Source organism: Ranitomeya variabilis, chromosome 5 (assembly GCF_051348905.1).
Source record: "Ranitomeya variabilis isolate aRanVar5 chromosome 5, aRanVar5.hap1, whole genome shotgun sequence".
Classification (NCBI taxonomy): Eukaryota; Metazoa; Chordata; class Amphibia; order Anura; family Dendrobatidae; genus Ranitomeya; species Ranitomeya variabilis.
In genome coordinates, this window is record NC_135236.1 from 503,888,511 (window position 1) to 504,032,689 (window position 144,179).

At 45.1% G+C, this 144,179-nt stretch overlaps 1 protein-coding gene across 1 annotated transcript; it reads left to right on the plus strand.

Annotated features, from left to right (window-relative positions):
* The first annotated feature begins 13,370 nt into the window (after positions 1 to 13,370).
* LOC143776379 (uncharacterized) lies at positions 13,371 to 121,543 on the plus strand. The gene is made up of 5 exons (XM_077265709.1): positions 13,371 to 13,879; positions 82,130 to 82,218; positions 114,524 to 114,798; positions 115,785 to 116,089; positions 120,479 to 121,543. The coding sequence occupies exons 4-5, from the start codon at positions 115,818 to 115,820 to the stop codon at positions 120,528 to 120,530; spliced, it is 324 nt and encodes a 107-aa protein (XP_077121824.1). The 5' UTR covers positions 13,371 to 13,879; positions 82,130 to 82,218; positions 114,524 to 114,798; positions 115,785 to 115,817; the 3' UTR covers positions 120,531 to 121,543.
* The last annotated feature ends 22,636 nt before the right edge of the window (positions 121,544 to 144,179 follow it).

Below are 144,179 nucleotides of genomic sequence, written 5' to 3' on the forward strand. Positions count from 1 at the left end.
CGCTATTCGGTGCTCACCTGAGTATTAAAGGGGTTGCTTAACTGGAGCTCGGGTCCCCGCCCTGCATGTTTGATGATCTTTAGAGAGCCAAAGAACATGCAGGGATTGTCTGCCACACACTGTAATGCCACAGCCATGTTGGTTGTAGTATTACAGTGATTTGCTGGCTGCACAGCATCATCAGGTCTATTTCAGACATGTCGCCGCCATGCTCATCACACGCTGGGTCTGTGTGTGTGACTGTGTGCAGGTGTCTGTGTGTGTGTGGGTGTCTGTGTGTGTGAGTGTGTCTGCGGGTATGTGTGGGTCTCTGGGTGCGGTAACACTACCACCGGTACTGTTGGTAACAGCACTGCGGGATCATGCTGGCAGATGTCAGCGTGATTAAGCAGCTGACTGTGACCCGCAGCGGTGAAGCAGGCTTGGCCCGATCAGACGACTGCTCCCATCCGGCTATGTCTGGTGTTACTGATAACAGTGAAAGCAGGTGCCGCTGCTGGGAGAGTAGCATCATCTGCCAGTGCCTGGGCAAATGAGACTACTGCTCCCATCAGGCTATCTCTGGTGTCACTGATAATAGTGACAACAGGTGCCGCTGATGGGAGAGTAGTATCATCTGTCTTCATCTGTGCTCACTGTTAAAAAAGTAAAATTACATACATATTCATTATTCACATAATACATACATATTCACATAGAAATAAAAGCACGTTATACTCACCGCACACAAAATTCCCGATGCCCTCATCTCCTAGAAATAACGTAAAATAATAAACCAACATATAATCCCTGCCTGCCGTAGTCCAAGATAATCGAGATTGTCCCACAATTATCTCACGTGTAGTGTATCAGTGTACCAGCTGATCGGCTCCGGTGCTGTCACTTATGGCACCACTGCGTGGGAAAGTTCTCACACAGCGGTACTTCCATAAAGTGAGAGCATCGGAGTGAAGAACTCCAGTGAACTCGTACTGCAGCTCCATGATACACTGTGGGAGATATTAGCTCATGTCAGTGTATCACCGGGATTCGGGTAGAGCAGTCACATCTCACGATGTGACTGTTCTACAAGTGAGATCATCGTGGGGCTGTTGGCAAATGGACTACAGCAGACAGTGAATATTATATGTTGGTTTATTATATTATTTTTGCTGCAGGAGATCGAGGGAGCCGGGGAATAGGTGATGCAGTATTTATGGTAAATTAAGATTAATAAAGGACTTTATTCTGGCTGTGTCTTTATTGACCACATAACTATAGGATTAGTAATGAATAGGTGTCTTATAGACACTTCTCCATTATTAAGCAGTGGGCTTAATGTAATCGGACAATACAAAGGTGATATCAAGCCCATGGCTTGAAAGGTTGTGGACAGCTCTCCATGCTGAGTTTAATTAATGGCTATGTCCGCTGAACCTGCATCCAGGGAAGGCCGTGTTCAATAATGGTGTGATCCTTTTGGTGGTCCTACGGCAAGGGAAGCTCACACATGTGCCTTGCATGGCTCACATCCTTAACTTGGTGGTATAGCATTTTCTCCACCACTATCCTGGCTAGGTGAGCTGCTCCAGAAAGCATGGAAGCTGTGTTCTCATTTCCACCATTCGCACCCCTCAGGTCATCGACTTGCATGAATACAGAGATCTTTGTCCATGCCAGTTAACAGGTTGATCTGCGATGTGCCAACACTGTGACATTCCACTCTGTACATGTTGCAGCGACTGTGGCAGCAGCAATGAGCCTTGACACAGTATGTCAAGTCGTGTCGCCTGGGCCAAAAATGTATGGATGTGGCACATATCAAGTTTATGGAGTGGGCACAGATTAAGGACCTCTGCACCTTTCTGCACAGTTTCAAATTGGCTACTAAGATGATCAGCACTGACGACGCCATCATCAGCATCACTATTCCGGTCATCTATGTGCTGAAGCAGAGTTTGAATAGGCTGCAGGAGGAGATGATGTTCCCAGAGGAAAAGGAAGAAGCTGAGAAGGATGCAGAAGGGATAACATTGTCTCTAAGTTCCAGACTGTAGTCACACAAGCAGCTGCCAACAGAAGTTATAGATTACTGAGATCAAGGGGGGCTGATGATAACAGACAAACTGTTATCGAAGGTGCAAGATTCAAGGAAAAAATGGAGGAGGAAGTGGTGATGGGCGAGCAACTGTCAGTTGAAGAGGATAATCATTCCCTCTCTTTTGTTCATGCTTGGCGGGAGGGGAGGAGGAAACAATCATCATTGTTACCTAGCCACCAACACAGAATGGGCTTGGGCCTCATGGTAGAGCCCGACATATGAGTGCCTTCTTGCTGCACTATCTGCAACATGATCCCCGTAGAGTTATGATTAGGAATACTACTGACAACTGGGTTGCCCCTCTGTTGGATCCATGTTATAAAACCAAATATTGCCAGATGCTTCCCAACCTGGAAAAGCACCCACGAGTGCTGGAACATCAAAACATGCTTTTACACAATCTTAAGAGAGCTTTTCCCCAAGACGGTAGAGAAGCACACAGTTCGCATCTCAGCTCTAGACTTCCAACCTCCGGCACGTCAATTCGTCATTGCCAAACTATTAGCAGCAGAAGCAGTGGAAGAAGCAATTTCTGTGAGTTCATTGACACTTTTTTTTAGACCAGCTTGTGCACCCTAACAACAGAGTCCAAGTCTTACACATTGTGACTGAATGGAGAGGATGGTGCAGGAGTATCTAGAACTGAATATCAATACCCTCCTAGAGGGTTTAGACCCATTCACATTTTGGTCTTCCAAATTGGATGAGTGGCCTGAGCTCGCCTCACACACCTTGGAGGTTTTATCATGCCCGGCAGCCAGCGCTCTCTCAGAACATTTCTCCAGCGCTGCTGGTGGTGTCCTGACAGAAAAGTGCAGTAGACTGTCCCATGAAAGTGTAGACTGCCTAACTTTCATCAAGATGAACAAGTTATGGATCTCAAATGACTTTTGCACGCCAATCACAGACTGTACAGACCAAATGATATTGCATTTTTTTAGTGTGATGCATTAATGTCACGTAACTGCACTCTGTGATATTTTTAGTGTGGCTTCTTTGCCTTCTGTGGCTGCTGCCGCTAATGTTAACACAAATTTGTGGAAATGTAAACAGTCTTGGTTGGTCTGCATAGGTTAGCTGTAGTGAAGACATGTCAGTCCCAATGATACTATTTCTATTCTCGCAACATTTATTCCACTTCAGTGGTGTCAGGCCCTCAATTTTTAAAATGTGAAAACTCTAGATTGGGTGTCCATCTGCTTGACTGGGTGTAGTGGAAGACATGTTAGTCCCTATTATACTATTTCTACTGTCTTGAAATTGATGCCACTTTGGTATTGTCTGCCAATAGTTTTTGGAAATGTGAACCCTCCTGGTTGGGTATCCATCTTCTGGTTTCTGTGTAGTGGAAGACATGTCAGTCCTAATGATACTATTTCTACTGTGTTAAAATTGAGGCACCTTTGGCATTGTCTGCTAATAATTTTTGAAAATGTGAACACTCCTGGTTGGGTGTCCATCTGCTTGATTGGGAGTAGTAGAAGAACTGTCATTCCCTATTATACTATTTCTACTGTGGTGAAATTGATGCCACTTTGGTATTGTCTGCTAATAATTTTTGGAAATGTGAACACTCCTGGTTGGGTGTCCATCTACTTGATTGGGTGTAATGGAAGACCTGGCGGTTCATATTATATTAATTCTAATGTGGCGAAATTGATGCCACTTTGTTATCATCTGCCAATAATTTTTGGAAATGTGAACACTCCTGTTTAGGTGTCCATCTGCTGAATTGGGCATAGTGGAAGACTAAAAGGAGAAATTTTATTGATGATTATAACAGGACAATTTTTATCATCATAAAAATAAATAAATAAATAAATAAATAGGAAAAAAAGGGGGGAAAAGAAAAAGGGTATGGTGACTCCTTGGCCAAGGTGTCACTATACCCTTTTTCTTTTCCCCTTTTTTTCCTATTTATTTATTTTTATGATGATAAAAATTGTCCTGTTATAATCATCAATAAAATTTCTACTTTTAATATTGCTCCGAGATCCATTCTTTACTTTTTTGGTTTAATGTTGATGTTTTTATGGATGAGCTGATAATGTATGGCCCTCTTTTCTGGAAATAGTGGAAGGTTAGTTGAAGACCTGTCGGTCCCTATTATACTATTTCTACTGTGGTGAAATTCATGCCACTTTTAACCCCTTCGCGACATGCGCCGTACTAGTACTGCGCTGCCGGCACTGCATTTGTGCCAGCCGCAGTACTAGTACGGCGCATCGATCATCGCGGTCTCGCGCTGAGCGCCGCGGTGATCGGGTGCGGGTGTCAGCTGTATATGACAGCTGACACCCCGCAGCAATGCCCACGATCGGCGCTGTCGCCGATCGCGGGCATTTAACCCCTCTGATGCCGCTGTCAATAGTGACAGCGGCATAAAGGGGGATCACGCAGGGACGGGGGCTCCCTGCGCTCTCCCACCGGAGCAGCGCTATGAGATCGCGCTGCTCCGGTGACCTGGAAGGAGTCCCCGGATCCAAGATGGCCGCGGGACTCCTTCCGGGTCATGAGATGACCCTGCTTGCCGGCGTCTGCTGAGAATTCCTCATAGCAGGCGCCGGCAAGCCTCTGCAATGTGCCTGTCAGATCGATGATCTGACAGAGTGCTGTGCACACTGTCAGATCACCGATCTGTGATATCCCCTCCTGGGACAAAGTAAAAAAGTAAAAAAAACAATTTTCCACATGTGTAAAAAAAAAAAAAAAAAATTCCTAAATAGAGAAAAAAAAAAAATATTCCCATAAATACATTTCTTTATCTAAATTTAAAAAAAATCACACAATAAAAGTACACATATTTGGTATCGCCGCGTCCGTAACGACCCCACCTATAAATCTATATCACTAGTTAACCCCTTCAGTGAACACCGTAAAAAAAAAAAAAAAAAAAAAAACGAGGCAAAAAACAACGCTTTATTCTCATACCGCCAAACAAAAAGTGGAATAACACGCGATCAAAAGACGGATATAAATAAGCATGGTACCGCTGAAAACGTCATCTTGTCCCGCAAAAAAAAGCCGCCATACAGCATCATCAGCAGAAAAATAAAAAAGTTATAGCTCTCAGAATAAAGCGATGCAAAAACAATTATTTTTTTTATATAAAATAGTTTTTATTGTGTAAAAGCGCCAAAACATAAAAAAATTACATAATTGAGTTATCGCTGTAATCGTACTGACCCGAAGAATAAAACTGCTTTATCCTTTTTACCAAACGCGGAACGGTATAAACGCCCCCCCTAAAAGAATTTCAGGAATTGCTGGTTTTTGTTCATTCCGCCTCCCAAAAATCGGAATAAAAAGCGATCAAAAAATGTCATGTACCCGAAAATGGTACCAATAAAAACGTCAACTCGTCCTGCAAAAAACAAGATTTCACATGACTCTGTGGACCAAAATATGGAAAAATTATAGCTCTCAAAATGTGGTGATGCAAAAACTATTTTTTGCAATAAAAAGCGTCTTTTAGTGTGTGATGGCTGCCAACCATAAAAATCCGCCCAAAAAACGCTATATAAGTAAATCAAATCCCCCTTCATCACCCCCTTAGTTAGGGAAAAATAATAAAATTTTAAAAAATATATTTATTTCCATTTTCCCGTTAGGCTACTTTCACACTAGTGTCGGTACGGGGCCGTCGCGCTGCGTCGGCCCGACATACCGACGCATACTGTGCAAGCGCTGCACAACGGGGGCAGCGGATGCTGTTTTTCCACGCATCCGCTGCCCCATTGTGAGGTGCGGGGAGGTGGGGGTGGAGTTCCAGCCGCGCATGCGCGGTCGGAAATGGTGGACCGTCGGCACAAAAAAAGTTACATGTAACGTTTTTTGCTGCCGGCGGTCCGCCACAACACGACGCAACCGTCGCACGACGCTTGCGACGTGTGTCAATACGTCGCTAATGTTAGTCTATGGGGAAAAAACGCATCCTGCAGATTACTTTGCAGGATGCGTTTTTTCGCCAAAACGACGCATTGCGACGTATGCAAAGAAACGCTAGTGTAAAAGTAGCGCTAGGGTTAGGACTAGGGTTAGGGCTAGGGTTAGGGTTGGGGTTAGGGTTTCAGTTAGAATTGGGGAGTTTTCACTGTTTAGGCACATCAGGGGCTCTCCAAACGCGACATGGCATTCGATCTCAACGCGTTTGTTTGCGTAAAAACGCATGCGTTTTTATAGAAAAAAACCAGAACACACACTGAAAAGTCACCCACCACCATCAAGGTGATAAAGGGATCCAAACCCTAACCCTAACCCTACCCCTAAACTCACCCCTAACCGTTTAATAAACATTTTCTGACAGTCATAGTGCCACGTATTTCAGTGCCACGTATTTCAGTGCCACAATATTTCAGTGCCACGTCTTTCAGTGCCACGTCTTTCAGTGCCACGTCTTTCAGTGCCACGATATGTCAGTGCCACGATATGACAGTGCCACGTCTTTCAGTGCCACAATATTTCAGTGCCACGTATTTCAGTGCCACGTATTTCAGTGCCACGTCTTTCAGTGCCACGTCTTTGAAATATCGTGGCACTTAAATACGTGGCACTGAAATACGTGGCACTGAAATATCGTGGCATTTACGTGAAATATGTGGCACTTAAATACGTGGCACTTAAATACGTGGCACTTAAATACGTGGCCACTGAAATATCGTGGCATTTACGTGAAATACGTGGCACTTATATACATGGCACTTATATACGTGGCACTTATATACGTGGCACTTATATACGTGGCACTTATATACGTGCCACTTATATACGTGGCCACTGAAATATCGTGGCACTTACATACGTATATACATATATAAACGTATTTCAGTGCCACGTATTTCAGTGCCACGTATTTCAGGTTAGGGTTATGGGTAGGGTTAGGGGTAGGATTAGGGTTAGATTTTTTTGTTTTTTTCTTGTTTTCTTGTGTTTTTCTATAAAAACACATGCGTCTAAAAAACACATGCGTTTTACCGCGTTTACATACGTTTTTTCACACATGCGTTTTTTTAAAAAACGCATGCAGATAAAAACGCAAGTGTGAAACCAGCCTTACCCTTGGGAAAATAAAAACATTGGGGGCTAAAATATAATTTTCGTGGAAAAAAATATATTTTTTATTTTCGCGGCTCTGCGTGATAAACTGTAGTGAAACACTTGTTGGTTCAAAGTTCTCACAACACATCTAGATAAGTTCCGTGGGGGGTCTAGTTTCCAATATGGGGTCACTTGTGGGGGGTTTCTACTGTTTAGGTACATCAGGGGCTCTGCAAATGCAACATGACACCTGCAGACCAATCCATCTAAGTCTGCATTTCAAACGGCGCTCCTTCCCTTCCGAGCTCTGCCGTGCGCACAAACAGTGGTTCCCCCATATATGGGGTATCAGCGTACTCAGGACAAATTGGACAACAACCTTTGTTGTCCAATTTCTCCTGCTACCCTTGAGAAAATAAAAACGTGGGGGCTAAAATATAATTTTCATGGAAAAAAAAATATTTTTTATTTTCACGGCTCTGCGTGATAAACTGTAGTGAAACACTTGTTGGTTCAAAGTTCTCACAACACATCTAGATAAGTTCCGTGGGGGGTCTAGTTTCCAATATGGGGTCACTTGTGGGGGGTTTCTACTGTTTAGGTGCATCAGGGGCTCTGCAAATGCAACATGACACCTGCAGACCAATCCATCTAAGTCTGCATTTCAAACGGCGCTCCTTCCCTTCCGAGCTCTGCAGTGTGCCCAAACAGTGGTTCCCCTCAATGTATGGGGTATCAGCGTACTCAGGACAAATTGGACAATAACTTTTGTGGTCCAATTTCTCCTGTTACCCTTGGGTAAAAAAAATTGCGGGCTAAAACATCATTTTGTGGAAAGAAAAAATGATTTTTTAATTTTCACAGTGCTACATTCTAAACTTTAGTGAAACAACTGGGGGTTAAAAGTGCTCACCACACATCTAGATAAGTTCCTTAGGGGGTCTTTGTTCCAAAATGGTGTCACTTGTGGGGGTTTCCACTGTTTAGGCACGTCAGGGGCTCTCCAAACACGACATGGGTTCCGATCTCAATTCCAGCCAATTTTGCATTGAAAAGTCAAATGGCGCTCCTTCCCTTCCGAGCTCTGCCATGCGCCCAAACAGTGGTTTATCCCCATATATGAAGTATCAGCGTACTCAGGACAAATTGCACAACAACTTTTGGGGTCCAATTTATCCTGCTACTCTTGGGAAAATAAAAAATTTGGGGCAAAAAGATCATTTTTTGTGAAAATTAATATTATTTTTTTTTTACGGCTCCACATTATAAACTTCTGTGAAACACTTGGAGGTTCAAAGTGCTCACCACACATCTAGATTAGTTCCTTAGAGGGTCTACTTTCCAAAATGGTGTCACTTGTGGGGGTTTCCACTGTTTAGGCACGTTAGGGGCTCTCCAAACACGACATGGGTTCCGATCTCAATTCCAGCCAATTTTGCGTTGAAAAGTCAAATGGCGCTCCTTCCCTTCCGAGCTCTGCCATGCGCCCAAACAGTGGTTTATCCCCATATATGAAGTATCAGCGTACTCAGGACAAATTGCACAACAACTTTTGGGGTCCAATTTATCCTGCTACCCTTGGGAAAATAAAAAATTTGGGGCAAAAAGATCATTTTTTGTGAAAATTAACATTAATTTTTTTTTACGGCTCTACATTATAAACTTCTGTGAAGCACTTGGAGGTTCAAAGTGCTCATCACACATCTAGATAAGTTCCTTAGGTGGTCTTCTTTCCAAAATGGTGTCACTTGTGGGGGTTTCCACTGTTTAGGCACGTCAGGGGCTCTCCAAACACGACATGGGTTCCGATCTCAATTCCAGCCAATTTTGCATTGAAAAGTCAAATGGCGCTCCTTCCCTTCCGAGCTCTGCCATGTGCCCAATCAATGGTTTACCCCAACATGTGGGGTATCGGCGTACTCAGGACAAATTGTACAACAACTTTTTTGGTCCAATTTCTCCTGTTACCCTTGGTAAAGTAAAACAAATTGGATCTGAAGTAAAAATTTTGTGAAAAAAAAGTTGAATGTTCAATTTTTTTTAAACATTCCAAAAATTCCTGTGAAGCACCTGAAGGGTTAATAAACTTTTTGAATGTGGTTTTGAGTACCTTGAGGGGTGCAGTTTTTAGAATGGTGTCACTTTTGGGCATTTTCTGTCATATAGACCCCTCAAAGTCACTTCAAGTGTGAGGTGGTCCATAAAAAAAATGGTTTTGCAAATTTTGTTGCAAAAATGAGAAATCGCTGGTCAACTTTTAACCCTTATAACTCCCTAACAAAAAAAAATTATGTTTCCAAAATTGTGCCGATGTAAAGCAGACATGTGGGAAATGTTGTTTATTAACTATATTATGTGATATACCTCTCTAATTTAAGGGCATAAAAAAGAAAAATTTGAAAATTGCTAAATTTTCATAATTTTCGACAAATTTCTGTTTTTTTCACAAATAAATGCAAGTCATATCGAAGAAGTTTTACCACTATCATAAAGTACAATATGTCACGAGAAAACAATCTCAGAATCACCAGGATCCGTTGAAGCGTTTCAGAGTTATGACCTCATAAAGTGACAGTGGTCAGAATTGTAAAAATTGGCCGTGTCACTTAGGTGAAAACAGGCTTTGGGGTGAAGGGGTTAATATTGTCTGCCAATAAATTTTGGAAATGTGAACACTCCTGGTTGGGTGTCCATCTGCTGGATTAGGCATAGTGGAAGACTAGTTGGAGACCTATCGGTCCCTATTATAATGTGAACACTCCTGGTTGGGTCTCCTTCATGCGTGTTGCCTGTAGCAGTAGGCTTCCGAGGCCATCAGGCCTCCACTTCCTTGGATTCAACTACCCATGTTACTATCCTTAAATTTTTCTGACAATGGTAGTCTACAAAACTAAATTGATATTTGTGCCACCTGTGTGTGGCTCAGCATGAAAGCAGATAGAGGTGTTGCATGTGGTATCCAGGCTCCCAGCAAAGGAGGCCTACACCGATCCCTCACCCACCTCTTCTTACTGTGATGTTCAATTGAAAGATGTAAATGCTGTCCCAGACCCTAATACCTCTTGCCTGGTTGATTGCTGCAGTGGCATGCTACAATTTGTACTATGGGTGAATTGAGGCCACTTTTCTGGTGTCTGTCCCTCATTTGATATGTTTTGACAGCTTTGGCGGCCATTATAAGGTGTTGTGCATGCATTTGTTTTTGCCTCCCAATGACATGAATGGCATTCGGCTATATTCGGCAAATATTCAACAAATTAATGAATATTGCAAATTTCGTGATTGTAATCCGAACAATACATTGAAATATTCACTCATCTCTGTTTGTCACAAGCAGGTTTTTCAAACATTGCTGACCCTTATGGTGGCGTTAGGATCTGTAGAATCTCTAGGTTCTGGTATTCTTCCTTGCAACTTCACTAATGGCTGTGATGACTCAAAGACCTGTGACTCCAAGACAGGTTACGGAGTTAAATCTCTGCTGGGCAAGGTTGTTAATATTCCTTGGTCCCATGCTATGGGAGAACCAGTCATATCTTTTCTTCCCATATATTTGTGTGATGGATCATTCAGGTAGTGCCAGCTGAATAACAACTTATATGACTAAACACCATGGTAACTCATAATTTGACAAAAATCTGTACCATAGGTGAAAAAGGACCAACAAGACCTATCATCACGATAAGCACATAACGCGGAAAGAAAAAAGATGACAAATGGTCACACACAATAAATAGAAATACTATAAACTTTATTAATAGCATACCACAATATTAAAACCAGGTGAAAGGAGGGAAGGTAGTAACAGCACAAAAACTTCTGTTATAGAGTTAACAGGAAGGGTGCCACCAGGAATAACAGTCCTACAGGCTTATACATTATCAGAATAGAAAAAATAAGCAAAAATAGGAAACAAATAGTAAAAAACTAAATAAACAAAAATAATAATTTGATCCTACTGCAGTCAGGAATACCAAGCCAAATAACAACAGTTCACATATAAGATAGGTAAATACAAGAACCGCTATAGTGCTAACCTAATTGAAGTCCCATAGCCTATCAAACAAACATAGTAGATATTATTAAAGCAAGGTACCCACCGCACAGAGGACTGTAGTACTGGAGGCACGCTTCCACCCCAACGCGCGTTTCGGCGATCACACCTTCATCAGGGGGCAAAGACAGTGAGTGCACATGGGTTTAAAAAGCTCCCGGACCGGAAATGAGCGGGTGCAACGACCAAAATAGTCCGTACGGCAACAGGAAAGAAAGAAACAGTGACCGCATATACCGGAAGTATAGGGGCGTGGCTATCAAAGTGATTACGCAGTACCGTGGAAACCATGACGCAGAAACGTCAAAAATAAAACGCTGTAACATGGCAATCAAAACGCAGCAGCGTCAGGAAAAGAACGTAACTCCGTGGAAACCACAACGCTAAATAGTTGCGAAATTTCATGAACACCATAGCGCCGGCGACGTCCAATGGGGGCCAAAGGGAGCCGGAGACCACTGGGGCCCCAAGTGATCCGTAGCATCCAAAGGCCACCACAAGAACGCACCGGCGTATAGGATTCACTAAAGCAGCACCCAAAGATGTAATAATTACTGCTAGATGGAATCACTATGAATGGCCCCATTCAATTGTACATAGACATAAACATAGAATATAAGAACATAAAATAAAAGGACAAATACCAAATAGATACCTATGACACCGACCACGAACTATATATTACTTAATCACCTCTAATCCTACAAAAATACAAGAAGCTCATCCCACAGTTAATGAGAGATTAATACAACGGATTTAACATACAATCTATACATTGCAAATGCAATAAAAGTGATAACAATCACATATATAAATAGCAATAATAGATATAGAGAAAGCATATATATATATATACAAAACTGTGGTTGTAATAACTGTGGCCGTAGTCAATTGCTCATTTCTGCCTTCTAAATCCTTTTCTTTCTTTTTTCTTCTTTTTAAACTCTTTTTTTCTTCTCAATTTTTCTTTTTTTCTTTCTTTTTTTCTTTTTTTCTTTTTTTCTCATAGAACAAAAATCTGGGATATGCCGCAGGGTACTACCAGGTCAACATGTGCTAAAAACAACGAAGTAAAAAACAAGATTAAAAACAAAGAACTAACAGCGTAAACGTGCAGATACTACCAGCAGGACCGATAACAGCATATACACTTGGAAGAGGAGCAGTTGTATTAATGCCAATCTTACAAAAAGGGAGCATAGCTAATATTGTCATTAAGGCCAGTCGGCTGAACCGTGCCCAGAGTCCATATCCATCTTGACTCGACGCGGGCCAGCCTCTGAAAGGTACCACCCCCACGGATCCCTACTTCAAGTAAATCAATCCCTCTAGCCCTGAGAAGATCAGAAACAAATACCAAAACAAAAACAATACCACGCCACTTCAAGACCTTTCATGACTGTAACCCTGATCTTCTCAGGGCTAGAGGGATTGATTTACTTGAAGTAGGGATCCGTGGGGGTGGTACCTTTCAGAGGCTGGCCCGCGTCGAGTCAAGATGGATATGGACTCTGGGCACGGTTCAGCCGACTGGCCTTAATGACAATATTAGCTATGCTCCCTTTTTGTAAGATTGGCATTAATACAACTGCTCCTCTTCCAAGTGTATATGCTGTTATCGGTCCTGCTGGTAGTATCTGCACGTTTACGCTGTTAGTTCTTTGTTTTTAATCTTGTTTTTTACTTCGTTGTTTTTAGCACATGTTGACCTGGTAGTACCCTGCGGCATATCCCAGATTTTTGTTCTATGAGAAAAAAAGAAAAAAAGAAAAAAAGAAAGAAAAAAAGAAAAATTGAGAAGAAAAAAAGAGTTTAAAAAGAAGAAAAAAGAAAGAAAAGGATTTAGAAGGCAGAAATGAGCAATTGACTACGGCCACAGTTATTACAACCACAGTTTTGTATATATATATATATGCTTTCTCTATATCTATTATTGCTATTTATATATGTGATTGTTATCACTTTTATTGCATTTGCAATGTATAGATTGTATGTTAAATCCGTTGTATTAATCTCTCATTAACTGTGGGATGAGCTTCTTGTATTTTTGTAGGATTAGAGGTGATTAAGTAATATATAGTTCGTGGTCGGTGTCATAGGTATCTATTTGGTATTTGTCCTTTTATTTTATGTTCTTATATTCTATGTTTATGTCTATGTACAATTGAATGGGGCCATTCATAGTGATTCCATCTAGCAGTAATTATTACATCTTTGGGTGCTGCTTTAGTGAATCCTATACGCCGGTGCGTTCTTGTGGTGGCCTTTGGATGCTACGGATCACTTGGGGCCCCAGTGGTCTCCGGCTCCCTTTGGCCCCCATTGGACGTCGCCGGCGCTATGGTGTTCATGAAATTTCGCAACTATTTAGCGTTGTGGTTTCCACGGAGTTACGTTCTTTTCCTGACGCTGCTGCGTTTTGATTGCCATGTTACAGCGTTTTATTTTTGACGTTTCTGCGTCATGGTTTCCACGGTACTGCGTAATCACTTTGATAGCCACGCCCCTATACTTCCGGTATATGCGGTCACTGTTTCTTTCTTTCCTGTTGCCGTACGGACTATTTTGGTCGTTGCACCCGCTCATTTCCGGTCCGGGAGCTTTTTAAACCCATGTGCACTCACTGTCTTTGCCCCCTGATGAAGGTGTGATCGCCGAAACGCGCGTTGGGGTGGAAGCGTGCCTCCAGTACTACAGTCCTCTGTGCGGTGGGTACCTTGCTTTAATAATATCTACTATGTTTGTTTGATAGGCTATGGGACTTCAATTAGGTTAGCACTATAGCGGTTCTTGTATTTACCTATCTTATATGTGAACTGTTGTTATTTGGCTTGGTATTCCTGACTGCAGTAGGATCAAATTATTATTTTTGTTTATTTAGTTTTTTACTATTTGTTTCCTATTTTTGCTTATTTTTTCTATTCTGATAATGTATAAGCCTGTAGGACTGTTATTCCTGGTGGCACCCTTCCTGTTAACTCTATAACAGAAGTTTTTGTGCTGTTACTACCTTCCCTCCTTTCACCTGGTTTTAATATTGTGGTATGCTATTAATAAAGTTTATAGTATTTCTATTTATTGTGTGTGACCATTTGTCATCTTTTTTCTTTCCGAGGTAGTGCCAGCTGTAGCTTGTCTAAACCTGGTCTGGAAAGATGGAGTTATCCAGGCATTTCTGATGGTTGCTCTGTGATAGTTGTTTGCAGCTTTTGGTGATGATTTTTTTTCCTTCCCCTTTAGTGTTTAATGCAGTTTCTTTGCCTCATTGGCTTCTTATTCTTGTTCCCTGGTATTTATTCCTGTGTGAGTTCTGTGTTCTTTGTGACCTTCAGAGAGGTATGTAAATTATATCTTCAGTTAAATTTCTAAGTAACTGGATTAGTGATAGAAAGCAGAGGGTGGTTATAAATGGTATATTCTCTAACAGGGTCGCTGTGACCAGTGGGGTACTGCAAGGGTCGGTGTAGGAACCTATTCTCTTCAACATAGTTATTGCACTGGCCTTGCACTGGCGTGTACTCCGGAGGACAGAGAATGAACTTCAATCCAATATTGCGGCCAGCATGCAGCCAGCGGGTAAGGAAAGGGTGAATCAAACACCCGAAAACCCCACCCATATGACCCAAAACTGGTCCCGCCAAATTCAGGTGACAGGTTCCCTTTAACAATCTGGTAGAAGGTTTACACAGTAAAATATTGATATTTGCAAATGACACAAAACTATGTAAAGCAGTCAATACAAGAGAAGATAGTAGTATTCTGCTACAGATGGATCTGAATAATTTGGAAACTTGACCCGAGAGGTGGCATATGCGGTTTAACAAGGATAAATGTACGGTTATGCCAAGGCTGCCAAGGCAAACAATATCATAGAGTGCATTAAAAGTGGTTTGGATACACATGATGAGAGCATTATACTGCCTCTATACAAATCCCTAGTTAGACTGCACATTGAGCACTGTGTACAGTTTTCGGCACCGGTGCCCAGGAAGGATATAATAGAACTAGAGCGAGTACAAAGGAGGTCAACAAGATTAATAAAGGAGATGGGGGAACTACAATACCCAGAGAGATTAGCAAAATTGGGATTATTTAGTCTAGAAAAAAGACGACTGAGGGGCTATCTAAAGGTACCTTCACACGAAACGACGCTGCAGCGATAGCGACAACGATGCCGATCGCTGCAGCGTCGCTGTTTGATCGCTGGAGAGCTGTCACACAGACCGCTCTCCAGCGACCAACGATGCCGAGGTCCCCAGGTAACCAGGGCAAACATCGGGTTGCTAAGCGCAGGGCCGCGCTTAGTAACCCGATGTTTACCCTGGTTACCAGCGTAAAATGTAAAAAAAACAAACAGTACATACTCACCTGCGCGTCCCCCGGCGTCTGCTTCCTGCACTGACTGACTGACTGAGCGCCGGCAGTAGCAGGGCACAGCGGTGACGTCACCGCTATGCTGTGCTTTCACTTTCACTTTGCGGCGCTCAGTCAGTGTGGGAAGCAGACGGCGGGGGATGCGAATGTAAGTATGTACTGTTTGTTTTTTTTACATTTTACACTGGTAACCAGGGTAAACATCGGGTTACTAAGCGTGGCCCTGCGCTTAGTAACCCGATGTTTACCCTGGTTACCAGTGTAAAATATCGCTGGTATCGTTGCTTTTGCTGTCAAACACAACGATACACGGCGATCGGACGACCAAATAAAGTTCTGAACTTTATTCAGCGACCAGCGACATCACAGCAGGATCCTGATCGCTGCTGCGTGTCAAACTAAACGATATCGCTAGCCAGGACGCTGCAACGTCACGGAACGCTAGCGATATCGTTACAAAGTCGTTTCTTGTGAAGGTACCTTTATAACCATGTATAAATGTAAAAGAGGACAATACAAATATCTCTCCGAGGATCTGTTTATACCAAGGAAGGTGACAATCACAAGGGGGTATTCTCTGCATCTGGAGGAGAGAAGGTTTTTCCACCAACATAGAAGAGGATTCTTTACTCTTAGGCCATGTGCACACGTTCAGTATTTTTTGCATTTTTTTGCTATAAAAACGTGATAAAAACGTGAAAAAACGCTTACATATGCCTCCTATTATTTACAGTGTATTCTGCATTTCTTGTGCAAATGTTGCATTTTTTTCCGCGAAAAAATCGCATCGCGGAAAAAAAAGCAACATGTTCATTAAATTTGCGGAATTGCGGGGATTACGCACACCTAGGAATGCATTGATCTGCTTACTTCCCGCACGAGGCTGTGCACACCATGCGGGAAGTAATCAGATTATGTGCGGTTGGTACCCAGGGTGGAGGAGAGGAGACTCTCCTCCACGGACTGGGCACCATATAATTGTTAAAAAAAAAAGAATTAAAATAAAAAATAGTCATATACTCACCTTCGATGGCCCCCGCAGTCTTCCCGCCTCTCAGGTGCATGCTGCCACTTCGGCGCCTATAGCTGGTGTGTGTGAAGGACCTGCGATGACGTCGCGGTCTTGTGATTGGTCACGTGACCGCTCATGTGACCGCTCACGTGACCGCGACGTCATCGAAGCTCCTGCACACACACACCATCTATAGGAACGGACGCCACTGAGGAGATTGGCTGTCTGCAGGTGAGTATAACCATTTTTTTTTTATTATTATTATTTTTAAACATTCTATCTTTTACTATTGATGCTGCATAGGCAGCATCTATAGTAAAAAGTTGGTCACACTTATCAAACAGTATGTTTGACAAGTGTGACCAACCTGTCAGTCAGTTTTCCAAGCGATGCTACAGATCGCTTGGAAAACTTTAGCATTCTGCAAGCTAATTTCGCTTGCAAAATGCTAAAAAAACGCGAAAAAAAACGGGAAAAAAAAACGGAAAAAAAAATGCGGATTTCTTGCAGAAAATTTCCGGTTTTCTTCAAGAAATTTCTGCAAGAAATCCTGACGTGTGCACATACCCTTTGGGCAGTAAGAATCTGGAATTCCTTGCCTGAGAAGGTGGTGATGGCGAACTAACTCGAGGGGTTCAAGAGAGGCCTGGATGTCTTCCTGGAGCATAATAATATTGTATCTTACAGTTATTAGGTTCTTTAGATGGACATACTGTAGATCTGGGGACAAATGTCTTTTTTCTTCCTTGCTAACTATGTTACTATGTCTTAGGGGCCGGGATTCTCCCACTTCACAGGGTAGATCCCAAGCTTTGTCTGCCTCTGCGGTCTTCCATTCTGCTCCGGCCACAGTAGGGGCTGTTCAGCAAATACGGCAGTCTCAGCGTCTTGCTCAGACTTGGGCTGTTTGCTTGGTTACTGCTGGCGTTCCAGCCAAACCTATAGTAATCAGCAATAAACAGCAGCAAACGGACGCTCCATAGGCTAAGTCCAGGAATCACTCTACTGAGCATGCTCTTGACGTGGCGACTTCTCATTGGTGGTCGGTCGTCAGATGCTTAGATTATGTGGCAGTTCCAGATTGGCCCTCGAGCAAAGTCCTGTCTGACTGGACTTAAGGGGATCGTATAAAAGGTTCTCTGGAGTGAATGCCGCCGTGCTAAGATCATTTATGTCATGTATGCTGGTGGATACATTACCACTCTGTGTGTGCACATGTGCCGCTTCTAACACGGTGAATATGTGTCTAGGCAGGCAGTGTAGGGTGGAAACTCCTGCTTGGCTTAGCATCTGAGTCTGGGCGGCTCAAGTCGTGTGTGCGGTTTGCACAGCAGAGTCTCAGAATGAGCACAACCACCAGCCTAGACTTCCCTGGGGGGTAGCTATAGGGACCACAATTAGAGTCATTACTAGGGTTGAGCGACTTTCATTTTTTTAAGATCGAGTAGGGTTTTGGGAAACCCGATTTTGTCCAGAGTCGAGTCGAGTGCAGTCGGCCGATTATCGCTAAAAGTCGGGGATCGACCGAAACACGAAACCCAATGCAAGTCAATGGGGAAGCATAGTCGGCAGTGAGTGGAGGCCAGGAAAACACCTACAGTGCCCATTTTAATGCCAAAAACATCCATTCTTGTTTCTGAAGCTTGCCAATCTTAATTAACTGTATAATAATAGTTGGGCATAGGGAATTGGGTGAAAGTTGTGGGGGGAGTAGGGCTGGCTCAAGTTTTTCGTGGGCCCAGGAAATGCGGACTACGTCACGGCGGTGTTGCAGGGAAAGGTAAGTATTTAAAAGTTGCAAGTGCTGTGATCCTGAGCAAGCAGGGGGGGGGCCCACTCGTTCGCATTGCCACTGGCACAGGGCCCCTCAAAGTACGGCGGTGTGTTTGCATGGCGGGGGCGCCTCCCACCAGCAGCGACACTTTTGCGTACTCTGAGGGGCCCTGTGCCAGTGACGTCGCCAACGAGTATGCCCCCCCACCTGATGAAGGAACCTGCACTTTCATCTGCACCTTCCTCTTTGTCCCTGTGTAAGGTGGTATAACATGCGGGAAGGGGAACCTTACTTTCAGCAGGGACAGATTCTGGCTGTGTAGAGTACAAGGGGAATGTAGTGGTCTAGGTCAATGTACCAGCAGACTCATTTAGCAGTGGCTGGGCAATGGGCAGGATGAGGAGGAAACAGATATAGGGCCAAAGAATAAAGTAGGCTACATGCAGTTCAAAATTGGTAACAGGACTAAACAGGCGGCATTGCTTTGTTCAGTGGAGTAGCAAACCCAAGAGCAGCAGACACTGTTTCAAGGGCCTAACCACACTAGTAGGCCAAATGCAGTTTAATATCTGATAGTATAGGGCGAAAGCCAGAATGTGGAAGCTCAGCTTTGTTCAGTTGAGGACAACACCAGGGAGGGGCAGACACCTTTAGTAGGCCGGAAAAGCCTATTGCATTTTTTAAAATGGTAATTTGGAGCAGAAGGTTGAAGCTCAGCTTTATTTACTTGAGGGCAACACCAGGGAGGGGCAGAAGCCGTTAGTAGGCCCTAACCACCATTTTTTTTTTTTAAACCACATAATGAGAGCCGGAAGGTTGAAGCTCAGCTTTATTTAGTTGAGGACAACACCAGGGAGGGGCACACAGACAGACACCTTTAGTAGGCCTGAAAAGCCTATTGCATTTTTCAAAATGGTAATTTGGAGCAGAAGGTTGAAGCTCAGCTTTATTTAGTTGAGGGCAACACCAGGGAGGGGCAGAAGCCGTTAGTAGGCCCTAACCACCATTTTTTTTTTAAAACCACATAATGAGAGCCGGAAGGTTGAAGCTCAGCTTTATTTAGTTGAGGACAACACCAGGGAGGGGCAGAAGCCGTTAGTAGGCCCTAACCACCATTTTTTTTTTTAAAACCACATAATGAGAGCCGGAAGGTTGAAGCTCAGCTTTATTTAGTTGAGGACAACACCAGGGAGGGGCAGAAGCCGTTAGTAGGCCCTAACCACCATTTTTTTTTTTAAAACCACATAATGAGAGCCGGAAGGTTGAAGCTCAGCTTTATTTAGTTGAGGACAACACCAGGGAGGGGCACACAGACAGACACCTTTTGTAGGCCTGAAAAGCCTATTGCATTTTTCAAAATGGTAATTTGGAGCAGAAGGTTGAAGCTCAGCTTTATTTAGTTGAGGGCAACACCAGGGAGGGGCAGAAGCCGTTAGTAGGCCCTAACCACCATTTTTTTTTTAAAACCACATAATGAGAGCCGGAAGGTTGAAGCTCAGCTTTATTTAGTTGAGGACAACACCAGGGAGGGGCAGAAGCCGTTAGTAGGCCCTAACCACCATTTTTTTTTTTAAAACCACATAATGAGAGCCGGAAGGTTGAAGCTCAGCTTTATTTAGTTGAGGACAACACCAGGGAGGGGCAGAAGCCGTTAGTAGGCCCTAACCACCATTTTTTTTTTTAAAACCACATAATGAGAGCCGGAAGGTTGAAGCTCAGCTTTATTTAGTTGAGGACAACACCAGGGAGGGGCACACAGACAGACACCTTTAGTAGGCCTGAAAAGCCTATTGCATTTTTTAAAATGGTAATTTGGAGCAGAAGGTTGAAGCTCAGCTTTATTTAGTTGAGGGCAACACCAGGGAGGGGCAGAAGCCGTTAGTAGGCCCTAACCACCATTTTTTTTTTTTAAACCACATAATGAGAGCCGGAAGGTTGAAGCTCAGCTTTATTTAGTTGAGGGCAACACCAGGGAGGGGCAGAAGCCGTTAGTAGGCCCTAACCACCATTTTTTTTTTTTAAACCACATAATGAGAGCCGGAAGGTTGAAGCTCAGCTTTATTTAGTTGAGGGCAACACCAGGGAGGGGCAGAAGCCGTTAGTAGGCCCTAACCAAAGTTGAAGGCCAAATGCAGTTTAATTTCTGATACTATAGGCCGAAAGCCAGAAGGTGGAAGTTCCGATTTAGACAGTGGAGGACAATTTGAATTAGGGACTGCAGACAGACTTAGTAGGCTGTCCCCTGTGGACCATGCATCCACCACATTAACCCATTGCGCCGTAATGGACACGTAATCTTCCGTGGCCATGCCTACAGGTCCATGCGTCTGTTGTCAGGTGCACCTTTGTACTCACAGATTGCCAGAGTGCATGGACAATGCGGTCTTCTACATGCTGGTGGAGGGTTGGGATGGCTTTTCTCGCAAAAGAAGTGTCGACTGGTTAGCTTGTAGCGTGGTACAGCGTAGTCCATCATGGCCTTATTAATAGTAAATAAAATATATAACTAGGCTCTATGAACTTTTAAATAGGTTCCAGGGGTACACGGGCAGCATTGGTGTGGTCAGTGGAGGAGTATTGCAAGTAGGGGCTGCAGACAGGCTATCAAAGGCCTAAAATAACAAACAGTAGGCAGTCATGGCAGTTTTACATCGGTTACATGGATACACGGGCAGGCAGCTTGGTGGTCAGTGGAGGAGTATTTAAAGTAGGGACCGCAGACAGGCTTCAAAGGCCTAACATAAGAAAATGGGCTGGCTGTAGGCACTTTATAATTGGTTCCAGGGGTACACGGGCAGCAGTGGTCTGGTCAGTGGAGGAGTATTTAAAGTAGGGACCGCAGACAGGCTATCAAAGGCCTAACATAACAAACAATAGGCTCATGGCAGTTTCACAGCGGTTACATGGATACACGGGCAGGCAGCTTGGTGGTCAGTGGAGGAGTATTGCAAGTAGGGGCTGCAGACAGGCTATCAAAGGCCTAAAATAACAAACAGTAGGCAGTCATGGCAGTTTTACATCGGTTACATGGATACACAGGCAGGCACTCCAGGCAGCATTGTGGTCAGTGGAGGAGTATTGCAAGTAGGGGCCGCAGACAGGCTATCAAAGGCCTAAAATAACAAACAATAGGCTCATGGCAGTTTTACAGCGGTTACATGGATACACGGGCAGGCAGCTTGGTGGTCAGTGGAGGAGTATTTAAAGTAGGGACCGCAGACAGGCTTCAAAGGCCTAACATAAGAAAATGGGCTGGCTGTAGGCACTTTATAATTGGTTCCAGGGGTACACGGGCAGCAGTGGTCTGGTCAGTGGAGGAGTATTTAAAGTAGGGACCGCAGACAGGCTATCAAAGGCCTAACATAACAAACAATAGGCTCATGGCAGTTTCACAGCGGTTACATGGATACACGGGCAGGCAGCTTGGTGGTCAGTGGAGGAGTATTGCAAGTAGGGGCTGCAGACAGGCTATCAAAGGCCTAAAATAACAAACAGTAGGCAGTCATGGCAGTTTTACATCGGTTACATGGATACACAGGCAGGCACTCCAGGCAGCATTGTGGTCAGTGGAGGAGTATTGCAAGTAGGGGCCGCAGACAGGCTATCAAAGGCCTAAAATAACAAACAATAGGCTCATGGCAGTTTTACAGCGGTTACATGGATACACGGGCAGGCAGCTTGGTGGTCAGTGGAGGAGTATTTAAAGTAGGGACCGCAGACAGGCTTCAAAGGCCTAACATAAGAAAATGGGCTGGCTGTAGGCACTTTATAATTGGTTCCAGGGGTACACGGGCAGCAGTGGTCTGGTCAGTGGAGGAGTATTTAAAGTAGGGACCGCAGACAGGCTATCAAAGGCCTAACATAACAAACAATAGGCTCATGGCAGTTTCACAGCGGTTACATGGATACACGGGCAGGCAGCTTGGTGGTCAGTGGAGGAGTATTGCAAGTAGGGGCTGCAGACAGGCTATCAAAGGCCTAAAATAACAAACAGTAGGCAGTCATGGCAGTTTTACATCGGTTACATGGATACACAGGCAGGCACTCCAGGCAGCATTGTGGTCAGTGGAGGAGTATTGCAAGTAGGGACCGCAGACAGGCTTCAAAGGCCTAACATAAAAAAATGGGCTGGCTGTAGGCACTTTATAATTGGTTCCAGGGGTACACGGGCAGCAGTGGTCTGGTCAGTGGAGGAGTATTTAAAGTAGGGACCGCAGACAGGCTATCAAAGGCCTAAAATAACAAACAATAGGCTCATGGCAGTTTCACAGCGGTTACATGGATACACGGGCAGGCAGCTTGGTGGTCAGTGGAGGAGTATTGCAAGTAGGGGCCGCAGACAGGCTATCAAAGGCCTAAAATAACAAACAATAGGCTCATGGCAGTTTTACAGCGGTTACATGGATACACAGGCAGCTTGGTGGTGAGTGGAGGAGTAGTGCAAGGAGTGTCTGTCCCAGTACTCCCAAAATATAAATAGATGTTAATGTCTCGCAAAACAACCAAAACAAAAAAAAAAGGTGGCATACTTAGGTACAGGGGTGGGCTCATCTACTGAGTTTCTGACATAGTAATTTGGCAGTAACTATTTAATGGTGCCAATATAGGACACAGACACAGACTACTTTAAGTTGCATCATAGATGTCTACAAATTTGTATTGTCAGTGCCAGACATTGAATGATGTCAGCGAATAGACTAAAGATTGGTGGAGCTGTGCGACATAATTTTGCACGTGGTAGAGCACATTTTGAGCTGGGGTAGGGGGGAACTCTCTTGAGGCCGGCGGGACCGCCCCAGGGCCCCTCATGTTACAACGGTGTGTCTGACGTTGGGTGCGCACCACCACCGCCAGAGACACTACATTGTACTATGAGGGACCCAGTAGCAATGCCGTCAACCAAAAGCGAGCACACCCACCTCTTCAGACAAACAGCAGTCTCACGGGTGCTTGCGCCAAGTCGCGATACCACGGCCCCGTGTGGGGAGTTTTGCCATTTAGGGAGGTGTAAACATGTCGTATGCTGTACAATCAGCTGCAGCAAATTAGACATTAGAAAAGTAATTCACAGGCAAGAGCTTTTCATAGGAAAGCTAGGTGTCGGCCGGGCAAGGTGGGGCAAAAGATTTCGAAATCCAGTTGTGGTTCATTTTAATGAATGTTAGATCGTCAACATTTTGGGTAGCCAGACGAGTCCTTTTTTCGGTTAATATTGAACCTGCAGCACTGAATACTCTTTCTGATAGGACACTTGCTGCCGGGCAAGCAAGCTCCTGCAATGCATATTCTGCCAATTCTGGCCAGGTGTCTAATTTGGAGGCCCAGTAATCAAATGGGAATGACGGTTGAGGGAGAACATCGATAAGGGATGAAAAATAGTTAGTAACCATACTGGACAAATGTTGTCTCCTGTCACTTTCAATTGATGCAGCAGTACCTGTCCTGTCTGCGGTCATAGCAAAATCACTCCACAACCTGGTCAGAAAACCCCTCTGTCCAATGCCACTTCTGATGTGTGCACCCCTAACACTCCTAGTCTGCTGCCCCCTGGAGCTCGTGTGAGAACGATCACGTGCGCTGTGTGCTGGGAATGCCTGAAGCAAACGGTCAACAAGAGTTGATTGTTTGGTTGCTAATATTAGTTCCAAGTTCTCATGTGGCATAATATTTTGCAATTTGCCTTTATAGCGTGGATCAAGGAGGCAGGCCAACCAGTAATCGTCATCGTTCATCATTTTCGTAATGCGTGTGTCCCTTTTTAGGATACGTAAGGCATAATCCGCCATGTGGGCCAAAGTTCCAGTTGTCAAATCTCCGGTTGTGATTGGTTGAGGGGCAGTTGCAGGCAAATCTACGTCACTTGTGTCCCTCAAAAAACCAGAACCCGGCCGTGACACGCAACCAAATTCCTGTGCCCCCGGGAAAGGTTCGGCATTAAAAATATACTCATCCCCATCATCCTCCTCGTCCTCCACCTCCTCTTCGCCCGCTACCTCGTCCTGTACACTGCCCTGACCAGACAATGGCTGACTGTCATCAAGGCTTTCCTCTTCCTCTGGTGCAGACGCCTGCTCCTTTATGTGCGTCAAACTTTGCATCAGCAGACGCATTAGGGGGATGCTCATGCTTATTACGGCGTTGTCTGCACTAACCAGCCGTGTGCATTCCTCAAAGCACTGAAGGACTTGACACATGTCTTGTATCTTAGACCACTGCACACCTGACAACTCCATGTCTGCCATCCTACTGCCTGCCCGTGTATCCTCCCACAAATAAATAACAGCACGCCTCTGTTCGCACAGTCTCTGAAGCATGTGCAGTGTTGAGTTCCACCTTGTTGCAACGTCTATGATTAGGCGATGCTGGGGAAGGTTCAAAGACCGCTGATAGGTCTGCATACGGCTGGCGTGTACAGGCGAACGTCGGATATGTGAGCAAAGTGCACGCACTTTGAGGAGCAGGTCGGAGAACCCAGGATAAGTTTTCAATAAGCACTGCACCACCAGGTTTAAGGTGTGAGCCAGGCAAGGAATGTGTTTCAGTTGGGAAAGGGAGATGGCAGCCATGAAATTCCTTCCGTTATCACTCACTACCTTGCCTGCCTCAAGATCTACTGTGCCCAGCCACGACTGCGTTTCTTGTTGCAAGAACTCGGACAGAACTTCCGCGGTGTGTCTATTGTCGCCCAAGCACTTCATAGCCAATACAGCCTGCTGACGCTTGGCAGTAGCTGGCCCATAATGGGACAACTGGTGTGCAACAGTGTCATCTGCCGATGGAGTGGTTGGCAGACTGCGTTCTGTGGAAGAGCTGTAGCTTCTGCAGGAGGACGAGGAGGAGGAGGAGGAGGGGGTGCGAACGCCTACAGCCAACTGTTTCCTAGACCGTGGGCTAGGCACAACTGTCCCTAAATTGATGTCGCCTGTGGACCCTGCATCCACCACATTCACCCAGTGTGCCGTGATGGACACATAACGTCCCTGGCCATGCCTACTGGTCCATGCATCTGTAGTCAGGTGCACCTTTGTACTCACAGATTGCCTGAGTGCATGGACGATGCGCTGTTTAACATGCTGGTGCAGGGCTGGGATGGCTTTTCTGGAAAAAAAGTGTCGACTGGGTAGCTCGTATCGTGGTTCAGCGTACTCCATCAGGGCTTTGAAAGCTTCGCTTTCAACTAACCGGTAGGGCATCATCTCTAACGAGATTAGTCTAGCTATGTGGGCGTTAAAACCCTGTGTACGCGGATGCGAGGATAAGTACTTCCTTTTTCTAACCAGAGTCTCATGTAGGGTGAGCTGGACTGGAGAGCTGGAGATCGTGGAACTTTCGGGTGTGCCGGTGTACATGGCAGACTGAGAGACGGTTGGAGACGGTATTGTTTCCGCCGGTGCCCTAGATGCAATATTTCCTCCTACAAAACTGGTGATTCCCTGACCCTGACTGCTTTTGGCTGGCAAAGAAACCTGCACAGATACTGCCTGTGGTGCGGAAAATGGTGGCCTTACAGTGACGGAAGGGATGTTGCGTTGCTGACTAGCTTCATTGGCCGAGGGTGCTACAACCTTGAGGGACGTTTGGTAGTTAGTCCAGGCTTGAAAATGCATGGTGGTTAAGTGTCTATGCATGCAACTAGTATTTAGACTTTTCAGATTCTGACCTCTGCTTAAGCTAGTTGAACATTTTTGACAGATGACTTTGCGCTGATCAGTTGGATGTTGTTTAAAAAAATGCCAGACTGCACTCTTCCTAGACTCGGATCCCTTTTCAGGGATTGCAGACTGAGCTTTAACCGGATGGCAACGCTGTGCTCCAACAGGTTTTGGCTTTGACACGCGTTTTGGGCCAGATACGGGCCCGGCAGATGTAACCTGTTGCGATGTTGATGCCTGCTGCGGCCCCTCCTCCACCTCCGCTTCTGAACTACTGCCGCCTGCACCCTGTTCCCCCAATGGCTGCCAATCGGGGTCAATAACTGGGTCATCTATTACCTCCTCTTCGAGCTCGTGTGCAACTTCGTCTGTGTCACTGTGTCGGTCGGTGGTATAGCGTTCGTGGCGGGGCAACATAGTCTCATCAGGGTCTGATTGTGGATCTGTACCCTGAGAGGGCAATGTGGTGGTCTGAGTCAAAGGAGCAGCATAGTACTCTGGCTGTGGCTGTGCATCAGTGCACTCCATGTCAGAATATACTTGTAATGGGCATGGCCTGTTAAATGTTTCACTTTCTAAGCCAGGGACGGTATGTGTAAAGAGCTCCATGGAGTGACCCGTTGTGTCGCCTGCTGCATCCTTCTCTCTTGTTGTAGTTTTTGCTGAGGAGGACAAGGAAGCGACTTGTCCCTGACCGTGAACATCCACAAGCGACGCGCTGCTTTTACATTTACCAGTTTCGGAAGAGGAGGCAAAAGAGCTAGAGGCTGAGTCTGCAATGTAAGCCAAAACTTGCTGTTGCTGCTCCGCCTTTAAAAGCGGTTTTCCTACTCCCAGAAAAGAGAGCGTTCGAGGCCTTGTGTAGCCTGACGACGAAACTGGCTCCACAGCTCCAGACTTAGGTGGAATATTTTTATCCCCACGACCACCTGATGCTCCTCTACCACTACCATCATTACCAGCTGACAATGAACGCCCACGACGACCTCTTGCACCAGACTTCCTCATTGTTTTAAAATCTTAACCAAAGTAACTTTATTTGTTGCTGTCAAACAACTTACACGGTGAGCTATAACTTCAGTATGATTTCAATATCCCTTAACAGGTTGGTGAGACCACAAGGAAAATCAGGCACAATGTTACACACTCTGTTTTCTGTGGCACAAAATCACAGAGATGACACACACGCAGGACTGTCACTCAAGCACTAATGTCAATATTAATCTCCCACCTAATTTATTTTTTTTTTTTTCTCAGGGAGACTTTAGAAACCAAATAATATTAAAAAAAAAAAAAAAAAAGGCTTTCTATGGCCCACAATTAGAGAGAGAGAGGTGGCACACCCAGGAGTCAAGACTGGCACACAAGCTGAGAGGGCAATATTACTCTCCCACTGTTTTTTTATGTATTTTTTGTTTTTTCAGGGAGACTTTAGAAACCCAATAATATTTTAAAAAAAAAATAAATAGGCTTTCTATGGCCCACTGAATGAGAGGGAGAGAGGTGGCACACCCAGGAGTCAAGACTGGCACACAAGCTGAAAGGGCAATATTACTCTCCCACTGTTTTTTTAGGTTTTTTTTTTTTTTTCAGGGAGACTTTAGAAACCCAATAATATTTTAAAAAAAAAATAAATAGGCTTTCTATGGCCCACTGAATGAGAGGGAGAGAGGTGGCACACCCAGGAGTCAAGACTGGCACACAAGCTGAAAGGGCAATATTACTCTCCCACTGTTTTTTTAGGTTTTTTTTTTTTTTTCAGGGAGACTTTAGAAACCCAATAATATTTTAAAAAAAAAATAAATAGGCTTTCTATGGCCCACTGAATGAAAGGGAGAGAGGTGGCACACCCAGGAGTCAAGACTGGCACACAAGCTGAAAGGGCAATATTACTCTCCCACTGTTTTTTTATGTATTTTTTGTTTTTTCAGGGAGACTTTAGAAACCCAATAATATTTAAAAAAAAAAATAAATAGGCTTTCTATGGCCCACTGAATGAGAGGGAGAGAGGTGGCACACCCAGGAGTCAAGACTGGCACACAAGCTGAAAGGGCAATATTACTCTCCCACTGTTTTTTTAGGTTTTTTTTTTTTTTTCAGGGAGACTTTAGAAACCAAATAATATAAAAAAAAAAAAAAAAAAAAAATAGGCTTGCTATAGCCCACTGAATGAGAGATAGCACACACAGCAGTGGCACACAAGCCCTGACTGAGGCCAATATTTTTCTCCCACTGATTGATGTAGTGTTTTTGTGTTGAGGTAGAATTTAGAACACAAATCACGGAAAAAATAAATAGGCTTTCTATGGCCCACTGAATGAAAGGGAGAGAGGTGGCACACCCAGGAGTCAAGACTGGCACACAAGCTGAAAGGGCAATATTACTCTCCCACTGTTTTTTTATGTATTTTTTGTTTTTTCAGGGAGACTTTAGAAACCCAATAATATTTTTTAAAAAAAATAAATAGGCTTTCTATGGCCCACTGAATGAGAGGGAGAGAGGTGGCACACCCAGGAGTCAAGACTGGCACACAAGCTGAAAGGGCAATATTACTCTCCCACTGTTTTTTTAGGTTTTTTTTTTTTTTCAGGGAGACTTTAGAAACCAAATAATATTAAAAAAAAAAAAAAAAAATAGGCTTGCTATAGCCCACTGAATGAGAGATAGCACACACAGCAGTGGCACACAAGCCCTGACTGAGGCCAATATTTTTCTCCCACTGATTGATGTAGTGTTTTTGTGTTGAGGTAGATTTTAGAACACAAATCACGGAAAAAATAAATAGGCTTTCTATGGCCCACTCAGTGAGAGATGGCACACACAGGGATGGCACTGTAGCAGAAATGCCAATCTTAATCTCCCACAAAAAAAAAAAAAAAAAAAAAAAAAAACTGTCCTACAATTACTATCTCCCTGCAGTAATGTAAGCCAGGTATGGCAGGCAGCAATAGGAGTGGACTGATGCACAAATTAAATAAAAAGTGTGGACAAACAAAAAAGATAGCTGTGCAGAAAGGAAGGAACAAGAGGATATGTGCTTTGAAAAAAGCAGTTGGTTTCCACAGTGGCGTACACACAGCAATACAGCTATCACGGAGCCTTCTAGGGCAGCCCAATGAGCTACAGCGCTGAGGGGAAAAAAAAAAAAAAATAGCTTCCACAGTCCCTGCACACCGAAGGTGGTGTTGGACAGTGGAAATCGCTGCAGCACAAGCGGTTTGGTGGTTAGTGGACCCTGCCTAACGCTCTCCCTGCTTCTGACGAAGCGGCAGCAACCTCTCCCTAAGCTCAGATCAGCAGCAGTAAGATGGCGGTCGGCGGGAACGCCCCTTTATAGCCCCTGTGACGCCGCAGACAGCAAGCCAATCACTGCAATGCCCTTCTCTAAGATGGTGGGGACCAGGATCTATGTCATCACGCTGCCCACACTCTGCGTTCACCTTCATTGGCTGAGAAATGGCGCTTTTCGCGTCATTGAAACGCGACTTTGGCGCGAAAGTCGCGTACCGCATGGCCGACAAGCACAGGGGTCGGATCGGGTTTCATGAGACGCCGACTTAGCCAAAAGTCGGCGACTTTTGAAAATGATCGACCCGTTTCGCTCAACCCTAGTCATTACTGCTTTACTCCTGTGAAATCTAACAGGGTAAAGTTCTGAGTGCTTTCTTGCTTAGTACCGCTCTGTGGCGTAACAGAGCTGGGTACTTAGCGCTCAGTTCACACTGAGTGACCTTTAGCTTGGTATGTTTATAGTGTTAGCTCGCAGCTTTGCTCCTCTATTGTTCTCTAGCTGTGGTTTTCCTTCACTGCACTGTGGACACCTGGTTGCGATTGCACTTTATCATAATTTATATTTAGTACGATCCACGAACCCTAACACTATTTTACTATGTCACCCAAACAAGAGAAATGAATCTCCGAGCAGTAAAGGATGAACATATAGTCACTTTAATAATAAATAATTTAAGAAGCGTAGTCATTAAAATAAATACAAAATAGCAGGGATAGTGACACCTAAGTGCCACGTCCGATAAAGTTGGCATGCAGTGCAAAAACAATAATATCAAAAACTGTCCCAGTGGTATTATAATGAAGATCTTCTGAGTACTGATACAAAGGTGACCAAGCAAGAGATAGTAAATAATAGATAAATGGCAAGATTTAAAGCTGAACACAGGCTCACAGAAATATGCAAGTGCAATAAATGATATTGTAAAAAAATAAGTACAAAACCAATGAGCACAGAAAAGTATAAGGAGCCACTGCCAGATTATCCAATGCCTATAATGAATCCATTGCTCTCAATCGCCACCTTTGACACAGAGGCACATACATGTGGAGTGGGTAGAAAACAAGGGACAACAGTTCAAAAAGTAAGAGAAAAATCCAACCTGGAGACCGGATGTGGGAGAGGGACCCCGACGCGCATTTCGCTATAGTGCTTCTTTGGGGGGGGGGGGTGTCAAAGCAAGCGTTGCAGGTATATATAGGGAATTCATAATGCGATTCCCAGAATTCGGTCTAACGTGGCACCTCTGGCAGCACGGCGGGTACCGGAAGCCATGGCTTTGGCATCCAACGTCATAGGTCTATGCCCACAGCTGACACGTCAGCAAATGGGCGAAGACCCCACAAAGCCATGGGGACGCATATCCATGGCAACAGATAGATGCTGGCCGCAGGGAGTGCACACCACAGCTAATTAAAAGAACATTGGGGTAAAATGTGCAGCGAGCGCAGCTCTCATATACATATACAGGTAGGAGCAGGGTAAAGAAGAAGAAGCCAGTGTACATACCTAAAAGAGGCCAAGAAGTGATGGCCAGAAAAAAATGGTGCAAAGTGAAAAGTGATAAAGCTGCAGAAAAAGCAAAAAGGGGAGAGGTGAGGGTAGAAATAGGCAATTAAATATATATGCTTTTTTGAAATATTAGGTAACCCACATACATAAACTAATTTGGCAAGATGCTTAAATAAAAAATACAATGTCATAGAGGTAATATCCATTTTCCAACAACAATACTTATGTCTCAAAAAAAAATATACATATGTGAACCCTTTTTAAATATGATCTATGTATTTTAATTGTTCACATATGTATATTTTTATTTTCACACATATAAGTATTGCTGTTGAATAATGGGTATTACCTTTATGACATTGTATTTTTTATTTAAACATCTTGTCAAATTAGTTTATGTTTGTGGGTTACCTAATATTTAAGAAAACCATATATACTGTATTTATATGCATATTTCTACCCTCACCTCTCCCTTTATTTATTTTTCTGCAGCTTTATCACTTTTCACTTTGCACCATTTTCTTCTAGCCATCATTTCTTGGCCTCTTTTAGGTATGTACACTGGCTTCTTCTTCCTTACTCAGTTCCTACCTGTATATGTATGTGAGAGCTGCGCTCGCTGCACATTTTACCCCAGTGTTCTTTTAATTAGCTGCGGTGTGCACTCCCTGCGGCCGGAGTCTATCAGTTGCTGTGGATATGCTTCCCCATGGCATTGTGGGGTCTCCACCCATTTGTGGGCGTAAACCTATGACGACGGACGCAGCCGTTCCGGGTCCGTCACCGCTTTTGACAAGTGTGACTAACTTTTTACTATTGATCAATAGTCATCAATAGTAAAAAGATATAATGTTAAAAATAATAATAAAAAATTGTGATATTCTCACCTTTCGGCGTCCCCTGCAGCTTTTCCCTCTCCTTGCGATGCTCTGGTCCCAGTAATGCTTTGCGGTAATGACCCCAGATGACGTAGCGGTCTTGAGAGACCTCTACATCATCACGGGTTATTGCCGCAAAGCATCACTGGGAACGGACCTGGTGGGAGCATCTCTAAAGGCCTGGGCTGGATCCGGGGGCCGCCGGAAGGTGAGTATACGACTATTTTTTATTTGAATTCTTTTTTTAACAGCGATATGGTGCCCACACTGCTATATACTATGTGGCTGTGCTATATACTATGTGGCTGTGCTATATACTACGTGGCTGTGCTATATACTACGTGGGCTGTGTTATATGCTACATGAGCTGTTATATGTTACGTGGGCTGTGTTATATACTATGTGGGCTGTGTTATATACTACGTGGGCTGTGCTATATACTATGTGGTTGTACAATATACTATGTGGCTGTGTAATATACTATGTGGCTGTTATATACTACGTGGCTGTGCTATATACTATGTGGGCCGTGTTATATGCTACGTGGCTGTGTTATATGCTATGTGGGCTGTGTTGTATGCTACGTGGGCTGTGTTATATGCTATGTGGCTGTGCTATACACTACGTGTGCTTTGTTATATACTACGTGGGCTGTGTTATATGCTACGCAGCTGTGCTATATTTCTCTGCTGTATCTGTGAATCATGAATCGTGGTATGTGTTAAAGGGGGGGCCACTGAGACTTTCTCTTGGGACCCTCAAAAACCAGGAGCCGGCCCTGGCTTCACTGAATCAGTGACAGGCGCAGTCCAGCTGCGAATTGGCACAGGATTTGAACCACGCTTCGCTGATTGGTCACACCCGGCCGGCCTGCCGAATCCTGCGTATTCATTGCATTATCTTATTATTATTATCATATATTATCTTCAGAAATAAACTACATACAGATTCTAGAATACCCGATGCATTAGAATCGGGCCACCATCTAGAAACGGTTTAAATTCCTTATCCTGTTCCACTGATCCTTGACATTTTTAATCAGATTGCCTGTGGTAAATGGTTCTCGAAGCTTCACCTTGGGGGTAGGTTGTAATCTGATCCGGGTCAATCATGGGGATGAGTGGAAAATGGCATTTAACTCATCGGAGGGTCACTTCAAAAGCAGTGTGAAGCCTTTTAGTCTTACCAAGGTACCTGCACTATTTCAACACTTTGTTAATTATGTTTTTTCTTATCTTTTAATGAAATTTGTAATCACATACTTAAGCTGGTTTCACACTTGCGTTTGGCTGGTCTGCATATAGCTGCATACATCCTCTGTTATGCTCCGCCTACTCTCCGCCTACTTCCGCATGAATCCTGGGTCATTCTGCATACATCTTTAACATTGGGTACGCAGGGACATGCATTGTATGCAGATGAGTCCGCATGCAGCATTTTGACATGCCCGCCGACCGCATAGGAACACAGGAGATCGCATTAGGTTTGTGACCTTCAGAGAGGCATGTAAACTATATCTTCAGTTATGTCCCTATTCCTCTGGTGGAGGGGAGCATTGGATTGGTATAGTTATCTCTTTCTCAAGGAGCTTTGTTGAATGGGTAGAGGGGCTCGATCTCAGTATAGGGGTACTTAATTCTGAGCATATATTGTGTTTTGTCCTCAAGGGCCTTCCTGCACAAATAGTACTGAGAGTTCCCTGGTTAGCCTTACATAACACCACTGTTGATTGGCAAACTCAGGAGATAATTAAATTGATTGCATATTGAAAGACCACTGTTAAGGAACCTGTATTTCAACAGTTACCACAAGCCTTCCTGGTCCTCTCTCTGATTTTAATGATGTGTTTTCAGAGAAAAGTTATGAGTAGTTGCCAAACCATAGACCTTATGACTGCACAATAAGGTTGATTCTGGGAGCAAAATTGCCCTTATGCAAACTCTATAATTTGTCTGGTCCAGAAAGATAAGCTCTCAAAGAGTATATAACTGAGAGTCTAGCTAACAGCAATGTCCATGCTACCTTACAGTCACGTTGTGACAATATTTTTGCTCAGGGACCTGAGGGGCCTTGAAACGCAATACACTTCAGCTGGATGTGTGTCCAAGGATTCACATCCAGTTGAAGTTTGTGTGGGCATTAGCGGGACCCTCATCCTCACAACCTCGGTCCCGACTTCTGTGACTGCGGTCATGGCGCCTCTGCTTTTATGAATTACCATTTAAAAATGTAAGGGTCTCTTTGCACTGGTTACTCAGGTAGTCAGTGGTACCAAGGCAATTTCAGCATGTCGAGCCCGCTACTGTCCTCCAGTTTGTTTTTACTCTCAGTATCAAAAGTACAATATTATAGTCCTGAATTCAGCTCAAAACTCATTCAAATGCATAGGAATGATTAAATGAATCTGCAGCAAATTAACTTTGAGTCAAACTTGATGAAATTTCCAAGCAAATTCGTACAACTTATGACTCAATTTGCTCAAATCTCCCAAAAATTAGCTAAACTATTTTACCCATTGAAAAAAGATTATATTAGTCACAAAAGAATGACATGACCTCAAACATGAGTGGGCAGGCTTTCCACTATTTCCTTTGCAGCTATCACATACAGTAACATGGTATAGTGCAGCCAGGTACTATCATAACTTGTAAAATAGAATAAGCAGAGATTGCAGCAGCCATTTTCAGGTGACTTATGGCTAGTGAGAGGATGTTAGAGCTCAGCAGAAGGAAACAGAAAAGCAATACCTACAGCATTGAACAAATTATCCAGTCACTAATATGTAGAATAACTGCAAGAGGTGAGAGTGGCAATTTGCAATACAAAGTTGCAATCAATATGGAGAGAGATAGTGCAGGTAGCAGCAGCCGTTCCAGTGTAATTCATTACCGTAATTATATGTTTTTTTCTTTAATCTTTTCTGTTGTATTTGAATTCAAATTACATATATTTTTCATCCTTCTTGAAGGTAAAATGGTTTGGAATGTAGAATAAAAAAATCTCAATCAGACGATGTGCTGTGGGCTCTATTTTTCACTTTCTCTTTCCCCCTCTCCAACTAACTGACACTTTTTGATTGAGGGACTGCACACCTTTACAGAGTAATGGACCACTTGCATTTCACAGCAAAGTTTTGGAAAATTTGCCCAAAGTTGCACAATCACATTTTAAAAGATTTCATCATCTACTAAATACAACTGAAGTGCATAAATAGCATATCATATCATAAATAGATCTCAAAACATTTTTTTAAATTCCGGCATTAACTTTTCAAAGTATTTCCAGAGAAGAAAAATAGTGTGTAAGAAAAAGAAAGGTGTTCTGAGGATCTAAGCAATGACTCTAGGCTATGTTCACACGTTGCGGTTTTTACCGCGGATCCGATGCGTTTTTGACACTGCGGATCTGCGGCAGTTTTCCATGCGGTCTACAGTACCATGTAAACCTCTGAAAAACCAAATCTGCTGTGCACATGCAGCGGAAAAAAACGCGCGGAAACGCAGGGTTGTTTTTTCCACAGCATGTCAATTCTTTGTGCGGATCTGCAGCGTTTCTGCACCCATTGATTTGTCTTGAGTCAGGCACTTCTGCAGCAAAACCGCAGATATAAAAAAGATCTGCGGTTTAGCTGTGGGTGAAGCGCTGCAGATTGGGAGGAGGGAAGAGTGTGGGCGGTATGTGGGGGGAAACTGCGCATGTCTGTGTGTGCGGCATCTGTGTGGGACCGTTGGGGGTCTGTGCGGACCTCTCGGGGGTCTGTGCGGGCCTGCCGGGGGTCTGTGCGGGCCTGCCGGGGGTCTGTGCGGGCTGCTCGGGGGTCTGTGCGGGCCTGCCGGGGGTCTGTGCGGGCCTGCCGGGGGTCTGTACGGGTCTGCCGGGGGTCTGTGCGCAGCTGCCGGGGGTCTGTACGGGTCTGCCGGGGGTCTGTGCGGGCCTGCCGGGTGTCAGTGAGGGGCTGCTGAGGGTCTGTGCGGGCCTGCCGGGGGTCTGTGCGGGCCTGCCAGGGGTCTGTGTGGCCTGCCGGGGGTCTGTGCGGGCCTCTCAGGGGTCTTGTGTGTGTGTGCAGGCATCGTCCGATGGGACTACAAGTCCCATCGGGCTATGCCTGCTACAGTGACAGTGAGTGACTCATTAGCCAATGATGGGACAGTAGTAGTCTCATCATCCGGCTAATGTGTTGAATGTAAAAAAAACCCACAAACATACATACTGCATACAACATGCTACATACATGCATTCTACATACATACTACATACATACTACATACTACACACATACATACTACATACATACAACATACATACTACATACATACAACATACATACATACATACTACATACATACTACATACATACTACATACACACAACATACATACTACATACATACATACAACATACTGCATGCATACAACATACATACTACATACATACATACACCATACTACATACTTACTACATACATACTACATACATACAACATACATACAACATACATACTACATACATACTACATACATACATACAACATACATACTACATACATACTACATACATACAGGCTACACACATACTACATACATACTACATGCATACAACATACAACATACTACATACATACATACAACATACATACAACATGCATACTACATACATACTACATACAATACATTCATACAATACATACATACAGACATACAGTACATATAACATAGAGTACTTACTCACCATCACTTGTCACTTTGATCCCCGAAGCCAGTGTCACCAGTAAAAAATATTAAAATAACAAACAAAATACTCCCTGATCTGCAGAAATCCACGAGTGTCCCACAACGATCTCCCATGGAGAGCATCAACATCAGCTGATGCAACCGCTCTCTAGGGGCTCCAGGAATACAATGACCTGAAGGAGGTATCCTTCCACACTGTATTCCTCCACCAAAATAGTCCCTAGTCTCACTTTTGGCATTGCTGTGTGAGAAAATTCCCACGCAGCAAATGCCATAAAGTGAGACCAGTGAACTAAGGTAACCTTTCAGTGATGCACTGCAGGAGCCATTGTCTCCTGTAAGTGTGTCACTGAAGGTCCTATAGAGCAGTGACATCACCCGATGTCCCTGTTCTATAAGGGAGATCGCCGTGGGACTCTTGTTATTAATTGGACTGCATCGGACAGGGAGTATACGGTTTATTATTTTATGTTTTTTGCAGAAGCTGAAGTATGGTAAGTATGGTTAAATTAAGAATAATAAAATACTTTTTTCTGGATTTGTCTTTATTTTTTTTTTTACTCTTTCTCTACTCTAGGATTAATAATGGATAGGTGTCTTATTGACGCCTCTCCATTATTAACCGGGCTTAATGTCACCTTACAATAGCAAGGTGACATTAACCCCTTATTACCTCATATCCCACCACTACTCGGAAGTGGGAAGAGAGGGACTAAGTGCCAGAATTGGCGCATCTTACAGATGCGCCATTTCTGGGGTGGCTGCGGACTGGTATTTGTAGCCGGGGGGGCCAATTTCCATAGCCCCTCTCTAGGCTATGAATATCAGCCTGCAGCTGTCTGCATAGCCTTTCTGGCTGTAAAATATAGGGGGACCCCACGTAATTTTTTTGGGGGGTCACCCTATTTTAATAGCCATTAAAGGCTACGCAGACAGCTGTGGGCTGATATTCATAGCCTGGGAGGGGCCATGGGTATTACCCCCTTCCCAGGCTACAAATATTGGCAACCGGCTGTCGGCTTTCCCCCTCTGGTGCAGAAAATTGTGCGGGAGCCCACGCCATTTTTTTTTCCATTTTTTTTTAATTAAACGCTCATTAAAAGCTTCTTTCATACTTCCATCGGTGCCGGGCCGTCACAAAGCGTCGGCACAATGTACCGACAGACAGTGGTGATTTTTTGCACAACGTGGGCAGCAGACGCAGTATTTCAACGCGTCCGCTGCCCATTGTAAAGTCCCAGGGAGGAGGGGGTGGAGTTCCGGCTGCACCTGCGCAGTTCAAAATGCAGGACCCGACGTACGAAAAAACATACCCTTGAACGTTTTTTCGCTACGATGGTCCACTAAATACTGACACATCTAGTGCGCGACGTTTGGAACGTGTGTCCATACGTCGCGATGCATCGGTAATACAAGTCTATGGAGAAAAAACGCATCCTGCTGGCAACTTTGCAGGATGCGTTTTTTCTCCAAAACGACGCATTGCGACAGAGGTCAAACAACGCAAGTGTGAAAGTAGCCTTAGAAACATTGGCCTTTCTATTATATATCTATGACTATATCGATCTATACATATATTTATGGATAGATATATCTATAGATACATAGATGTATCTATCCATATATCTGGCTGCTTTCACACATCAGGTTTTTGCCGTCAGGCAGAATCCGGCGAGTTTTGAAAAAAACGGATCCGTTTTTTCCGCTGGATCCGTTTTTTTCTCATAGAGTTGTATTAGCGCCGGATTGCACCTGATGGCCACACATTTCATCCGTTTTTTGCCGGATCCTTCAGTAAAGCTGTTTCTGGCAGACGGAGAAAACGTACAGAAGAATGGTTTTTCTGTCCGACGAAAAAACGAACAGCGATGGATCCGGCGAAAAATGTATGAAATGATGTGAAATGAAGAATCCGGCCTCCGAATCTGGTTTTTCATGCATTTTTTTCATTGAAATCATGCAGATCTTTCATTCTCTCTCTCAGATCAGTTGCATCAGTTTTTCACTATTTGCAATGGATCCGTTTTTTCAAAAATTTGCCGGATCCTGCCTGATGGATAGATGTAGATGGATATATGGATAGTTAGGGTATGTGTCCATGTTCAGGATTGCATCAGGATTTGGTCAGGATTTTTCATCAGTATTTGTAAGCCAAAACCAGGAGTGGAACAATTAGAGGAAAAGTATAATAGAAACATATGCTCCACTTTTGCATTTATCACCCACTCCTGGTTTTGGCTTACAAATACTGATGAAAAATCCTGACCAAATCCTGATGCAATCCTGAACGTGGACACATCCCCTTAGGCTACTTTCACACATCAGTTTGTTTCCGTCAGGCAGGATCCGGTGAATTTGTGGAAAAACTGATGCAACTGATCCGTTTTTTAGAGAGAGAGAACGGAAAATGTGCATGATTTCAATGGAAAAATGCATGAGAAAGCAGATTCGGAGGCCGGATTTATCATTTCAGATCTGTTTCATACATTTATTTGCCAGATCCGTTGTTTTTTCACTGGACAGAAAAACTTTCCTCTGTATGTTTTCTCCGTCCGGCAGAAAGTTTTTTTTACGAATCCGGCAAAAAAACGGATGAAACATGTGGCCATCTCGTGCAATCCGGTCGCTAATACAACTCTGAGAAAAAAACAGATCCGGCAAAAAAAAAAAAAAAGATCATTTTTTTTTAAAACTCGCCGGATTGTGCCTGACGGCAAAAACCTGATGTGCGAAAGTAGCCTAACTATCCATATATCTATCTACATCTATCTATCTCATTCCTTCTGTCTATCTATATATCTATCTATGTATCTATCTATCTGTCTATCTATCTATCTGTCTATCTATGTGTGTAATGGAGTGTGGGTTGGACAAATGTAAAAGAGGAGGTTGCACAAGACATGACATCACAAATCTTTTTTTTTTTGTTCAATAATACATCTTTATTTAGCTTTCAAAAATGCATACAAAACCGCATCAAAAACTGCGCAAAAAACGCGTCAAAACCTCACAAAAAACGCATCAAAAACGCACCTGCATTTTCTGCCATGAAGTGTGGATTTAGTGCAGAAAAATCCGCACGCAAATCTGCAACGTGTGCACATACCCTAAAAGCTCTTAAAACCACTTCATCTCAGAAACTTCTGTGAATCAATTTACAGCCAATGTGAACAGAAAACATAGGGATTTCCCAGAGCGTTCATATATTTTATACACTTCATGAACATAGACATTCTATACATAAATTTAGGCATTTCTTACATGATGGTTCTTTGGTTCTTTGTTTTGCCTTTTTTCACCTTGTTGCACCCCATCATTCTCTTCCGGATTTTTTGTTTTTATCTTGTTTTTAATTTTCTTTTCCTCTTATTATCAGTAAAACTTCCAATCTATGGGTCCTGTCCTGATTCCCTCTGCTCTGTATGGATTTAACTGACCATCATCCCTACCATCTGAAAATATGGACACCAATTATGGATAAGAACAATCTGCTTATTTCCCGCATTGTGTGAATGGATTTCCATGTATTCCATGTATTTATGTGATCTTTTTAGGATTGTAGTATCTCCATATTATTAAGTGCTCTTTCTTAAATTAGAATACTGTGGATTATATATTTAACTGATCATATGGTACTGTTCCCCCACCTTGTTTGCGGTTACTATACTTTCAGCTGCATGCTCCCCCCTGTAGCCGTGCGCATCGCACTGTGTATGGTTTGCTCCAGCTTGTGGGCGGGCGTCTCTGCGCTTGGTGCGTCCGCTCCGGGACATTTTCCCGGCGCGTGCGCACTTGGTCTGATGCCCTGTCTTCATGCAGGGACCCGGCCGTCGCAGTGTGCATGCACCGCTTGCGCCGCTATAATTCGTTAGATCTGCACATGTGGCCGGGGTCGGGGGGTTATTGGAAGTATGACTCCATTCCATATCCCCTTGAGAAAGCGGCGTGGCAGTGCCGCGAAACGTGCGTCGGGGCTTTTTTTTCCGGCTGTGCCTCTCCTCCTCACCCTCCTTTCGGTAAGCCCATTCTTAATTATTGAAGTCATGCCATAGATAACCGACAATTTTCCTCTTATACTAGCATATGTGGCTGGATTGCTTGATGTATTCTTTTTATGGGCTTACCAATTCCACACTATATATTGGGATCTGGTCTCTTTCCCCTGGGTAATTACCTAGTACTATTGGGGTGAATAGGGGTAGCAGTTCTCCTTTTGTGATTGATTGGAACATAAATATAATGATGTATTACTGATAACTATTTTTAATGTTTGTACCAATAAAGATTTTGTTTATATATATTTCTATCATATGCTCCTCGTTCTCCTTCTTCTATATTTCTTACATGATATCTAATAGCAGCTAATACAGCTAATAGAAGAATTCAAACCTATATTACAAGTAAAAGACATTCCCTGAGTACAACAACCTGAGTCGCACCCCTTACTATTTTTTTGTTTCAATGTCTTCTCAGGAGAACTGCTAAACTTTGTGGGATTTGGCAAGCCTAAACACATTAATGCCTGCATGCCTTCATAACACTACCTAGAATTTCTTGTTATGTCCATTTTGGCAAGGGTTAAAGGTTAAATAATTGTCAAACATTATTTACAGTGTTGATTAAAATGTGTGATAAAAGAAAAAGTGCCAATGGCAATGGGCAGGTTACTGCAAGAGAAAAAGCAACAGCATCGCAGATAACAATATGGGAGCTAACTGTTACATTCATGGCAAACACTCACGGGTAGTGTTGAGCGATACTTTCCGATATCGGAAAGTATCGGAATCGGAAAGTATCGGCCGATACCGTCACAGTATCGGAATCCAATCCGATACCGATACCCGATCCCAATGCAAGTCAATGGGACGAAAATATCGGAATTAAAATAAACCCTTTATACACTTGTAGGTTCATTCTACATGAAGGAAAACAACTAAGAATAATGTAGGATGTATTGGGGGACGTGGCGGAGACATTAAAGGCACAGAGGTTTAGCCCAATCTAATAGAATAGCAGGATTTTTTTTTTTTTTTTATGACGTTCGGCGTTAGAAAGAATTTGACTATGTTATTTTTTTTTTTTATGTCAGATATTGATGTTTCACTACTTCCACGCCCTTCACCTTCTTTTTTACTTCTCCCACGCTTTCTTCTTCATTATCCTCATCATCAGCTTCTTTGACATCAACTTCTTCACCTTCTTCATCTTCTTCTTCATCTTCTACCTATTATTTTTTGGGTTACATTGTTCATATTCTTTTTATTTTACTATTATCTTCATCATATTCTACTTCTTCATCATATTCTTATTTGTGACAGGCATTCCCGTAGTTGTTATCTATAAAAGTTTGAAGATTACACCTTCCGTTCTGCCTGTCACAAAACAGTTACATTTGTCCGCGTTCAGTTTGGCCTGCAGCATCAGGCTTTATCCAGGGGCACCACGAGGAGGAACGGACTCACCCCCATACACTGCTTAGTCTTCTTCTGCTTATAATTTACATAATATTTTTTGCTCTGATATTTTGTGTTATGCTTAATGTCCTTCTGCTCTTTGTTCTGCAGCCTCTTGTTCTTCTGCTTCTCGGTCTTCCAGGTCGTCGTCGTCTCCAGGGTCGTCGTCTCCGGGGTCGTCGTCATCGGGGTCGTCTCCGGGGTCGTCGTCATCGGGGTGGTCTTCAGGGTCATCGTCTCCAGGGTCGTCGTCATCACGGTGGTTGTCGTCTCTGGTGTCGTCGTCATCTTAGGGGTGGTCTTCCGGGTCATCGTGTTTAGTCTCTTGAACTTGGAAATGCAGCAGAAGGTACAAGAAGGCTGAGAGAATGCCGAGAACCAGCTGATGGAACTGGAGCTCAGATGGCTACCCGAAGGTCCAAGAGCCAATGGAACGACCGAGGACCAGCTGACGTTACTGGAACCCGGTTACTAAGCAGGAGGTACCCGTGCTGAAAGCACTACCAAGGACCACCTGACGTTGGTGGAACTCAGATACCCAGAGGGAGGCACCTAAGCCAAAGGCTCTGCCCGGAACCAGCTGACGGTACTGGAACCAGGATGGGGAGCAGAAGGTACAAGAGCAAAAGACACTGCCGAGAACCAGCTGACGGTGCTGGAACCCGGATGGGTAGCCGAAGGTCCAAGAGCCAATGGAACTACCGAGGACCAGCTGACGTTACTGGAACCCGGTTACTAAGCAGGAGGTACCCGTGCCTGAAAGCACTACCAAGGACCACCTGACGTTGGTGGAACTCGGATACCAAAGGGAGGCACCTAAGCCAAAGGCTCTGCCCGGAACCAGCTGACGGTACTGGAACCAGGATGGGGAGCAGAAGGTACAAGAGCAAGTGTCTGCGTGGCTTTTGCAGGACACGATGCCGGCTGCACAGCAGGGGAACAGCTGGCGGTGCTGAACCCCACTGACACATTGGCTGGTGTTTTTCTCTGTGCAGCTAGCACATCTGGGCCCCAACTGGCGGTGTGTTAGAGCCCAGGGACAGCAGGAGAAGGAGGAGGAGCAGGAGCAGGGGGAGGGGAGTGTAGGCCGAAGCCTGCACTGGCGGCAGCTTTGGGTGTGTTGTGTCTGCGTGGCGGTCGCAGGACACGTTGCCGGCTACACAGCAGGGGAACAGCTGGCGGTGCTGGACCCCACTGACACATTGGCGAGGTGTTTGGCTCTGTGCAGCCAGCACTTCCGGACAGCAACGAGCGGTGTTGTAGCCCGGGCTCTGCAGGGGGAGCAGAGTGTAGGCCGAAGCCTACTTGAACCAATTTCAAAGGTAACCTTTAACCCCCCCTCAGGGGTTAGAAAGTAGAAGAGCCACAGCTTATGCAGCAGTAGTGCTGCGCAAGTCAAAGGTTGCTCTTGTAATTTTTCTCCTTGCACACGCTGAATGGAACACGTATAACATTTAGCCCTTTATACAGTCAAACTGTGTAATGGAGGCGAGAGTTCCCTTTGTAATGAGACGCAGCACAGATGTCAAGAATCCCACCTTGGTGCTGGGTGCAGCCTCCTGAGCGTTGTTATTTGCTGTACAGGAGTCTGCGCTGTCGTGTTATCCCCTGGCCTAGCGCCGTTAGCGCTGCCCATCTTCTGACATCATTTAATGTCGGCCGTTGCGGTTCGCGATGACCATGAATCCCAGCCCCGCAGTGTCTTAACATTGTTAAAACACTGCGGGGCTGGGATTCAGGGCCTGGCGCAGCACATATGTTCGCCTCTCACACGCGGGTCCTTACACCCGCTTCAGACTGTGCGGCGTCATCTGATCCCTTATCGCATGCCACGGCCATGAAGCCGCACAGTCCGAAGAAGGCGGAAGGAGAGGAGGGACAGGCGAACTGATGCACTGATCCTGCCCATCAATCACACCCTCGCAGTCCCAATAAATAAGACACCGAGGGGCGTTGTGTGGGTCAGGGCGGCCGCAGAGGCGCAGCCAGCCAAACAATGATGCCAGAAGACGGGCAGCGCTACCAAGGGGGTTGCAGCGTGTCATTACAAAGGAAAGTCACACCCCCGGGACGGTTAAATGGTCACACAGAGGACACATTTCAGACGTGTTTTCAGTTCCACATGTGCGAGGAGAATACGTTTATGAGCCACCTTGCACACATGCAGCATTACCGCTGTACAAGGTGGCTGGATAACGTAAAAACGCCTGGGGGAGGGGGGACAGGTTCCCTTCAATTTCAGTTCTTGTGTCTGCGTGGCTTTTGCAGGACACGTTGCCGGCTGCACAGCAGGGGAACAGCTGGCGGTGCTGGACCCCACTGACACATTGGCTGGTGTTTTTCTCTGTGCAGCTAGCACATCTGGGCAAAAACTGGCGGTGTGTTAGAGCCCAGGGACAGCAGGAGGAGGAGCAGGAGGAGGAGGAGCAGGGGGAGGGGAGTGTAGGCCGAAGCCTGCACAGGCGGCAGCTTTGGGTGTGTTGTGTCTGCGTGGCTTTTGCAGGACACGTTGCCGGCTACACAGCAGGGGAACAGCTGGCGGTGCTGGACCCCACTGACACATTGGCGAGGTGTTTGGCTCTGTGCAGCCAGCACTTCCGGACAGCAACTAGCGTTGTTGGAGCCCGGGCTCTGCAGGTGGAGCAGAGTGTAGGCCGAAGCCTAATTGAACCGATTTCAAAAGTCACCTTTAACCCCCCCTCAGGGGTTAGAAAGTAGAAGAGCCACAGCTTATGCAGCAGTAGTGCTGCGCAAGTCAAAGGTTGCTCTTGTAATTTTTCTCCTTGCACACGCTGAATGGAACACGTATAACATTTAGCCCTTTATACAGTCAAACTGTGTAATGGAGGCGAGAGTTCCCTTTGTAATGAGACGCAGCACAGATGTCAAGAATCCCACCTTGGTGCTGGGTGCAGCCTCCTGAGCGTTGTTATTTGCTGTACAGGAGTCTGCGCTGTCGTGTTATCCCCTGGCCTAGCGCCGTTAGCGCTGCCCATCTTCTGACATCATTTAATGTCGGCCGTTGCGGTTCGCGATGACCATGAATCCCAGCCCCGCAGTGTCTTAACATTGTTAAAACACTGCGGGGCTGGGATTCAGGGCCTGGCGCAGCACATATGTTCGCCTCTCACACGCGGGTCCTTACACCCGCTTCAGACTGTGCGGCGTCATCTGATCCCTTATCGCATGCCACGGCCATGAAGCCGCACAGTCCGAAGAAGGCGGAAGGAGAGGAGGGACAGGCGAACTGATGCACTGATCCTGCCCATCAATCACACCCTCGCAGTCCCAATAAATAAGACACCGAGGGGCGTTGTGTGGGTCAGGGCGGCCGCAGAGGCGCAGCCAGCCAAACAATGATGCCAGAAGACGGGCAGCGCTACCAAGGGGGTTGCAGCGTGTCATTACAAAGGAAAGTCACACCCCCGGGACGGTTAAATGGTCACACAGAGGACACATTTCAGACGTGTTTTCAGTTCCACATGTGCGAGGAGAATACGTTTATGAGCCACCTTGCACACATGCAGCATTACCGCTGTACAAGGTGGCTGGATAACGTAAAAACGCCTGGGGGAGGGGGGACAGGTTCCCTTCAATTTCAGTTCTTGTGTCTGCGTGGCTTTTGCAGGACACGTTGCCGGCTGCACAGCAGGGGAACAGCTGGCGGTGCTGGACCCCACTGACACATTGGCTGGTGTTTTTCTCTGTGCAGCTAGCACATCTGGGCAAAAACTGGCGGTGTGTTAGAGCCCAGGGACAGCAGGAGGAGGAGCAGGAGGAGGAGGAGCAGGGGGAGGGGAGTGTAGGCCGAAGCCTGCACAGGCGGCAGCTTTGGGTGTGTTGTGTCTGCGTGGCTTTTGCAGGACACGTTGCCGGCTACACAGCAGGGGAACAGCTGGCGGTGCTGGACCCCACTGACACATTGGCGAGGTGTTTGGCTCTGTGCAGCCAGCACTTCCGGACAGCAACTAGCGTTGTTGGAGCCCGGGCTCTGCAGGTGGAGCAGAGTGTAGGCCGAAGCCTAATTGAACCGATTTCAAAAGTCACCTTTAACCCCCCCTCAGGGGTTAGAAAGTAGAAGAGCCACAGCTTATGCAGCAGTAGTGCTGCGCAAGTCAAAGGTTGCTCTTGTAATTTTTCTCCTTGCACACGCTGAATGGAACACGTATAACATTTAGCCCTTTATACAGTCAAACTGTGTAATGGAGGCGAGAGTTCCCTTTGTAATGAGACGCAGCACAGATGTCAAGAATCCCACCTTGGTGCTGGGTGCAGCCTCCTGAGCGTTGTTATTTGCTGTACAGGAGTCTGCGCTGTCGTGTTATCCCCTGGCCTAGCGCCGTTAGCGCTGCCCATCTTCTGACATCATTTAATGTCGGCCGTTGCGGTTCGCGATGACCATGAATCCCAGCCCCGCAGTGTCTTAACATTGTTAAAACACTGCGGGGCTGGGATTCAGGGCCTGGCGCAGCACATATGTTCGCCTCTCACACGCGGGTCCTTACACCCGCTTCAGACTGTGCGGCGTCATCTGATCCCTTATCGCATGCCACGGCCATGAAGCCGCACAGTCCGAAGAAGGCGGAAGGAGAGGAGGGACAGGCGAACTGATGCACTGATCCTGCCCATCAATCACACCCTCGCAGTCCCAATAAATAAGACACCGAGGGGCGTTGTGTGGGTCAGGGCGGCCGCAGAGGCGCAGCCAGCCAAACAATGATGCCAGAAGACGGGCAGCGCTACCAAGGGGGTTGCAGCGTGTCATTACAAAGGAAAGTCACACCCCCGGGACGGTTAAATGGTCACACAGAGGACACATTTCAGACGTGTTTTCAGTTCCACATGTGCGAGGAGAATACGTTTATGAGCCACCTTGCACACATGCAGCATTACCGCTGTACAAGGTGGCTGGATAACGTAAAAACGCCTGGGGGAGGGGGGACAGGTTCCCTTCAATTTCAGTTCTTGTGTCTGCGTGGCTTTTGCAGGACACGTTGCCGGCTGCACAGCAGGGGAACAGCTGGCGGTGCTGGACCCCACTGACACATTGGCTGGTGTTTTTCTCTGTGCAGCTAGCACATCTGGGCAAAAACTGGCGGTGTGTTAGAGCCCAGGGACAGCAGGAGGAGGAGCAGGAGGAGGAGGAGCAGGGGGAGGGGAGTGTAGGCCGAAGCCTGCACAGGCGGCAGCTTTGGGTGTGTTGTGTCTGCGTGGCTTTTGCAGGACACGTTGCCGGCTACACAGCAGGGGAACAGCTGGCGGTGCTGGACCCCACTGACACATTGGCGAGGTGTTTGGCTCTGTGCAGCCAGCACTTCCGGACAGCAACTAGCGTTGTTGGAGCCCGGGCTCTGCAGGTGGAGCAGAGTGTAGGCCGAAGCCTAATTGAACCGATTTCAAAAGTCACCTTTAACCCCCCCTCAGGGGTTAGAAAGTAGAAGAGCCACAGCTTATGCAGCAGTAGTGCTGCGCAAGTCAAAGGTTGCTCTTGTAATTTTTCTCCTTGCACACGCTGAATGGAACACGTATAACATTTAGCCCTTTATACAGTCAAACTGTGTAATGGAGGCGAGAGTTCCCTTTGTAATGAGACGCAGCACAGATGTCAAGAATCCCACCTTGGTGCTGGGTGCAGCCTCCTGAGCGTTGTTATTTGCTGTACAGGAGTCTGCGCTGTCGTGTTATCCCCTGGCCTAGCGCCGTTAGCGCTGCCCATCTTCTGACATCATTTAATGTCGGCCGTTGCGGTTCGCGATGACCATGAATCCCAGCCCCGCAGTGTCTTAACATTGTTAAAACACTGCGGGGCTGGGATTCAGGGCCTGGCGCAGCACATATGTTCGCCTCTCACACGCGGGTCCTTACACCCGCTTCAGACTGTGCGGCGTCATCTGATCCCTTATCGCATGCCACGGCCATGAAGCCGCACAGTCCGAAGAAGGCGGAAGGAGAGGAGGGACAGGCGAACTGATGCACTGATCCTGCCCATCAATCACACCCTCGCAGTCCCAATAAATAAGACACCGAGGGGCGTTGTGTGGGTCAGGGCGGCCGCAGAGGCGCAGCCAGCCAAACAATGATGCCAGAAGACGGGCAGCGCTACCAAGGGGGTTGCAGCGTGTCATTACAAAGGAAAGTCACACCCCCGGGACGGTTAAATGGTCACACAGAGGACACATTTCAGACGTGTTTTCAGTTCCACATGTGCGAGGAGAATACGTTTATGAGCCACCTTGCACACATGCAGCATTACCGCTGTACAAGGTGGCTGGATAACGTAAAAACGCCTGGGGGAGGGGGGACAGGTTCCCTTCAATTTCAGTTCTTGTGTCTGCGTGGCTTTTGCAGGACACGTTGCCGGCTGCACAGCAGGGGAACAGCTGGCGGTGCTGGACCCCACTGACACATTGGCTGGTGTTTTTCTCTGTGCAGCTAGCACATCTGGGCAAAAACTGGCGGTGTGTTAGAGCCCAGGGACAGCAGGAGGAGGAGCAGGAGGAGGAGGAGCAGGGGGAGGGGAGTGTAGGCCGAAGCCTGCACAGGCGGCAGCTTTGGGTGTGTTGTGTCTGCGTGGCTTTTGCAGGACACGTTGCCGGCTACACAGCAGGGGAACAGCTGGCGGTGCTGGACCCCACTGACACATTGGCGAGGTGTTTGGCTCTGTGCAGCCAGCACTTCCGGACAGCAACTAGCGTTGTTGGAGCCCGGGCTCTGCAGGTGGAGCAGAGTGTAGGCCGAAGCCTAATTGAACCGATTTCAAAAGTCACCTTTAACCCCCCCTCAGGGGTTAGAAAGTAGAAGAGCCACAGCTTATGCAGCAGTAGTGCTGCGCAAGTCAAAGGTTGCTCTTGTAATTTTTCTCCTTGCACACGCTGAATGGAACACGTATAACATTTAGCCCTTTATACAGTCAAACTGTGTAATGGAGGCGAGAGTTCCCTTTGTAATGAGACGCAGCACAGATGTCAAGAATCCCACCTTGGTGCTGGGTGCAGCCTCCTGAGCGTTGTTATTTGCTGTACAGGAGTCTGCGCTGTCGTGTTATCCCCTGGCCTAGCGCCGTTAGCGCTGCCCATCTTCTGACATCATTTAATGTCGGCCGTTGCGGTTCGCGATGACCATGAATCCCAGCCCCGCAGTGTCTTAACATTGTTAAAACACTGCGGGGCTGGGATTCAGGGCCTGGCGCAGCACATATGTTCGCCTCTCACACGCGGGTCCTTACACCCGCTTCAGACTGTGCGGCGTCATCTGATCCCTTATCGCATGCCACGGCCATGAAGCCGCACAGTCCGAAGAAGGCGGAAGGAGAGGAGGGACAGGCGAACTGATGCACTGATCCTGCCCATCAATCACACCCTCGCAGTCCCAATAAATAAGACACCGAGGGGCGTTGTGTGGGTCAGGGCGGCCGCAGAGGCGCAGCCAGCCAAACAATGATGCCAGAAGACGGGCAGCGCTACCAAGGAGCTTGTTGCGTGTGTCAATACAAAGTCAAATCACACCTGAGGGACGTTTTAATGGTCACAGAGGACACATTTTAGACGTGTTCACTTCAACATGGGCAAGGAGAATAAGTTTCTGAGCCACCTTGAACACATGCAGCATTACTGCTGTTCAAGGTAGCTGTAAAACATAGAAACACCTGGGGGAGGGGGGACAGGTTCCCTTCAATTTCAGTTCTTGTGTCTGCGTGGCGGTCGCAGGACACGTTGCCGGCTACACAGCAGGGGAACAGCTGGCGGTGCTGAACCCCACTGACACATTGGCTGGTGTTTTTCTCTGTGCAGCTAGCACATCTGGGCAAAAACTGGCGGTGTTAGAGCCCAGGGTCAGCAGGAGGAGCAGGGGGAGCGGAGTGTAGGCCGAAGCCTGCACTCGAGCAAGTTGAAAGGAAACCTTTAACACCCCCCCCCCCAGGCGTTTGTAGCTGAAAGAGCCATTGTGTACAGCACTAATGCTGGAAAAGGTAAACTTAGCTCTTTTAATTATGGTCCTTGTACATGCGGAACCAAACATTTATGAAATGTGTCTCCTCACAGCGTTAAACCGTCCGGTAGGTGGAACTTTCCTTTGTCGTGTGACGCAGCACAGCCATCATTTTTACCCCCTTGGCGCCGTGCGCCCACTCCTCAGCGTTGTTTGAATCTGTCCCGGAGCCTGCGCTGTTAGGTTAGCCCTTGGCCATGCACACATGTTGCGCTGCCCGTCTTCTGACCTCATTTGGTGTCAGGCTGGCTGCGCCTGTGCGGGTGCGCTGGCCGAGATCCCGCCTCGCAGTGTCGTCTAATGTAATCCCACCGCGGGCCTGTGATCCGTGCCCGTGCGCAGTGCATATCCTGTCCTCTCACTCCCCTCCCTACGGCTTTTTCAGACTGTGCGTTGTCACGGCCGTGGCATGCTATTAGGGACCAGCTGACATCGCACAGTCTGAAGAAGCCGTAGGGAGGGGAGTGAGAGGAGAGGATATGCACTGCGCACGGGCACGGATCACAGGCCCGCGGTGGGATTACATTAGACGACACTGCGAGGCGGGATCTCGACCAGCGCACCCGCACAGGCGCAGCCAGCCTGACACCAAATGAGGTCAGAAGACGGGCAGCGCAACATGTGTGCATGGCCAAGGGCTAACCTAACAGCGCAGGCTCCGGGACAGATTCAAACAACGCTGAGGAGTGGGCGCACGGCGCCAAGGGGGTAAAAATGATGGCTGTGCTGCGTCACACGACAAAGGAAAGTTCCACCTACCGGACGGTTTAACGCTGTGTGGGGACACATTTCATAAGTGTTAGGTTCAGCATGTGCAAGGAGCATCACGAAAAGAGGCACTTTTTCCCTTTGCATTATTACTGCTGCACAAGGTGGCTCCTTCAGTAACAAACGCCTGGGGGGGGGGGGGGTCAGGTTCCCTTACATTTAACTTGTTGTGTCTGCGTGGCGGTCGCAGTACACGTTGCCGTATACACAGCAGGGGAACAGCTGGCGGTGCTGAACCCCACTAACACATTGGCGAGGTGTTTGGCTCTGTGCGTACAGCACTTCTGGACGGCAACTAGCGGTGTTGGAGCCCAGGGACAGGTGGAGGAGGAGGAGGTTGGAGGAGGTTGGAGGAGGTAGGAGGGATTGCCACACACACAGCAGGGGAACAGCTGACGTTACTGAACCCCAATAACAGAGGAGGGACTGTTGACTGTGCGTACAGCACTTCTGGACGGCAACTGGCGGTGTTGGAGCCCAGGGACAGGTGGAGGAGGAGGAGGTAGGAGGAGGTAGGAGGGATTGCCACACACACAGCAGGGGAACAGCTGACGTTACTGAACCCCAATAACAGAGGAGGGACTGTTGACTGTGCGTACAGCACTTCTGGACGGCAACTGGCGGTGTTGGAGCCCAGGGACAGGTGGAGGAGGTAGGAGGAGGTAGGAGGGATTGCCACACACACAGCAGGGGAACAGCTGACGTTACTGAACCCCAATAACAGAGGAGGGACTGTTGACTGTGCGTACAGCACTTCTGGACGGCAACTGGCGGTGTTGGAGCCCAGGGACAGGTGGAGGAGGAGGAGGTAGGAGGAGGTTGGAGGAGGTAGGAGGGATTGCCACACACACAGCAGGGGAACAGCTGACGTTACTGAACCCCAATAACAGAGGAGCGACTGTTGACTGTGCGTACAGCACTTCTGGACGGCAACTAGCGGTGTTGGAGCCCAGGGACAGGTGGAGGAGGAGGAGTTTGGATGAGGTTGGAGGAGGTTGGAGGGATTGCCACACACACAGCAGGGGAACAGCTGACGTTACTGAACCCCAATAACAGAGGAGGGACTGTTGACTGTGCGTACAGCACTTCTGGACGGCAACTGGCGGTGTTGGAGCCCAGGGACAGGTGGAGGAGGTAGGAGGAGGTAGGAGGGATTGCCACACACACAGCAGGGGAACAGCTGACGTTACTGAACCCCAATAACAGAGGAGGGACTGTTGACTGTGCGTACAGCACTTCTGGACGGCAACTGGCGGTGTTGGAGCCCAGGGACAGGTGGAGGAGGAGGAGGTAGGAGGAGGTTGGAGGAGGTAGGAGGGATTGCCACACACACAGCAGGGGAACAGCTGACGTTACTGAACCCCAATAACAGAGGAGCGACTGTTGACTGTGCGTACAGCACTTCTGGACGGCAACTAGCGGTGTTGGAGCCCAGGGACAGGTGGAGGAGGAGGAGGTTGGAGGAGGTTGGAGGAGGTAGGAGGGATTGCCACACACACAGCAGGGGAACAGCTGACGTTACTGAACCCCAATAACAGAGGAGGGACTGTTGACTGTGCGTACAGCACTTCTGGACGGCAACTGGCGGTGTTGGAGCCCAGGGACAGGTGGAGGAGGAAGGAGGAGGTAGGAGGGATTGCCACACACACAGCAGGGGAACAGCTGACGTTACTGAACCCCAATAACAGAGGAGGGACTGTTGACTGTGCGTACAGCACTTCTGGACGGCAACTGGCGGTGTTGGAGCCCAGGGACAGGTGGAGGAGGAGGAGGTAGGAGGAGGTAGGAGGGATTGCCACACACACAGCAGGGGAACAGCTGACGTTACTGAACCCCAATAACAGAGGAGGGACTGTTGACTGTGCGTACAGCACTTCTGGACGGCAACTGGCGGTGTTGGAGCCCAGGGACAGGTGGAGGAGGAGGAGGTAGGAGGAGGTTGGAGGAGGTAGGAGGGATTGCCACACACACAGCAGGGGAACAGCTGACGTTACTGAACCCCAATAACAGAGGAGCGACTGTTGACTGTGCGTACAGCACTTCTGGACGGCAACTAGCGGTGTTGGAGCCCAGGGACAGGTGGAGGAGGAGGAGGTTGGAGGAGGTTGGAGGAGGTAGGAGGGATTGCCACACACACAGCAGGGGAACAGCTGACGTTACTGAACCCCAATAACAGAGGAGGGACTGTTGACTGTGCGTACAGCACTTCTGGACGGCAACTGGCGGTGTTGGAGCCCAGGGACAGGTGGAGGAGGAAGGAGGAGGTAGGAGGGATTGCCACACACACAGCAGGGGAACAGCTGACGTTACTGAACCCCAATAACAGAGGAGGGACTGTTGACTGTGCGTACAGCACTTCTGGACGGCAACTGGCGGTGTTGGAGCCCAGGGACAGGTGGAGGAGGAGGTAGGAGGAGGTTGGAGGAGGTAGGAGGGATTGCCACACACACAGCAGGGGAACAGCTGACGTTACTGAACCCCAATAACAGAGGAGGGACTGTTGACTGTGCGTACAGCACTTCTGGACGGCAACTGGCGGTGTTGGAGCCCAGGGACAGGTGGAGGAGGAGGAGGTAGGAGGAGGTTGGAGGAGGTAGGAGGGATTGCCACACACACAGCAGGGGAACAGCTGACGTTACTGAACCCCAATAACAGAGGAGCGACTGTTGACTGTGCGTACAGCACTTCTGGACGGCAACTAGCGGTGTTGGAGCCCAGGGACAGGTGGAGGAGGAGGAGTTTGGATGAGGTTGGAGGAGGTTGGAGGGATTGCCACACACACAGCAGGGGAACAGCTGACGTTACTGAACCCCAATAACAGAGGAGCGACTGTTGACTGTGCGTACAGCACTACCAGGCAACAACTAGCGGTGTTGGAGCCCAGGGACAGCAGTAGAAGCAGAGGAACACAATGTAGGCCGAAGCCTGATTGGAGAAAGGGAACCTTTAACCCCCCCCCCCAAGGCATTTGTAGCTGAAAGAGCCAGCTTGTGCAGCTCAAAAGATGCAAAAGGAAAAGGTGGCTCTTTTAATTATGCTCCTTGCAAGCACAGAACTAAACACTTATAAAATGTGTCCCCTGAAACCGTGAAACTGTCCCGGAGGTGGGACTTTCCTTCGTAATATGACGCAGCACAGCTGTCATTCCTACCCCCTCGGCGCCGTGCCCCGGCTCCTCATCGTTGTTTGATTCCGTCCCGGAGCCTGCGCTGTTAGGTTATCCCTTGGCCAGGCACACTTAGCGCTGCCCATCTTCTGACATCATTTGGTGTCAGGCTGGCTGCGCTTGTGCGGCCGCGCTGTCCGAGAGCCCGCCTCGCAGTGTGGTCTAATGTAATCCCACCGCGGGCCTGGGATCAGTGGCCATGCGCAGTGCATATCCTCGCCTCTCGCTCCCCTCCCTACGGCTTTTTCAGACTGTGCGCTGCCACGGCCGTGGCATGCTATTACGGATCAGCTGGCACCGCACAGTCTGAAGAAGCCGTAGGGAGTGGAGCGAGAGGCGAGGATATGCACTGCGCATGGCCACTGATCCCAGGCCCGCGGTGGGATTACATTAGACCACACTGCGAGGCGGGCTCTCGGACAGCGCGGCCGCACAGGCGCAGCCAGCCTGACACCAAATGATGTCAGAAGATGGGCAGCGCTAAGTGTGCCTGGCCAAGGGATAACATAACAGCGCAGGCTCCGGGACGGAATCAAACAACGATGAGGAGCCGGGGCACGGCGCCGAGGGGGTAGGAATGACAGCTGTGCTGCGTCATATTACGAAGGAAAGTCCCACCTCCGGGACGGTTTTACGGTATCAGTGGACACATTTTATAAGTGTTAAGTTCTGCGTGTGCAAGGAGCATAATGAAAATAGCTACCTTTTCCTTGTGCAGCATTACTGCTGCACAAGGTGGCTCTTTCAGTAACAAACGCCTTGGGGGGGGGGGGGGACAGGTTCCCTTACATTTCAGTTGTGTCAGCGTGGCGGTCGCAGGACACATTGCCGGCTACACAGCTGGGGATCAGCTGACGTTACTGAAACCCAATAACACTGGGTCGTATGTTTTGACTGTGCAGATGGCACTTCTGAGCCTCAACTGGCGTTGTTGGAGCCCAGGAATGTAAGTTCAGGTGGTTGAAAGATGAACACAACAGGAGACCTGGATAACGTATACAGTGACCTAATTATTTAATCAGGAGGAGGAGTGGCAAATTCCTGCGAGATCCAGGCCTTGTTCATTTTCAGGAAAGTAAGCCGGTCAACGTTATCGGAGGATAGTCGCATGCGACGGTCAGTTAGTACACCACCTGCAGCACTAAAGACACGTTCCGATAATACACTGGCCGCAGGGCAAGACAGCACCTCCAATGCATACTGGCTTAGCTCTGGCCATGTATCCAGCTTTGAGACCCAAAACTTGAAAGGGGAAGAGCCGTCTGGGAGTACAGCAAGAGGGCAAGACATGTAGTCTGTCACCATCTGACGGAACCGTTGCCTCCTGCTGACTGGAGCCGTCTGTGATGGTGTAGACTTTTGTGGGGGGCACACAAAACTGTGCCACAGTTGGGCCATACTGGTCTTGCCTTGGGCAGAGGCACTGCTTCTGCTCCCTCTTTGTGCAGAGCCTCCACCACTGCCTGGACGCACTGAGCTGCTTTGGAATGCACTAGCAGCACTTCTCTCAGTTGGAATGGAGAAGATGATGGAACTGACCAGTGTGTCTTGGTACTCCCGCATTTTTCGCTCCCGGTTCAACGGTGTGATGAGGCTTTCTACGTTGTCCCGGTAGCGAGGATCGAGGAGGGTGAACACCCAGTAATCAGACATGTTGAGAATGTGGTCGATGCGGCGGTCGTTTCTCAGGCACTGCAGCATGTAATCCACCATGTGCTGCAGACTGCCAACTGCCCAAGAAACGCTGTCCCCAGCTGGAGGCGTGATCTCTGCCCGCTCGTCATCACCCCACCCTCGCTGTACACACTGAGTACTGGACAATTGTGTAACTCCCTCCTCTGGACGGATGTCTTCCTCCTCCATTGACTCCTCCTCATCCTCCTCACAAACTGTCCCCTGCCTACGCGTTTGTGAGGAACCACGTGGCGCTGACTGTCCAGAAGATGATGGAAGTGGTGAATCCTCATCCTCCACCTCTTCCACAACATCATCCCTTAGCGCTTGCAGTGATTTTTCAAGCAGGCAGATAAGGGGGACAGTCATGCTGACTAGTGCATCATCTGCACTCGCCATCCGCGTGGAATAATCGAAGGGACGCAAAACCTGGCAGACATCCTTCATAGTGGCCCACTCTGTGGTTGTGAAGTCTGTACGGCGCTGACTGCGACTTTTGTGCGCCTGATACAGCTGGTACTCCATTACAGCTTGCTGCTGCTCACACAACCGCTCCAACATATGTAACGTGGAATTCCACCTGGTAGGTAGGTCACATATGATGCGATGTTCCGGCAGGCGGTGTCGGCGCTGCAGAGCCGCAATGCGCGCTTTTGCCGTGCTGGAACGCCGCAAGTGAGCACACTCTAGGCGGACCTTGTGCAGCAGTGCATCAAGATCCGGATAGTCCCTCAAAAAACTCTGCACGACCAAATTGAGCACATGTGCCAGACATGGGATGTGAGTGAGGTTGCCGAGGCCCAGGGCTGCCACCAGATTTCGGCCATTATCACACACTACCATGCCTGGCTGGAGATTCGCTGGCTCAAACCACACATCGCTCTCCTGCTTGATGGCATTCCAGAGCTCCTGCGCTGTGTGGCTACGATTCCCCAAAAAAATTAATTTCAAGACGGCCTGTTGACGTTTGGCCACGGCTGTGCTCATGTCGGTCGTAACAGGTACACGTTCATCACGGGTCCATGTGGAGGTGGACTGTGACGGCTCCTGCAGCGATGATTCTGAGGAACTGGTGTAAGAGGAGGAGTCAATGCGTACAGAATGGATTCCTGCAATCCTTGGAGTGGGCAGGACACGTCCTGCGCCACTCGCACGGTCTGTACCCGGCTCAACTACATTAACCCAATGGGCAGTGAGGGAAAGGTATCGCCCCTGTCCATGTTGACTGGTCCACGCATCGGTGGTGAGGTGGACCTTGCTACTGACGGCGTTCAGTAGCGCGTGTTTTATGTGTCCCTCCACATGCTTGTGCAGGGCAGGGACGGCTTGCCTGCTGAAGTAAAAGCGGCTGGGCACACTGTACTGTGGGACTGCCAATGACATCAAGTCACGGAAGCTGTCAGTCTCCACCAGCCTGAATGACAGCATTTCCAGTGACAGAAGTTTGGCAATGCCTGCAGTCAGAGCCTGTGCTCGTGGGTGGTTTGACGAGAAAGGCCGCCTTTTCTCCCATGCCTGTACTACCGATGGCTGTAGACTGGGCTGGGAGTGTGTGGTTGACTGGGAAAGTGGTGCTGCGGGTGGAATTACAGCGGGTCTCTGGACAACAGGGCCAGAGGTTCTTCCACGGCGATCCTGGGAGGAAGCCGAACCAGCTGCGTGTGAGCTAGAGGAAGAGGCAACACGAGCTGAAGAGGTGGTAGCTGCCGCTGTTGGTTGGCCTAGCTCTTCAGTGTGTTTGTCTAACTCCGCCGGGTGCCTGTTGCGCACATGTTTCCACATGTTGGAGGTATTGAGGTTGGCGACTTTTTGACCTCTTTTGATTTTTTGATGACACACCTTGCATCTGACATAGCAAATGTCATCTGCAACTGTGTCAAAAAAGGACCAGGCACTGCAAGTCTTGGGAGCCCCCCTTTTGACTTTTGGAAGAGACATGCTCCTTACGGGTGCCAAAGCGGAGGCTGCAGGATCCGCAGTCTTCCCCCTCCCTCTCCCTCTTTGGACCGTACGGGGAATCTCTTCCTCAGAGCTGCTCCCACCACCTTCCTGTCCCTGACGCCAAGATGGGTCAAGGACCTCGTCATCCACACTACCCTCTGCCCCCAACTGCTCCTCCCGGGTAGTCTCAGCAGCAGAGCACGCACCAGTAAGTGGCACCTGAGTGTCATCATCAGCTGATGCGGCCTGCGATGTGGTGAACGGAGCCACTGGCCCACCCGCCTCTTCAGACTCAGAGAGAAAAAGCTGTTGGGCATCACTGCACCCTGCCTCTTCTTCCATTTCTCCAATGCTGCTTGGCTGGCCCCCTGTTTCCAAGCCAAGAGATTCAGAGAACAGAAGTAGAGACGGCTCCTGTCCTGGGCTCTCTGTCTGCCTGGGCAATTTGGCAGGTGGTGAAGAGACAGATGGCTGCTCTCCAGTGCTCTGTGTCTGAGAGGATGTGGCACTAATGGAAGTTGATGCATTAGCTGCCATCCATCCCACAACGGCTTCAATTTGGTCTTCACGCAGCAGCGGTGTACGGCGCTCGGCGACAAAGCTGCGCATGAACGACTGTTCCCTCGTGAAAGTGGGTGCTGATGAGTCACCGGTGCCCGCAGCGGGCACAGAATCCCCACGTCCCCTCCCTGCTCCGCGCCCACGCCCACGTGCCTTACTCACTGCCTTCTTCATCGTGGTTGACTGATAAAGAAAAGCAGAAAAGTACTAACGGCTTTGTGTGCTTATTCCTGAAAAACTCCTCCTAACAGGTATAAGAAACACTAATTAGCTAAAGTGTGGACTAGACTTTAATATGAGTTAATGTGGCCTACACAAATGTAAAGTGGTGTAACTGGTGTGTTTGGTGAACTTTATTATTTATTTCTTTTTTGGGGGCTGAACTGACAACGGATAGAGCTGCAGTCACACGGAGACCGTGCAGACAGACGTTAACGGCGCTGTAAGGCCCAAAAACCCTCCTCTACTTTATCCTATGTAGTGTTTTTCCACAAATTAGCTGGAGACGGGTGGAAAGACACTAATAGGATTTTTTTAAATTAATTAGCAGCAGACTACAGTACTTGAAAAAAAATTAAAATTGATTTGGCGGTATGACGCAGTTAACAACCCTGAGCTGGAGACAACCAAGCTACGGCTGCTCACAGACTACAGGGCGAGCTGCAGTCACACGGAGACCGTGCAGACAGCCGTAAACGGCGCTGCAAGGCCCAAAAACCCTCCTCTACTTTATCCTATGTAGTGTTTTTCCACAAATTAGCTGGAGACGGGTGGAAAGACACTAATAGGATTTTTTTAAATTAATTAGCAGCAGACTACAGTACTTGAAAAAAAATTAAAATTGATTTGGCGGTATGACGCAGTGAACAACCCTGAGCTGCAGACAACCAGGCTATAGCTGCTCACAGACTACAGGGCGAGCTGCAGTCACACGGAGACCGTGCAGACAGCCGTAAACGGCGCTGCAAGGCCCAAAAACCCTCCTCTACTTTATCCTATGTAGTGTTTTTCCACAAATTAGCTGGAGACGGGTGGAAAGACACTAATAGGATTTTTTTAAATTAATTAACAGCAGACTACAGTACTTGAAAAAAAATTAAAATTGATTTGGCGGTATGACGCAGTGAACAACCCTGAGCTGGAGACAACCAAGCTACGGCTGCTCACAGACTACAGGGCGAGCTGCAGTCACACGGAGACCGTGCAGACAGCCGTAAACGGCGCTGCAAGGCCCAAAAACCCTCCTCTACTTTATCCTATGTAGTGTTTTTCCACAAATTAGATGGAGACGGGTGGAAAGACACTAATAGGAATTATTTGAAAAAATGTGCAGCAGCCTGCACTACTTCAAAAAAAAAAAAAAAAAAGGACAGTATGAGGCAATGAACCACCCTCCCTGAACTGAATACAACCAGCTATGGATGGCCTATGTGGCTGCACTCAGACTAGAGAGTGGGCTGCACTCACACACACACACACAGAGAGACCTTGCAGATCGCTGTGAAAACAGCGCTACAAGGCAAAAGCAAGGTGAATAGTAGGTGAACACAGCGGTTGCTAAATTAGCCTTTGGAAAGCACAAAGAAGCAAATCGCTATCTCTAAACTGTCCCTCAGTCAGCAAACAGCGTCCTGTCACTAACTGAATTCACAGCAGAGTGATCGCAAAATGGCGCCAGCGACTTTTAAACTGCATCATGACATCATTTCAGCAGCCAATCACAGCCTTGCCAGTACTTTCATGCCCTCCATGCTAAACAGGATGTGCCCACACTTGGAATCTTTCTCATTGGCTGAATTTCTGAATTTTGAATCATGGAACTTCCGATTCCGGTATCCGATACGCGCCAAGTATCGGAATCCCGGTATCGGAATTCCGATACCGCTAGTATCGGCCGATACCCGATACTTGCGGTATCGGAATGCTCAACACTACTCACGGGTAACAGAAAAAAGGGAAGAACTATTTCAGGGAGACCCTGCACCAATACCCAACTGGTCCCTGTGCAGACTATAAAGACCCTAGCTGCAAAACTCAAATGCACCACCTCGGACCTGGCTCCCTAAAAGTCAATTGAGAGGTTCTGAGGAACCAGACAGAGGTAACACCACACTGTCAAGAGGAGAGGTGTGCAGGATGATATGAAAGCCAAGGGTGAGAAAATTTAAGACACATATAGGGTAGAGAGGGAATGATAAGGAGAGCTAAAAGTAAACAGAACACATATACCTTCCCAGAAACCTAAAGAAGTGAAGGGAAGAAGAACTAGGCAGGAAAACAAACATACTCACTGCAAGAAATGGGGTTTAGCATGCAAGGTAAACCAATCAGCTGAAAGGCTGGAACTTCTAAACTCATGTCCACTGAGAGATATAGCCAGCAAAGGAGTGCAGTGAAGAGCAGATCAAAACAGGAAGATGGAAAACACTTGGACAGGAACACACTAAGAAGGGGGACAAAGACCAATGGAACCAACAGTATTAGGACAGGGAAGAAAAGGCAATAGATCAGCAAACAGGGGAACAGGGGATGCAGCATCAGGTCAGTGGATCAAATCCCCAAACCGAGCCATGACACTACCAACAGCAGCAGAAGAACTACCCCCAACACTGCTGGGCAGTAGTACCACCAAATGATCTTTTTTTCCAGAAAGTTTATTAGTAAGTAGAGAGTAGAGGGTGTTATGATATATAAGGCATGACATATCACTTGACACAATCATAGAAAGATGACATTACCTCCGACACCAACACCATCAGTTTAAGTTTCTTTAATTTAACTATTAGTTATTATCAAGTTTCCAATCATTTCGATAGTGAGGTCACTTTGACAATACTATGTTTGTGTTTGTATCAAATAGCTTAAAAGGCTAGTTCTAGGAGGGATCAGTGTATTCAACTCGTATTTTCAGGAGAGTTGGAGGCTTTACAGTATTTTCAGTAAATGTCTTGAATTTGGCAAATTCACATTTCAAAAGATGATCTCTATTTGTCAAAACTATTTCTGACACCTTACATTGTTTTGCAAGCAGGGCTCTCACTCTTACTAATTAAAATATTTTTACGTGTACTTTCTGAATTGTAAATATGTTGATGTTACAAAAATTATTATTGTTAGAAACCATCTTCATGTTATAAATTATATGGTTTAAAATCCCAATCATAACAATATCATCCTTCTGTAATGAAAGAAAGAAATATTAAACATCTTAAAACTGCAGTTCAAAGGTATTGTTAATGCAAGGAAAGATCCTAAAGATCTTTGAAATCCAGTGATTTCTAAAGTCTAATAAACCATGATTATAATGTTAAATATGCCTATCAATGTATAAACACAAAATCCTTTACATGGCTTACAAATATTTTTCTAATTTAAAAAAAACAAAAAACTTTTTTTTATCAGGCTTGTCATCAGGATTGACAAATCAGGATTAGTACAGGAAGGACATGATTCCATTGGACTAGCTTGGCCTCAAAACCTGCAGTCATACCCATATGAGTGTGATTGACCTTATCTACACACAACTAGTGATGAGCGAATTTGTTCAGAAAATGATCGCCAAACATAAATTTGGCACGAATATGGGATATTCGGATTCGTGATCAGAAACATGAGCAAAATTTTATAAAATCGGTAAAAATCGGTAACATTCTGTAAAAAGTGCGGGAAAATATTTACGTTGCCACAAAAGTATTTTCAGCACTTTTGCAACGATGATGGTGGTGTCTCATGAGCATTTTGCATGTGTTTGATGAGGGGAGGGGTTTGCAGAGCTCAGAGGCGCGGTGTTCTTGTAAACTTTTTGTTTGTTTGTTTGTTTTTTCCTAACTTTATCTGTGCACATTGCAGCAAGCCAATCAGGGAGCAGGAAATATCCACAATGTCCTGAACCCACGGCTTGTGTCATTGGCTGCTGAAATCACATATCCCTCTTCATATAAAGAATGGACATCTTGTTTTAGCACATTTTGACACTTTAACAGTGCAGAGAGGCTACTCATGAAGCTGGCACTGTTAGCAGCAAGAATTTAGCTAGTTAGCTAGGTGGTTATATGTCACATAGTGTAGCTAGCTAGTGTTCAGTGTGGATTTTAAATTTACCTTCCAGCATTTTTTGGGGCCATTAGTAAGGCCCAGAGACAAAGCTAGCAGACAACCTGTCCTATAAGTGTGTACTATTGTGCTCCATTTACAAGTATAACATTCTAAATAATATTTTTTCTGCTGTATCCCACCTGTCATTTAGTGTTGTGGTGGTAAAAAACTGTCTGCAGACCTAATGCACATGAAAAAAAATATAATTTTTCAGTTGCAAAAAGTTAGACAGCCCACCATATCACACTTTGTTATTACCTTTCATACAGTCCTCATTCACACTCAAACAATTCTTTCTTCTGTGACTAATGCAATACAGCATGCCATATTTTACCATGTAATTTACTATTGCTGAAATTCAGATGTTTGCAGAAGTGGTGCCGAGTTTAAAATCTATTTTATTGTTGCAAATACTGTGCTCCTACCACAGTATTTGAGCAACATGCCTGGGAAAGAATGAGGCCATGGTGGAAGGGTAATTAGGCTTGCTTCTCAAGGTGTACGTGGGGTAGGTGGTAAGGTTAGGGAAAGCACTGAGCACTTTCTGAGGCTCATGTGGACTTACTGTGCTGTCAGGGCAGGAAGAGGGGGAGGGTGACTCTAAGGGTGAGGAATGTCCTAACACAGAGGATTATGATGATGTGTTAGATCCCAGTTGGCGTGAGCATAGAGGCATACAGCTGAGTAAGTCATCTGAGGAGGAAGATGAGGAGGTTATGTTGCGCTGTACGTCACAGACACATAGTGATGCAGCCACGACAAACAATGCATCCTCAGCCATAACTGTGGCTGTGACCAGTAGCGTCCATTGGTCTGCTGCTCGCAGGGGTGGCAAATGTTTCCTAGCCTGGGCCTTTTTTGACACTTCAAAGGATGAGCCAACTCATGTAATCTGCACACTTTTGCAAAAAAAAAACTGAGTAGAGGTAAAAAGTGTAATTATTTGAATACTACATGTATGAATCTTCACATGCGCAATCAACATGCATTACTATCGGAATCCTACTGTGCAAAAATGAGGTCCAACGGACCTCAACAACCATCAGACGCCCCATGAATTGCATCTGATTCTTCCTCCTCTTCTGTAACTATTGAGATACATGTCTTTGACCGCAGAACCTCTGGTTCTTCATGCTGACTGAGAGTCCGCTGTCAGCTGTAACCGAAGCTGACTTGCCTGTAGTTTTTGATTGATCTCAGAGAACGAGCACACCACAACTTTCTCAATCTATGGCAACATCTCAACCGGCACCTCTCTCATGGTCCTGCAGTTTGTTCCATTCAACGTACTCCGCCCTCTGTTAGTACTGCAGCCAGCGCATGGTTCCACAGTTCTGGTCACGTAAAAGATTGTTTCCTCCTATGCATGACAAAGCTAAGAGGTTGAACTCTACCATCTCCAATCTGTTGGCCACGGAAATGCTGCCTTTACGCCTGCTAGTTACAGATAAAGCTGATGGCAGTTGCAGTGCCCAGTACCAATTGCCCAGTTTCCATTACTTTTCTAAGTTGTGACTGCACTACACCAGCCTCTCTCTGACAATATCACCCATTCCTTGACTAAATCTATGTCTTCCAGGGTTCCTTTTACCACAGACACTGGGACGAGTAAGCATGGCCAAGGGCGCTACATCTTGCTGACTGGGCACTGGGTGACTCTGGTACCTGTGGGGGCAGGTGCTGCTCCACAAGTCTTAGAATCCCCAAGGCTTGCAGGACAAACCTCTACATTTGACACTTCCTCCACTGCTTTTGCCTTCTCCTCTATCTCCTCTAGGGTCTCCACATCCGCCCTCATCCTCTGCCCCAATGAGACAAGCATTCCAACAGTGCAGAGCGAATCCCCACCACCTCTGATCTTTGCAGCCAGGACTCACCTCAATTAGGCAGTATTAAAATTTATATGCCTTGGAGATCAAGTCATTCAGCTGAAAAATTGTGGACAGATCTCCAGGCTGAACTGAAGCTGCATCCAGAGAAGGCCATGTCCGATAACAGTGCAAACCTGGTAGCAGCCCTATGATGAAGTAAGCTCATACATGTACCTTGCATGGCTCACGTCATCAAACTGGTGGTACAGTGTTTTCTCCTCTACTATCCTGGCCTTGGTGAGTTGCTCCAGAAAGCATAGAAGCTATGTGCTCATTTCTGCCAGTCGCACCCCTCAGGGCATCGATACAGAGGTCTTTGTCCATGCCAGTTGACAGGTTGCTATGCGATGTGCCGACACAGTGGAATTCCACTCTGCACATGTTGCTGCGACTGTGTCAGCAGCATTGAGCTCTAATGCAGTATGTCATGTCATATAACATAGGCCAACACAGTACGGACGTGGTACATATCACTTTTACGGAGGTAGCGCTGACGACACCATCACTATTCTGGTCATCTATATGCTGGAGCAGACTTTGAAGTTCTAGACTGTCGTCAAACAAGCGGGTGCCAAGGGAGGTTGGATTATTGTGATTGAGGGAGGCTGCTGACAACAGACAAACTGTTATTGAAAGTACAAGATCTGAGGAACAAATGGAGGAGGAAGAGGTGATAGGCGAGCAACTGTCAGATGAAGAGGATAATCCTCCCCTTTATTTTGTTTGTGGTTGGCAGGAAGGGAATGAGGGAACAAGCATCATTGTTACCCAGTCACCAACACAATATGAGCTTGGACCTCATGGTAGAGCCTGACATTTGATTGCCTTCTTGCTGCAGTATCTGCAACATGATCCCCATGACTACTGGGTTGACACTCTGTTAGATCCACGTTATAAAACCAAATTTTAGCAGATGCTTCTAACCCTTGAAAGGGACCTGCAGATTCTGGAGTATCGAAACACACTTTAACATTTTGAGAGCTTTTCCCCAAGACAGCACTGAAGAACACAGTTCACATTGAGGTTCTAGATGTCCAACCACCGGCACTTCAATTTGTCAATGCCAAAATATTAGCAGCAGCAGTGGTGGAAGTTGAAGAAGTAATTCCTGTGAGTCCTTTGACACTTTTTTTTAGACCAACTCATGCACCAGCACAACAGAGTCCAAGTCTCACATGTGGTGAAAGAATGGAGAGGATGGTGCAGGAGTATCTATAACTGAATATCAATACCATCAGGGAGGGTTTGGACCCTTTCACATTTTGGTCTTCCACAACTGACGAGTTGCCTGAGCTCCCCTCACATGCCTTGGAGGTTTTATCATGCACTGCAGCCAGCGTTTTGTAAGGAGGTGATGGAGTCCATCAGGTGTCTGTCCCCCTGTGGATTCTGTACACCTGTCTTATGTGCGGTACCTTGTTGTGTATTAATGTTATTGCAATGTGCTGTATTATAATATGATGTGTGCTATTTTAGCTTAGGGAAAGAGTGGGAAATAGAGGGTTAAATAGTTGGGAGGAGAAAGAGAAGGATGGTGCAAAGCCTCAGGAATATAGAGAAAGGACTTCCTGTATAGAAGGCAGAGCCCGGCCAGGCTTGCCCAGTGCAAACATGCACAAGAGTGAGAGCAGAGTGTTCCCCGGACGTGTGAATAAAATACTGCTCTGGACTGACAGGCAATGAGGATGGGCACCAGCTCATCGGGATCATCCCCAGGAGAAACTTGGGGGTCCGAGACCAGAATGGGAGCTGGTGACGGACAACATACGGAGACAGCAGGGAAAGTGCAGGAAAACATAGCCTGGTTTGTACCGTGTCAAGGGTGTGACTTATCATTAAAGTTTAACCATTGGAACAGATCTGCGGCTTTGTGGTGTTTCCAGAGATTTGGTCCCCAGCTACTGAAGTGTACGTAAAATGGAGGTAACTGACTGTACTGCAGGCTCGAGATGTCGTTTATCACCCCATGTACAAGGTGCCAGGGTGCACACTGACTGTGGCTTAGTGAACTCGCCCACGACTACCACCCCAGGTCGCCTTTGTTACAGTTCTCTCAGAATGTGACTTCAGCGCTGCTGGGGGTGTTCTGACAAGAGATCGGCGGACACCTGGATGTTCAGATATGGCGGGTACAGCTGAACAGTTACAAAAAGTTTGGTTCGCATACCAGAACAGTCCCCGGACCCCAACCCAGACCCCATTCACTTGAATGGGGGGCCCAAACATTCAGTGTTTGCTGAGCTATCATCTGCATCACAGCAAGGCAAACACTGCTTCTGATCGGTGGTGAAACCATCCACGCCGGTCAGAGAGCCACAGTTCCCATGCTGTCAAAAGACAGCTTGAGCACTCAGCTGTGATCGGAGGTATAAAGTTTACCTCCAGTCATTGGTGTCAGCTGATGGGACAACTGCTCCCATCATCCGACAACTGCTGCCGGTAATAACAGCGAAAGCAGGAGTGGCTGATGAGAGTATTCATTAGCTGGCTCCTGCGCAGTAAATAAATAATTTTTTAAAAAAGCGGTGTGGGTTCCCCTGTATATTTGTTAACAGCCAGGCAAAACTCACAGCTGGGGGCTGCACCCCTCAGCTGTCAGCTTCAGCAAGGATAGTTATTAAGAATAGAGGGGTCCCCATGCTGTATTTTTTAATTATTTAAATCCATAGTTGAAAAAAATGGCATGGGGTCCCCCCCACAACATTTTTGACAACCAGCCTTGCTAAACCAGACAGCTGGGGGCTGGTATTCTCAAGCTGATAAGGGGCCATGGATATTGGCCCCCCAGCCTATAAATAGCAACCCGCAGCTGCCCAGAAAAGGCTCATGTATTACATGGGCCAATTGTGGCACTTTGCCCTGCTCTCCCCTCTTGCCCTGTAGCGGTGGCAAGTGGGGTTAATATTTGTGAGGTTAATGTCACCTTTGTATTGTCAGGTGACATCAAGCCCACGGCTTAGTAATGGAGAGGCATCTATAAGACACCTATATATTACCAGTAGTGTTGAGCGATACCGTCTGATACTTGAAAGTATCGGTATCGGAAAGTATCGGCCGATACCGGCAAAGTATCGGATCCAATCCGATACCGATACCCGATACCAATACAAGTCAATGGGACTCAAGTATCGGACGGTATCCCTGATGGTTCCCAGGGTCTGAAGGAGAGGAAACTCTCTTTCAGGCCCTGGGAACCATATTAATGTGTAAAATAAAGAATTAAAATAAAAAATATTGCTATACTCACCTCTCCGACGCAGCCTGGACTTCACCGAGGGAACCGGCAGCGTTGGTTGCTTAAAATGCGCGCTTTTCCTTCCTTCCGTGACGTCACGGCTTCTGATTGGTCGCGTGCCGCCCATGTGGCCGCGACGCGACCAATCACAGCAAGCCGTGACGTAATTTTCAGGTCCTTCTAGGCATTCAGTATTTTAAAATTACGTTCCGGCTTTGTGATTGGTCGCGTCGCGGTCACATGGGCGACGCGACCAATCACAAGCCGTGACGTCACGGGAGGCAGGAGACGCGTGCATTTTAAAATGCGCGCGTGTCCAGCCTCCCGTGACGTCACGGCTTGTGATTGGTCGCGTCGCCCATGTGGCCGCGACGCAACCAATCACAGCAAGCCGAGACGTAATTTCAGGTCCTTCAGTATTTTAAAATTACGTTCCGGCTATGTGATTGGTCGCGTCGCGGTCACATGGGCGACGCGACCAATCACAAGCCGTGACGTCACGGGAGGCTGGACACGCGCGCATTTTAAAATGCGTGCGTCTCCTGCCTCCCGTGACGTCACGGCTTGTGATTGGTCGCGTCGCCCATGTGACCCGCGACGCGACCAATCACAAAGCCGGAACGTAATTTTAAAATACTGAATGCCTAGAAGGACCTGAAAATTCCGTCACAGCTTGCTGTGATTGGTCGCGTCGCGGCCACATGGGCGGCACGCGACCAATCAGAAGCCGTGACGTCACGGAAGGAAGGAAAAGCGCGCATTTTAAGCAAACAGCGCTGCCGGTTCCCTCGGTGAGGTCCAGGCTGCGTCGGAGAGGTGAGTATAGCAATATTTTTTATTTTAATTCTTTATTTTACACATTAATGTTGTTTCGATACCGATACCCGATACCACAAAAGTATCGGATCTCGGTATCGGAATTCCGATACCCGCAAGTATCGGCCGATACCCGATACTTGCGGTATCGGAATGCTCAACACTAATTACCAGTCCTATAGTTACATGGTAAATAAAGACACAGCCAGAATAAAGCCATATATTAGAAATAAAACAAAACAGTTTTACTTTTTTATTTAAAAATAACAAACACAGTTATACTCCCCAAACGACTACTCCACCAAAGCCCTTGCTCTCCTGTAATAAAACTAATATAAAAAAAGCAATATCCCTTCCCTCTCTGTCATTCTGTCCCACGCCGTAATCCATGTCTGGGGTAGAAATAGTTTTCAACCTGGACAGTCCCAAATGCGACCGTCCAGGCTGAGAACCACTGGTAACTGAACTGCTGCATTCTGGTGGTGACATCATCAAGGTTACGTCCGGTCACTGAGGCTGAACTGCCGTGACCTCGGTGAGATCATCACTAGCACCGTGAGAAAATCTCTATAGTGATATTGCATTTTTTTAATGTAATGCATTAATGTCACGTAACTGCACTCTGTGATATCTTTAGTGTGGATTCTGTGCCTGCTGTGGCTGCTGCTGCTGATGTTAACACAAATTGTGGAAATGTGAACAGTCAGTTGGTTTACATCTGCTGGGATAGCTGTAGTGGAAGACCTGTCATTCCCTACTATACTATTTCTACTCTCATGAAGTTTATGCCATTTCTGTGATGTAAGGCCCTCATTTGTTTAAATGTCAACTCTCCTGGTTGGGTTTCCATCTGCTGGATTGGGTGTAGTGGAAGACCTGGTGGTCACTATTATACTATTTCTATTGTGGTGAAATTAATGCCACTTTGGTATTGTCTGCCAATTTTTTTTAAAATAGGAACACTCCTGGTTGGGTGACCATCTGCTGGATTGTTTATAGTAGAAGACCTGTCTTTCCCTATTATATTATTTCTACTGTGGTGAAAATAATGCCACTTTTAATGATGTCCTCCAATAATTTTTGGAAATGTGAACACTCCTGATTGAGTCTCCTTCTTGCATGTTGCCTGTATTAGTAGGCTTCAAGACCATCAGGCCTCCACCTCCTTGGACGCAACTACGCGTGTTACTATTCTTAAATATTTCTTACAATGGTAGTCTACGAAACTGATATTTATGTCACCTGAGTGTGGTTTGGCATGAAAGCAGGTAGAGGTGTATGTGGTATCAGGGCTACCAGGACATGAGGCATACACCGATTCCTGACCCACCTCGTCTTACTGTGACGTTCAATTGAAAGGTGTAAATGTTGTCCCAGACCCCAATACCTCATAGCTGGCTGATTGCTGCAGTGCTGTGCTACAGTTTGTACTGTGGGTGAATTGATGCTCTTTTCTGGTGTCTGTCCCTCATATGATGTGTTTTGGCAGCAAGTAGGGTTGAGCGAAACGGATTGGTCATTTTCATAAATCGCCGACTTTCGGCGAAGTCGGGTTTCATGAAACCCGACCCAATCCCAGTGTGGGATCGGCCATGCGGTTGGCGATCTTCGCGCCAAAGTCGTGTTTCATATGACGCATTTCTCAGCCAATGAAGGTGGACGCAGAGTGTGGGCAGCGTGATGACATAGGTCCTGGTCCCCACCATCTTAGAGAAGGGCATGGCAGTGATTGACTTGCTTTCTGCGGCGTCACAGGGGCTATAAAGGGGCGTGCACGCTGACAGCCATCTTACTGCTGCCGAGCTGAGCATAGGGAGAGGTTGCTGCCGCTTTGTCAGAAGCAGTGATAGCGTTAGGCAGGGTACATTAACCCCCAAACCGCTTGTGCTGTAACGATTTCCACTGTCCAACACCACCTTTTCTTTGCAGGGACAGTGGAGGCTAGATTTTTCTTCATCAGCTCTGTAGCTTATTGGGCTGCCCTAGAAGGCTCACTGATAGCTGCATTGCTGTTTGTACGCCGCTGTGCAAACCAACTGCTTTTTTAAAAGCACAAATCCTGTTGCTCCTTCCTTTCTGCACAGCTATCTTGTTTGTTTGTCCACACTTTTGTGTGCAGCAGTCCTTTTTATTGCTGCCTGCAATACTTTTCTGAGATTATTGTAGGGAGATAGTAATTGTAGTGCAGTCCCTTTTTTTTTTTTTTTTTTTTTATATATCTTCAAGCCACTTTCTGCCCCTGAAACTGTGTAGTGTAAAACAGTGGGCCTGTATTTTTCTGCACTGTCCCACACCTAAAAAGGGAGATTAATATAGCCAAATCTGTGCATTTGCGCCAGTCCTGTCTGTGGTATCTGTCAGTCATTTTCTGCCACAGAAACTATACTGTAATACAGTGGGTCTGATTTATTCACTAGTCTCCCATATAAAAAAAGGGAAATTAATATTGGCAAATCTGTGCATCTGCGCCAGTCCTGTCTGTGGTATCTGTCAGTCATTTTCTGCCACAGAAACTATACTGTCATAGAGTGGGCCTGATTTATTCAGCACTCACCCACACATAAAAAGGGAGATTTATATTCACAACAAGTTAACATACACCTTCTACCTTGTTTTTCATTACAATATAACGGTTGTTAGTTTGGTTACATTTACCCAAGAATGAGGAAGGCTGGTGGAAGAGGTTGTGGCCGTGGGCGGTCATTGCCATCTGGTAATGCTGATGGTGGTGGTGGTGCTGGTGGAGCATCGGGTGGTAAAGGGAAAATCAAAATAGCACCTAAGTCTCGAGTTGTTGAGCCAGCATCATCGTCCGGCTACACAAGGCCTCGCTAATGCTTCCTTTTCTGGGAGTAGCAAAACCGCTGTTAAAGCCGGAGCAGAAGGAAAAAGTTTTGGCTTTCCTTGCTGACTCTGCCTCTAGCTCTTTTGCCTCCTCTTCGGATAGTTCAAAATTGAAAAGTAGCCAGTCGTCGGTGGATGCTCCCGGTCAGGAACAAGTTGATTCCTTGTGTCCTTCCCCCAAAACAACAGTGAAGGATGCGTCAGGCGACACAACAGGTTACTCCATGGAGCTCTTTACACATACTGTGCCTGGGTTAGAAAGGGAAATTGTTAACAGGCCATGCCCATTACAAGATGAATCGGACATGGAGTGCACAGATGCACAGCCACAGCTAGATTATTATGCTGTTCCATTGACTCAGATCACAACATTGCCATCGCAGTGTACCGAGCCAGAATCTGACCCTGATGAGACTATGGTGCCCCGTCCCGAACGCTATAGCACTGGCTTACACGGTGACACAGAGGAAGGTGCACAGGACATAGAAGAGGAGGTAATAGATGACCCAGTTGTTGACCTCGATTGGCAGCCATTGGGGGAAGAGGGTGCCGCTGGTAGTAGCTCTGAAGCGGAGGAGGAGGAGCCGCAGCAGGCATCAACATCGCAACAGCTTTCATCTGGCAGGCCCGTATCTGACCAAAAACGTGTGTCAAAACCAAAAACAGTTGTAGGACAGCGTGGCCATCCGGTTACAGTAGCACAGTGTGCAATGAATGAAAGGGTATTCGATAGTAGGAAGAGTGCAGTCTGGCACTTTTTTAACCAAGATCCGAATGATTAGTGCAAAGTGATCTGTAAGAAATGCTCAAGGACCTTTAGCAGAGGTCAGAATGTCAAAAATGTAAATACAACTTGCATGCATAGACATTTAACCACCATGCACTTGCAAGCCTGGACTAGCTACCAAACGTCCTGTAATGTTGTTGCACCCACTCACAATGAAGCTAGTCAGCAACGCTACATTCCTTCCCTCACTGTAAGCCCACCGTTTACGACACCACCTGCAGCAAATGTGGAGGTATCGTCGCAAGGCCAAAGCAGTCAGGGAATCACCAGGTTCTTGGTAGGAAACACTGTATCTAGGCAAAGAGCAAGAATACCATCACCAACCCTCTCTCAGTCTGCCATGTCCACCACCACCCCCACTAGTTCCACCATAAGCAGCTCTCCAGTCCAGCTCACCCTACAAGAGACTCTCGTTAGGAAAAGGAAGTACTCAGCGTCTCATCCGCGTACACAGGGTTTGAACGCCCACATTGCTAGACTAATCTCGTTAGAGATGATGCCCTACCGGTTGGTTGAAAGCGAAGCTTTCAAAGCCCTGGTGGCCTACGCAGTACCATGCTATGACCTACCCAGTCAACACTTCTTTGCGAGGAAAGCCATCCTGGCCCTCCACCAGCATGTGAAAGATCGCATTGTCCATGCACTCAGGCAATCTGTCAGTAGAAAGGTGCACCTCACAACAGATGCATGGACCAGTAGGCATGGCCAGGGACGTTACGTGTCCATCACGGCACACTGGGTTAATGTGGTGGATGCAGGGTCCACAGGGGACAGCCCCAGTGGGACAGTTCTGCCTAGCCCACGGTCTAGGAAACAGTTGGCTGTAGGCGTTCGCCACACCCCTCCTCCTCCTCATCCTCCAGCAGAAGCAAGAGCTTGTCCACAGACCGCAGTCGCACGAACACTCCATCTGCAGCTGACAGTGTTGCACACGAGGTGTCCCATTATGGAACAACTTGTGGTAAGCGTCAGCAGGCTGTGTTGGAAATGAAGTGTTTGGGTGACAACAGACACGCTGCAGAAGTTCTGGCCGAGTTCTTGCAGCAAGAAACTTAGTTATGGCTGGGCACTGTACATCTTGAGGCAGGCAAGGTAGTCAGTGATAACGGAAGGAATTTTATGGCTGCTATAGCCCTTTGACAACTGAAACACATTCCTTGCCTGGCTCACACCTTGAACCTGGTGGTGCAGTGCTTCCTGAAAAGTTATCCGGGGTTTCCCACCTTGCTCCTGAAGGTGCAAAGACTTGGCTCGCACATCCGCCATTCACCTGTACACTTCAGCCGTATGCAGAACCATCAGCGATCTTTGAAGCTTCCCCAGCACCACCTAATAATCGATGTTGCAACAAGGTGGAACTCCACACTGCACATGCTTCAGAGGCTTTGCGAACAGAGGCGTGCTGTTATGTATTTGTGTGAGGATACACATACATGGGCAGGCAGTTGGATGGCAGACATGGAGTTGTCAGGTGTGCAGTGGTCGAAGCTACAAGATCTGTGTCAAGTCCTTCAGTGTTTTGAGGAATGCACACACCTGGTTAGTGCAGACGGTGCCATCATAAGCATGAGCATCCCCCTAATGCGTCTGCTGATGCAAAGTTTGACGCACATAAAGGAGCAGGCATCTGCAGCCGAGGATGAGGGAAGCCTTCATGACAGTCAGCCATTGTCTGCTCAGGGAAGTCTCCTGGACCAGGTGGCAGACGAAGAGGAGGAGGACGAGGAGGATGATGGGGATGAATATTTATGGGAGGAGGAAGCTTCTCAGGGGGCAATAGAAACTGGTGGCGTTGCAAGGTCAGGTACACGGTTTTTGAGGGAGACAAGTGATGTTGATTTGCCAGAAAGTGCTCCTCAACCCAGCACAAACAGTGACTTGTTACATGGAACATTGGCCCACATGGCGGATTATGCCTTGCGGATCCTAAAAAGGGACCCCCGCATTATCAAAATGATGACCGATGATGATTACTGGTTGGCCTGCCTCCTGCATCCACGCTATAAAAGGAAATTGCAAAATATCATGCCACATGAGAACCTTGAGCAAATATTGGCTACCAAACAAGCAACTCTTGTAGACCGCTTGGTTCAGGCATTCCCAGCACACAGCGGCAGTGATGGTTCTCACACGAGCTGCAGGGGGCAACATGGCAGAGGTGTTAGAGGTGCACAAATCAGAAGTGGTTTTATGACCAGGTTGTGGAGTGATTTCGCAATGACCGCAGACACGACAGGTACTGCAGCATCAATTCAAAGTGACAGGAGACAACATTTGTCCTGTATGGTTACTAACTATTTTTCCTCCCTTATCGATGTTCTCCCTCACACGTCATTCCCATTTGATTACTGGGCATCCAAAATAGACAATTGGCAGAATATGCATTACAGGAGCTTGCTTGCCCAGCTGCTAGTGTGCTATCAGAAAGAGTATTCAGTGCTGCTGGTTCAATACTGACCGAAAAAAGGACACGTCTGGCTACCCGAAATGATGATGATCTAACCTTCATTAAAATGAACCAATCATGGATTTCTAATTATTTTGCCCCACCTTTCCCTGCTGACACCTAGCTTTCCTGTAAAAAGGTCTTGCTTTTGGTCTCATCTTACTGACTGCTCCAATTTCTCCATTTGCAGCTGCTGTACGTCCACCATATGCCATTTTTACACCTCCCTAAATGGGCTGATTTGGCCCACGGGGCCGTGGTCACCACTTAGCGCAAGCACCCGTGCGAGTGCCGTTTGGCTGAACAGGTGGGTGTGCCTACTTTTGGGTGATGGCACTGGCACAGGGTCCCTCATAGTACAATGAAGTGTCTCTGGTGGTGGTGGTGCACACCCAACGTCAGACACGCCGTCGTAACATGAGGGGCCCTGGGCCAGTACCGCCGCCCATGAGAGACTGTTCCCCCTTAACTCAAACAGTGCTCTACCACTTGCAAAATTACCTCTCACTGCTCCACCACTGTTTAGTCTGTGCTGTTAAATCCTTCAGTGGCACTGCCAATAACAATTTCTTGACATGATTGATGCTATTAAAAATATTCAGGGGCCCTGTCCTACATTTACACCAGTTAATACTTTGTGCCAACTACCACTGTCTGCAAGTCAGCAGAGGAGCCCACCCCTGTACCTAGGTATGCCACCTGTTTATTTGTGAATTTTTTTGTGGCAACACATTAACCTCACTTTATAAGTTTGGCCTGCTAACTGTGTCAGACACTCCTTACAGTTGTCCTATACTGAACAAAGCTAGGCCGCCTGCGTACTCCTGTAACAGATTTTTAACTGCATTTTGCCTATTACTTTTTTGGCCCTACTAACTGTGTCTGCCCCTCGGTGCAATCGGCCTCCGCTGACCACACCAATGCTGCCTGTGTACCCCTGTAGCCTATTTAAACCTGCATAGAGCCTGCTTTTTTATTTTAGGCCTATGAAGTCTGTCTGCGGTCCCTCCTTGCAATTGTCCTCTGCTGACCACACCAATGCTGCCTGTGTACCCCTGTAAACAATTTAAAACTGCATAGAGCCAACTTTTTTATTTAACCCATACTACCTTTGTCTGTCTGCGCCACTCAATACCGCTGTCTTCCACTGAAAAAGCTGAGCTTCAATCTTCAGGCTTTTGGCCTGTATTTCGAATTTTAAACTGCATTTGGCCTACTAGTTTGGGTGGGCCTAGTAACGGTGTCTGACGCACCTTGGTGTTGTCCTTCACGGAAAAAAGCTGAGCTTCAATCTTCAGGCTTTCGGCCTGTATTTAGAATGTTAAACTGCATTTGGGCTACTAGTTTGGGTGGGCCTAGTAACGGTGTCTGCCGCTCCTGGGTTTTCTCCTGTTTGGTTTTCTTGAGCTTCAATCTTCAGGCTTTCGGCCTGTATTTAGAATTTTAAACTGCATTTGGCCTACTAGTTTGGGTGGGCCTAGTAACGGTGTCTGCCGCACCTTGGTGTTGTCCTGTGTTGGTTTTCCTGAGCTTCAATCTTCAGGCTTTCGGCCTACATTTTAAATATTAAACTGCATTTGGCCTACTCGTTTGGTTGGGCCCTAGTAACAGTGTCTGCTGCCCCTTGCTTGTCTCCTCCACTGAACAAAGCTGAGCTTCAATCTTCAGGTTTTCAGCCTATATCAGATAGTAAACTGCATTTGGCCTACTAGTTTGGTTGGGGCCTACTAACGGTGTCTGCCGCGCCTTGGTGTTCTCCTGTGCTTTTCTCCTGAGCTTCAATCTTCAGGCTTTCGGCCTGTATTTATAATTTTAAACTGCATTTGGGCTACTAGTTTGGGTGGGCCTACTAACGGTGTCTGCCGCTCCTTGCTGTTCTCCTCCACTGAACAAAGCAGTGCCGCCTGTTTACTACTGTTACCAATTTTGAACTGCATTTAGCCTACTTACTTATTTGGCCCTACTCACTGTGTCAGCCTCTCATTACAGTTGTCCTCCACTGAACAAAGCAATGCCACCTGGTTAGTCCTGTTACCAATTCTGACCGGCATTTAGCCTACTTTATTATTTGGGCCTATATCTGTGTTTCCTCCTCATCCTGCCCATTGCCCAGCCAGTGCTAGATGAGTCTGCTGGTACATTGACCCAGACCACTACATTCCCCTTGCACGCTACACAGCCAGAATCTGACCCTGCTGAAAGTCAGGTTCCCCTTCCCGCATACTATACCACCTTACACGGGGACAAAGAGGAAGGTGCAGATCAAAGTGCAGGTTCCTTCATCAGGTGGGGGGGCATACTCATTGGCGACGTCACTGGCACAGGGCCCCTCATAGTACGCAAAAGTGTCACTGCCGGTGGGAGGCGCCCCCGTCGTGCAAACACACCGCCGTACTTTGAGGGGCCCTGTGCCAGTGCCAATGCGAAAGAGTGGGCCCCCCTGCTTGCTCAGGATCACAGCACTTGCAAAGTTGAAATACTTACCCCTCCCTGCTCCACCGCCGTGACGTAGTCAACATTTCCTGGGCCCACTAAAAACTTGAACCAGCCCTACCCCCCACAACTTTAGCCAAATGGCCCCCAATTTCCAATGCCTATCTATTATTATAAAGTTAATTAAGATTGACAAGCTTCAGTAACAAGAATGGATGTTTTTGCCATTAAAATGGGCACTGTAGGTGTTTTCCTGGCCTCCACTCACTGCCGACTATGCTTCTCCATTGACTTGCATTGGGTTTCGGGTTTCGGTCGATCCCCGACTTTTCGCGCCGATTTCACTCGACTCGACTTTTGAGAAAGTCGGGTTTTGCGAAATCCGACTCGATCTTAAAAAAGTAAAAGTCGCTCAACCCTAGTTATAAGTTGTTGTGCATGCGTTTGTTTTTGCCTCCCATTGACACGAAAGGCGTTCGGTTATGTTCGGCAAATATTTGACAAATTAGTCAGCAAATATTGCAAATTCAGCGATCATAATCTGAACCGAACATTGAAATATTCATTCATCTCTATACACAACATCAATAATTAAAGTTTCAGGTGCACTACCATCTCACAATAATATAAAGCTCAAATAATACTGAGGCAGGGTGCTACCAAATGCATGGAATATGCAGTACCAAGCCAAGGAGGAAAGCCCATGCATAAATGAGTGCACACCTGCTACAAAGTCATGAAAAAATATAAATATATATCATTTTTATTAATGTAAACACCAAACAGCAAAAAATCTAAAACCAATAAAAACAACACAGCCACCCCCATGTATACACAACATCAGACCACCACAAATCTCTCATATGTGAACAACTTTTGCATCAGAATGGGTGCTGAAACCAAGTGTAAGCTCATTGACTTTATTGACAGTTTCCTAGATTTCCAGGCTGGCAGAAAATCATGTACATGTGAGAGATTTGTGGAGGTTTGATGATGAGCTCAGTGTGTGGAAGATGTAATTCATGCTCTCACAGGCCTGATTACAGAATCCGAGACTGAACTGGTCTGGAGGAATCAGCAGTCATCAGAACTATGGTAGATCTGCCTCTTTTGCATATGAATATTCTGACCAAAATTTTTAAAATGTTAAAGAGAAAAATGTTTCTATGCCATATACGGTAAATGACTTTGTTTTGATGCCAGACTAGGCTTAGTTAAAGTTATGATGGTGCATATGGGCAATAGTTATTGGCGTGCAAAGGACCACTCCCTTGGGGGCACTATTAATATCACCATATCAAGACATAAATGTGAAACATTAATACTCAATTTAGGCCACAATGGGTGTCATGATCCAGACCGGGTTTTGAGTACTGTCTTCCCTTTTCCCAGTCTGGTTACGTCAGGGATTAACTTTTCCCAGCCTCAGTTTGGTCTCAGGTTTGATATTTAGCCCCACTGTGTCCTGCAGATCATGTCAGTTATAGTTGCTGCCTAGTGCTGCTGTAGATGACTCTGATTACTCAGATTTGTCCTTCTGCATTTGCTGTCTGAACCCTTGTCTCTGTTTTCCCCTCTTCCCATCTTGACTCAGTGTTTCCTATTAGTGTGCAGACTCCCTGGTTTGACTTGGCGTGTATCCTGGCCTGTTTTTGTCCTTTGTCTTTTGGTTTATCCGCTCCTCCTCACCATTACTGACCCCCTGGCTTGTCTCTGTCCAGGAATTTGCATATTCCTTTGGTACTGCGCTACAGTCTTGGATTTGAACCAGCTTGTTTTGGATATTCTGCTGCCACCTGTGGTAGCCTCACTGTTGCACTGCAGGTTAGGTCTGTTTAATTGCAGACCTGCTCCCTCTCTACTGCCTTCTAGTGAAGCCTGCACCTACCTGCATTGCAGCAGCATAATATTATAACTGTTCAGAAAATAGTTCTTTTTTCTCTGCTATGCTTTCTATGGATCCGCTCCGCACCTTGGCGGATCAAATAGCTAGTTTGACACAAATGATGCAGGTTCTGTCTGTGGAACATAGGGCTTGGCCATGTCTCATAACCACCTGCAAAGAGAACTTTCTGACACAGTAAGATCTTTTCAGGGATCTTATTCCCAGTCTAGCTGTAAGCACTCTGACACTGTTGATGCCTCATTGCACTTTCCTGAACAGGCTCACAGATACCTTCCCAGGGGAAAAGGAGAAGTTCCGTATGTTCAAGGAGAATTGTAAGTTGATGTTTTCATTTAGACCCCGATCTTCTGGAGATGAGAGTCAGCAAGTGGGGATAATCATTTCTATACTTCAGGAGGGACCTCAATTGTGGGCTTTCTTCTTACCTGCTACTGCTCCTGAATGTATGTCTGTTGATAAGTTCTTTGAGGCCTTAGAACTTATTTTTGATGAGCCTGACTGGGTCAGAGTGGCAGAGGACATGAGTCTCTTTCAGGGTAAGCTGAACGGTATAGCTCCGAGTTCCATCAATGGTCCACTGAGGTGTCCTGGCATGACTTTGCGCTGAGATGTCAGTTCAGGAGAGAACTATCAGATCATCTGAAGGATGTTCTGACTCTCCATCCACTACCCAGCTCATTGGAGGAGGCTATGACTCAGGCTATCTGTATGGATCGGAGGCTGTGGGAAAGAGGTGTTGCACAGTGAGCGGTTCCGTTGCTCCCTGCTAATCCTGTTGTTATGCCATCATCTGAACCTATGGAGGTGGGGGCCATCAACTCCAAGGAAAAGGAGAGGAATCGACGACGTGATGGAAAATTATGTTTTTATTGTGGAGATTCAGGACATTAGAAGAAGGACAATTAATCTTATTTCGGGTTCTAAATTGCCCAAAGCCCATTTGTACAATCTTTCTGGCCCTGAACGTACCGCTATGAAAAACTATATCTCTGATAGTCTACGCAAAGGTCACATTCATCCTTCTGTTTCACCTGTGGCCACTGGATTCTTTTTTGTTAAGATAAAAGATACTGGTTTATGCCTTGATTTCAGGGAACTAAATAAAATTGCGGTGAGAAATACCTACCCTCTCCCACTCATTCCAGATCTTTATAACTAATTGTCTGGGCCTAAGTGGTTTTCCAAAGTCGATCTCTGGGGAGCATATAACCTTATCCGCATTCGGGAAGGGGATGAGTGGAAAACGGCATTTCTCACCTCCAAGAGTCTGTTTGAAAACTTGGTCATGCCCTTCGGTCTCACGAACGTGCCCACAGTGTTTCAGAACTTCACGAATGATGTTTTTTCTAATTTTATCTGGTGTTTTATTGTTGTATACCTGGATGATATCCTTGTTTTCTTGCCTGACAAGAAATCCCACATTGGTCATTTACGTGCTGTTCTTCATAGGATACGGGGAAATTCTCTGTTCACTAAACCCGAGAAATGTTTGTTTTGTGTCCAGGAGCTTTTCGCTCTGGGGATCATCCTTTCTGCCAATGGGTTTTGGATGGATCCCAGGAAGGTACAAGCCATTGTTGATTGGGTGCAACCCAGGGACCTCAAGGGTCTGCAGCGTTTTCTGTGTTTCGCCAATTATTATCGAAAATTCATCAAGGTGTTTTCTCAGGTGGTCAAGCCACTCACCGATCTAACTCGCAAGGGGGCTGATCTCAAAGTCTGGTCACCCTTGGCAGTTGAAGCATTTTCTACATTAATGAAGTGTTTTATGTCTGGTCCTGTATTGGTTCTGCCAGATCCTTCAGAACCATTCATTGTAGAGGAGGACGCATCGGAGGTGGGAGTGGGGGCGGTGTTGTCTCATGGACCTGTTACTTTGACCAATTTAAGACCATGTGCCTTTTTCTCTAGGAAGTTTGTCCATGGATTTTATCACTGATCTCCCTCCTTCCAATGGCAAAATTGTATTCTAAATAGTTGTTGACAGATTCAGTAAACAGGCGCATTTTGTACCTCTGGCAGGATTGCCTAAAGCAGAAACACTATCTAAATTGTTTGTCGAACACGTTGTGCAGTTGCATGGCGTACCTTTAAGTATGGTTTCTGATAGTGGGGTACAATTTGTGTCCAAATTTTAGAGGGCATTTTGTAAAAAATTGGATATTTGCTTGATCTTCTCCTCTGCCTACCGTCCCGAGACCAATGGTCAGACGGAGAGGACCAATCAGTCACTTGAACAGATTTTTTGGTGTCTTGCTACGTCTCAGCAGGATGATTAGTGTTATTCATTGCCAGTGGCAGAGTTTGCATTTAATAATTGGATTAACCAGTCCACTGGCACGGCTCCATTCTTTTGCAATTACGGCTTTCACCCCCATTTTGGCGAATTTGCCAGGCTGGATTCAGGATATCCAGGGGATGATATGGCATTTCAACAGTAGGGGTGGTGTGGAGGGAGGTCCAGAAGAGCATTTAGGAGGCTCAGGGCAAACATAAACATTTTTCTGAATAGTGACGGTCGGTAGGACCTGCATTCCTGGTAGGAGATAAACTGTGGTTGTCTACCAAGAACATTCGCCTGAAAGTTCCTTCTACTAAGCTAGGGCCCAGGTTTGTTGGTCCATACGAGATCATTGAGGTTGCTAATTCACTTCAGTATTTGGTCCATTTGAGAGGTTACGGTCCTGAGGATCGATCTTGGGTCCTGGCACGATCTGTCCATAATGATTGATTGGTTTGGGCATTTCATATACGTTATCTTGGGAAACCTGGGGTCTGGTGGCCCCCTTGAGAGGAGGGAACTGTCATGATCCAGACCAGGCTTTGAGTCCTGTCTTCCCTTTTCCCAGTCTGATCATGTCAGGGGTTAACTTTTCTCAGCCTCAGTTTGGTCTCAGGTTTGATATTTAGCCCTGCTGTGTCCTGTAGATCATGTTAGTTATAGTTTCTGCCTATTGCTGCTGTAGCTGACTCTGATTGCTTCAATTTGTCCTGTTGCGTTTGCTGTCAGCACCCTTGTCTCTGTTTTCTCCTCTTCCTGTCTTGACTCAGTGTTTTCCGTTAGTGTGCAGTCTCCCTGGTTTGACTTGGTGTGTATCCTGACCTGTTTCTGTCCTTTGTCTTTTAGCTTATCAGCTCCTGACCATTACTGACCCTCTGGCTTGTCTCTGACCGTGAGTTTGCATATTCCTTTGGTACTGTCCTACAGTCTAGGATTTGACCCGGCTGGTTTTGACTGTTCTGCTGCCACCTGTGGTAGCCTCACTGTTGCACTGCAGGTTAACTCTGTTTATGTGCAGACCTGCTTCCTCTCTACTGCCTTCTAGTGAAGCCTGCACCTACCTGCATTGCAGCAGTATGACAATGGGGATGTTATTAAAATGTTATTCCCATTCCAGCCTTTAATGAACAATGAAGTAATATCTTCTTCTGGTCACCAAAGGCAAGGTTTATGAAAGCAGATGAGTTTGCTTGACTTCTACAGATATGAATGGGAGATTCAAAAATGGCGTAACACAGCCAACTCTATTGTTACAACTCAGGAGCTATAACAAAATAGCTAATTTTGCTACAGTTTATGTAACTCCAATTTGAAGAGCCACCTCACCAGATGAGACATAACAGAGGTACTTTTACAGTGTAGGGCACCAGAAGCATTGGAATACTATGGATTGTGTGTAAAAGTTTGAGAAAAGTAGGCAGAGTTCTATGATAGTAATCACCAATAGATGTATGTTCATGTCATTCTACAGAGGCAAATTATGACTGGAAGAAGTTTACAGAATGGTCTTCCTCAGATGAAGAAGACAAGAGAACATGAATAACTTCAATCAGAGTGATGGTATGGGAGTCACTTGAATTATCTTACTGTTTAAACTTCTATTGTATACTGAGTTCCTGTGCATAGCTGGTATCTAGCACTGTATGGTCACTGTATGTGGGTAATATTGGTTTTAGTTCTTTTTTTTAATGATCAGAACGGTAGTAGTATTCAGTCACCTCTGTATATGCATGTGTTATGTGTAGTGTTGAGCGATACCATCCGATACTTGAAAGTATCGGTATCGGAAAGTATCGGCCGATACCGGCAAAGTATCGGATCCAATCCGATACCGATACCCGATACCAATACAAGTCAATGGGACTCAAGTATCGGACGGTATCCTGATGGTTCCCAGGGTCTGAAGGAGAGGAAACTCTCCTTCAGGCCCTGGGATCCATATAAATGTGTAAAAGAAAGAATTAAAATAAAAAATATCGCTATACTCACCTCTCCGACGCAGCCTGCACCTTACCGAGGGAACCGGCAGCGTTGTTTGTTTAAAATTCGCGCTTTTACTTGGTTACGTGAAGTCCCGGCTTGTGATTGGTCAGGGCGGCCATGTTGCCGGGACGCGGACCAATCACAGCAAGCCGTGACGAAATTACGTCACGGCTTGCTGTGATTGGTCCGCGTCCCGGCAACATGGCCGCCATTAACCAATCACAAGCCGTGACGTCACGGGAGGCTGGACACGCGCGCTTTTTAAAATGGGCGCGTGTCCAGCCTCCAGTGACGTCCCGGCTTATGATTGGTCACGGCGCCATGTTGCCAGGACGCGGACCAATCACAGCAAGCCGTGACGAAATTACGTCACGGCTTGCTGTGATTGGTCCGCGTCCCGGCAACATGGCCGCCATTAACCAATCATAAGCCGTGACGTCACGGGAGGCTGGACACGCGCGCTTTTTAAAATGGGCGCGTGTCCAGCCTCCCGTGACGTCCCGGCTTGTGATTGGTTGCGTCTCCCATGTGACTGCGACGCAACCAATCACAAAGCCGGGACGTAATTTTAAAATCCTTAAGGACCTGAAATTACGTCACGGCTTGCTGTGATTGGTTGCGTCGCCCATGTGACTGCGACGCAACCAATCACAACGCCGGAACGTAATTTTAAAATCCTGAAGGACCTGAATTTACGTCACGGCTTGCTGTGATTGGTTGCGTCCCGGTCACATGGGCGGCACGCAACCAATCACAAGCCGGGACTCACGTAAAGGAAAGAAAAGCGCAAATTTTAAACAAAGAACGCTGCCGCTTCCCTCGGTAAGGTGCAGGCTGCGTCGGAGAGGTGAGTATAGCAATATTTTTTATTTTGATTCTCTCTTTTACACATTTTTACATTAATGTTGTTTCGATACCGATACCCGATATCACAAAAATATCGGATCTCGGTATCGGAATTCCGATACAGCAAGTATCGGCCGATACCCGATACTTGCAGTATCGGAATGCTCAACACTAGTTATGTGGTCATGGTCACTGTTTAGTCTTATTAGTCCTTGTATACTGGAATTATTGATAACATTGGTCATGGTATATGGAGGCTTGTTCAGCAGCAGTATTATGGTAATATTCAGACACAATGTGGTGGTAATACAAGCCATTGTGAGACAGCATTCATTTTTCATTGCATTGTGATTATTATTGTTAATGGGTAGTGGTTTGTTTAGTAAAAGAATGATGATAATATTTGTTATTTGAAAACGTTATGACTATAACCACCCTTCTAAGCAGCATAATGGTGGCAATGACAGTTCTAGGTCTACAATTTGACCTGAGGCCCATATGGGGCCTATAACTAAAAAGCCCAGCCTGTAACCCAAACAAGCTAGCAGCTGTTTAAAGGAGACACGTTTAGATATGTTATAATAGAAATCATAGATTTTAGAGAAAACAAGTTAGAAGAACAATATGAAAAATTAAAATGACAAGATCTCATGATGCTTAAATATCGAGAAAATCACGAAACACCATTGAGATGATCCATACAAAGAATATCTCACACAAAAGTCATGAGTAGGGATGTGCGAGTAGTGAAATATTCTGACTTGCTATACTCGTAACGAGTAGGTCCTAATGCTCAGGTATTCGTAACAAGTAGCAAGTCCAATGCAAGTCAATGGGTGCGAGAAAAAATCACACAGCACTCGCATTATGTGAGTGCTTTCCGATTTTTACGCATCGGTGTCCTTCGAAAAGCTGGCAATTCATATGCGGCTACAATAAAATCACACTGACAGGTTAGAATATTAGAATAGAATAGATAGAATACATAAATACACATAGTATAGGTGTATATATACAGTATATATATATATATACAGTGGGGCAAAAAAGTATTTAGTCAGTCAGCAATAGTGCAAGTTCCACCACTTAAAAAGATGAGAGGCGTCTGTAATTTACATCATAGGTAGACCTCGACTATGGGAGACAAACTGTGAAAAAAAAATCCAGAAAATCACATTGTCTGTTTTTTTATCATTTTATTTGCATATTATGGTGTAAAATAAGTATTTGGTCAGAAACAAACAATCAAGATTTCTGGCTCTCACAGACCTGTAACTTCTTCTTTAAGAGTCTCCTCTTTCCTCCACTCATTACCTGTAGTAATGGCACCTGTTTAAACTTATCAGTATAAAAAGACACCTGTGCACACCCTCAAACAGTCTGACTCCAAACTCCACTATGGTGAAGACCAAAGAGCTGTCAAAGGACACCAGAAACAAAATTGTAGCCCTGCACCAGGCTGGTAAGACTGAATCTGCAATAGCCAACCAGCTTGGAGTGAAGAAATCAACAGTGGGAGCAATAATTAGAAAATGGAAGACATTCAAGACCACTGATAATCTCCCTCGATATGGGGCTCCACGCAAAATCCCACCCCGTGGGGTCAGAATGATCACAAGAACGGTGAGCAAAAATCCCAGATCACACGGGGGGACCTAGTGAATGAACTGCAGAGAGCTGGGACCAACGTAACAAGGCCTACCATAAGTAACACACTACGCCACCATGGATTCAGATCCTGCAGTGCCAGACGTGTCCCACTGCTTAAGCCAGTACATGTCCGGGCCTGTCTGAAGTTTGCTAGAGAGCATTTGGATGATCCAGAGGAGTTTTGGGAGAATGTCCTATGGTCTGATGAAACCAAACTGGAACTGTTTGGTAGAAACACAACTTGTCGTGTTTGGAGGAAAAAGAATACTGAGTTGCATCCATCAAACACCATACCTACTGTAAAGCATGGTGGTGGAAACATCATGCTTTGGGGCTGTTTCTCTGCAAAGGGGCCAGGACGACTGATCCGGGTACATGAAAGAATGAATGGGGCCATGTATCGTGAGATTTTGAGTGCAAACCTCCTTCCATCAGCAAGGGCATTGAAGATGAAACGTGGCTGGGTCTTTCAACATGACAATGATCCAAAGCACACCGCTAGGGCAACGAAGGAGTGGCTTCGTAAGAAGCATTTCAAGGTCCTGGAGTGGCCTAGCCAGTCTCCAGATCTCAACCCTATAGAAAACCTTTGGAGGGAGTTGAAAGTCCGTGTTGCCAAGCGAAAAGCCAAAAACATCACTGCTCTAGAGGAGATCTGCATGGAGGAATGGGCCAACATACCAACAACAGTGTGTGGCAACCTTGTGAAGACTTACAGAAAACGTTTGACCTCTGTCATTGCCAACAAAGGATATATTACAAAGTATTGAGATGAAATTTTGTTTCTGACCAAATACTTATTTTCCACCATAATATGCAAATAAAATGATAAAAAAACAGACAATGTGATTTTCAGGATTTTTTTTTCTCAGTTTGTCTCCCATAGTTGAGGTCTACCCATGATGTAAATTACAGACGCCTCTCCTCTTTTTAAGTGGTGGAACTTGCACTATTGCTGACTGACTAAATATTTTTTTGCCCCACTGTATATATATATATATACAGTATATATATATATATACGTCAGAGACATATATATATATATATATATATATATATATATATATATTTATATTGCATAGAGACATAGATAGAAGATTAGCCGGTAATTCATTTGTCGACTTCTGTAAAATCAATGCAGGATAGGAGACATGGTTTACATACAGTAAATCCATGCAGAATAATTTGATATATAGATGTGTGTGACCAATACAATTAGTATTGTGTGTGTGCAAATTATGAGACTTGTATTTAATAAAATAATCTTTTCGGGGAAAAAACTGGCTTAGGAAGGGGTTAATACCCATGCGTCGTCCCAGGCTATGAATATCAGCCTGCAGCTGTATATTTAGCCTTTACTGGCTATTAAAATAGGGGGACCCCCCAAAAATGACTTGTGATCCCCCTATAATTAACAGCGCTAAACGTCAGCGCTAGTCACTGATACTGCGCCGGCATCTTCTCATTCATTCATCATAGGTTTACAGCCGGGGCGGTCGCATTAGCACGGCTCCTGGTTGTAAACTATATATCTCCCAGATATGGATTACAGCGTGGGACTGAACGCCAGACAGGTATGGTATATTGTTGGATTTTTATTTTTATTTTTTACAAGTGATCGAGGGCGTCGCATGAATTAGGAGAAAAATAAAGATGGCAAACTGTGTTTATTGTTTTATTTCATTAAAAAACTTTTCTGGCTGTGTCTTTTTTAACCCATTAACAACAATAGGATTAGCAATGGATACTAAGCTGGCTTGAAGTCACCTTACAATACAATGGTGACATTAACCCTTTATTACCCCATGTGAGCTGGTGTTTGTTGCCGGGGGGGCAATAACCATGGTCCCTTCCAAGGCTATGAATATCAGCCTGCAGCTGTCTGCATAGCCTTTTCTGGCTATTAATTATAGGGGGACCCCACATCATTTTTTGGGGGGTCCCCCTATTTTAATAGCCATTAAAGGCTAAACATGCAGCTTCAGGTTCAAGTTCGGGGCCGTAGATGATGCAAACTAGCGTCCGAACCCCGAACTTGGACTTTACAGATATGGGATGGGGTGGAGGCTGTAAAGAAAGTGACGTCACTGCACAAACACTGCCGGAAAAAGCCCAAAACTGCTGAGTGCAGTGAATATCACCGGAAGGTAATGAGTGGCCCTGGAAGCAGATGCAGCCGGAAACAGCGGAACAGGAGGGTGCGTCGCTTGACAGGTAAGTATAATATTTATAATGCTTATTATTAATTTTATGCTTTCTTTTATAGGCCCTGGACCCGAACTAGGTCCGAACTGTAACACGGGTTTCCCATGGAAACCCATGTTTGTGACCTTGTGACCGGTGCGGTCCCGAACTTTATAGTTCGGGCTTGCCCATCCCTAGTTTTAACCCCTTCCTAAACTGTAAACATTGGCCCCCAGTCGCTGGCTTTCCCTCCCTGGCGCAGAAAATTGCACAGGAGCCCACACCATTTTTTCCCCCAAAAGATTCTTTTATTAAATACATGCAAGTCCCACAATTTGCACACACTATACTAATTGTATTGGTCATACACATCTATATATCAAACTATTCTGCATTGATTTACTGTATGTAAACCATGTATCCTATCCTGTCGGCTCCTGCATTGATTTTACAGAAGCGGGCAAATAAAGTATGCAATATAAAGATATATACACATATATATATATATATATATATATATATATATATACACACACACCTATTCTGTGACTGATCTGTGATGCTGCGCAGGAGAGCCGAATATTGTAAGGCGAGTAGTGAAATACTCGCTATGTTCCAAATACCGTGAGTACCGCATTACTCGCCGAGTACTGAATTCTTGCGAATATTCCTTCTCGTCCCTAGTCATGAGTCAAAAAAGTTCATAATACTTTATGAGTCACTAAAAGTGTGTTGGCTAGTTTTCAACCCTAAACCATTTTCAGCTTAGCAGCCTATGTATTGATTCTATGCCGAGTACAAATGAACCTCACTGTGTTTGACTAAAATATACATTAAATCAGTCAATAGAGTTGTCTGATGAACTTTTGAGCAATTTAATCCTCTTCACTTATGAAGGAATCTAAGTGGCAATGATACAGAAGTTATGTCCAGTTAATGGACAGTTAATGCTTAATCCCTTTCAACACCCAGTAGATGTCAGAAGTGCATGTCAGAAATTCGATCTGGAGGTATTACCTAACTTTTAGTACAGCTAGCACCTAACTTTTGATCACTGCTGTTTAAGAACTTCTTAAATGCCATTCTGAATTGCTGAAAATGTCCTTTAAGTAGTGTGATTTGTTGGTACATTTTCTCACCCATTGCCCCACCTGGATTATTGAGTGAGGATATATTGCCATGTTAGCCAAAAGCCACCATGACTGCCATCTTGATACCCATATGAAGCTCAGTCTATCATTTGGCTTCATAGATCATTTTTATCACCATATACTGCAATGCTCAAGAATTGCAGTACTAGATGGTGGCCCGATTCTAATGCATCGGGTATTCTAGAATATGTATGTAGTTTATTTATGAAGATTTCAGAATAATGCAATGAATACACAGGATTAGGCCGGCCGGGCGCGACCAATTAGCGAAGCGTGGTTCAAATCCCGCTCCAATTTCGCGGCTGGACTGCGTCTGTCGCTAATTGTTTGCTGCCGGGTGCAACCAATCAGTGAAGCCAGGGTGAGCTCCAGGTTTTTGAGGGCCCCAGGTGAAAGAGTCTCACAGCCCATGTAGCATATAACACAGCCTACATAGTATATAGCACATCCACGTAGTATATTGCACAGCTACGTAGTATATAACACAGCCACGTAGTATATAACACAGCCGCATAGTATATTGCACAGCCACGTAGTATATTGCACAGCCACATAGTATATAGCACAGCCACGTAGTATATAGCACAGCCCTCTTGGTATATTGCATAGCCACATAGTATATAGCACAGCCACATAGTATATAGCACAGCCACATAGTATATAGCACAGCCATGTAGTATATAGCACAGCCCACGCAGTATATAGCACAGCCACGTAGTATATTACACAGCCACGTACACTGTGTTCCAAATTATTATGCACAAAGAGTTTAGGAGTGATAAGGTTAGAATTTTTTTGTTTGTCATTTAAACTCATTGATGGTGATGTGTGTCAGGGCTCTGTATATCACTGAAAGCAATTGCAGATACCTGTGCAAATTAGTTTGGCAGGTGTGTCCAAATAAAGGCAAAACTACTTAAGAAGGCTGTTCCACATTATTAAGCAGCCTGCATTTTTTGCCAAAATGGGAAAGAAAAAGGATGTGTCGGCTGCTGAGAAGCAACAAATTGTGGAGTATTTAAGTCAAGGCATGACTACAATCAACATTGCCAAGACACTTCATCATGATCATCGCACAATCAAGAAGTATGTAGCTGATTCCCAGCACACACGTGTGCGTGCTGATAAGGAAAAATCGAGGACTCTTTCCAACAGGCAATTGCGTAAGGTTAAAATAGCAGCTGCAAAAATGCCTTGTCATAGCAGCAGACAAGTTTTTGAAGCTGCTGGTGCCTCCAACGTCCCCAGAACAACAAGATGCAGGGTCCTTCAGAGGTGTGTAAGCCATCCTGTCGACCACTCTATCCACTGCACACAAGCAGAAACGGCTCCAGTGGGACAAACGATACATGAAGACTGACTTCCAAACTGTTTTGCTCACCGATGAGTGCCGTGCAATGCTTGATGGTCCAGATGGATGGAGTGGAGGATGGCTGTTTGATGGACACCCCATGAAAACACAGCTAAGGCGCCAACAAGGAGGAGGTGGAGTAATGTTTTGGGCTGGAATCATGGGGAGAGAGATTGTCGGCTCCTTTATGATCCCTGAAGGGGGTAAAGATGAACTCCATAATCTATATGGAGTTTCTAAAACAACACTTCCTGCCATGGTTCAAGAGGAAGAACCGTGCTTTCCGCAGCAAGATCATTTTCATGCATGATAATGCACCGTCTCATGCTGCAAAAAAACACATCTGCATCTCTGGCTGCTATGGGCATAAAAGAGAACAAACTTATGGTGTGGCCACCATCTAACCCTGACCTCAACCCCATTGAGAACCTCTGGAGCATCATCAAAAGGAGTGTCTATGATGGCGGGAGGCAGTTCACTTCTAAGCAACAGCTCTGGGAGGGTATTGTGTCCACATGCAAAACAATTGAAGCAGAAACCATCCAAAAACTGACAAATTCAATGGACGAGAGAGTTCAGAAGCTTCTTTCGAACAAGGGGTCCTATGTGCAAATGTAACATCACCTAGAATAAAGTTTTCACTTGAAAACTGTTTGATTTCATTTTGTAATAAGCTGATAATGCTTATAATGTCACAATTGACCATTTTTTTGTTCAAAATAAAAAAAAAGGTTGAAAACTCTGCTGTGCATAATAATTTGGAACATGCATTTTGAGTGTTTATTTTTTTTTTAAAGATACTGTTTTCATAGGCAGTTTGTTCCAAAACATTGCAATTATACTAGAATAGTAGATGACTGGAAAATAACAATGACTGCAATTCAGATAGGTAATTTAGAGAAAATATGAGGAAATATTATTTGCATAATAATTTGGAACACAGTGTAGTATATTGCACAGCCACGTAGTATATAGCACAGCCCACGCAGTATATAACACAGCCCATGTAGTATATAGCACAGCCCACATAGTATATAGCACAGCCCGCGCAGTATATAATACAACCCACGTAGTATATAACACAGCCACGTAGTATATTTCACAGCCACATAGTATATTGCACAGCCATGTAGTATATAGCAGAGCCAATGTAGTATATAGCACAGCGACATAGTATATAACACAGCCCACGCAGTATATAACACAGCCCATGCAGTATATAATACAGCCCACGTAGTATGTAAGACAGCCCACGTAGTATATAGCAATGTGGGCACCATATCCCTGTTAAAAAAATAATTAAAATAAAAAATAGTTATATACTCACCTTCCTGCGGCCCCTGGATCCAGCCCAGGCCTTTAGCGATGCTTCTCGTGACTCTCTGTTCCCAGTAATGCCTTGCGGCAATAACCCATGATGATGCAGCTGTCTCGCGATACCACTACATCATCTGGAGTCATTGCCGCAATGCATTCTTGGGACCGGAGCATCGCGAGGAGCGGGAAAGGCTGGCATGGACGCCGGAGGGTGAGAATATAATGATTTTTTGTTATTATTTTTAACATTATTTAACATTATATGTTTTTACTATTGATGCTGCATAGGCAGCATCAATAGTAAGGACGGGTTCACATTGCGTTAACAGCAGCCCATTCAATACATACGTTAAAAGGCTGCTGTTAACGCAAGTGCCGATGTGTCATCACGCTAGCGCAGATAGAGCTAGCAGATGCTCTATCTGTGCTAGCGGTGATGGACCCGGAAATGCTGCAGCCCGCGTCTCGTGGTCCGTCACTCAATGACGGCACATCGCTAGCACACGCCCATTGTGGGTGTGCACTAGCGATGTATCCGACAGAGGACATAATGGCGGCGTTAACGGACTGCGTTACACCACGTTATGCCGCAGTGTAATGTAGTCCGTCTAACGGACGCCACAGACGCAGTGTAAACCCAGCCTAAAAAGTTGGTCACACTTCCAGGGTTAATGGCAGTGTAAACGGACTGCGTTACACCGCATTATGCCACGGTGTAACGCAGTCCGTTTAACGTACTGCTAAAACGCTATGTGGGCGCTGACTGGAGGGGAGTATGGAGGGGGCACTGACTGCAGGGGAGTAGGGAGGGGCCAATTCGCGGCCAAACTGTGCCTGTCGCTGATTGGTCGTGCCCAGCCGGCCACGACCAATCAGCGACAGACAGACATTTGTCCATTACAGACAGACAGACAAACAGACGGAAGAGGACCTTAGACAATTATATATATATAGATATGGTGCAAGCAACACGTGATCACAGATTTAGCTGCCTTAAGAGAGGCTAAAAAATAAAAAAAAAAATAGAAAAGAAAATTAAAATAGCCTCCATCTTCCATGTTAAAAGACAGCAAGTTTGGTCTCACTGCAACTGTTAAGAGTCTGATGTTTCAAAATGCAAAATGATTTAACCCTACAGTAAATAATGGAAATAAAAACAAATGAGAATACCAGCATTGTGGTTTTTCACTTATTACACATCCCACAAAAAGAAAGAATAAAAAAGGAATTGAACAATAGTATATCACTGGCAACAGACATGGTGGAGGAGTGGGTATCCTTCTTTCTAAAAACTGCTCCTTCAACCCTATCCAACCCCCATCCTCCGTTATCCTCCCTTCTTTCGAGGTTCACTCTGTCCGTATTTACGCTCCCTCCAATCTCCAAATCGCCATCATATACCGACCACCTGGCTCAGCCACTGCCTTCATCGACCAATTCTCCACCTGGCTCCTTCTTCACTTTCTCTCTGCTGACATCCCCACCATCATCATGGGCGATTTTAATATCCCTACTGACACCCACCAGCCAGCAGCCTCCAAACTACTGGCCCTTACTTCATCCTTTGGACTCACCCATTGGTCCTCCACAGCCACCCACACAGACGGACATACACTAGACCTCATCTTCACCCGCCTCTGTTTCTTATCTAATCTCACAACCTCTCCCTTCCCCCTATCTGACCACCATCTACTCACCTTCTCATCCTTTTACTCCTCACCTGCCTCCCATGTCCAGCCATTACCACATCCTTGCAGAAACCTCGCACATCTAGACATTCACAGACTCTCAGACTCTCTCCTACTCCTGTCCCCATATCTTCACTGCACGACATGGACAGTGCCACTGCTTTCTATAACTCCACCCTCACATCAGCCATAGACTCAGTCGTCCCTCTCATGCATGTGCGACAAACCAATAGGCAACCTTGGCATAACAATGTCACAAAAAAACTTCGACAAGCATCCAGGGTTGCGAAGCAGCGTTGGATGAAAACACGCCTGCCAGATGACTTCACTGCTTTCAAACAAGCTACATTTGACTTCAAATCAGCCCTCACCTCTGCTAAACAGACCTACTTCACTAACCTTGTATCTTCACTATCCTACAACCCAAAACAACTGTTCAGCACATTTAACTCTCTCCTCCGCCCACCACTGCCACCTCCAACTCCCTTCATCTCTTCCGAGGACTTTGCCACCTACTTCAAAAACAAGATCGACCAAACAAGGCAAACCTTTACTTGTCCACCACCCCAAACACTCCATATACCAGACCTCTGCCCTTCCCTAATAACCTCACTCTCCAACATCACCGAAGGAGAGCTTACTCACCTCTTTTCCAAATCACACCTTACCACCTGTGCACTTGACCCCATCCCTTCCCACCTGTTCCCCAACCTCACTAACATGCTTATTCCAGCCCTAACCCATCTCTTCAATCTATCGCTCTCTTCTGGTACCTTCCCCTCTGCCTTCAAACATGCCACCATCACACCCATCCTCAAAAAAACTAACCTTGACGCAACTGCTATGCCCAGCTATCGTCCCATATCACTGCTCCCGTTTGCTTCATAACTCCTTGAGCAGCATGTCCATGGTCAACTTTCCTCCCACCTCTCATCTAACTCTCTCCTTGACAACCTCCAATCTGGCTTCCGCCCCCACCACTCCACCGAAACTGCCCTGACAAAAATTACTAATGACTTGGTCACAGCCAAAGCTAACAGACAGTTCTCCATCCTCCTCCTTCTTGATCTGTCCTCTGCTTTCGACACAGTTGATCACTGCCTACTGCTACAGATTCTTTCTTCCCTTGGCATCAAAGACCTCGCCCTGTCCTGGATTGCCTCATACCTATCCAACCACACATTTAGCGTTTCCCACTCCCACACTACCTCCTCATCCCGCCCTCTCTCTGTTGGAGTCCCTCAAGGCTCTGTCCTAGGACCCCTACTTTTTTCCATCTATACCCTTGGCCTAGGACAACTCATAAAGTCCCATGGCTTCCAGTACCACCTGTATGCAGACGACACTCAGATCTACCTCTCTGGCCCAGATGTCACCTCCCTGCTGTCCAGAATCCCGAAGTGTCTGTCAGCCATATCCTCCTTCTTCACCTCTTGCTTCCTAAAACTCAATGTAGACAAAACAGAATTGATCATCTTTCCCCCACCTCACGTATCCCCCCTACCCAATCTATCTATTATGGTAAACGGCATCACGCTCTCTCCCGCTCCCAAAATCCGCTGCCTCGGCGTAACTCTTGACTATGCCCTGTCCTTCAAACCTCACGTCCAAGCTCTTGCCACCTCCTGTCGCCTCCAACTCAAAAATATTGCCAGAATCCATTCCTTCCTCAGCCCACAATCTACCAAAACTCTTGTGCATGCCCTCATCATCCCCCGCCTCAATTACTGCAACACCCTCCTCTGTGGCCTCCCCGCTAACTCTCTTGCACCACTTCAGTCAGTCCTCAACTCTGCTGCCTGCCTAATCCACCTCTCTCCTCGCTACTCCCCTGCTTCTCCCCTCTGCAAATCCCTCAACTGGCTCCCAATCCCCCAATGAATCAAGTTCAAACTACTAACACTGATCTACAAAGCCATCCACAACCTGTCCCCTCCCTATATCTCTGAACTAATCTCCCAATATCTTCCCTCACCTAATCTTCATTCATCCCAAGACCTCCTACTCTCCTCCACACTTATTCGTTTTTCACACAATCGCCTCCAAGATTTCTCCCGAATATCCCCCATCCTCTGGAATTCCATGCCTCAACACGTCCGATTATCCACCACTCTTGGATCCTTCAGATGGAAACTGAAAACCCATCTCTTCAGGAAAGCCTACAGCCTACAATAACCGAGCTGCCGCCTCACCACCGCCAGAGCCGCCGCCTCACCCCTACCTTCTGTCTCTTCCCCACTATCCCATAGAATGTAAGTCCGCATGGACAGGGTCCTCTCCCCTCTGTACCAGTGTGTCACTGTAAACCTGTTTACTGTAAACGATATCTATAACCCTGTATGTAACCCCTTTCTCATGTACAGCACCATGGAATTAATGGTGCTGTATAAATAAATAATAATAATAATGATAATAATAATAATAATAATCACTCAAAAATAATACTTCTAAAAATGTCAGCTTTCCACACAATGAAAAAAAGTCAAACGGCTTCATTTACAAAGAAATAAAAAAAGTTACGGGACTGAGATATTGGTGACACAAATCTATTCTTCTTTTTACAAAGTTATTAACTTATAACAAAATATAAATTTTGCATTACCATAATCATATTAACCTGAAACATCAAATTAATAGCATATAATACTATACCCTCCCCCCTACAAATAGCAACATTTAGATTATTTGACCCTATAATCCCACTAAACAATTGTATCCCTCAAAAAACAAGTCCTTACATGGTGCTGTTGATGGAAAAAACTATATCGCTCTTGGAAGAAGGGAAGGAAAAAAAAACGAGAGTACAAACAAGATATTTGACCTGGTCAGGAATAAGTTAACAACTAGTAACTGGCCGTGATGAACAAGTAGTTTGGAAACAAGCAAGTATAAGGTGACTGATGCATATAGGACATGTCAAAGAAATTGCAATGGGTGTAATTAAAGACAATTAAGTAAGACATTTTTTGTGAGTCATTTTGAAACAGAACATTGTCTTCTCTGTAAAACATTTTCATATGTAATCATTTCTCAACATTATGAATAACTTATAGGAAGCCATAAAAATATAATAAGTAAAATGGAAGGCCATTAATCACTTAAGCAATAATAGAAACAATTTGCAAAGTTAAAGAAGCAATTGAGAAAATATTCTTTTTAGATTTACAATTGTAGCCACTATTATGAAATAATATTGGGCCCCATGCAAATGGACGTATCATGGCTCCATTCAACCTTCCAAATTTTAGAGAGCCATTGTTAAGAAAAAAAGTGATAGCGTTATATGTTATAATAGAGCTATTAGAAGCCTTGCTTCTAGGAAAGAGAGCCCTAGTAATATGGTACAGTATGGAGCATTATGCAGCAACGCATTGAGTAAGGGGCAGACAACTGAGGGCTGCTTGCCTGCGCTTGTTATCCAAAATTGTGGGTGCTCCAAGATCTTTTTTTTATTGTTCTTTTTTTCTAACCTTGTGTGCCTGCCAATCCTAATTATGCCAATACTTGGCATGTCTGTGATGGAGTAGGAAGGGCCCACACTGGAAATGCTTGTTGACTGGATGCGCCGCAGCCTTCAAACAAGCTTCATTAGTCTGCTGAACTCGAACAGTGAACCAGACATACAATAAGAAGTCAGTATTTGGGGTCAGATACTGGACACTAAGTGTCCTGTAAGGACTATAAACTTTGCAGTTGTAGTTCACTCATCCCTATCCATTTTTTGTATAAATGTGGTATGTGAAGATATAAAACCAAGGTAAGGAAAACATTCTTCTGTACAGTCTTCCTTCAGAAGTATAGGATTGTGGTAATATTCCAAATTATTATCTTGAACTTTTATCAAGGCATATACATAACCGCAAGGGTTCAGTCAATTTTTTCATTCTTTTTACTAACATTGATGGATTGAGATCTAAATGTTGCTGCTGTTACATTTTTGTCTTTTAAATGTTACCAAACATGCAGGTAACCAGAATATGATGAGGTTGTGTTGAGTGTCTCTCTACGCCCTATGCAACCTTGATTTGGTTTCATGACACATCACACTTCGTAAAATGTCAGTGTCACCTGAGGGGATAAGGAGTAATGAAAGCCTGGACCATCAGAAGTAGGGAGACACCTGCTGTGCTACATGTTATTGTGAGAAGCCGCTGCCAGTTTGATGAATTAAATATCAATGTATCTAGAGCCGCTTATCCTGAGTGCAGTATACCAATTCTTGATGAAGTGAGACTCAGCACACAGCATGGGGCAGAGTTAAAAGACATAGCTAGCACATGGGGTCAAAGCACATCAAGCAACATATCAAGCAATTCTCTTTTCACATGGGTGTAGCTTGCCCTGTGTACACCAACATGTGCTCATTATGCCATTTTTCCCTGGAAAATAAAAGCTATTCATAGTCACACATTAAAGGAAAGCCTACAATTCTGTTCATTTCATGTTACGCTAGCAGAACAGGTATCGTCTTGCTGTACAGATACAAGGCTGTCAGCTATAAAAAACTTGATTCCATTCAATTATCTAAAATGGGAATCAGATTGAAAAATACATTTGTAAATTAAATGTACCAGGTTCTAGCTAATAGATTAGTAAGAGCACTTACAGTGTCAATCTCTCCCAGGCCTTTATATCGCAAGACTTTTCCAATTGTCTATACAATTTCCAGAAACCAACATTTGACACCCCAGGGTGTTGAAAATAATCTACAATTGGTCTTCTTTGCAGAGGCTTCTATTTCAGAGATATAACAGATGAATTTTTGGCTTACGGAAAGGGATTTCACTATATCTGATTATCTTGATGCCTTGCAATGCTCAATCATAACATCAGTAACTTTACGTAAGGTACTGCAGTATAGCATCGTTGAGAGAAAAACAGTACAAATTTGAAGGTAAATCTATGTTGGGCAATAGTGACATCTAATTCTAGTATAATTTATGTATTTTTTAATTTAAAAAGTTAAAGACATAGGAACTAGGAATGAGCAGATCAAGACAAATTCAAATTCACTTGATCTCAAGGATTTTCCGTGGAAATTCGATTTGGAGAGAAGAAAATGTAATGATCATTATATAACCATAATATAAAAAAAAAAACTTATTTCCATCTCATCATTCACTTCTTAGGCCTCTCTGCTCCTCAATATCACCCGTGTGATCCTCACTGGATCTTCCGATCCCTGCAGCTAGTTGATATCCCCACTTGCGCTAGGTCAGGACTTCCTGCTCTAATGAGGCTGCATGAGGCCATTACATCATGATGTTTTTCAAAATTAAATTTTTATTGAAAGGTTAAATAATTTTCAATCCCAAAAAAAGAGCAAAAAGAAAAGAATAACTAGGACAATATGAGCATCAATATAACATAGAATAAAAGTATAACGTCCAATAAAACATCAAGTTATAGGAAGAAAAAGGAGGGAATGGAATATTTTAGGCCATCAGTATTATAATTCTGAAGTTACTAAAATCCAATGGAAACCATACATAGAGTAGCCAAGTGCAAACCAACGCAGAGCACAATTCGGACAGAGAAGAATACATCGTGATTAGTGATGAGCGAGCACTAAAATGCTTGGGTGCTAGTGTCGAGCAGATAAGAATACTCGGGTACTTGGCCAGAACAACGAGCCCAATGTAAGTCTATGGGAGACCCAAGTATTTTTACCAAGATCCCCCGGGGGTCCTTTTAAGGTCTAAAAACGTCTGAAAATGATGGAAACACTGCTCAAGTGACACAAGGACATAATGGGGATCGCCCCTGGAAGCATTCCTGACTCCTAGTTCACAGCTTTAATAATGTTTTCCCGAGATTCATGCCATTTTTCCCGCTGCCACAAAAAATACATTAAAAAGAAATCAAAATGGGTTTTGCTTGGAAATATGTTAAGGTACATCCTTTGCAGGTTAATGACTTGCCTGTAAGGCCAAATAATTAACCCCAGACCGAAAATTTCCTCTCCCACTTAGGCTTAGTTCAGACACAGTGCTTTTGAAGTGTTTTTCAACTTTAACATTGCTTTCAACCACTACAAATGCATTCACTGGGAAATGTCTTTATAGCATTTAACAACCCTAGCTGGCCATGTGGTGTGTGACACATAAGCAGACCCATCTTGTTTAACTTATGAAGGAGGGTACTCTTAAAGTCACAGAGCCTATTTTTACTGGTGCATCAGGTGGCATTCATCTCCTTAAAGGGCCATTATGAAACAGTGGATCTCCTAAGCTGTTGTAGCCTATGCTGTGAGTAGATGGGCTGCCAAGAATTATGATGCACCACAATACCCCTGTCATAAGATGTCCAGGGGGACTCCTGAAAAAGTGTTGCATTGAATTCAAGGCCTGCCCTGCTACCAATTCATATGCACCCCAATAAGACTTTGAACCCACATATTGGATGGGCCCATGAAAATTCACTTCACAATATGCATTTTGTACTCCCGTACTCCTTTGTTTTACACATTGGCAGCAAGGCCAGCCCTGCTTCATAGTCAGTCATATGTACCCCATTATGCCTTGGAATCTACATACTGGATGGGCCCATGAAAATGCACTTCACAATATGCATTTTGTACTCCATACTCCTTTGTTTTACACACTGGCACAAGGCCAGCCCTGCTGCATAGTCAGTCATTGCCCAAAATGCACCATACAGAGCACATTCACCCTGTGATCTAGTGGCAGATAAAGGACACAATGCAGGAGACAGAGTTAAGAAGTAGGGCCAATGTAATGTAATACCCAATTCCCCAATGTGAGGTCCTTTCTTTACAAATTAAAATAGTGCCATGACAGCCCGCTTGTCCAAAATGCACCGTACATAGCTTGTTCACCCTGGTGATCTAGTGGCAGGTAAAGGATACAATGCAGGAGACAGAGTTAAGAAGTAGGCCCAATGTAATGGTGTATGTCTCTGAGACTTGTAATGCAGTGCACGAGTTGCCAAGCAATTCCCCAATGGGGGTACCTTTTTTAAAATAGACTAGTGCCATCACAGCCCCCTTGCCTAAAATTCACTGGCCTATAACAGTACTGAGCACGTTCACCCTGGTCATCTAGTGGCAGTTAAAGGACATATTGCAGGAGACAGACTTAAGAAGTAGGCCCAATGTAATGTAATGCCCAATTCCCCAATGTGGGGTCCTTTCTTTACACATTAGAATAGTGCCATCTCAGCCCCCTTGCCCAAAATGCACCGTACAGAGCACGTCCACCCTGGTGATCTAGTGGCAGGTAAAGGACACAATGCAGGAGACAGAGTTAAGAAGTAGGCCCAATTTAGTGGTGTGGGACACTGAGACTTAAAATGGAGTGCATGAGCTGCCAAACAATTCCCCAATGAGGGTACCTTTTTAAAAAATAGACTAGTGCCATCGCAGGCCCCTTGCCCAAAATCCACCAGCCTGTAAGAGTACTGAGCACATTCACCCTGGTCATCTCATGGCAGTTAAAAGACACATTGCAGGAGACAGCCTTAAGAAGTGGGGTCCTGTTTTTACAAAATAAAATAGTACCTTCACAGCCCTCGTGCCCAAAATTCACTGGCCTATAACAGTACAGAGCACATTCACCCTGGTCATCTAGTGGTTTTGGATGATGAGGATGAGGATAAGGAGGAGGATAACAACAAACAGACCAAATGTGGAAGCGTTGACAGGCAGATGCGCTTATCTGTTGTAATTACACCAGCGGCACTAAAAACCCGCTCTGACAGAATGCTAGTGGCAGGGAAGGCCAGGACCTCCAAGGCATAGAGTGGCAGTTCATGCCACGTGTCCAACTTGGACACCCAATAATTAAAAGGGACAGAGGAATCACGGGGGACATTTGTACGATCTGCAAGGTACTCCTTCACCATCTTCACAAACATTGCACTTCTTGTGACAGCACACCTTGCCTCTGTGCCGTCACGATGGGAGGGTCTGAGAAAACTGTCCCAAAACTTTGGCATTGTTCCCCTGCCTGAGCTGGATTGCACTTCTGTCTGTCTTGCTTGGACTCCTTGGTTGTACAACAAACTCTGACGTCTGCTGCCAGCATTCTCACATAGTATTTTTCTAAGTAATTATGCTACAAGGACCCTCTGGTACTGCAACATTTTAGTACACCTCTCTGCCTGTGGTAGAAGAGATTGAAAGTTCTCTTTGTTGCGTGAGTCTAGAAGTGTCACCAACCAGTAATGAGTGTCACCAAAATTTTCATAATGCGAGAGTCACGTGAAACGCAGCGCAACATAAAGTCAGCCATGCGTGCCAGACTGCTGACTTCCATGTCCTCACCAACAGGATGACTGGCTATGCTGTCCCCCTCCTCCTCATCCTCCTCCTACCTGTCCTCAGGCCATCCCCACTGAGCAGATAGTATGACAGCTATGTTTGTAGTACAGTCTATAGCACAAGAAAGTAGCTCCTGTTCTTCCTCCTCCTCCTCATTGACTACCAATCCATGATGAGAAGACATGAGGCTAGACTGAGTGTAATCCCCCTGTTTGGTTCCTTGTTCCATGTCCTCGTGCTCTGCCTGCAATGCATCCTCTTTAGTTGTGAGTAGAGAGGTTTTCAAAATGCTAAGAAGTGGGATAGTGATGCTAATTTTGGCGTAATCGCCACTCACCATCATGGTGCAGTCCTCAAAGTTTTGAAGGATGGTACATATGTTGGACATCCATATCCACTCCTGAGGTCTTATGTGTGGAGTCTGAACTGAATATTGATGGCCTTGTTGATGTTGGTAGTCAACAACTGCCCTCTTCTGCTCACAAAGCCTTTCCAACATAAGCAGCGTAGATTTCCAGAGCGTGGGGACATCACACACCAGCCGGTGAGATGGAAGCTGCAAATGCTGCTGAAGCATGGCTGAAGCAGTAGCTGACTTTCTATAATGGGCAGACAGACGGCGGACTTTCACTAGCAGATCTGGCAGCTCCGGGTAGCTTTTCAGAAAATGTTGAACCATGAGGTTAAGCACATGGGCCAAGCAAGGTAAGTGTGTGAGCTCACCTTGCCTCAGAGCCGCCACCAGGATACGTCCATTTTCACACACGACCATGCCTGGCTGTAGGTTCAGCGGTGTCATCCAAACATCAGACTGCTTTTTCAGCACTGTCCACAACTATTCTGCATTGTGCAGTTTGTCACCTATGCAGATTAGCTTCAGCACAGCCTGTTGCCGCTTGGCTGAGGCAGTGCTGCAGTGCTTCCAGCTTCTGACTTATGTGTTGATTTCAGAGATGGAGGATGAGGAGGAGGAGGAGGTGCAGGAGCTGTAGACTGTAGGGGCAACCCTGATTGACGTAGGGCCAGCAATTCTCAGCGAGGGGAGGATGTGTTCCACCCCAAGGTCTGACTTGGTCCTGGCTTCCACTATGTTAACCCAGTGTGCCATCAGTGAGGGCACGGGTAATGTTGTGGGACACATGCTGGTGTAATGCCGGTATGGCACACTGGGAGAAAAAGTGGCGACTGGGGACCGAGTACCTTGGGTCGGCCACCACCATCAGGTTGCAGAAAGCTTCCATCTCAATGAGCCTAAATGGCAGCATTTCTAGCGCAAGCAGAAGAGAAATATTAGAATTTATGACTGTGGCCTGTGGCCTGTGGGGCGTTGGAGGGGTATTTCCGCTTGTGTTCCAAAGACTTAGTTATAGACAACTGAAGGCTGTGCTGGGACAAGGACGTGGACGGGCTTGATGATGGTGCTGTTTGACTGTGGGTCACAACAGGTGCAGGGCTAGAGGCATCTTAACATGCACGGTGTACTGGGGATTGGCTTATCCACAAAACAGTCGAACAATCAGTGGTGTGACCTGCAGGCAGTGGTCCTGGAGCCTGGGGTTCGGCCCACAGTCGGGTACTTTACTGCCATGTGCCTGATCATGCTGGTGGTGGTCAGGCTGGTTGTTTTGCCACCCCTGCTGATGCGCACATGGCAGGTGCTGCAAATGGCCTGTTTGTGGTTATCGGCAGAGTATTTAAAAAATAACCTGACTCAGGAAGATTTAACAGTTGGAATGGCTACTTCCCTCATGTTGGTGTTACGGGGAATGGATGCACGCCTTCTGCCTGTGGCCACCACACTGCTTCTTCCTGCCTGTTGTGGTGATATGCCTCCTTCCCCATGTGTGCTGCTGCCCTTGCTCTGCATGTCCTCCTGCCAGGCTGGGTCAGTCACTATGTCATCCACCACCTCATCTTCCACATCTGCACCCTGCTCCTCCTCCTGACTTTCTGGCAATTGTGTCTCATCATTGTCCACCTCTTCTGACACTTTCACACCATCACCTTCGCGTGACTGGGGCTGGTCAAAGCTTTTGGGCATCTGTACATGCGATCTCATCTGTCCCTACTTCAAGTTGACTGGCCGAGAGTTCAGAATCTTGAAATGGAAAACTGAACAGCTCTTCAGAGTGTCCTAGTGTGGGATTAGTTGTCTCAGGGCACTCGGCATGGTGGGAGGAAGGAGGATCAGGGTGAGGAATATCCGAGCCACACTCACGGCTACTCAGACTTGACCGTGTGGAAGACATGGTGGTGGTGGTGGTGGCTATGTGACTGGAGGCATTATTTGCAATCCAACCAACAACCGTTTCACACTGCTCTGGCTTCAATAGTGGTGTGCTGCGGTCCCCTAGAAACTGGGACAGGAAGGTCGAGCGAGAAGATGTGGTTCTTTGTTGTTGCCCACTTTCCCCTTGGCCACAGCCTCGACCTCTGCATGCACCATCATCATCACATCCACTTCCCCATCCCTTGCCCCTTGCCTTGCCCATTTGAAATGGACTACTGCACTATTTCAAATGCTCAACACCAATATATTTATTAGTAGTGAAATAATATCTGCTCAGTATGCCTGCAAATCTACGATTTTTCTTACCCACCACCAGGCAGGCCTCAGCCTGATATAACAGACTGTATTCAATTTTTAGGGGCTTTTTTGTGAAGTAAATTTATGATAAATAGTGCTGTATAGAATTAAACTATCAGACAGCAAAAAAAGGGGTCCACTGGCCTACAATGACCAAACTTGGAGCACGCAGATATACTGTATGAGGGCTGTCATGGAAATACCACACAGGCAAATATGTGGCCTTTTTTATTTGCAAAATAGTGCTGTATAGAATTAGAGTATCAGACAGCAAAAAAATGGGGTAAACCAGCCTACAATGACCAAACTTGGAGCACGCAGATATATGAGGGCTGTCACGGAATTACCACACTGGCTAAAATGTGGCTTGTTTTTTTTTTTGTTTTTTTTTAAATGCAAAATAGTGCTGTATATAAATAGAGTGACAGCAAAAAAGGAGGTACACCGGCCTACAATGACAAAACTTGAAGCACGCCAATATACGAGGGCTGTCACGGAAATACCAAACTGGCAAATATGTGGCCTTTTATAATTTTTGAAGCTAAATAGTGTGGAGCACGCAGATATATGAGGCCTTTTTCGGCAAATTTAAAACACAAAAAAAAGATTTAAGAGGTGTAACTCTAAACACTAACTCTAAAAACCACGATTCTGACCCTATCTCGGCACGAGCTCTCCCCACTCTCGCTGAATCCGGAACAGAATGCGGTGAGCAGGGCGACGCCAGGTCTCTTATACTCGGGATGATGCTGTGCGGCCAAGCCAATCACTGCATGACCACAACAAAGATGGCTGCGGTGCTTCATGGCCTGGCAGACAATCCCTGCACCGTGACTGGGTCTCTAAAGTCCGCCAAAAATGCTGGGTGGAGACACCTGTTACCGCCGAATAATCCCGGAAATGCTCGGTGCTCGACTTATGAAAAACAAAATTAAGACTTTTGAGTGGCCTAGTCAAAGTCCTGACCTTAATCCAATTGAAATGCTGTGGCATGACCTTAAAAAGGCAGTTCATGCTTGGAAGCCCTCCAATCTTACTGAAATACAACAATTCTGAAAAGTTGAGTGGGGCAAAATTCCTCCAGATCATTGCAAAAGACTTGCTGTCAGCCATCGCAAATGCTTGATTGCAGTTAATACTGCTAAAGGTGGCCCAACCAATTATTAGGCTTTCTGGGCAATCACTTTTTCACACAGGGCACTGTAGGTTTGTATTTCTTTTACCTTTAATAATACACACCTTCATTTAAAAGCTACATTTAGTGTTTACTTGCCTTATCTTTGTCTAATATTTACATTTTTTTGGTGATCTGAAATATTTAAGTGTGACAAAACATGCAAAAGAATGGAAAATCAGGAAGGGGCAATGAATTTTTCACACAACTAAAAAATTACCATGTAGAACAGCACCTAATCAACATAGCTGTCATTCTATATGCTGGAGAGTATATTTTTTAACTGTATTAGCAGCAAGACATCATTACCTAGAGAACATCACATCAACTGAAGACTAGGGATGAGCGAACCAAAACTATAAAATTCTGGTGCTCAAACCCAAACACAGACTTTTCACAGAATGTCTGGTTTACTGTTTGAGTTTGGATGCCTAATAAAGTTAATTGAAAGGCGGCAGCAAAGTCAATCTACAAGCTTTTATGCCTTGTGCACTTCCAAAGCCATCACAGCCATGCCAAATATCGGCATGGATGTGATTGCTGGTGCAGAACATTACCAGGGCTTTATAAATGACGGATCATGAGTTTAATCACCGTTCTGCTATGATTTATGATTAGTGTAGGGACAAAACACAGCTGGAGTGAGGGACAGTGTTAGACAGCACACTCTGCAAAACCGCTGTGAGTACTCTGAATGTCCCTGAGTGGGAGAACTGTGCTAAAGAGTGGCTGTGCATACTATGTATCTTTATCTGTAGGAGTACTGTGCCAAAAGCCACTGTGTGTTTTCTCTGCAACCACACCAATAGGAGAACTGTGCCTAAAGCCTCTATTTGTACTCTGCAACTCTGCCTGTAGAAGTACTGTGCCAAAAGTCGCTGTGTGTTCTCTGCAATTCTGCCTGTGGGAGTACTGTGTCAAAAGCTGCTGAGCGTACTCTACAACCCCACCTGCGGGAGAACTGTGCCAAAAGATGCTGTGTGTACTCTGCGATCTTGCCTGTTGGAGTGCTGTGCCAAAAAGCTGCTGTGTGGACTCTGCAACCCCACCTGTAGGAGTACTGTACCAAAAACCACTGTATGAAATCTGCAACCCCACCTGTAGGAGTGCTGTGCCAAAAAAATGTGTGTACTCTGCATCATGTTCAACCCAGTCTTCACAGCTGCTCTACTTGCTGCTATACACACAGCTGAAATCTACAGCAGTTGGCACTTGTGTTTCATCATGTGCATCATTAGAGAGGTGTCGCAGTGGTCCTCTGACCATTTGTATTACCCCACGCATGTACTCATCCTCAAACAGAACAAGCACACTCAATCTCTTTGAATTGTGGGGCCAGGCCTGGGAGGTGGCCCATGGAACCACAGTTAGCAGTAGCAAAGTCAACAAAAAGCAGAAGTGACTGCTGCATGACTTTGGGCTCAGACTGCTTGCCTGATTTGCAAAGCGGTTATGTGGAAGACAAATGCTCATGGGCTGCAGGTTCAAAATCGGCACTTTCAGGAGGAGACTAGGTGGAAGACAAAGCAAAGTGACGAAAGGCACTCTAAGCCAACCAATCTAAAACCACCTCTAATTGGTCTTACCATTCAGCCAACAGTACTCGGGCCTGCAAAATAACACAGAATTTCCAGTCACCTTCTTTCACCAGAGGAAGGTGTTTCATTTGGGCACATAGAAGACACAGATCAACTACATGCTCCCTCTCCCTGCAGCAGCAACACCACCAGGAACATGGCCACATCTCCTGTTTGATGATCTCCTCATTGTTTTCAACTCAAAAAATTGCAGAGTATTACACAGCCTGTATACAGAGAGAGAGTGGCCAGAAATTTGTACACTCCCTGCTTTCTGACTACCCCACAAAAAAGCAAAAAACAGTGTGGATGATCTCCTTCTACACCTCTTTTACCTACACCGCCACCTACACCTCCTCCTCAACCTCCTGCTCCATTTGGACCTTCGCCTCCTGGTTCAAGATTATAATTTTTTTATTTTTTTATTCTGTTAATTTCAGTAATTTCCATATCCATATTTGTTTGCAGGACAATTGTCTTGCTCTTACCCCTATTTTGCTTTCTTTTGCAGCCCCTAGCTCTTACTATGACCATTTTACAGCCATTAAAACCCTGAAGTTCGGATCCCTTTCCCTTCTCTTGGGTTCGGGTCCACGTTCAAGTTTGGGTTCAAGTTAGGATCCAAACCAAACTTTTAACTCTATTGAACCCACCAAACTAGATCATCCACCGAGTCCGCTCATCCCTACTAGAGGCAAGAGGTCATTTTTGAATAATCAAAAGGCAAGCAGCAGTGTCATCAATCCCTGAGTGACAAGCAGTCATGTCTTAAATCATCAAGAGACTAGTAATCTTCTTTCTGTACACCTAGATACAAAGAGCCATGTTCAGAATCACCTCGAGACAGGTAGTCATGCTGTAAATCACCTGGAAAGAGAGACAGCAATGATGTCAACCTCCTCTTTATTTCTGATCAGTTGAAGCAAAAATCATGGAAGTTCCAACATTTTTAAGGATATATTTCGTATCTCTTCATATGTATCTTGCCCTCAAAGCCCGCCAACTCAAATTATAGGCACTGCAAAGGAAGCAAAAGCTGATTCATCTATATGTTGCTTTTGCTTCTGGATATATGTTTAAATTGCCCTCACTTCTTCAATTTTTTAGGTAGGCTTGCTCACAGTATTTGAAGGAACTTGGCAGGGAGGTTATTCCACTGATCTTCAGAGGATGTAGTTTTATCCAAATCTATCGATCTTTTCATGTAACTCCAGACTCAATGATGTGCAGTTCAAGACTCTGTAGGGGCCATATCATTATTTCCAGGATGCCTTATCCTTCTTTTTTATACAAAAGAAGTTGTACTTTGTTGTCTTAAAGCTTGTAGACATGGAAAATAAAAATATGAATAGCAATACTGCTCTGGATAATAAGAAAAAAACTGAGACGCTTAGCACATAATTTGGCCAATTCATGCCCAGCAACCAACGACAAGTAGGCCTCAAACTGCAACTTTGTCACAGTCCACCATGGCAACACTCAACACAGCAACCACACACAAGGTTCTCTCCCAGCATCAGCAAAGATTTCAAAGCAGACTGGAGTTTAAAGATGTGCTGTTCAAGATCTTTAGAAGAAACATCAAATAATTGGCAACTTTGAGGACCATAGGCATAGTGAAGAACTTAATGAAGCAGATGAAAGACATGTCATGCTTACTTGCTTTTCAAATCGTAAGATATTTAGCAGTACCCCATCAGTATAGAACTGGCAGCAGCAAATGAGACACAGCTTTACCCAAAAAGCCATATCTTTGACATAGAAACAAGTTCAAGCAACTTCACTATCCTTAGAAACTGGAGCACAGAAAAACAGTAGCAGCCGTTCTGGACTCATGCTTCAAAATTTGAAATATTTTTCTGGAATAGAAGGCAGTTTGTTCACCAAAAAGCTGATGAACAGTACAATAATGAATGTTTGCAGGACACATTGAAGCATGGTAGTTCATTGGAAGTTTGTGGCTTCATTTCATTATTATAGATGGTGTCATTCATAAATCATTGAATGACCCACATTTGATGGAATCAATGGAAGGAAAAAAAATCACTTATTTATGCAGATGATAAAAGTTAATTTGGCTTGTTTGAGACTTAGGGTATGTGCACACGTCAGGATTTCTTGCAGAAATTTCCTGAAGAAAACCGGAAATTTTCTGAAAGAAATCCGCATTTTTTTTTTTGCGTTTTTTTCCCGTTTTTTTCGCGTTTTGTTTAGCATTTTGCAAGCGAAATTAGCTTGCAGAATGCTAAAGTTTTCCAAGCGATCTGTAGCATCGCTTGGAAAACTGACTGACAGGTTGGTCACACTTGTCAAACATACTGTTTGACAAGTGTGACCAACTTTTTACTATAGATGCTGCTTATGCAGCATCAATAGTAAAAAGATATCATGTTAAAAATAATAAAAAAATAAAAAAAATGGTTATACTCACCCTCTGCAGACAGCCGATCTCCTCAGCGGCGTCCGTTCCTATAGATGGTGTGGTGCAGGACCTTCGATGATGTCGCGGTCACGTGACCGTGACGTCATCTCAGATCCTTCAACACACCATCTATAGGAACGGAAGCGGCAGCATGCACCGCTGAGAGGCGGGAAGACTGCGGGGGCCATCAAAGGTGAGTATATGACTATTTTTTATTTTAATTCTTTTTTTTTACTAATTATACGGTGCCCAGTCCGTGGAGGAGCGTCTCCTCTCCTCCACCCTGGGTACCAACCGCACATGATCTGCTTACTTCCCGCATGGTGGGCACAGCTACATGCGGAAAGTAAGCGGATCAATGCATTCCTACGTGTGCGTAATCCCCGCAAATTTAATGAACATGTTGCTTTTTTTTCCGCGATGCGATTTTTTCGAGGAAAAAAATGCAACATTTGCACAAGAAATGCGGAATACACTTAAAATAATGGGAGGCATATGTAAGTGTTTTTTTCACGTTTTTATCATGTTTTTATAGCGAAAAAACGTGAAAAAAACGCGAAAAATACTGAACATGTGCACATGGCCTAACAGTGAATCAGAATACTGGACAATCAGTTAACCCTGCTGTACTGTTCGGGTCAATATGACCCGAAATGATTTTGAGACCCTGTAGATTTTTTTTATATGAGGATTTGAAACTAGTGGTATCTTGACTTCTCCTCATTTGTGGAGCTCTATATATTTGTTTTTGTTTTTTGTTTACTTTTTGCTACACGCTGATTGTTACACTTATACTGTTTGGGTCAATATGACCCTATAGCATTTTATACTGTTCTACAGGTCTCTGATTATTTCTGACTGCAAAAGTTATGTTTTTTTTATGTGTACTTCATCTCAAAATGGTGGTGGTTTCACTGTTCTTATCAGTAAGCAAGTAATTATCTAGTATTATCCATTTGCTGTTTGTGAGAGAGGAGACTGGTTGTCTATCATTCAAAGGCTGGGGGTTTTACTGTTATGAGTAATCAAGTATTTATTTAGTCAAATGCATTTTCAGTTTGTGAGAGAAGACACTGTTGTCTAATAAATTGGACACCAGTCATTTGACTTACACCCTGAAGCTAAGTCCTGTGAAAGAGACACTGGAATCTGTGAGAGAGAGCACTGAGCTGTGAATACTAGTGTTGAGCGATACCTTCCGATATTCAAAAGTATCGGTATCGGATTGGATCGGCCAATACCGGCAAAATATCAGATCTCGCCGATACCGATACCCGATACCAATACAAGTCAATGCGACACAAATATCGGAAGGTATCCTGGATGGTTCCCAGGGTCTGAAGGAGAGGAAACTGTTGTGATCCACTTTTTGGGCTCCCCTAGTGGTGGCTGGTGGTACTGGAGACTTGTGTGTTCTTTTCTGCCTCAGCTCACCTGCTTCCATCAGTTTTGGGAGTTCCCTATTTAGCCTTGCTCTCCAGTCACTTCCTTGCCGGTCATCATTGTAACCTGAGTCTTTCAGTTGCATGTTCCTGCTACCAGTCTGCTGATCAGCTAAGTGGACTCTTGTCCTTTTTGTTTTGTATTTTTTGTCCAGTTTACAGTTTGTCATTTCCTGTTACTGGAAGCTCTTGTGGACTGAAATTGCCACTCCTGTGTCATGAGTTGACACAGGAGTCTTAAAGTAATTTCAGGATGGGTTTTTGAAAGGGTTTTTCAGCTGACCGTGAAGTCCTCTTTTGTATCCTTCCTCTATCTAGTAAGTGGACCTCGCTTTGCTAAATCTACCTTCATACTGTGTATGTCTTTTCCTCTGAACTCACCGTTAATATATGTGGGGGCTACTATCATCTTTGGGGAATTTCACTAGAGGTAAGCCAGGTCTGTTCCTTCCTCTTCCAGGCGTAGTTAGTTCTCCGGCTGGCGCATGGCATCTAGGCAGCCGTAGGAATGCTTCCTGGCTACTGTTAGTTGTGTGGTAGATTTAGGTCACGGTCAGCTTGAGTTTCCATCACCCGAGGGCTAGTCTGTTATTTTGTGTTTCTGATGTTCCCATGCCATTGGGGAATCATGACAGTATGACCGGCCACTGTTAAAGTAATTGGCAGAAGAAAGGAGAGTAAAAGTAGTCTGTAGATTTTTTTTTTTTTTTTTTCTTTTCTTCTGTTGAGATGGACCCTGTCAAGGTTCGGGCTATTTGTGACTGGACGCAGCCTACTTCTCTAAAGGGTCTTCAGAAGTTCTTGGGCTTTGCTAATTTTTATCGTCGATTTATAACTGGTTTTTCTGGTGTTGCTAAGCCTCTTACGGATTTGACTAAGAAGGGTGCTGATGTTGCCAATTGGTCCTCTGCCGCTGTGGAGGCCTTTCGGGAACTTAAGCGCCGCTTTTCGTCTGCCCCTGTGTTGCGCCAGCCTGATGTCTCTCTCCCCTTTCAGGTTGAGGTCGATGCTTCCGAGATCGGAGCGGGGGCGGTTTTGTCGCAGAAAAGTTCCGATTGCTCAGTGATGAGACCTTGTGCGTTCTTTTCTCGAAAATTTTCTGCCGCCGAAAGAAATTATGATGTCGGTAATCGGGAGCTTTTGGCCATGAAGTGGGCATTTGAGGAGTGGCGTCATTGGCTTGAGGGTGCTAGACATCAGGTGGTGGTTTTGACTGATCACAAGAATCTGATTTATCTTGAGTCTGCCAGGCGCCTGAGTCCTAGACAGGCGCGCTGGTCGTTGTTTTTCTCTCGGTTTAATTTTGTGGTCTCATATCTACCAGGTTCTAGGAATGTGGGGGCAGATGCCCTTTCTGGGAGTTTTGGGCCTGATTCCCCTGGTGATTCGGAACCTACAGGTGTCCTTAGGGATGGGGTGATATTATCCGCTATTTCCCCAGATCTGCGACGTGCTTTGCAAGAGTTTCAGGCGGATAGACCTGATCGCTGTCCACCTGGTAGACTGTTTGTTCCTGATGATTGGACCAGTAGAGTCATCTCGGAGGTTCATTCTTCTACGCTGGCGGGTCATCCTGGAATTTTTGGTACCAGGGATTTGGTGGCTAGATCCTTCTGGTGGCCATCTCTGTCTCGAGATGTGCGTGTTTTTGTGCAGTCTTGTGATGTGTGTGCTCGGGCCAAGCCTTGTTCTAGGGCTAGCGGGTTGTTGTTGCCCTTGCCTATTCCGAAGAGGCCTTGGACGCACATCTCGATGGACTTTATTTCTGATCTTCCTGTCTCTCAGAGGATGTCTGTTATCTGGGTGGTGTGTGACCGTTTTTCTAAGATGGTTCATTTGGTGCCATTGCCGAAGTTGCCTTCCTCGTCTGAGTTGGTTCCTTTGTTTTTTCAAAATGTGGTTCGCTTGCATGGTATTCCTGAAAATATCGTTTCTGATAGGGGTACCCAGTTCGTTTCTAGATTTTGGCGGGCATTCTGTGCCAGGTTGGGCATTGATTTGTCTTTTTCGTCTGCCTTCCATCCTCAGACTAATGGCCAGACGGAGCGAACTAATCAGACTTTGGAGACGTATTTGAGGTGTTTTGTGTCTACGGATCAGGATGATTGGGTTGCCTTTTTGCCGTTGGCGGAGTTTGCTCTTAATAATCGGGCTAGTTCGGCCACTTTGGTTTCCCCTTTCTTTTGCAATTCGGGGTTTCATCCCCGTTTTTCTTCTGGTCAGGCGGAGTCTTCGGATTGTCCTGGAGTAGATGCTGTGGTGGATCGGTTGTATCGGATTTGGGAACAAGTGGTGGACAATTTGAATTTGTCCCAGGAGAGGACTCAGCGGTTTGCTAACCGCCAGCGTCGGGTTGGTCCTCGCCTTCGTGTTGGGGACTTGGTGTGGTTGTCTTCCCGTTTTGTCCCAATGAGGGTTTCTTCTCCTAAATTTAAGCCTCGGTTCATCGGTCCCTATAGGATTTTGGAGATTATTAACCCTGTTTCCTTTCGTTTGGACCTCCCGGCATCTTTCGCTATCCATAATGTGTTCCATCGGTCGTTGTTGCGGAGATACGAGGTGCCGGTGGTTCCTTCTGCTGAGCCTCCTGCTCCTGTGCTGGTTGAGGGTGAATTGGAGTACGTTATAGAGAAGATCTTGGACTCCCATATTTCCAGGCGGAGACTCCAGTATCTGGTTAAGTGGAAGGGCTATGGTCAGGAAGATAATTCTTGGGTAACTGCCTCTGATGTTCATGCCTCGGATTTGGTTCGTGCCTTTCATAGGGCTCATCCAGGTCACCCTGGCGGTTCTTGTGAGGGTTCGGTGCCCCCTCCTTAAGGGGGGGGTACTGTTGTGATCCGCTTTTTGGGCTCCCCTAGTGGTGGCTGGTGGTACTGGAGACTTGTGTGTTCTTTTCTGCCTCAGCTCACCTGCTTCCATCAGTTTTGGGAGTTCCCTATTTAGCCTTGCTCTCCAGTCACTTCCTTGCCGGTCATCATTGTAACCTGAGTCTTTCAGTTGCATGTTCCTGCTACCAGTCTGCTGATCAGCTAAGTGGACTCTTGTCCTTTTTGTTTTGTATTTTTTGTCCAGTTTACAGTTTGTCATTTCCTGTTACTGGAAGCTCTTGTGGACTGAAATTGCCACTCCTGTGTCATGAGTTGACACAGGAGTCTTAAAGTAATTTCAGGATGGGTTTTTGAAAGGGTTTTTCAGCTGACCGTGAAGTCCTCTTTTGTATCCTTATATCTAGTAAGTGGACCTCGCTTTGCTAAATCTACCTTCATACTGTGTATGTCTTTTCCTCTGAACTCACCGTTAATATATGTGGGGGCTACTATCATCTTTGGGGAATTTCACTAGAGGTAAGCCAGGTCTGTTCCTTCCTCTTCCAGGCGTAGTTAGTTCTCCGGCTGGCTCATGGCATCTAGGCAGCCGTAGGAATGCTTCCTGGCTACTGTTAGTTGTGTGGTAGATTTAGGTCACGGTCAGCTTGAGTTTCCATCACCCGAGGGCTAGTCTGTTATTTTGTGTTTCTGATGTTCCCATGCCATTGGGGAATCATGACAGGAAACTCTCCTTCAGGCCCTGAGATCCATATTCATGTAAAAAATAAAGAATAAAAATAAAAAATATGGATATACTCACCCCTCAGGCAGACCCTGGACCTTAGCGATGTAACCGGCAGCCTCCGTTCCTAAGAATGCAGAGTGAAGGACCTTCGATGACGTCGCGGCTTGTGATTGGTCGCGTGACCGCTCATGTGACCGCTCACACGACCAATCACAAGCCGCGACGTCATCGCAGGTCCTATACTCACTGCATTCTTAGGAACGGAGGCTGCCGGTTACATCGCTAAGGTCCAGGGTCCGCCGGAGGGGTGAGTATATCCATTTTTTTATTTTAATTCTTTATTTTTTACATGAATATGGATCCCAGGGCCTGAAGGAGAGTCTCCTCTCCTCCAGACCCTGGGAACCATACACTGGGAACTTCCGATTCCGATTTCCGATATCACAAAAATATCGGAACTCGGTATCGGAATTCCGATACAGCAAATATCGGCCGATACCCGATACTTGCAGTATTGGAATGCTCAACACTAGTGAATACACATCTTTACAGGTATTCTTTTTTTTCAAACTTAGGATAAAAATGTTTCTAAAATGTCTATTGACTGACGCTGTGAATACATATCTTTACAACTATTCTTTTCTTTTCCAAACTTAGATAAAAATGTTTCAAAAAAGTATATTGACTGACGCTGAATTGGAAGAGCTTGTCAACACCTCTGATTCAGAAGATGATGTCCCAGAGGAAATAATGTCCGAAGAAGAGGACCACATAAGCAAGATGGAAAGCAATGTTGAAAATTCGGATTCTGAAGTGGAGTATGAAGAGGAACATGATACCCAGACAACTAGCCGGATGCAAGAAATCCCTTCTAAAAACAAGTGTGTAATTTGGAACTTGCAGCCTAGTCAAGCTACTCCTGGACCTACAAGGTACGTTACATCAAGAATATCTGATATAGGATCAGCATTCACATTGTTCCTAAATATGACTATCCTAAGTATTATAATACAAATGACAAACATTGAGGGACAAGTAGTTTATGGTGATAAATGGAAAAAATTAGATGTGACAGCTCTAAATGCATATAGTGGTAAATGTAAAATTGTAATTTACAAATGTAATTGTAAAAACGCATGAACATGTTCAGTTTTTTCTTTTTTCTTTCTAAAAAGGTTGAAGTTTTTATGATTTTTCATTCGTCCGGGTGGTGACTGAGGATTTGTCCAAAATTCATAAATTTGGGGGAGGGGATAATCTTTCCCCACAGGAGAGGGAGAGATTGATATATATTAAAAATCTTCCAGATATAGTCGTGAAACCAGCCGATAAGGGTGGTAACGTCGTCCTGTGGCCCATGGACATGTACGAAAGGGAGGCGTATAGGCAGTTGAACAATAAGATCTGTTATAAATAACTTACATACAATCCGTTATCTGCCTATAGTGCCCAGCTTGACTCCATTGTCCAGCGGGCCCTACGGGACGACGTTATCACCAAAGATCTGGCTACGGCTTTGATAGTAACGGAACCAACGGTACCGACTCTGTACCTTCTCCCTAAAATTCATAAAAATGCCTCGTCACCCCCCGGACGACCCATCATTTCTGGACGGGGAAATCTGCTGGAGCATGTCAATAGGTGGATTGATTTCCATCTACAACCGCTAGTTACCAGCCTTCCCTCTTTCCTCAGGGACACAGGAGATGTGCTGTGCAGGGTCGATGGATTGTGTTTGGAGGGTGATTCTCTATTAGTTTCGGCGGATGTCGAATCTCTTTATACCAATATTAGACATAAAGACGGAATTGGTGCCGTCAGATATTTTTTGGAGTCATCAACTCTTTCCATTGGTGTGAGATCGCTTCTGCTGGAACTTCTACAGTTCACCCTCACACATAACTTTTTTGTCTTCAAGGGGTCCTTCTATCTACAGCTCCAGGGGACTGCCATGGGGGCGGCCTTTGTGCCCTCCTATGCCGGTCTCTTCCTGGGGCTGTGGGAGACCTCTGATTCAGAAGATGATGTCCCAGAGGAAATAATGTCCGAAGAAGAGGACCACATAAGCAAGATGGAAAGCAATGTTGAAAATTCGGATTCTGAAGTGGAGTATGAAGAGGAACATGATACCCAGACAACTAGCCGGATGCAAGAAATCCCTTCTAAAAACAAGTGTGTAATTTGGAACTTGCAGCCTAGTCAAGCTACTCCTGGACCTACAAGGTACGTTACATCAAGAATATCTGATATAGGATCAGCATTCACATTGTTCCTAAATATGACTATCCTAAGTATTATAATACAAATGACAAACATTGAGGGACAAGTAGTTTATGGTGATAAATGGAAAAAATTAGATGTGACAGCTCTAAATGCATATAGTGGTAAATGTAAAATTGTAATTTACAAATGTAATTGTAAAAACGCATGAACATGTTCAGTTTTTTCTTTTTTCTTTCTAAAAAGGTTGAAGTTTTTATGATTTTTCATTTGTTGATTTATAAATATTGTTTTCAAAAAGTTAAATTTCATGTTTTAGTAATAGTAATGTAAAGGTTCTTTGTTATTTGTGTGCAGAATGCCAACAATCAAAGATAATTGTTAGAAGCCTGTGTAACCTTTTTATGAAAAAAAAATAAACTATTAAGTTTGAATTTTAATTTTTCATTTGTTTATGATCAACCATGTTCACATACAGTATAATAATGAAAAAAGTATTCAAATAAAACACTTAGAGTAGCTAAAAATCAAGAATTAATAGGTCGGGCCATATTGACCCGGGAACAGTACAAGTGTATAGCAAATGCGAACAGAACAGCAGCGTTAAAATTAATTTTTATAAGTATACTCTTGTTTCTGTTTAACATATATAGAAATGTAGTTAAAATGTTCTCTTTTAGCTTCCACTTAATAATGCAAGCTAAGCATAGTATCCATATAACATGTTTTCACCATCAGTAATGCAAATACTTTGAGAGCTGCAGAAATATCAGTAATAGCCTAAAATGTTCACAGGTCAACTAAAGAATAGGCATCATAAATTATATAGCTCATAGAAAGATAAATAAAGCTTGTATCCGTCATTAGTTATTGCCCATCAGTTCTCTTTGTAACAGGATCTACGTAGAATGAATCAGAACTGTATGATGTTAACTGATACTAGGCTTGTCCACTACTGGTCCTTCCTTTAGTTTTGATCTCTAATTTGTATCAGTACGATTACAATAAGTTTGTGCACGAAAAAAGTATATCTAGTTTTCCTTTAACCGCTTAACGACCAGAGGCATTTTTTGTTTTGCGTTTTCATTTTTTGCTCACCTTCTTCCCAGAGCCGTAACTTTTGAATTTTTGGGTCAATATGGCCATGTGAGGGTTTATTTTCTGTGGAATGAGTTGTACTTTTGAATGACACATTGGTTTTACTATGTCCTGTGAAAAAAAACAGGGAAAAAAATCCAAGTGCGGTGAAATTGCAAAAAAAGTGCAATCCCACACTGTTTTTTGTTTGGATTTTTTACTAGGTTCACTAAATGCTAAAACTGACCTGCAAATATGATTCTCCAGGTCATTACGAGTTCATAGACACCAAACATGTCTAGGTTCTGAAGTGTGGTGAAAAAAAATTCCAAAATAAGTAAAAAAAATAAAAAAAAGTAGCCATTTTACGAGCGTCTCCATTTTTCGGGAATCTGTGGCTGGGTGGGGGCTTATTTTTTGCTCGCCGAGCTGACGTTTTTATTGATACCATTTTGGTGTCGATACAATCTTTTGATTTCCTGTTATTACATTTTATTGCAATGTTGCAGCGACCAAGAAAACGTAATTCTGGCGTTTCGTTTTTTTTTTCTCGCTACGCCGTCTACCGATTGGATTAATCCTTTTGATATATTTGCTAGATCGGGTGTGTCGGTGCAATGCCAAATTTGTGTATATTTTTTTTTATTGTTTTATTTTGAATGGGGCAAAAGGCGGGTGATTTGAACTTATATATTTTATATTTTTTATTTTTCTAATATTTTTAAAAACTTTTTTTACTTTTTAATTGCTTCTATAGTCTCCATGGGATAATAGAAGCTGCAGTTGTCCGATCGCCTACATATGTAGCAGATATGTTCACTTGCTATGAGCGCCGACCACCATGTGGTGCTCAGAGCAATCCAGCAATGACAATGACAGGGGTCTCCTGCTGACTCTGGGTTGTCATGCCAACCCATCGGCGACCAGCGGTCATGTGACACGGGCGCCGATGCGAGGAGGTAATGATGCGCTTCCTGCCCATGAATGTTAAATGCTGCTGTCAGAGTTTAAGAGCGGCATTTAACATGATAACAGCCGCTGGTGATCACGATTCCACCCGTGGCTGTTTTGGACACATGTAAGTTGATCAAATCAGTTGTCGTGTGCCCATAAAGGTCCGAGCTCATCGCTAGAGCTTTCACCAAACAGGGGGAGGCGTCCAATGACGGAATCTGTCCGTCATTGGACATGCTCCAGCATTGATTTATTCGTCCGGGTGGTGACTGAGGATTTGTCCAAAATTCATAAATTTGGGGGAGGGGATAATCTTTCCCCACAGGAGAGGGAGAGATTGATATATATTAAAAATCTTCCAGATATAGTCGTGAAACCAGCCGATAAGGGTGGTAACGTCGTCCTGTGGCCCATGGACATGTACGAAAGGGAGGCGTATAGGCAGTTGAACAATAACATCTGTTATAAATAACTTACATACAATCCGTTATCTGCCTATAGTGCCCAGCTTGACTCCATTGTCCAGCGGGCCCTACGGGACGACGTTATCACCAAAGATCTGGCTACGGCTTTGATAGTAACGGAACCAACGGTACCGACTCTGTACCTTCTCCCTAAAATTCATAAAAATGCCTCGTCACCCCCCGGACGACCCATCATTTCTGGACGGGGAAATCTGCTGGAGCATGTCAATAGGTGGATTGATTTCCATCTACAACCGCTAGTTACCAGCCTTCCCTCTTTCCTCAGGGACACAGGAGATGTGCTGCGCAGGGTCGATGGATTGTGTTTGGAGGGTGATTCTCTATTAGTTTCGGCGGATGTCGAATCTCTTTATACCAATATTAGACATAAAGACGGAATTGGTGCCGTCAGATATTTTTTGGAGTCATCAACTCTTTCCATTGGTGTGAGATCGCTTCTGCTGGAACTTCTAGAGTTCACCCTCACACATAACTTTTTTGTCTTCAAGGGGTCCTTCTATCTACAGCTCCAGGGGACTGCCATGGGGGCGGCCTTTGTGCCCTCCTATGCTGGTCTCTTCCTGGGGCTGTGGGAGAGGGACCTCCTCCTGTCTGGCGAACAGGGATCGATTGACCGTGTTCCTCTTTGGACACGGTATATTGATGATATCTTCTTCGTCTGGCAGGGCACGTCCGTCGACCTTCAGCAGTACATGTCCTCCTTGAACAGCAACGACATGAACATCCATCTAACATTTGTATGGAGTGATATATCCATCGATTTCCTAGATGTGACAGTAAAGAAGGACCCTAATGGTAATTTATGTACGGATATTTTCCGTAAACCAACCTCTACCAACACCTTGCTACATGCATCCTCAGGTCACCCTTATCACATGATACGCTCGATTCCGGTGGGGCAGTTTCTCCGGTTACGCCGCATCTGCTCCTCTGATAGTGATTTTGAGAAAAGAGCTGGTGAACTGAGGATGCGTTTTCTAGCAAGAGGATATAGCGGGAGATCCATCAAGAGGGCATATCAGAGGGCAAAACACTCGACACGCCATAATTTGCTGTATGGTGGTCAGGGCGGTCAACTAAGGAGGGCTAATAATACCAATAGCATCAGGTTTATCACCACCTTTAACTCTAAGGCCGACCAAGTTAGGAGAGCCCTAGGTAAAGCCTGGCCGATTCTCCAGGTGGACCCGATAGTTAAGAAATTTATCCCAGAAAAGCCATCTATTACATTCAGGCGTGCTCCCAACTTGAAGGATCAATTGGTCCATAGCCACTATGAGGGACGGCCACCTACTACTTTCCTTGATAGGTTTACATCTAGGGTGGGTTGTGTTCCTTGTGGCCGATGTGTTGCCTGCCCCAACATAGAGAGAAGTGATCAATTTTTCAACTCTAGTGGTACGAGGAGGTTCTCCATTCGTCAACGGATTACCTGTACCACTAGATTTGTTATTTATTATGCCACATGCCCCTGCGGACTTATATATGTCGACCTTACCACCCGTCAGTTGAAAGTCCGTGTAAGGGAGCATGTGTTGGGGATTCAGGCAGCCGCTGGCCACGAGGACACAACCACCCTAAAAACATTACCTAGGCATTTTAAAGCATTTCACAATTGTGATGCTACAATGCTGAAAGTAAGGGGAATTGATGCCCTCATAATAAATATTAGAGGTGGTCGTCTCTCTAAGAGACTTGGTATGCTGGAGACACGCTGGATCTGGCGTCTAAAGACTGTCCAGCCCTATGGACTGAATGAGTGTCTGTCGTTTGCCCCGTTTTTATAATCTCCGGGATGCCGTGCATCTTTTTCCCCTCTTCCGCTCCGCATCCGCTGTTTCTACTTGCTTTTAATTTAATTTTATATTTTTTACAGTTTTGTCCGGGTTGTGACTGATGTATGGGACAATCATTTCGGTGGCCGTTGATGTACATCTGCAGCACTTCGCGTATGGAAGGACAGCCCTCATCTATGTTCTCATCATTATGCTGATATATATATTATGGACTATATTAAGCTAAACTCCTGCTTTGTGTTTGGACTGTATGAGCTTGTTTGTATCTATTGCTGTCCTATTTTCCATACACGTATTTATGCTTACTTTGAGGGGTTATTACGTCTGAAGATGGGTTATATGACGGTTGTTCTCGCTATTTGTTGTCTATTGTGGATTTAATTTAAATTTACTATATATATATTTCTATCTATCCATATATTTATGTAATATGGGCTTTGTACCTGCTGCCTGTGTATGTGGACCTATATTTCTGTGTTTCTCAGTTCACATGAGTCGGTCACAACAACTTGCGGCTTTTAGCTTTGCTATTGTCTTTACATTTTCATGTTTGTATATATGCCAGTTAATGTGCCCTCTTTCAATATGGCCGCGGTTGCGGTTCGCGCATGCGCGGTCGCGCCGCGCTCCTCCTCGGTCCTCGCTGTGCTCTGTGGGCGGATCACATGGGCCCATGTGTTTCCGGCCCCGTGGCCGGCGCTGGCCGGATGTGGGTGGTGCGGCGCGGCCGTGCAGGTGTGCGCCGTTATACCGGACTATTTACTATTTAAACAGTGCCCCTGGCATCATGGGGCATCCCCCTGAGGAAGGCCACCTGGCCGAAACGCGCGTCGGGGAGGACGCGACTACGGTGCACATTTTCCCTGATCTAATAGTGCGGTATGTACCATATCTATGACATGAGTCTATGGGGCCACATGGGTAATCAGTCAATAACTTTATAACGCTGCTATATTGCATTTACTGGGACTGATTGCCCATGTGTGTTATAATGCTACAACAAATATTAGTGCACTGTGGTTTAGTCCTGGGTTGTGGTCTCTGTGGGTGCGGACTTGATTAGGGGAATCTGGGACCTGCCATTACTGTGCACCTATGTATGTGTTTTTATTCAATAAAGTTTTTTCTATTTTGCATTACTTGGACTTTGCTTGACTGCAATTTTTGGTGCTTTGTGTTATATACGTCATTGGACATTACAGGATTAAGGTTGAGGCAGATGAAAGCATTAACACTAGTAAGAGTGTATTTACACTGCATGATTATTGGGAACGAACATTCCTAAGAGCTCTCAGTTCTTCATCAGCAATGTAAACAGACTGCTAATCACCTTACGAATGAGCAAAATTCTTGTCCATTGAGTAATGTAGTAGTATTTTTATGCTTGCCTAAAAATCATTGCTCTCGGTAGCATATCAACCTATATAAACAAATCTTGAACAATGGCAACCTATGTACACTGAATGATTTATTACTGATTGTTCTGTGTGCATGGAAAATGCTGTCAGCCTGTCTACAAAGACTATTAAATGTCCGCCGATGTAGCCCATTGGCAGTCATTTATGGCCATGGCTCGGCAAGTGTAAACTAGCCCTAAAGCAGAAGCAAATTTTCTAAGATGGATTAATGATCCATTGCAGTAAACTAATACAAAGAATTCATTTTATACTTGTTCAATGGCTTAGCTATGGCCTGAAGCTATGAAATGAATGTTGAAGAACCATTTCTCATTTTTTGCGACATTATTTTGGTAAAATTAAAGATAGCATTCAAAGCTACAATTTGTCCCTCAAAAAACAAGTCCTCATATGGCCATGTCAATAAAAAAAAAGAAAATATTATTGTTCTTGGAAGAAGGGAATGAAAAAAAGTCTAAGTATAAAAGCCAGCAGATTGTCTAGTCCTTATAGGATTAAAGAGAGTATGTATGAAACTGTTAATCTGGTTAATTTAAACAGTTCGTTTAAAAACTTTGCAGTCATGACCACATGGCTTCATGGCGGTAGTTACGTGGAATCCTTTTCTAAAACAGATAAATAAATTATGTGACTGAAACTTTTTCTTCCCATATGTCAATAATTAGAAGTGATTTTAGCATTTTGTTTTCCCAAATACTCTGCTGGATTCTTTGTGACTTACCTTGAGTTTACTTACCGTAATTAGATATTTAAACATCTGTTAGATGCACATCTTATTGGAAAAACTAGACTTGTATTTTAGTCTAAAGATTTCACTTTATGTCTACATGTAAGTCTCAAGTGAGATTAATTGAGAAATCAACTTGTAAAGGACTACCAAGGATAGACTTTGTGCGATGCACTCTTCTTAGAAGATCCCATGGGCACAGATTCTTAAACCCTTTCGCTGTAGATGTTTCTGGGTTGTGCCAAAGGAGTAGCTGATGGTCCATAGAGTAAGTTGGGGTAGAATAGTCAGCAGGCCAGGTCAATAATGGAGAGACAGAATCAGTGAGTTGAAACATTAGGCCGGCGTCACACTAGAGAGTTTTATGGACGTATGAGCGCAGAAAATACGTCCGTAAAATACGCATTACACACGGCCCAATGAATCTCTATGGGTCTGCTTCTATCAGCCGTATATTACGCATCCGTAATATACGGTATTGTACGGGCGTAGAAAATTGCAGCATGCTGCGTTTGTCAGTGTATTGCGCAAAAAATACGCCAATGCAAGTCTATGGGGGCGAGAAAAATACGGATTACACACTTACCAGCAGTGTGACTTGCGAGAAATACGCAGCGGTGTTCTATAGAAAAGCTGGTAATTCAATTGCCGGCTTTTGCTATCTCCTTCACAAACCCAACATGATATGAGACATGGTTTACATACAGTAAACCATCTCATATACCTTTTTTTTTTTTGCATATTCCACACTACTAATGTTAGTAGTGTGTATGTGCAAAAGTTGGGGTGCTGTAGCTTGTAAAACAAAGGGTTAAATCGCGGAAAAAATTGGCGTGGGCTCCCGTGCAATTTTCTGCACCAGAGTGGTAAAGCCAGTGACTGAGGGCAGATATTAATAGCCTAGAGAGGGTCCATGGTTATTTTCCCCCTTGGCTAAAAACATCTGCCCGCAGCCACCCCAGAAAAGGCACATCTGGAAGATGCGCCTATTCTGGCACTTGGCCACTCTCTTCCCACTCCCGTGTAGCGGTGGGATATGGGGTAATGAAGGGTTAATGTCACCTTGCTATTGTAAGGTGACATTAAGCCAGGTTAATAATGGAGAGGCGTCAATTATGACACCTATCCATTATTAATCCAATAGTACGAAATGGTTAATAAAACACACACACATTATTAAAAAGTATTTTAATGAATAAAGACACAGGGTGTTTTAATATTTTATTATACTCTTAATCCACCTGAAGACCCTCGTTCTGTAAAAAAGGAAAAATAAAAAATCAACAATATCCCATACCTTCCGTCGTTCAGTCACGTCCCACTATGTAAATCCATCTGAAGGGGTTAAATCATTTTACACCCAGGAGCTCTGCTAATGCAGCTGTGCTCCTGTGTGTAAAATTTTGGGAATGATTGGAGTGCAGGGAAATGTCCTGTAGTTACCTTGAGTCGTGGTGATGTGCCCTCTGCTGGATGTCCTCATATGAACTCGAGCCTGGGAAAAGTTTGCACGCTCGAGTTCATATGAGTTCATCCAGCAGAAGGCGCATCACCGCGACTCAAGGTAACTACAGGACATTCCCCTGCACTCCATTCATTCCCAAAATGTTACACACAGGAGCACAGCTGCATTAGAAGAGCTCCTGGGTGTAAAATGATTGAACCCCTTCAGATGGATTTACATTGTGGGACGTGACTGAACAATGGAAGGTATGGGATATTGTTGATTTTTTATTTTTCCTTTTTTACAGAATGAGGGTCTTCAGGTGGATTAAGAGTATAATAAAATTTTAAAACACCCTGTGTCTTTATTTCATTAAAATACTTTTTAATAATGTGTGTGTGTGTTTTATTAACCATTTCGTACTATTGGATTAATAATGGATAGGTGTCATAATTGACACCTCTCCATTACTAACCTGGCTTAATGTCATCTTACAATAGCAAGGTGACATTAACCCTTCATTACCCCATATCCCACCGCTACACGGGAGTGGGAAGAGAGTGGCCAAGTGCCAGAATAGGCGCATCTTCCAGATGTGCCTTTTCTGGGGTGGCTGGGGGCAGATGTTTTTAGGCAGGGGGGGACAATAACCATGGACCCTCTCTAGGCTATTAATATCTGCCCTCAGTCACTGGCTTTACCACTCTGGCGAGAAAATTGTGCGGGAGCCCACGACAATTTTTTCCGCGATTTAACCCTTTATTTTACAAGCTACAGCGCCCAAATTTTGCACATACACACTACTAACATTAGTAGTGTGGAATATGCAAATAAAAGGGATATGAGATGATTTACTGTATGTAAACCATGTCTCATATCCTGTTGTGTTTGTGAAGGAGATAGCAAAAGCCGGCAATTGAATTACCGGCTTTTGTGCTATCTCGCGCTGAATTAAATATAAATACAGTATATATATATATATATATATATATATATATATATATATATATATATATATATAGACGGTATATATGTTTTAACGAACATTTGAGCCCATAAATCCATTAGATGTCGGTTTTGCAAGCCTGCGAGGAACTATCACAGTATGGATGCCATACGGATTACATACGGAGGATGCCATGCACAAAATACGCTGCCACACCCTGCCTACAGATGACATACGGATCACTATTTTGGGAACATTTCTGCGTATTACGACCATAAAAAACAGACCGTATTTTCATACGCTGAGTGTGATGCCGGCCTAAGGGTACCGTCACACAGTGCAATTTTGATCGCTACGACGGCACGATCCGTGACGTCGCAGCGATCGTATGATTATCGCTCCAGCATCGTAGACTGCGGTCACACGTTGCAATCACGGCGCTGGAGCGATGCCGAAGTCCCCGGGTAACCAGGGTAAACATCGGGTTACTAAGCGCAGGGCCGCGCTTAGTAACCCGATGTTTAATGTGGTTACCAGCGTAAAAGTAAAAAAAAACAAACCGTACATGCTCACCATCTGATGTCCGTCCGGTCCCTTGCCGTCCGCTTCCCGCTCTGACTGTCTGCCGGCCGGAAAGTGAGAGCAGATCACAGCAGTGATGTCACCGCTGCACTCTGCTCTCACTGTACGGCCGGATCTGTCAGAGCAGGAAGCGGACGGCAAGGGACCGGACGGACATCAGATGGTGAGCATGTACGGTTTGGTTTTTTTACGTTTACGCTGGTAACCACGGTAAACATCGGGTTACTAAGCGCGGCCCTGCGCTTAGTTACCCGATGTTTACCCTGGTTACCAGCGAATGCATCGCTGGATCGCTGTCACACACAACGATCCAGCGATGTCAGCGGGTGATCAAGCGACGAAAGAAAGTTCCAAACGATCTGCTACGACGTACGATTCTCAGCAGGATCCCTGATCGCTGCTGCGTGTCAGACACTGCGATATCGTAACGATATTGCTAGAACGTCACGAATCGTACCGTCGTAGCGATCAAAATTGCACTGTGTGACGGTACCCTAAGGAATAGAAGGGGTGAAGTTCAGAGGGTCTAACACTGATAAAAGGCAAAAGAGGTGTCAAGCAGTCTGGGAGTAAATCCGATTAGGCATCCAAGGGAGATAGAACAACACATAGAGTGCCTTTGGTTCCATTTACTTGCCTAAATACGTCTTATAGATGCTACATACAGTTACAGCATAAATTCACAGTTTGAGATCATTGAGTCCCCAACTGTATTTCTAGGTCAGTGGTTTCCATCTTTTTTTTCAGAGAGATTGTCATAAACCACATCAAGAGCCCTGTGAGTAAAAATATCCAGTGCCTCCCGATAGTTGTGACACTCAGAGCCTACTAGCCTACTATTAACAAAGCTTTTGCAGACCCTATTACCAAAGTGTTTCTGCAAATATCACACTGGGACTTTGTGCCATTTTCACTTATGAGCAGTATACTTGCATCCCACCTTACCCCATTTGTGTTCTTGTTGCAAGCACTACCTCTATACCGTCACATTTAGCTCCAAGCAACCCTCTATGTGGTAGTAGCATTTTATACCAAGGTCAGAGTATGCTCATCCAGATCTGCTCTTGTGTGCAGGGCTGCTCACAAAACAAAAGTCACTATTTGGAGACCTGCTCTTCACAGCTATGTGCTAGACCTGGTGCTAATGTACCAAGCTGGCAAACAGCTGTGATCCACACAACATGGGCCTGCGAGCCACATGTGGCACCAAAACCTCAGGTTGGGGACCACTACTCTTTTGCAAAAACTATGGGACCTTAGTCATAATGGTTTTCAAAACCTATGTCTTTCTTTGGTATAGTCAATGTGTGATTCTTAATTCACTTACACCTCTTGAAATGTCTAACAATTTCTTCCTTCATCTTTGCCGTTTCCTCACATTTGCAATCTGATCTTCAGTACAGACACTGGAAAGTTCATGTGAGATTTTTGCAGAGCTCTCTATCTGATGTATTGTCCAATTTATTAAGGATGCTATTGTTTTAGATTTCAGTGAAAAAATGCCAAAAATACAAGTAAATTCACTATTTAGTTGAATTGTGAGGGATTGATAAGATAAAGGAGAAACAATCATTGAGAAGATTCAATGGCATAAAACACTGTTAAGGAGAAACTTGCTCGTTTTCTTATGTCAGTGGAATCTGAGCTTGATAAACAACCCAGTTTAAGTGCATTCAGCTTTCAATATAAAGTACTTCTATATTTTCTACCCCATAATCAATCTGTCTTGTTTTACTTCCGATATCATCCAGTCATGTTTTCTCCCTCCTCCTATAACATTGTTAAAATATTTATTCAAACAAAAACGCCAAAATGGTTCTATAATATACTGTAAAGCCGATTTTTAATAATGCAGTAAGGACTAAGCTTTGTCCACACTTCAGCTATATTCAACTATATACACAGTACATTATATATCCTTAAAGGGGTTGCCCAGAACTATTATGTTTTTTTTAAAGTAGTAGTTGCTAACATAGACTAAGAGAGGTCACCATCCTACTGCTCATACTGATCCACATCAACAAAGCAGCTCTTCTTCTGAGCTGCTCTGTCGATGAAGCATGACTGTTGACGTCATGTTGATTGACAGCGGGCTACCTGCAGTTAGGAAGCATGACATCGACAGTCATACCCTGTCAACAGAGCAGAGTGGATTAAAAGCCACTACTCTGTGGAAGTGACATCAGCGGAAGCTACTAAATTGCAGGAACAAACGGCCTGTGACCACTGTTGGCAGGGATTGGTGCCGGACACCTCAGGAAGATAGATAACAACTACCTGCCTGTTAGTTCTTAGGCCCCAGGTAAAAAAAAATTATAGTCCTGGATAATCTCTTTACATTTATAGATGTTGCTACAGACTTTACATACCATTGGCCAAATTGGTCAACCATTAGACAGCATTCACATTCAGCAGTCATGGGACTGCTCTAAAACCGCTTCCACTCTGTTCTGCTGTTCAGAGTTTGAAACAATAACTGGAGCCATAGTCCAAGAAAAGACTTTAGCCCTGATTCATCAAATCTTTTACGCCAAAATTCTGGCATAAAAAGATTTGAAAAATCGCAACATTTTTGTAAAGTACGAGACTGCACAAAATGTTTGTGACTTTTGGCGTTTTCATGCCAAACTTGCCCGTGGGCAGAGCTGTGGCAGGACAAGGGTGTGACATTGCCCGCTCATCAAATTCATGAATCTTACCACAGTTTCTAACAGGAGTAAGATTTCCGGCAATGCCTATGTAGAGGCGCACACCACTTCGCGCCTCACCTGCCACTTTGCACTCCATCCTACCTCCTCACTAAGGCTAGTGTGAAAAATGCAGGTCTGGATGAATTGAGGAATATGTTTACTATGTAGTGGTCATTCTTAAAAGTTACCAGACAGTGCAGTTACACCTAAAGCATTATTCTTTCTCATTTCAATTTAAAATAAATATATATATAGAATTTCCTTTGCTACTGCAAATTGATTTCACTCAAATATATAGCCTCTTCTGTGGAAGTGAAAGTAGACTGCATGGTCATAAAAATATTTGCCAATATATGATATATTATGTCATTTGTCCAGTCTGCCCAGGGCCTTGCCATATTGTTCTTCTACTGACAAGTCATTTCTTATTAACCTTCAATAAAATTAGACAAAGAAATCAATTGACGTTCCATTGTTCATAAATTTAAGGTGTGTTATTTTAAGCAATTTTTTAAAATAAGCTGTAATGTGTATGTACAACATGTACAACATGTCAATGACAGTTGCTGTTTTTCTCTAGATTAACGATAAATGTCTGTATTTGTCTGTATCCACCCAAAAATCCTGAATGATCAGCCAAAATCTCTTGAGAACGTAAAGTTTTGAACTAAAGCACGCTGACATGCTGGAAGCACCCCCACATTTTTCTCATGTAATCTCTCATGTATCCCAGGATGTGTTTGACAACCTATTGTATAACCTATATTTCTGCCAATTTATTATGTAATGCTATATTTCCTTTGATCTTGGGCATTAAAAGATCAGCCCTGAAAATAAAGACCAGATTATCTTGGAAAGACGACGGCTCATCTCTCTCTGATTTATTTCTCCCATTTCTAGGCGCCTCAGAATAGATATACCTGAGGTTGGTTCTAGAAAGAGAAAAATCCCAACTTCAACAGCAGCACACACATAGAACAGCAGAATGGTAGACATTTTACAAACCGACTGAGCAGTGTGTCTTTGCATCCAGCATTGAAGTATAATAAATTTGCAGCAGTGTCTGCTTATGTCTGCCTGACCTATCACTGAGATGAGTGCTCCTCGCTCCTCTTCTCCAGCTCCCTCTCCATAGGCTCTGTCATCTGATCCCCCATTAAGCAGGCAGTCCGTCTTGCTCTGTCCAAGATGGAGTTAAGTCGTTTTTCGGAATGGATGAGTTGAGGATGAGTTGAGGAGGTATTGGGAGAAGATGAAGTGGCTCATAACTAGAGAAAGAAGAATATTTTAGTGATAACTAGTGTTGAGCATTCCGATACCGCAAGTATCGGGTATCGGCCGATACTTGCGGGTATCGGAATTCCGATACCGAGATCCGATACTTTTGTGGTATCGGGTATCGGTATCGAAACAACATTAATGTAAAAATGTGTAAAAGAGAGAATTAAAATAAAAAATATTGCTATACTCACCTCTCCGACGCAGCCTGCACCTTACCGAGGGAAGCGGCAGCGTTCTTTGTTTAAAATTCGCGCTTTTCTTTCCTTTACGTGAAGTCCCGGCTTGTGATTGGTTGCGTCGCAGTCACATGGGCGACGCAACCAATCACAGCAAGCCGTGACGTAATTTCAGGCCCTTAAGGATTTTAAAATTACGTCCCGGCTTTGTGATTGGTTGCGTCGCAGTCACATGGGCGACGCAACCAATCACAGCAAGCCGTGATGTAATTTCAGGCCCTTAAGGATTTTAAAATTACGTCCCGGCTTTGTGATTGGTTACGTCGCAGTCACATGGGCGACGCAACCAATCACAAGCCGTGACGTCACGGGAGGCTGGACACGCGCGCATTTTAAAATGCGCGCTTGTCCAGCCTCCCGTGACGTCCCGGCTTGTGATTGGTTGCGTCGCGGTCAACCAATCACAAGCCGGGAGGCTGGACACGCGCGCATTTTAAAATGCGCGCTTGTCCAGCCTCCCGGCTTGTGATTGGTTGACCGCGACGCAACCAATCACAAGCCGGGACGTCACGGGAGGCTGGACAAGCGCGCATTTTAAAATGCGCGCGTGTCCAGCCTCCCGGCTTGTGATTGGTTGACCGCGACGCAACCAATCACAAGCCGGGACGTCACGGGAGGCTGGACAAGCGCGCATTTTAAAATGCGCGCGTGTCCAGCCTCCCAGCTTGTGATTGGTTGACCGCGATGCAACCAATCACAAGCCGGGACGTCACGGGAGGCTGGACACGCGCCCATTTTAAAATGCGCGCGTGTCCAGCCTCCCGGCTTGTGATTGGTTGACCGCGCCGCAACCAATCACAAGCCGGGACGTAATTTTAAAATCCTTAAGGACCTGAAATTACGTCACGGCTTGCTGTGATTGGTTGCGTCGCCCATGTGACTGCGACGCAACCAATCACAAAGCCGGAGCGTAATTTTAAAATACTGAATGACCTGAAATTACGTCACGGCTTGCTGTGATTGGTTGCGTCGCCGCCACATGGGCGGCATGCGACCAATCACAAGCCGGGACTTCACGTAAGGAAAGAAAAGCGCGAATTTTAAACAAGGAACGCTGCCGCTTCCCTCGGTAAGGTGCAGGCTGCGTCGGAGAGGTGAGTATAGCAATATTTTTTATTTTAATTCTCTCTTTTACACATTTTTACATTAATGTTGTTTCGATACCGATACCCGATACCACAAAAGTATCGGATCTCGGTATCGGAATTCCGATACCCGCAAGCATCGGCCGATACCCGATACTTGCGGTATCGGAATGCTCAACACTACCTTTAACCCCTTCAACCCAAAGCCTGTTTTCACCTTCCTGACCAGGCCAATTTTTACAATTCTGACCACTCTCAATTTATGAAGTCATAACTCTGGAACGCTTCAATAAATCCAACTGCTTCTGAGAATGTTTTCTCGTGACATATTGTATTTCATGATAGTGGTAAAATATCTTTTATATTACTTGTGTTTATTTGTGAAAAAAAAATGAAATTTGGTAAAAATTTTGAAAATTTCGCAACGTTCAATCTTTTAGTTTTTGTGCCCTTAAATCAGAAAGTCATATCACACAAATTAATAAGTAACCTTTTTCACATGTCTACTTTACATCAGCACAATTTTTGAAACATAATTTTTTTGTTAGGAAGTTATAAAGGTTAAAAGTTGACCAGTGATTTCTCATTTTTGCAACAAAATTTGCAAACCCATTTTTTTAGGGACCACCTCACATTTGAAGTGACTTTGAGGGGCCTATATAACAGAAAATACCCAAAAGTTACACCATTTTTAAAACTGCACCCCTTAAGGTATTCAAAACCACATTCATGAAGTTTTTTATCCATTCAGGTGCTTCACAGTAATGTTTGGACTTGTGGAAGAAAAAAAATAAACATTTACCTTTCTTTCACAAAAATTTTCCTTTAGACCTATTTTTTTTACTTTTGCAAGTGTAACAGGAGAAAATGGACCATACAATTTGTTGTGCAATTTCTCCTGAGTGCCCAGATACCCAATATGTGTTTGGGTGTACAGCGGGGCTTGGAAGGGTAGGAACACCATTTGACTTTTTGAATGTAAAATTTGCTGGAATTATTAGCGGATACCATGTCACGTTTGGAGAGCCTCTGATGTGCCTAAACAGTGGAAACCCCCCACAAGTGACACTATTTTGGAAACTAAACCCCTTTGGGAACTTATCTAGAAGTGTATTGAGCACCTTGGACCCCCAAGTACTTCACAGAAGTTTATAACGTTAAGCTATGGAAGCAACAAAAACACATTTTTCCAGCAAAAATCTTTTCAGCACCACATTTTGTATTTTCACAAAGGTAACAGGAGAAAATGGACCCCAAAATTTGTTGTGCAATTTCTTCTGAGTTCACAGACACTCCATATGTTGTCGAAAACTACTTTTGAGACACAGTGCAAAGCTCAGAATGGAAGAAATGTCATATTACAGTGTAGATTTTGCTGCACTTGTTTGAGGGTGCCATGCTACATTGGCAGAGCCCCTGAGGTGCCAACAAAGCAGAACCCTCCATAAATGACCCCATTTTACAAACTCAACTTTTCAATGAATTCATCTAGTGGTGCAGTGATTATGTTGACACTACAGGTGTGTCACAGACTTTTATAGCAGTGAGCAGCGAAGATAAAATAATTTACATTTTTACCACCAAGATTGTGTGTTAGCCCCAAGTTTTAAATTTGGGAAATGGGTAAAAATGGCACCAAAATTTGTCCCACAATTTCTACTGAATGTGGCAATACCCCATATGTGGCTGTACAGTACTACTTACCCATATGGACAGACTAGGGTGGGACGGAGCACTATTTGCCTCCTGGAGCACAGATTTTCCTAGAATAGTTTGCAGATTCCATATAAAGATTCCCTAAGTGCTAGAAAAGCACAATCTCCCCTCAAGTGACCCCATTTTTGAAATTATACCCCATTGGGAATTTATCTACAGGTGTAGTGATGATTTTGACTCCATGGGTGTTTTCCAGAAACAAGCAGCAGTGGATGTTGCTGAATGAATATTGCAAACTGCTGTTGTAGTGACCAGTACATTGTAGCACCCAGTATATTATGTCCAGCTCATGCTTCTGGAGACACTCACCTGTAAATTAGGCAGGCTACATGTACTGCTGTTTGCAGAAACGCAGCTCCCACAGAGCATTACATGTAAGGTGCATGTCGGGAAGGGGTTAAGATGAAATTTAAACCAGCAAAATCAGCTCACCCTTGATGGAAACTCCCTGTGAGTTTGAGATTTGGGCCAGCATCACACTACCGTAGAGAACGGCTGAGTACTATGTTAGAAAACATCACATAGCACTCAGCCCAGCGTTAAAAGGAACCTGTCACCGGGTTTGGCTGATACGAGTTACAGCCATCCCCTTTCAGGGCTGATACAGCATACTATAATGCTGTAGATAAGCCCTCGATTTGACCTGTAAGAGAAGAAACTCACCTGTGGGGCAGTCCGGTCCAATGGCTGTCGCTCTTCTTGGTCCGGCACCTACCATCTTCTTGCTATGCGATCCTCCTGCTTGCTTCATGTGGATGATGCATCCCTGTATCATCCACACAGTCTCCCCGGAATCGTGCTCCTGTGCAGGCATAGTTATCTGCCCTGTTGAGGACAGAGCAAAGTACTGCGGTGTGCAGGCACTGGGCCTCTCTGACCTTTCCCGGCGCCTGCGCACTGCAGTACTTTGCTCTGCCCTCAACAGGGCAGATAACTATGCCTGCACAGGAGCACGATTCCGGGGAGACTGTGTGGATGATACAGGGATGCGTCATCCATATGAAGTAAGCAGAAGGACAGGGATCGTAAGAAGATGGTAGGCACCGGACCAAGAAGATCGACACCCCTCGGACCGGACCACCATGCAGGTGAGTATAATAAAAGTTATTTTTCTTTTCTTACAGGTTGGATCGGGGGCAGATATATCAGCATTATAGAATGCTGCATATCAGCCCTGAAAGGGGGTGGCCGTAACTCTTATTGGCCAAACCTGGGGACAGGTTCCCTTTGATCTATTGGACAGCTCAAAACAGCGTTTATTTTATCAGCTATATTCGGCATGCGTGTAAAACTGCAGCATGCTGCAATTGTCACTGAAACTGGGCCGTGACTCGCCAATGCAAGCCTATGTGTACGAGAAAAAAATTGCACAGCAGTTTGAAATATTCCCACAGTGCTCACTCTGATGTCAGAAAGGTGAAGTGAGTTAATTGGCTGTGAGCTCGCACCGTGAGCAGGAGAGCTTTCATCCACTTGCGGTTCCCTCAGACAAGGAATAGGCGTTCACAGGGAGACACTGAGCACACTATAGGGTTAGTAATAGGTGTCTAATTGACGCTTCTCCATTACTAACCTCAGGGCTTGATATCACCTGACTATATAAAGGTGACATCAACCTCACCAACTATCACCCTACTTGCCCTGTAGTGGTGGCTAAGTGACAGAATTTCTGGGGTAGCTGAGAGCTATGTTTGTACCCTGGAGGTCCGAGTGCTGTGTGATTTTTTTCTCTCACCCATTGACTTCTATTGCTGGATGCGATCCAATTTGCGATTACATTCGCAGCATGTTGTGAGCTTTTCCAGTTTTATCGTGATCCGATCCGAGCTGGAAAAAAAAATGCAGATGAAAACACAATTTCATCGCAAGAGGGAATGAGCTCTTTGTCTGAACTTTAAGATCATAATGATTTATTATGGTTTTTCAATGTGCCCATAAAAAGTATTGCCTGATCATGTTTTCCCAGTAAGATGTCTAAAAAAAATGAAAAGTAAAGCTGGCAACTCTAATAGCTTGTGGTGCTATAGCTAAGAACCTCAATAGAACCACACAGCCTTTAGCCTTCAATACTATGGCATATTGACTTGACGGGCTTTTCTCAATATTGATTACCAAACTGGAGAAACCATTTTTATAAGGTTGTTTCTCCTCAAAAGGACAATCCCTGACTTTATTAATTTTCGATTGAATACATCTTATCTTTATAAGCACCTTGTGGCCTCTGGCTTTGACTTCAATGAAGGCGTCTCAGTATAGATGTAAGGAGATGGAAAATTGAGAAGACTCACACAGTTAATGCCTAACAGAGTGTCAGCAAGATAACATCGCCATCTTCTGGTCAAAGATGATAGGAAAAGGGAAATCAGAGAGAATTGCATTAGCAGAAAGTGAAGAGTGAAGTGCATGTTTCCTGCCGGAAGAGATTGGAGGAGACACCAGGTCAGGTGATACTGTGTAGCAGGTAGGAATTATAAAAGGCCCAGAAGGGCAGAGAAGAGGACGAGTCGGTGCCTGTACCTATAGCAGTACAGGTGTATGGTGCAGCAGGATGGCTTATACACACCATTACGAGTGACTAGATCCAAGAGAAGAATCGAGTGACCAGATCCAAGAGAAGAACTGAATGACCAGACCAGAACCAGATCCGAGAGAACAGAGTGACCAGACCAAAACCAGAACCGAGATAAGAACTGACGAGAGTTGAGGGAAGAACCAAAGGACCGAGACCGGAGCTAAGTGAATGGAGCCAGTGCTGGGTGAGCGGGATTAGATCCACAACAAGCAAGCAGATCATGTTAGAGGGACATTTGTGAGATCCGTTACTTGAGCTGCAGAAGTATGGAACACAGAGGACTGGGACTGCACTTTATGGGACAAAGGTGGCCAGGGCAATGTGTGTTAGAAGCGACACACCAAGAATGGAGTGTAGTAGCATAGACTCCCATTAGGGCCTTGAGGGTGCGTGTCATTACCACAAGAGCTACCGAGTAACGACAGGGACGGGTACAAGGCTGACTGTGATGCATCATAAGACAGAGTAATAGAATAGAGACACTTGTATATATTATAAATGTTTAATGCCGTGTATGATAGGGTTCATCTATTAATCTATTATAACTCTTGCAGCTGCTTCTATCCGAACAAGTGACTTATGTTTAAATTGGAAAGCCTTGTATTGCACTCTAATAATCTGCTATCCTTCTTTCATTTTGTAACCACATCATTCAAATTGCTGTGTTGGAGTATTAAATAATCTACGGTTAAGTTACCGCTGTGTCCTTATCTTCTGCACCACAGCAACCTAATCACCTGTTTACATATATAAGACATGATTTTTAATGTTTTGTGTTACTGATCAGATACTTGCTTCACTAAGTTAAATCTTTACTTTTTAGGTGATATACAATTCTTTTTTTTTTTTTTAAATAAATTGAGTCCCCATATTTTTTCCACCAAATCTGAGAGCACCATGATGTAGAGACAGAGACCCGGATTACAGCAATTTGTCACTTACTAAGCTACTTGCTGTAGATTTAATAAAATCACTGTTTTACCATCAGGAGATTATCACTAGAGAACTAGTAAACCTGCTGTCATGTAGTCCTGTCTGTAAAACACCTACCCACTCACTAATCGGAAACTATCTGCCTATGCACAGTGTACACAGAAAACTGCCAATCATTGGTGTGGGCAGGGTTATGCAGAGCGAAGATCTGCAAAAAGAAAGTTAGTATTTTAGCTCACCCTTGTAGATCAGATCCATTGTGGTCAAAGATAAATCCGAGCATGGAAATAGCGTCACTGCCAAAACGCCTAAAACTTGGATAACAGCACTGGGTCATGGCTGTTCTTGTCCAATAATCTGTTGGTCATCTGTAAGCAGCTTTTAAATTTTAAAATGTTTAAATAATTTTTTTCCATTTTAATTCCGGAGCTGGATTTCTTTTCCTTCTAATAGAGCTAAGATCTGCTAGATTTGCATCATAGAAAACACAGTGATTGTATAAAATAAATACAGCAGGCAGCTCGTTAAGTGATCAAATATATCACTGGAATCAAGGTCTCTGCCTCTACATTATGCTGCTCTCAGATTGGCAGCAAAAAACAGTTATTATTGGTATTCTTTTTCTATCTTTTCTCATTTTTAATTTACTATAAAATCATAACTTTGTGTGAATTATTAGAAGGACTTCTTATTTTCAGCTAGGTTTTTTTTAAAGCGCACAAATGATTTATTTCAATAGTCTCATGTAATCAAGCAGCAGGGTGTTTATATATCAAGTGTCTCACTTGGGAGTCTTGTGTGCTTCTGCCGTCAGATAGCATCCTCTCTCCAGCTCCAGTTCCTATTACTTGGGCACAGGCATGTGTTCATTGGGAGCTCTAGTGCTGCTTATAATTACAAACTCACCAAATTGGATGACTTATAAGTATAACAGATTTACATTATGAAATTCTTCTTACTTCCTTTTTGACCTTAAAACATTGCAAGGGTTAGATCATCATTAGAGAGAATAATGAAAGCGGTCTGATCCTCACATACTCCACGCTCTAATCAAGAAAAGTAATTATAGAAATGACTGTAGAAGCCACGAGTAATGTGCGACGTTAAAGTCAGATTCCACCTTTACAGCACATTCTTCCAGGTGCAGAATTGGAATAATGAGTCCAAGAGACGAACAGACGAGATTAATTTAACTCTTTGTATCCGGGACAATCAGCTGTATACCAACGCTCAGAGGAGGAATCAATTAAAAGTTTTCTACTTGGTGGATTTTTAATAGAAGAAATGTATTGCATGTTTGCATCCATTATTATTGTCATCATTCTTTATGTATCTTTTGAAAGTAGGACGTTAAATTTTAAATGGGACATAGTTATGGCAGACACATTGTTATAATTCGGGATTTATATCTAACAGTGTAAATCATAACATACTTGTGTTAATGAACATAATTAATGATTTTCTCACCCAATTAATTATGTTTTGTTAGTGCAAAAGTATATACCGTACGTATGGTCCAGGATCATTAGATTTACTGGACTATGAAACTCTTTTGTTTTTATCAGTTTTACAGCAAACACCACAATTAAAAACTTACTGGGCCCCAGTGGAAAATTTATCACACCTACCATTTACAATATTGGTCAAATAATTCTATGACTGCTAACGCTAGAGATTGGCTGCCATGGTTATGTGTTGTAAGAGGATGTCACCACTGAAGCTGCAACTTTAACAGGTAAAACTTAATTTGTTAGTTTAAAGTCTCATGGGTCTCTGAGCAAAATCGGGACCTGAGCCCCCATCTCCATGTTGGTCAGATGTATGGACTTTTGTCGCTTTTTTGGATCCCATAAAAACATACGTGTTTGCCCTCCATGTAATAATGTCCCCATCCTTGCACCTTCCTGCAATAATGTCCCCCATCCTGGTCCCTTCTTGTAATAATGTCCCCCATCTCCATGTTGGTCAGATGCATGGCCCCTTCCTGTTATAAAGTCCTATGTCCTGGACTTCTTCCATTATTTTAATGTCCTCCATTCTGGGCCCGTTTTTGGTATAATGTTCCCTTTTCTGGTATAATGCATCATGGGCCTCCTACTGTAATAATGTCCCCATTCTTGGCTCCTTCTTGGTATAACATTTCCATTCTATAACAATGTCCCCCCTCCTGGTATACTGTCCCTGGACCCCTTCCTGGTGTAATGACCTCCATTGTGAGCCCCATCCTGGTATAGTGACCCCATGCTGGGTGCCCTTCCTGGTGTAACATCATCCATCCTAGGCCCCATCTTGGTATTATGACCCCCATCCTGGTATAATGCTCCGCATCCTGGGCCCTTCTGGTATAATTCCCCTATACTTAGCCTCATCCTTGTATAATGTCCGCCACCCTGGGCCCCTTCATGGCATAATGTCAGTTCTGCTGCTCTTTTCTAACACATAAAAAGAAAAAAAAGCAATTCTTCATACCATCCTGCATTCTCATCATCAGGCCCTGTTCCTTAGCCTACAGACAATTTCATTGTGCCAGTTATGTGCAGCGCATGACGTCACTGCCATGCGTTGCACGTGGCAGGCACGCCGATGTCAGCTGCCAGCCTGTGCTTAGCTGGTAATATACATGTCTTCTGATACATCTGCAGGTGAGGACAGCAATGCCCGGATTGGGCGCAGGGCTCAGATGATGTAACAACCTCACATGAGTGACAGGAATGCAAGTGCCGACAACACTGGAACGGATCCCAGCACCGGTATGGGAGGTGAGTATGGGTATTTTTATTTTAACAGTAGCTACCATTCAGATCGATAAGGGGTTGCCTTAGTAGTGGACAACTCCTGGCGAAAGAGGAATACTCTCCTTCATCTCAGTACAGCTCTCGGCAAGATTCGGATGGAGGTGCTGTTCCATATTGAGGTGAGAGCTACAAGACACCCTGCCCATGGAGGTGCCTTAAAGGGGTGGTACACCTTGTTATCTACGATCTGATGTCTTATTCCAGACAAATCTACATTTTTATTATATGTAAATGTGCTGATAAGATTTTTGGACTGGACACTGATTTCCTTGAGAATTTACCTCCAGAAGTTTAATTTCAATGAAAGGGGAAGTTACTAGTGTGAGTCAAGTGAGTCAAGAATTTGGTATGGCCAGTTTCCTAGTTGGACCTGTTAATTCTGACTGTTGGCTAGAGGATGCGAAACAGGCGTTTAGTGTGGGTGGTACACAGGATGCTGGCACGGGCCCCCTAGCCATCAAAAATTTGTTTAATGAGGTATATGGGGGCTATAAAGAGTATCTCAAATCCTGGTGGGAACTAAGGGCACTTGAGAATTACTTGAAGAATTGCATTGTCCCAAGGGGTCTGAGAATTAACATCTCCCCCTCACAGAGAATTGCATCACCTGAGTTTATGACCATTTGGCAAAAAGAATCTGTGGAATCGTCTTTAAGATTTATGCAGATCCTCCTTTTAGAGGAGAGAAAAGTTTTTGAAAAATCTACTGACCAGCTGAATAAACTTATAGAACGGGTTCTTAAGCATAAAACAGATCCCTACTTTAATAGGAGGGAAGGGCTTTTACAGACCTCTGTAGAGAGATATCAGGCATTACTAAAAGAGAGGAAACATTTACAATTTCAGAGCGACCTTAGCGAGTTTAATGAAAAGCAGGGCCTGAGTGTCCCGGTAGAAAGGCAATCAGAGGCTTCCTCGTCAGATTTGAAGATATCTGACACAGAAAGGACTGAAACAACAGGCAGGAGTATACAATTTTTTGGAGGCCAGCAGACCAGACAGAAATGGCAGGGTGGAAGAGGGAAGTCCGGAAGAAGGGGGAGAGGGAAGTACAGGAATGGTCCAGGTACCCTGACTCCCTTTCTGGCACCCAGTCCGGTATCTGGTCAGCCATCTGGGGCTTCCTCCTCATCATCGGTTTCTTTTTTGGAGCGGGGTTTGAGAACAGGATACCAGCTCAGAACCCAGTTCAATTGAATAGGGGCCAAATCATCAACCTGTCCTCGCACACGCTCTCTAGGGATGAGTATGGTGTCCTGCAGAGAGGTCTCAACTTCGTGCCAACAAGTAATTTCAACTGTTTCGAGTGGGTAAAAGATCTTAACCTTTTTTGTAGAAAACTTTAGATGGAAGAAATTCTTTAAGCATAACACTCATGAGGAATATGATAGACTAGGGCTTAATAATGAGGATATGAAAGGGTATGAGGCCTTATGTGGGCTTCTCCAAGAGAACGACAGGAGCCCTGAGGAGGGTATAGGCCCATTCACCTCACTAAAAAACAAGAGTGAGAAAATGCCACCAAAAGGAGACATGAGCAATATTGATTTGTTTTTGCTGTAAGTAGAGAGGGATCTCAAAAGACTGAGAAAAACAGATTGGCATATTGAGGATAACCTCACGGAGACCGAACAGAGAGCGCTGGATGGTCTTAAGAAAAATGACCATCTAATAATAAAACCCTCCGATAAAGGGGGAAATTTAGTCATTATGAATCACCCCGAATATCGCGCAATCTGTACCTCTATTTTACAAGATAGAACAACTTATGAGATACTCACCACAAACCCACTTGAGACATTTAAGAACGATTTGAGGCTGATTCTGGAGGCAGCTTTGTCGCATCGACTTATCTCACAAGGTGAATTTGATTTCATGCTACCAAAATATCCTCTGATTGCGACCTTTTATGCACTCCCCAAGGTGCATAAGGGATGCCACCCTCTGAGGGGATGACCCATCGTGTCGGGGGTTGACTCCCTAACACAGAATTGCGGGTTGTATATAGATCAGGTCCTCTGTCCATTTGTTACCTCCATCCCGTCTTACTTGAGGGATACATCTGATCTGTTACTCAAGTTGGAAGGAGTGCAGTTGGGGCAAAAGGCGTGGCTGACCTCTATTGATATAGAGCCGCTTTATAGCAGTATCCCGCATCAAGCAGGGATTAAAGGAGTAAGTCACTTTTTACAACAAAGATCAGTTAGATGTAGAGAACATAATGACTTTGTATTGACCTTACTTGAATACATCCTTACCCATAATGCATTCACGTTTGACGGTAAACACTTCCACCAGCTCAGGGGCACAGTGATGGGGTGCCCCTGTGCCCCATCATATGCTAATCTGTTCCTGGACTGGTGGGAGGAGACGATTGTTTTTGGGGGTGATGATAAATGGTGGCATGAATATATATCTATATGGTATAGGTATATTGATGATGTCTTTATGATATGGACAGGCACTAAAGAGAAGTTTAAAACATTCATGGGACATCTGAATGTGAATAACGTGGGTTTGAAGTTCATGTCGGAAATTAGTGAAATAGAACTGGCATTCCTAGATTTGAGAATCGTGAAAGAGGCAAATGGGGGAGTGGCGACAAGCATATACAGAAAGCCTACGAGTACAAACAGTCTCTTGCATTGGGATAGTCACCATCCTACCTCTCTGAAAAGGGGGATACCTAAGGGTCAATTCCTTAGATTGAGGAGGAACTGCTCCAGGGAGGATACGTTCAAGAGCCAGGCGGGTGACATGTTTGACAGGTTCAGAGAAAAGGGTTATCCTAGACCTGTCTTAAATAGGGCCTATGAGTTTGCTAAGAAGATGGATAGACAAGGCCTGTTGCAGAAGCAGGCTGATACTGAGGTCAGTGATACCGTGAGGACTATTGGCACATTTAATGCGCAGCATCAGGATATCAGGAAGATTTTTGCTAGACATTGGGATGTCATCAAGTTTGATCCTGACCTGATGGAAGTAGTAGGGGAACGCCCTAAGATTACATTCAGAAAGGGCAGATCCATCAGAGATATGCTTGTGCATAGCCAATATCAGCGACCAAAGCCCGATGGTACATGGCTAGATAGGAGGCCATGTGGCTTCTTCAAGTGTGGCGACTAGAGTTGAGCGATACCGTCCGATACTTGAAAGTATCGGTATCGGAAAGTATCGGCCGATACCGGCAAAGTATCGGATCCAATCCGATACCGATACCCGATACCAATACAAGTCAATGGGACTCAGGTATCGGACGGTATTCCTGATGGTTCCCAGGGTCTGAAGGAGAGGAAACTCTCCTTCAGGCCCTGGGAACCATATAAATGTGTAAAAGAAAGAATTAAAATAAAAAATATCGCTATACTCACCTGTCCGACGCAGCCGGGACTTCAGCGAGGGAACCGGCAGCGTTGTTTGTTTAAACTTCGCGCTATTACTTGGTTACGTGAATTCCCGGCTTGTGATTGGTCAGGTCGGCCATGTTGCCGGGACGCGGACCAATCACAGCAAGCCGTGACGAAATTACGTCACGGCTTGCTGTGATTGGTCCGCGTCCCGGCAATATGGCCGCCCTGACCAATCACAAGCCGTGACGTCACGGGAGGCTGGACACGCGCTCATTTTAAAATGGGCGCGTGTCCAGCCTCCCGTGACGTCACGGCTTGTGATTGGTTGCGCCGCGGTCAACCAATCACAAGCCGGGAGGCTGGACGCGCTCATTTTAAAATGGGCGCGTGTCCAGCCTCCCGTGACGTCACGGCTTGTGATTGGTCAGGGCGGCCATATTGCCGGGACGCGGACCAATCACAGCAAGCCGTGACGTAATTTCGTCACGGCTTGCTGTGATTGGTCCGCGTCCCGGCAACGTGGCCGACCTGACCAATCACAAGCCGGGAATTCACGTAACCAAGTAATAGCGCGAATTTTAAACAAACAACGCTGCCGGTTCCCTCGCTGAAGTCCCGGCTGCGTCGGACAGGTGAGTATAGCGATATTTTTTATTTTAATTCTCTCTTTTACACATTTTAACATTAATGTTGTTGCGATACCCGATACCCGATACCACAAGAGTATCGGAATCCCGGTATCGGAATTCCGATACAGCAAGTATCGGCCGATACCCGATACTTGCAGCATCGGAATGCTCAACACTAGTGGCGACTGCTGTCTGTGCAAATGGATGAGACCGGGTGAACAGTTCCAGAGTTCCACCACGGGGAAAATCTTTTATCAATGAATTTTCAAATTGTAAGACAACAGGTGTGGTATATGTGGCGTCCTGTTCCTGCCCTAAAGATTATGTAGGAAAAACCAAGAGGGAGTTTAGGAGAAGAGTGGGAGAACATATGGGCGATATTCGCAATAACAGGGATACACCTCTGGCGAAACACATGCATATCCATCACAGGGGAGACCCGACAGAGGTGAGATTCACTGTCATGGAGGTTGTCAGGATGAACCCGAGAGGTGGTAACCTTGACAGGATGATCCTCAGACGTGAATGTGAATGGATCTTCAGGATGGAATCTCTGGAACCAATGGGGATTAATGAGCAAGTGTCGTATGCGTGTTTTCTGTAGCCATTCAACTGTCTTCGACACTCTGGTTACTAAGTGTAAATAGAGTCCACCAGGTTCTTTTTGTAGGGCTACATGGTCATACCAATTTTTTTGATGGAATCCTCATTTTTGAGGGTTCACATGGATTTCCATGAAAAATGTATATATTTTTTATCTTACCTATTCGTTTATCCCATCTTCTTTCTTTCTTTTAGTATTTGCCGAAGTATGGGTCAAGTACCTCTACATACATCTCCCCAAGTAAGCTCCATGTTGCGATTTGATGAAATATGGGTACTGTTATTTTTTATCGTACTATGGGTATCCTTAATGATTTTCTCCAAGCTTGTCCTTGTTGGACATGGTCAATCCACAGTGTGATGTATTTATGGATGCATTTATATAGGATGCCCAGTATCTCATAGTTGCAGACAGTGTGTGATGTTTTTGTGCTAATCTCCTGTTTACACACCTGTCAGATATGTACTATGACTCTTTTGGGCATAAGTGATATAGCCTCCATTGAATCTGTATTTGGTACAACTTTGGCCTTTGGACAACATGTTTAATTTGTAGGTAGGCATATTATGGGCATACTCATATAGTACCCCTCATATCTATTATATTCTATATGGTTGGCGGTCTCCTACGAGGAGATGCGTGTTATAGTTATGTCTTAGACAGTTCCCTGGAACCTTAGGTTATCTAGGTTGGGAGTGGTTAGGGACAAGTGTCATCAAAGAGAGGTGGAGTTTATAGCGCTGTGCCTCTTGGTATGGGCGTGCGCAATGAAG

What these genes read in the sequence shown, in the direction of transcription:
- LOC143776379 (XM_077265709.1), top strand. Translation starts at nt 115,818, where the DNA reads ATGGGGGCGGCCTTTGTGCCCTCCTATGCCGGTCTCTTCCTGGGGCTG. An exon ending in GCTACTCCTGGACCTACAAG is followed by an intron (nt 116,090 to 120,478) that starts GTACGTTACATC and finishes TATTTTTTACAG; the next exon opens with TTTTGTCCGGGTTGTGACTG.